Genomic DNA, 144179 nt, shown 5'->3' with positions numbered 1-144179 from the left:
CTCCCTTTAATGTTCGCTTTCCCATTTTTCTCCCTTCTCTTCCTTCTCTCCCATTTTCAACTCTGTTCAAAGGTGTCTCCTTTTCCTTGCCTACATCAACTCCTTTATCCTCACACTCTTCATGTCTTTCTATCTCTCACTTGCATTTTTCTCTTTTGTTTATTTATTCAACTAGTTTTCATTATCACTCTTTCAATGTATTCTTTTCTCTCTCCTCATGCTCTTCCTTTTCTCTTCCTTCTCTCCTTTTTTCTTCTGGTCTTTTATTCATTGCTTTTCATGTATTTTTGGACTTGATCTTTTTTTTCTCAGATCATCTCTCTTCACTTTTTTTCACACTTTCACTACTTACCTTATTAACTCATCTGCACTTCCTCCTTTCTAGATCTACATCTCACATCACATTCATTATTCTCTTCTTTCTAGCATATTATTCTCTCTTGTGCTTCTTCTCTCCTCTGGGCTCTTTTTTTGCGACTTTTTTTATTGCTATTCTCTATTTATCTTTTATATTATGCCGTTAAAAATAGTTACATGGAATGTTAAGGCATTCAATTCTCCAATCAAATGGCAGACAATTTTATCACATCTTGCTCTTCTAAATGTTGATGTTGCATTTCTGCAAGAAACTCATTTGTCTGATGAAGAATCTGTTAAATTGAAACGAGGTTGGGTGGGTGATGTTTACTATTCTCAGGGTGATGGTAAACGCAATGGAGTAGCCATTTTATGTCACAAAACTCTGTCTCATTCGTTGCTTGCTCAGGAATCAAACGCTGAAGGCCGTTGGTCATATGTTAAACTGTCTATTAAGGGTGTTCCAATTTCCTTTCTAAATGTCTATGCCTCCACTGGTGGTGACCCTACTTTCTGGCATACATTCTCCCATCGTATCACCAGATTTATTGATGACAACTTCATCCTAGCGGGGGATTGCAATCAGCCCCTTGATCCCTTCTTAGATAGATATTCTAAAGTTCATTTTGTCCCCAATAAGTCCCATAAACTTTTTTCCCCAAGCTATTTCCCAACATAAGCTTACTGATGCTTGGCGCCTATGTAATCCGGAGGTAAAAGAATTTACTTTTTACTCTCATTGCCATCAATCCCAATCCCAGAATGACTACATTTTTGTCACTCATAACATTGCCCAAACCCTTACTCATGCCGAGATTGGTCCGAGTTTACTCTCGGATCATGCTCTCACTTTAGTTCAGCTTGATCTCCTTCCTAAATTGGCTGGACCCAAGCGTTGGCGTTTCAACAATACCCTTCTCTTAGATCCCAAGTTCACTGCCTCCTTTACTGAATTTGCGGATGAATATTTTTTGCTCAATAATACCACCCTATTCCTAATCATACCATTTGGGATGCTTTCAAATCTGCGGCAAGAGATTTTATAATTGGCTATGTGGCAAAGAAACAGAAAATTGCTCGCAACTTCACGGCTGCTCTCCTCCTTGATATTAAGAAATTGGAGCACTCTTATTTCACCTCTCATTCGCAAGACAGTTTAACAGCCTAATCAATGCCAAAATGAAATTTAACAAGAAATCTACTGAAGATGCCTCTTTATATTTGTTGAAATCGAGTGCAAAGTTCTATGGAGGCAAAAATAATGCTGGGAATGTTTTAGCTAATTATCTGAAAGTTAAGCATAACAAATTAAATATTGAATCAATCTATGATGCACACTCTGTTCTTAAACATAAAGATACGGACATTCTTGCAGAATTTTCTGCTTTTTACAAAACCTTGTACTCTTCTGAAAGCCAACCCTCCACTCAGTCCTTAGACCTCTATTTCTCCAACATACAGAAGCCAGCCCACTTCCCAATGATCTCTCTTACTTAGAGCTTAATATTTCTCAACAAGAATTACTCACAGCACTCCAGAATCTCAAAAAAGATAAAGCCCCTGGGCCGGATGGCTTTACTGTTGAATTCTTCCTTCACTTTTCAAAACTTCTCATCACAAAATTACACTCCCTCATAGATACTTTCCTCACTCTAGGTGCCTCCTCGGGCTCTTTTTCTGACGCACACATCTGTCTGATACCTAAGGAAGGGAAGGACGCTCAATATTGTAAAAATTATAAGGCAATCTCTTTGGTTAATATTGATTATAAAATCTTTGCAAAATCTCTTGCAGCACGTCTTGACCTTCTTCTTCCAGACCTTCTGGGTGAGGAACAATCAGGTTTCGTCAAGGGTCGTTTCATCACTGACAATACAAGACTTTTATTTAATGTTCTATCAAAGTCCCGTCATCTGCCCCATTCCCTCGCAGCGATTGCCCTAGATGCTGAGAAAGCATTCGACAGGGTTGAATGGACCTATCTTTTTCACACCCATCAATGGTTCGGTTTTGGTTCTAAATTTATTTCTTTGATTTCTTTACTTTATTCCAATCCGCATGCAGCGGTTTGTGCTAATGGCCAAGTTTCTTCCTTTTTTAATTTGGGAAGAGGTGTCCGTCAAGGCTGCCCCTTATCTCCTTTTCTTTTTAATTTAGCTTTAGAACCCTTTTTATCCAAACTCCGTCAGAATCCTAACATTCAGGGTTTTTAAATATCGGATTCCCAAGTCAAGTTGGCCGCTTATGCGGACGACATCCTTCTCTTTATTTCTAATCCCACTGATTCTATACCCGCCTTCCTTGCTGAAGTGAATGATTATTCCCGTATATCAGGCTACAAACTTAACAATGATAAGTGTGAGATCCTACCCTTGACGAAATTCACACTTAAACCTGATTTTTAATGCCTCTAATTTCACATGGAATTCTTCCCATATTAAATATCTTGGTCTACATGTTACTCCTTCTATCTCAGATACTGTTTCCCTCTGTTTGTCCAAGTGTACTCAAAAATTGGTAGACTTAACGTCCAGATGGCACCCTCTTTACTTATCCTGGTGGGGCCGTCTCGACACTATTAAAATGATGTTGTCCCCATAGTCCTCTATACTATTTCTAATATCCCAATATCCATTCCCTCTAAATTTTTTAAAAAGATTAACTCCATTTTGATGTCCTTTCTTTGGAATAAGAAAAAACCCAGAATGTCCCTTGCTCGATTAATTCGCCCTAAGGTGGAAGGCGGAGTTAATTTCCCAGACTTCCCTGCTTACCACAAGGCGTTTTTATTACGACAAGCTTCCTTCTGGTTGCAAGACCCTAGCACTCCCAGTCCTTTGTGGGCTAAATTTGAGCGCCTTCTTCTTTCTCCTTTTTCTTTTGCTGAATATCTCTCTTTTTCTCGTAAACCCTCTTCCATTCCCACTCCCATTCACAAATTCACTACTAAGTTGCTCCTATCTTCCTCTCCTTCCTCCCTTACGACTATTGCTGATTATCTTTCTTCTACCATTTGGCATAATACCGCCCTACTTATTCGTAAGAAACCCTTCTTTTGGAAGGCATGGCGTCGCAGAGGGCTGCTATGGATTTCTTAACTCTTCTCTCAATCTTCCTTATTACCTTTCACCACTCTCCGTTCCCTTTATGGTTTACCTGCCTCCTTTACCCGTAACTACCACTTACTTAGAGAGGCCGCACTGACAACCTATAACCGTCTCTCTCAGCTACATTCCTCTCCTATCTCTCCCACTCCCGCCTCCTCACTTCACTCCTTTTTGCGCACTACTCCCAAGGCTTCCTCCATTTACAAATACCTTCACACTATTGACTCTGTTAGGCCTAAATCTAAAGTGGAGGAATGCTGGGAACATGATCTCACCACATCCTGGCCAATTTCGTTATGGGACAAGATATGGATTAAGATCTGCAAATCCTCGAGAGCGGCGACTTTAACACAGTCCTTGTTCTTTATTTATAACAGACTCCTCTATACACCCTTTGACCTTCATAAGCGTTTTCCAAACACCCCTCGTACATGCTGGTCCTGCTCCTCCCCACAGGCAACTCTGTTTCACATGTTGTTCATATATACATCTGTTCATGACTTTTGGTTACAGGTTTGGGCTCAAATCAATGTGATTTTTCATAAGTGTATTCCTTTCTCTCATGCTAACATTTTTTTAGGTAGTCTTTCCCCTTGTTGGGGCGATGTTGAATTAAAGCCTCAGATTATTGATTTATTGTTAGCTGCTGCCTTTCAGCAGATAACGGTTAATTGGAAGGATTTCTCCAAAATTTCCTTTAACCCCTTCGAAGCTAATGACGAGCTGGGCTCGTCATGGCGCTTACCTGCCGTGCGCGGATGACAAGGCCAGCTCGTCATGAATTATGGTGATTTTGGTTTTTCAGCGCAGGACGGGAAAACGCCTAGCAGCCATGTGGTTAAGGCGTGGTGGTTTAATGTTTGCATAATCACAGTCTTGACACTGCTTTTGTTTTCCCGGCTCACATGGCTGTAAAACGTATAGACCTATGGCTCCCTATCACGCTTTACTTAGATGTCTGCGCCAATCGTCTGTTTCGCCCATTGCCTTCGCAGCAAGAAGTCCATAAACCACCTTAAATGCTCATTACATTCCATTTTTTTTTCTCTTTATTGTACTATTCTTATATTCCTCCTAGGTATTTCCATGTTTTTATAATTAATGTTTTTTCTTCCTTTTCTTCTTTTAACTCTATTGCCCGGATTTTTCTTTTGTTACTATTTATAACTTTATTGCTTGCACTGTTGGCTACAGTTTTCAATATTTTATACTTTTACTGTATTTTGTATTGATACCTTGTTTTTCTTTTAATATCAAATAAAATTTTCTTGAACTTAAAAAAGAAGAGAGCAGAACTGCACCATATTTACAAAGGTATGGCACAGTTTAACTCTCTGCTAGCATTGGTGAGCTTGGGCAGCCGAGATCCCACATAGGCAGTTTTGCAACATGGTGCAAGGGTGCCGAGTTAAGGTCAGCATAGTTTTTATGCCAGTAGTGACACCTTCTTGCACAAAAAGAAATTGAGGCTTATTCCTCTTTGTGTGTGTGTGCTGCAAAATGCACTAAGTGAAATAAAGATATTTCTCTTTACGCCAGCCTTGGGTAGGTGCACCATTATTGCACAAACCCATATTTGCAAGTCTTTGTAAATATGGGTTTGTTTCAGAATACATAGGCGGATGCACGGGAATGCCAATGCTGCACCCATGTAACACCTACCCGACACAAAGTCAAGTAAGACAGCGCTTGATATTTGTTTCAAATGCAGTGGATGGGTCCAGCAGCACAAGAAGACATGAGTTGCTAGACTCGAAGATGTGAATCGATACTCTGAGCTGATCTGAAGCCAGATCGGTACTCATGAAAAATATCTTTCTTAGGAATGCTTTGTACTGGAGTGCAGAAGAGTAGAAATATGGTAAGAGAAATAAGAGATTGAGACAAGATTTGAAGAATGTCCTGCAAGCAGTCATTTATGTGCGGGAGGCATCAGGGCATGTCCACATGCCCCCCAGTGAGAGTAATTCATGCGACTGATCTGCCAGCAAAGAGTGTCTGCTGTGGTTATTGCACATGGTGCCAAAGAAGAGGGAATCGCTGCATGCCCATGAGGAATGAGTTCACTTCTGATAAACATTTTTTTTTTTACTTCCATAGTTTTGTAAAGCAAACAGGCGCTAAAGGGATAGAATCACCCATAGTGACAGAAGACACCAGATGGCAGTCCTTGCCTCTAAGCTGCAAAATACATAATTTAGCCTTTTACTGCACACACTGTATGACAGGCAGCACATTAGAGAGAGCACGTTTTGTATAGGTTAATCAATCACCAAAAGCAGAGAAGACAAAACATATAAGGTAAGCAAGTGTCTAAGCACAGAATTGGAAGAGTGGAAGGTGCAACTGTAAAATGTGAGCCAGGATAAATGTTCATTTTACACTCAGGTGCTGGAAGAAAGCGACTCAAGTTGCACGAGGGAATGATACCAATCACAGGTTTATGTTTTTTAACGTTTCCACATGTCGCTGGTGCCTCGGCTCCCTTTGAATGCTTGTGGCTCATAGAATTTGTGTTACCCCCGTTCATGACTTTACTGTAGTAGGTTCAGTTCCCATCCCTATACCTCTGAGGTTTCAGAAATCGTAGAGATTTTAGGCCTTGTGCACTATGATGCGCAATTTGCGCATCAACTTTCCGCAAATGGAGTAGTATTTTGCGATTTGACCTTTGTTCTATTAGCTTGGTTCACGAAATACTGACTTACGGGGGGAAGGCGGGGGGGGCTGGAAGGGGGGTCACAGAATAACCTGGCTAAATAATAATCATTAGGCAGGTTCCAATTTGCATCCCCTGTGATTGGACGCACTCACAGCGATGGTGGCCTAAAAAGGGCATGGTCAGAGAGAGTGTGGATGGTTTGAAAGAGAGAGAATGTGCGGATGAAGGGAGGAGGGCTGGTTTGAGCATTTTTGCCAGAGCCTCCTTTGGTTCCCCAGTCCGGCCCTGGACATCATACCCATTTTCCCACAAGGGAAACATCCCTCGTTTTACCCAACTATACAGGTATAAACACAACTTTACTCACCTGCATAACCTATTGCGCTTTGCCGTTTACTTTCAGCGAATTCACTAACTGCGAACTTGTGGGGCTTTAAATGTTTATGATCTCCTAGCGTTGTTATTCCTTCTTTCTTTTATTTTGCAACGTTTTATTTTCCTCGGGTTCTATTTTACATTTAAGTTAGTCGTCATTTTGTTTGCTCTGCACAGTTGGCTCTAGAATATTAATTTAAACCTAGCACTGTAAACTAGATACACTGTCAAAATAACCTTACACTTGAAGGACTGGGTTCTTTAAGACCCAGCGGTGCCAGGGGACAACACCTGAAACCTTTGTGGGTAACCTGCTCCGGCGTACGAATGACAGAGACACGGGACACTTCCTTCGGCGTCAAAGATTCAAGGTTTATTTACTGCAGGGAACACAGAAGTCACGACAAGTACAACACGTGCAACTTGGGGAGACTGCTTCAAATTGGTTCTGTGGATCGCTCCTTTTATACAGAATTTACCCATAGGACAACATGATACACAAAGGTTTACAACCCGGTTCCCACAATTATCCCCCAGAGGGGTCGCTTTGGTCACTTTGATACACACAAGATCCGGAACATAAGTGCGGAAACATTTGGCGGTTCCCAACTGTAAAAACCCATCTTCCCAACATTAGTGCATTCCAATCGGCAGTAAAACAGATCGAAATAGGAACAAAGACAGGTGCAGAGGAAGATGGAGACAGTGGGGAGATCGGATAGGGTGTAAAAGGGGAGGTATCGGGAAACACGAGATACAGGCATCAAAGGGACATGCCTAATGAGATGCACGGCTGAGACAATAAACCGGCACGGCAAGATGAGCCTCGAGCGGGGCCATCTGCCTTACAGTATCATCCCCCTTGTCATAAAGACACTTACAAAGAACATGTGTCTTCCGCAAATATCTTGGGAGTCCCAGGGTCGCGAAGCGGACAACGTCCGTTCGCTGGCTACTTGAGGGCAAGAGACAAAATGGATGCCGTATCTAAGATGGAACCCGTGGGTACAGAAAAAAAACCCACATAACAAACGAACGGTTTAAGTTAGCACAGCGAAACTGCGCACACTTACTAAACTCGTCATTTGCGGTTCATAGATACCAGACTCGACCATATTCGTGCGAGTCGAAAACACCACTTACAATTGTCACGGAACCTCAGACGCTCCTTTTGCCCTCATGTAGGCAAGCACTAGTCGGAATCATACTCGATATTCATCAGACCATCTAGATGTTGCTGTAGCATAGCTCTGTCCAACCGAGTCCCCTTGGTAACAGGTGGCTGTCTCATACACGTTGTAGCACAGAGGCCACATAAGGCAGGACCGCACTGCACACAAAGGCAACACGTGAACAGGAACGCCACAACAACTCCGATGATCATCAGAATCTTCCAACCCCAAGTCGACATCAGGCCCCAAAACCATCCAAGTAGCGTCCAATCCCCTACATCCACGTGTATGGATTCGGAGATCTTATGCAACTTCGAGATGGCTTGATAGACAGTCGGAGCATTATCAGGAATGAAAATACAGCAGCTCGAATGGATCACCTTACATACCCCACCTCGATCTGCTAAGATTACGTCTAAAACCATACGGTTTTGTAACGTCATAAGTCTATCCGCCTGTAGTTCAGTGGTGATATTACCAAGGGCACTGGCAGTAATATTAGCTGTCGATTCTACCACTCGAGTCAACTGTCTCAGGTTCCTACTATTAACCATAGGTCCCCAAAACGGGAGGAAACCCTTGAAAAAGTCTCCTGCCTCTTGACCGGCAGTATCCTCTACGCTAATTACGCCTCTCACAACTCTAGTCTTGTGATAATCTGCATCTACAGTAAACGTCGGAGGCAACAAGTTTGCGATAAAACATGAGCCCATGAAGTCAGAGGGCAACCATGCATACGCACGATCATGACAGATAAAGTATGTACCCTTGGCAGCCAAAAACACAGGGGACGAGACCATCGGCAGAATGTAATTTTCAGTGCAAGCACTCTCTCCAAGTCGGGCTTTCGATCTTCGGCCACGACCTATTAGACAAAAATTACCAATGTGGGGTACGACCCATATCGGAGGCGAGCTTTTAAGCTGTTTTTCACTAGTGAACACACTATATTCGCCTCTACTTAGGACCCTATAAGCTTGTACCTCTTCTTCAGGAATAAGCGAGGGATCATAGATATCGCTATCTAAGTCTTCAATTGCTATAGACAAAGGTTTCTGGTACGAGGTAGGACCAGAGTAGGGGGAACGTGGTTCTCGAATGGGGTGGAAACCCAGTGCGCTTCGAAACATTGTTTGAAATGCTCGAGCAGACCCTTGGGAACTATACTGTAACACCAGATATGGAATTCCCTTATCCGTAGTGTGTGGCATCAACCCACACACCCAACAATTAGTGGTGTTAACCACTAACTGATGCTGGTGAAGGAGCTGAATAAAGGAATTATTGCGGAATTCTGCACGTCTAGCCTGCTCGTGTTCAGGTAAGATATGAAAAGAATGAGGAGAAACAGTGGAGGTGAGTTTAGGGTCAGGGGTAGGAGTAGGTATGGCAGAAGGTAAGAAGTAAGACATCGTGTAATACACCTCACCCGCCAATAATGCAGAAACAGTCAAAAACAATACGAATATTTGGAACATAAAACATTTGGTACGACTGAGTTGCTGCAGCTTGAATCTTTGCGCTTGAGCTCCTTCCAAGTCCGTCAGCTTCGAAAATGCCATCCCCTACGACCGTCCGCAACGTTTCTTGACGCACTCCGTTCTGTGTAGCAGTAGTCAATCCCTAGGAGTTCCCAGGAACCGACGGTCTTTAACCTAGTGTCAAGACCTACTAACCAGAAGGAAGTACGCGCGCGGCCCTACGGTCTTTATTTCACAAATATATATATGCGAAAACAATGTTTCTCAGCTGTGGAAGCAAAAAGTGTAAGGAATGGAACTCAATGAATATATACAAAAATAATTACAATGATATGAGTGTTCAAACTGATCGTGGAAAACGGGATAATGCAATTGTCAAGGGACGGAACAGGATCTTTTATTAGTCTCTGGTGCTAGATCGCAAAAAGTATCGGGTTTTCCCAGGACGTGTCTGTTCGTCAAACAAAGGATCCGTTGAAGAGACAGCGTTCTGTTGATCAGTTGAATGTTCTGGTCTTGAGTGTTTGGATGACAAATGTTCTACAGTGTCTTTCTGCTGCACTGAGGATTCTCCGACAGGTTGTGCGTCACTGAAAGGTACAAACGCCGGCAATCCTTCGGTTTCAGTTGATGCAATGCCTCTCCTCACCCACGAGTCTGCCGGCAACGGAATAGGGACCTTTTTGGTGTGGGTGGCGTGCACCCAATTCTTCCGTCCCTCAAGACGAACTGCAGTTCTCGTGGCAAGGAGGACCTGGTAGGGTCCAGTGAACCTGGGATCCAAATTGTTCTTGCGCGAAAAGTTTCGCGTTACCACCCAATCTCCGGGCTGGAGCTGGTGGCCTGGACCCTCCGTCTGCGTCGGCAATGCTTCGTGAACCTGTTGGTGAATTAACCTCAGTTTAGCAGTCAAGTCATGAAGATAATCGATCAACATTGGATACTCAAGATCACAGAACACACCTGGCCTAGGAACCCCCCAAACATTCGCAGGACGACCGAACACTATTTCGTAGGGGCTAAGCCCTACTCGGGAGTGTACAGTCGCCCTAGTTGACAGTAATGCTAAGGGTAAAGCGTCAGGCCACGAGAGACCAGTCGTAGCCTGAATCTTCGCTAGCTTTAGTTTAAGGGTGCCATTATACCCTTCAACCAAACCAGCTGACTGGGGATGATTGGCGCTATGGAATTTCTGATTAATTCCAAGGCCCTTACACACACTCTTCATCACACTCCCCACAAACTCACTTCCGTTATCTGACCACACAATTCTAGGCATTCCATACCGAGGAAAGTATTCCTTCAGTAGGATTTTCGCAGTGGACAAAGCAGTATTGTCTTTGAGAGGATAGGCCTCGATCCATCGGGAGAATGCGCAAACCACAACTAAAACGTATTTCAGGTTATTGCATCGCTCCATATGGATGAAGTCCAATTGAACCACCTCAAAGGGACATGAAGGGGGAGCAAAACTACCAGGAGGCGTTGGGGTTCCCTTGCCAGGATTGTACAACATACATACCATACAATTCTTAACCAAGCGTTCAGCACATTTCGTAATACCATCATTCTTCCACACAGGGGACAACAATTTACAAATACCTTTCGCACTAATATGTGCTAACCCATGCGCCATAGTCACAACGGCCAGCACATACGCATCAGGCAACATCCATCTTTTCTGGTCCGATAAATCAATCCAACAACCACTTGCATCCAACTTTCCCATACTTTCTTTCCACTTCGTCTTTTCAGTCTCGGTGGCCTCATTCTGAATTGCTTTCACACTCTCGATAGTGTCCTCACACATACTCGATTCTGTAGGCCACCTAACCGAACTCGTCACATACATTCGAGTGCTAAGGTTCCGTGCAGTCTCCTTAGCAGTCTCATCCGCAAAAGCATTACCACGACCAACATCATCCGTCACCTTACGATGCGCACTACATTTGACAATCGCCACTTGCTTAGGCAACGTAAGTGCATCTAAAAGATCATTCACAAGCTGGCCATGCTGAATCTTCGTACCATGCGATGTTAGAAAACCTCTCTCTCTCCACAACCGTCCAAAACTATGTGCGACGCCAAAGGCATATTGGCTGTCGGTAAACACATTCACACGTTTCCCTTTCGCTAACACACACGCTCTAGTGAGAGCGATCAGCTCTGCGGCTTGGGCAGAATTCTGATTTAATCTCGCAGTCTCAACAACAGTATTCAATGTTACAACAGCATACGCAGTAGTCACATCGCCATTCGGCAACTTAAAACATGAACCATCCACATACAGTGTTCCATCTGGGTCTTCCAATGGAGTGTTTTTAAGGTCCACTCGACCTTTTGTTTCCTCCTCTGTCCTCAAATAACAATCGTGTTCTGTTATTTCATCTGACTCTGAGCTAATTGGTAACAAAGTTGCCGGATTCAGGACATTACAACGTTTTATCTGAATGTGGCTTGCCAACAGCGTCAACTCGTACCCAGACAACCTTGCACTGGTCAAGTGCTGAGTTTTCGTACGATTTAAAAGAGTATCGACTGCATGCGGAACCATCACCGTAAGCATATTATCCATGACCAATCCTGCTGATTGTCGGATGGAGACCGCGGCTGCCGCCGTTGCTCGTAAACAACTCGGCAATGCTCTAGCTACCGGGTCCAAGGTCGAGGAAAAATATGCACATGGACGTTGCTTACCACCAAAAGGTTGCGTTAAGACACTCAACGCACAACCTTCCCTTTCGTGAACATATAATGTAAACGGCTTGCTATAGTCAGGAGTACCTAACACAGGAGCCGAACACAATGAATCACGTAATTCAGAAAAACTTTTCTGACATTCTTCTGTCCATGGTAAAGGAGTCGAAACATCCTTGCACGTAAGAGCTACCAATGGTTTCGCTAGCAATGAAAAATTTGGAATCCATTGCCTGCAATATGACGTGATACCTAGAAAGGCACGCACATCTCTTTGGGTTGTTGGCACAGCCATTCGCGCAATTGCTGCAATTTTCTCTGGGGTCAACCGTCTTCCCTCCTTTGACAATAAGTGACCTAGATAGGTTACTTCTTGACAACAATATTGGAGTTTAGAAGGTGACACCTTGTGATTTAACTCGCAGAGATGTTGCAGCAACGACACCGTAGCAATTTTGCAAATGTCCTGAGTATCTGCAGCCACCAATAGGTCATCGACGTATTGGATTAAGGCCGCACCAGCCGGCAACTTAAACGCATCCAGTTGACCCTTCAAGGCTTGACTGTAAATCGATGGACTCTCACAGTAGCCCTGAGGAGCGCGTTTAAACCGGAAGCTGCGTCCACCAAGAGAGAAACCGAAAAGGTCTCTACTTTCTTCTGCAATGGGAATGCTGAAGAACGCATTCTTCAAGTCAATCACCGAAAACCACGATGCAGAAGCTGGAATCAGAGTCAATAGTGCCGTGATGTCAGGCACAACGGGGAACTGAGGAATCACAATTTTATTCACCTCCCGTAAATCGATAACAAAACGATAAACAGGTGGTTTCGAAGGATCAGTACGTTTTAGAATGGGCAGTACAGGGCTGTTGCACACGTTTCCCCGTGTTTCCTCAATAACGTCTTTCTCGATCAAATCATAGATGATCGCTAACAATGCTCGTTCACCATCAAGAGAGATACGATATTGGGGAATACGTGGCAATCGCACATTAGATTTCAACTGAACAACATAAGGGGAGATGTCAAGCAGGCCCACATCATTGGGACCTGTTGCCCACAAAGATGCAGGAAGAGAACTCAATTCCGGTGGAAGCTTATCGAGAGACAAGTACATGGGAGAGACAACCCTCTCTCCCAGCGTAAGCTTTACACCCGCAGGAGAACAATACAAAGTTGCATACAAACGTTTAAGCAAATCCAGACCCAAAAGATTTTCACCACAACCCGTGGTTAAAATCAACGGAGCTTCTAGCTCACGAGGCCCAATTGTAAGGGGCAAAGGGCGCGAAACTGGATTGCTAACGGGGGCGCCAGAGAATCCAACGGAAACATTTGTTAAGCCAGACAAAGGTGCGCCAGGGAGTTTCGAATGCTTTATGGAACTTTTCGCTGCACCAGTGTCCAACAGAAAAGGCTCAACGACGCCCGATGTAGCAACTGCGACGTAAGGCCCTCTCTGATCAACCGGAACTGATACTACTCCCTCTCCTTGTCTTCGGCTGTCCTAGTAATTACTGTCGTCAGTTCCCTGATCGACGTAATAATCGTCTACATTGTACTGCGCAGATCGTCCTTGCGATGATCCACGTTGATCAAAACAATTATCGGAATTTGATGAGTTATCTGAACGATCATTCTGAGCACCACGACCTCTACCACGTGGTGCCTGCTGTGAACCACCACGACCTCCTCTAGATGAATTACCACTATTACGTTCGTTTAGAACAGGACAATTGAATTTGATATGACCCTCCTGTCGACAATAGGCACATTGATTGTATCCTAATGACGATCTTTGGAAAGAGGAATCATTACGAGTTTGTGATCGGTTCGATTGCGGCTGTGATCTATTTTGTTGTGGAGCATTCTGATTCGAACGAGGGGGATAGGCCTGCTGCAACAACACTTTAGTTTTGAGTTCTTTCGTCTTTTTATCAGCACGGTCACTCTCTTCTTTCTCTCTATTCTCATAATACTGTGCCGTGGCCAATATCTGAGCTGAAGTAGAAACGGCCCACGCACTTTCTGAATTCTTCAATTTATTGCTCAAATCGGGCAATAAGTTCGAAACAAATTTATCTACGAACAACCTTTGACCACCCTCAGTGCTCATATCCTGACCACTATGATCAATGAATGCCTCCTCAAACCTCGTAAAGAAGTCGGAGACACTCTCGTCCTTTTTCTGTTTACAAGCTGACAATTTGTCCCAATTCACTCTCATAGCTGGCATAAGAGTTTTCATTAACGTTATTATTCTTTGAGGAAGAGCAGTAATGAGTTGTTCAGGCTTAGCCCCACCAACTTGTCGCGTATCGGCCGCAATAAGAGCAGCCCAATCGCCACCTAATTCATTTGGATGATTCTCCTGACGAATCTTAGCCCACACCGGTTGAGGCACGACATTGCCGAACAACATGTCGATATCGGCAAGATTCATTATCGTAGCGTCTACGAGCTGCGATAATTCTTTATAGTACCCTGCAGGATTTTTGCGAGGGTCAGGCAAAGATTCCTTTACCTGTAACACTTCTGATCGTTTCCATGGGAGATGTATCCATACTCTCTGGAAATGTGGCAAGATCGGAGGTTGAGCATTAGCGCCGCCTGGCATCCACACCGGTGGAACTTCTCGCATGGGAAACTGACCAGACTCATCTGGCTGTCTTTCGACATCCTCAACAAACAAGGCTTGAGGTATAGGAGTGGGACGAAAAGATAGCAACCGTTCAACAGCACGTCGAACATTGGTATCTACTATCAGTCCAGTCGAGAACTGAAGCTGTAGATCAGACAAAGCGGTCAGCACCTCGTCAGGTGCGTCGGCCGATATCTGATCGCGAAGGACCTTACACATTTCCTCGAACACAAATCTCTGGGTTGGTATATTAAATTGACAAAACGTGTCGAGTACAATACGCGGTGGATTTCTAAGTGGATGCGTCATCCAACCCATCGCCATATTGTATAGTGAAGCGCGTTCCCTGTTACCAGGAAGCTGATTACGTCTCTGAGGACCATCAGAACCAGCGGACCCAAGAACAGGTCCGAGAGAATGAAAGAAGCTAGCCGCAAGAGGAGAATTACGACTACGAGTAGAGGGAGAAGTATAAGACACAGGACTAACAAGCGAAGGAGTAGAAACAGAAGCAACAGCAGGAGTTAACAGAGCAGGAGCAGTAGCGGGAGCAGGAGTATGTGGAAGCGGAGGAGCAGTAGGGATAGCAACAGGCAAAGGAGCAGGAACAGTTGGAAGAACGGATGCAGGTTGAGGAACAGGCAAAGGAAGAATAGGTGGAAGAATAGGTACAGGAGGAACCACAGGAGTTGCGGCACCCTGTACGTACGGAGGTGGCGATTTCATAAGATAAGACATTAAAGGATCCTCAACTGCTTCTTCCTTCTTTTCCGACTCCGTAGGCAAAGCAGGATAGCATTTATCTATAGTCATACGCTGTAATCTATCAAACACTTCCTTTTCCTTAACCTCCTTATCACGCTGAAACTGCTCTGCTTTCTTTACGATAGTAGCAACACCATCTCTCTGATTTCGTTTAGTCTGTCTGATTTCTTTCTGTCGGGCTTCTTTACGCCACAACCGAAAGGCATCAAACATGGCCGGCCTTGACTTTCTCTCGAACAATTTAGCCTCTAGGTTATCTAAGATCGGGGTCTCAAAGCTACCGTGAGGTGGCCAACTAAGGACACCATCCTTCTTTGTATAGCGAATCCAGTAATCGTTGAAGGTAATGGGGCCTAGCCCATGTTTACTGTACAGTTCATAAGTCGGGGTTCCAACCGGAGGTATCGGACACGAGTCCTCCAGTCGGGAATCCGCACCACAAGGTCTGAAACAACTAAGCAAAGTACTACGACCAGGCATCTTGCACACTAGCCGAGTTTCACAAACTTCAAGGGTTACGGGATTTACCAAGTCCCAGCAAAGAGCAAAAACCCTCGGTTTTTGGCGGCTGCAGTCGTCAAATAACACAACAAAGTACGCTAGCAAAGTGTCACCGACAAAAACACTCACACAGCGTCAACAACAAAAACACTCGCTAAAGTGTCAACAACCAAGGACTCTGGGAGCGACCCACAAATACTTAACTCAAAGATCGATGGCGTCACCAGGAAGGCCCGTCAATCGTCTCGCTATACCAAGGTCTACGCCAGGCGCCAAAACAGGTCTACAGTCAGGGCAGCAGTCCGTCGCAGCCGTCAGGAGGCGGGAATCTTTGCGGGAAAAGTCTTCGGGCCACTTATTTCGACAACAGGATCGATGAAGCGGAGTGCCCCTTCCCTCGGAGATTTCACACGAAGTTCCTCACGATCGTCGGGCTTGGACCGGTACCACTGATGCAGCCCTACGTTGGGCGCCAACTGAAGGACTGGGTTCTTTAAGACCCAGCGGTGCCAAGGGACAACACCTGAAACCTTCGTGGGTCTTCGGCGTCAAAGATTCAAGGTTTATTTACTGCAGGGAACACAGAAGTCACGACAAGTACAACACATGCAACTTGGGGAGACTGCTTCAAATTGGTTCTGTGGATCGCTCCTTTTATACAGAATTTACCCATAGGACAACATGATACACAAAGGTTTACAACCCGGTTCCCACAATTATCCCCCAGAGGGGTCGCTTTGGTCACTTTGATACACACAAGGTCCGGAACATAAGTGCGGAAACATTTGGCGGTTCCCAACTGTAAAAACCCATCTTCCCAACGTTAGTGCATTCCAATCGGCAGTAAAACAGATCGAAATAGGAACAAAGACAGGTGCAGAGGAAGATGGAGACAGTGGGGAGATCGGAAAGGGTGTAAAAGGGGAGGTATCGGGAAACACGAGATACAGGCATCAAAGGGACGTGCCTAATGAGATGCACGGCTGAGACAATAAACCGGCACGGCAAGATGAGCCTCGAGCGGGGCCATCTGCCTTACAGTATCATCCCCCTTGTCATAAAGACACTTACAAAGAACATGTGTCTTCCGCAAATATCTTGGGAGTCCCAGGGTCGCGAAGCGGACAACGTCCGTTCGCTGGCTACTTGAGGGCAAGAGACAAAATGGATGCCGTATCTAAGATGGAACCCGTGGGTACAGATGAAAAACCCACATAACAAACGAACGGTTTAAGTTAGCACAGCGAAACTGCGCACACTTACTAAACTCGTCATTTGCGGTTCATAGATACCAGACTCGACCATATTCGTGCGAGTCGAAAACACCACTTACAATTGTCACGGAACCTCACACTGAGAAGAAATAAGAGGCATGCTGAAGCCCATATTTCATGCAGTTGAGGGATGTCAGTCTAAGTAAGTTAACTGCCTCCGCTTCTAACTCAATAATGTAAGGAGAACGTGTTCCTATAATGCACCCGGGCCAAATATAATGGGCCTCATTTATGAAGGCCTTGCGCCACCGGTGCGTCACTTTTTCCCATTTTAAAAGTGACGCAAAAGTGGCGCAAGACCTTCATAAATAAGGCCCAATGTTTTCAGGCTCTGTCCAGTTACCTAAAACACGTAGCAGACAAATATAAATCAAAAGTAAAAAACATAATTTTGGTCACCTTTGCTCAGTTTATTTAAGGACACCCCTTCTCTCAAATCCATTCCTTCCCCTTTCCCCCAACATATGTGTATAGGGAATGGGTGGTAGAGGTCCCATTTTACCCTCAAACAAGTTATGGCTTCCTTGGTATTTTTTAAAATAAATTGTTTGGATTTCACATAATACAATCCCTATCTTACATGGCGGCAGGCACTCTACTGTATTGGTAGGTATATGCCAGTGCTACAGAACCTAGTTACACTCAGAGGGAGTGGATTTAAAACTGCAATCTCTGCGGATGTGTATAATGGCCCGTAGCAAGTTGAAGGGCTCAATGCCCCTTTCAGTGGATTATGTAGCCATACCCAAAAGCCTGAGGGGCATATTTACATGCCCCAATCGCCACCAGAATGTCACCTTTTTTTGACGTTCCTGTGGCGATTTGGGATTTGCCTTATTTACAAGGCAGTGTTAAGCCACTTAACATAGCGTAACGCTGCCTTGTACATAAGGCACCCTTTCCCGCTATAATTAGCGTAAAAAGGGTCGACAATGGGTGTCGCGGTGAGGGTTCCGCCACACACCCATTGATTTTGACACTGTCCCATATTTACAAGTATGGCATAAATATGGGACAGCACCAAAATTGATATCAGGAAAAATCTGGTCTTAACAGGGCAAAACGAGGAGAAATGCTTTATTTCTCCTCGTTTTGACTGTTTTTATGTGTACTGCATTGTGCAGCACGCATTATAACAGCAAAGCGTCATGCATGATTGTTTATGTGTAGGAAGGAGTCCGTTCCTGTACATAAACAATCATTTTAAAAATAACGTGTTGCAACTTTTATGTGTGCTGCACAAAGGAGCAAACATAGAAGTTACGAATTGCCATTAAGATTGTTTATGTGCAGGAAGGGATACCTTCCTGCATACAGGAAGGGATACCTTCCTGCATATCAAAAAACATTCCCCACAACGGAGGCACCCTTGCACTTTGGTGCAAGGGTGCCTGCGTTGGCGATAGGCAGCTAAATTTATCACCAGGGGAGGGGGAAATGCAGAGCTGCACCGTATTGTTGTAAATACAGTGCAGCCCTGAGTTTCAGAAGGGGCAGAGCATGGCGTTAAGCCAAGAATGCTAACGCCATGCTCCATCACTTCTTCATAAATATGCCCCTGACTGAGGGGAAATAGCTCCATATTTTGGTACTGGCTGCATGACTTTGATAGGGCCCTGCCGTACAAATGCCCCCAAAATACTATTTCACCAATAGTTGGTTTTGTATATGATGTGAGGTTTCACTCTATATCTGAAGAGTGTTGGTTGCATTTAACTCAGTTAAGCGCTGCAGTATGATTGAATGCTCACATATTGATCCAGTGCCCACTGTGCCATAGGACTCAATTCTTGCTGAGGAGGTGGGATTAGGCTTAAAACGGTGTGTGTTCTTGTTCAGACGGGATATTGCCTGGAAGTACAGGCCGGATTATTCCTACTGTAGCATGGCGAAAGCAGTTTTTTATACAGCTGGTCTCTGTCTGAAAAGACATATTGAGTCGAAAATGATGGACTGGAGTGTTGCCCATGCTATTGCCAATAGCTTAGACTTTTTGAAAGCATTACATAATCATTTCCTTGTTTTCCTCCTTTCATACGCAGATCAATACAAAAACGAAATTTTTCACTATTCAGTGAGTCAAAATGTAATTTCAATTGTTGGGAACATTTGTTTGTTAACAGTGCAACATTATATAGTTCAGTTCAGGCGATGTATCCCTATCTCGCATATGAAAGGCTTTGCAGCTCTCATAGACAATTAGGCCTAAGCAGGCAAATGATCTTGTGGAGCATTTGCATTGCCACCAATATATTTTTTCGGGATTAGCATAATGACAGCACCACAAAAACACAAAATCAATGACTGGCCTGGCAAGTGTAGCACATCTTACAACTAAGTACTGTCTTAAATATTTTGAAATGCAAAAAAAAATCGATATCTTCAGGCACAATAATTGTGCATGGCTGCGCCCTTTAAAGGCTTATTGCACATGTTAGATATGTCAATTCTACCTAAATGCTAAGAGCTTATGTACCTGAAAAAAACAACTATGTGGTGATTTCATTTTTATCCAAAACACATTAAAATGATTTTCCAACATAAGTCTACGAAGATACCTGTGTGGAATTCTGATTTTGCACCTTGGACTAGATTGTTTAACATATTCCATGGGGCTGCATCATTTTTTTTGACACAGACCCGAAGCAAAATGCATTTCTGGACTTACTAAGCCACACAAGGCCTGATGTGCTTGGCTTTGCATGGCTTAGTTAAAAAAAAGTAATGCAGCGCAGTACTGCCTTGCGTTTCTTTGCATCGAGGAGGCGTTCCATGGGTGGAGCATGGACGTTCCGTGCAACCACCCATGGATTTTGACGCAGACCTATATTTACTAAAGTCTGTACACCTGGCTTTGCATCAAAAACGTGCGCCTAACTAACCTTGGTATAACAAGGAGAAAAATCTTAATTTCTCCTATTTACTTTCTCTTTCTGTGTGCGCTGCATTCTGCATTACACATATGAGGAGGTAATAGCCTCTAAGGATTGGTTTTTGAGCCAGAAGGTATGCCTTTCTGCTCAAAAACAATCTTGCCAATACGTCAGGCCACTTGTACAATGACACATGGGTGATTGCGTTGGGACTAGACAGCCACAAGTGTGCCATTGCTGGGAGACAGCTGAACAGCACAATCCGCCAGATTCATCATTCTCCCGTTTTGCGAGGCCCTAATAGCGATTCATAGCGAATCGCTATTAAGGACTCGCAAAACGGGATTCATGTAGGAATCGCAATATTTTTTGCGATTCCTACACATTCTTTATTTGCGATTAGCAAATTGCTAATCGCAAATAAGGAAAAACTCCCCATGCATTCCTATGGGCCAAAAGGCCCATAGGAATGAATGGTGAGTATTCCTTATTTGCGATTAGCAATTTGCTAATCGCAAATAAGATAGCGATTTGAAGGGTGCCAGGGGTGTCCAAAGGACACCCTGTAGCACCCCTCAAATGATCTGTGACACAGGTGTTGCACACACACATGTCCAAAGGACATGTGTGTGTGTAACATGCAACTCAGAAAAATGCATTTAAATGCATTTTTCTGAGTTTTCGCAATTTACCGCGAGGTCTGACCTCGCGGTAAATTGCGCCTAGAAATTGCGAATTCGCAAATTTAAATAGGATGTTGAATTGCATTTAAGGAATCTCAAATAGAGATTCCTTAAATGTCATTCCTCGCAAAATTGCGAGATCGCAATTAGCGATTTTTACATTTGGGATGCTGAATCCCAAATGCAAAAATCGCACTCGCAAAGGGCCGGATTCTCAGAATCTGGCCCTTTGCGAGCGCAAAAAAGCTTGATGAATCAGGCTGTATATCTTTGTAAATATGGTGTAGTTCAGCTCTCACCCTTTCATGCAACACAACTCAGCAATTTACCTTGCTGCATTGTATAAGACATTAGCAAATCTGCCCCTCAGTATATTATTGAATGCTGCGCCCAGGTGCTATAGATATATGTCCATGTCACAAGTGGATATCTCGGTTGGCAAATGCTGGATGTTCTTGGCAAGTTACAAAAAAGATGGTGGTCTTAATACGGTGTGCTGCACAAACTTTGCAGACTGGAAAGAGCACTTAAAAACAAGCAAAAGGGAGATCAGGTACAGGGGGTGTGAAATTGCATATCTTTTCTTAATGCCTCGTACAGTAATTTTTATAATAATAATGGGGTTATCGTGCATTTTCTTTTGGAGAGAGTCCATATGAAAACTGCATGGCACGTATGTTCTTGCTTCAAAAGCTATGTAAGATATAGGTTCATTGTATTGTCAATAGAGTTTCGAAAGTCATTCTTTTAACATTGCTATCAGAGTGCATGAGGCTGCAGCATGCATCCAGTTTCACCACTGATGAAAAACATTTCCTGTTCCTTTCCAGCATAAGCGAGCAAAAATTATGCAAGCAGTGTGATCGTACAGAAAACAGGTAGTGCTATGCATATAGCTTAGTTTTTTTGAGTGAACACTCGCATCCCCCCCAAAAAATATGGCTGTAGTTATGGTAGAGGGGTTAATTCCTACTCAAGAAGCAACCACAATTCTTGTCAGGGTGAAACACAAGCAAACCCTGAATTAACCTCTGATTAACCCTATGGTAGTTTGGCACAAAAGCTTTCAGGCATAATTTGAGAGAATGTGTAAAGTATTCATGTAGCTCTTCAAACAGTAATAAGGTGAACGCACAACACAATACAAATCCCACACCAATGTAGAAAAATAGAGTCAAATTTAATCATGACACTAAAATGACAACATTCCAATTAGTAGAACCAGAGACTTGCAGTTTTAAAGACTTAAGTAAAATGAGTGCTTAAAAGCACATGGTGCCAACTGTGGTTATCAGGTCATGCCAAATCGGGCAAAAGTTCAGAATGATTTGTAGCACCTCGTGTTTGCCGAACGCTGGAAAATCAGCGGGAATGGTGAGGTTCCGTGACAATTGTAAGTGGTGTTTTTGACTCGCACGAATATGGTCGAGTCTGGTATCTATGAACCGCAAATGACGAGTTTAATAAGTGTGCGCAGTTTCGCTGTGCGAACTTAAACCGTTCGTTTGTTATGTGGGTTTTTCATCTGTACCCACGGGTTCCATCTTAGATACGGCATCCATTTTGTCTCTTGCCCTCAAGTAGCCAGCGAACGGACGATGTCCGCTTCGCGACCCTGGGACTCCCAAGATATTAGCGGAAGACACATGTTCTTTGTGAGTGTCTTTATGACGAGGGGGATGCTACTGTAAGGCAGATGACGCCGCTCGAGGCTCATCTTGCCGCACGGACTTATTGTCTCAGCCGTGCATCCCATTAGGCACGTCCCTTTGATGCCTGTAGCTCGTGTTTCCCGATACCTCCCCTTTTACACCCTTTCCGATCTCCCCACTGTCTCCGTCTTCCTCTGCACCTGTCTTTGTTCCTATTTCGATCTGTTTTACTGCTGATTGGAATTCGCTAATGTTGGGAAGATGGGTTTTTACAGTTGGGAACCGCCAAATGTTTCCGCACTTATGTTCCGGACCTGATGTGTTTCAAAGTGACCAAAGCGACCCCTCTGGGGGATAATGGTGGGAACCGGGTTGTAAACTTTTGTGTTCAAAGTAACTCTATGGGTAAAAACTGTATAAAAGGAGCGATCCACAGAACCAATTTGAAGCAGTCTCCCCAAGTTGCACGTGGTGTACTTGTCGTGACTTCTGTGTTCCCTGCAGCAAATAAACCTTGAATCTTTGACGCCTAAGGAAGTGTCCCGTGTCTCTGTGATTCGTACGCCGGAGCAGGTTACCCACGAAGGTTTCAGGTGTTGTGCCCTGGCACCGCTGGGTCTTAAAGAACCCAGTCCTTCAGTTGGCGCCCAACGTGGGGCTGCATCAGTGGTACCGGTCCAAGCCCGACGATCGTGAGGAACTTCGTGTGAAATCTCCGAGGGAAGGTGCACTCCGCTTCATCGATCCTGTTGTCGAAATAAGTGGCCCGAAGACTTTTCCCGCGAAGATTCCCGCCTCCGGACGGCTGCGACGGACTGCTTCCCTGACTGTAGACCTGTTTTGGCGCCTGGCGTAGACCTTGGTAGAGCGAGACGATTGACAGGCCTTCCTGGTGACGCCATCGATCTTTGAGTTAAGTATTTGTGGGTCGCTCCCAGAGTTCTTAGTAGTTGACACTTTGCTGGTGCTTTTGTCGTATGCACCTTTGCGAGTGTTTTTGTTGTTGACGCTGTGTGAGTGTTTTTGTCGGTGACACTTTGCTAGCGTACTTTGTTGTGTTGTTTGACGACTGCAGCCGCCAAAAACCGAGGGTTTTGTTCTTTGCTGGGACTTGGTAAATCCCGTAACCCTTGAAGTTTGTGAAACTCGGCTAGTGTGCAAGATGCCTGGTCGTAGTACTTTGTTTAGTTGTTTCAGACCTTGTGGTACGGATTCCCGACTGGAGGACTCGTGTCCGATACCTCCGGTTGGAACTCCCACTTATGAGCTCTATAGTAAGCATGGGCTAGGCCCAATTACTTTTAACGATTATTGGATTAAATACACGAAAAAGGATGGTGACCTTCGTTGGCCACCTCATGGTAGTTTCGAGGCCCCGATCTTAGATAATCTAGAGATTAAATTGTTCGAAAGAAAGTCAAGGCCGGCCATGTTTGATGCCTTTCGGTTGTGGCGTAAGGAAGCCCGACAGAAAGACATCAGACAGACTAAACGTAATCAGCGAGATAATGTCGCTACCATAGTGAAGAAAGCAGAGCAGTTCCAGCATGATAAGGAGGTTAAGGATAAGGAAGTGTTTGACAGATTACAGCGTATGACCATAGATAAATGTTATCCCGTTTTGCCTACGGAGTCAGAAAAGAAGGAAGAGCCAGTTGAGGATCCCTTAATGTCTTATCTTATGAAGTCGCCACCGCCGTACGTACAGGGTACCGCAGCTCCTGTGGTCCCTGCCGTACCTGTTCTTCCGCCTATTCTTCCGCCTGTTCCTCAACCTGCACCCGTTCTTCCAACTGTTCCTGCTCCTTTGCCTGTTTCTATTCCTACTGCTCCTCCGCTTCCACATACTCCTGCTCCCGCTACTGCTCCTGCTACTGCTCCTGTTTTGTTAACTCCTGCTGTTGCTACTGTCTCTACTCCTTCTCTTGTTAGTCCTGTGTCTTATTCTTCTCCTTCTACTCGTAGTCGCAATTCTCCTCTTGCGGCTAGTTTCTTTCATTCGCTCGGACCTGTTCATGGGTCCGCTGGTTCAGATGGTCCTCAGAGACGTAGTCAGCTTCCTGGAAACAGAGAACGCGTTGCGCTATATAATATGGCGATGGGTTGGATGGTAAATCCTCTTAGAAGTCCACCCCGTGTCGTCCTCGATACGTTTTGCCAATTCAATGTACCAACCCAGAGATATGTGTTTAATGAAATGTGTAAGTTCCTTTATGATCAAATAGCGACCGATGCGCCTGACGAGGTGCTCGCCGCTTTGTCTGATCTTCAGCTTCAGTTCGCAAATGGGCTGATAGTGGATACCAACGTTCGACGTGCTGTCGAGCGGTTGCTGTCTTTTCGTCCCGCTCCTATACCTCAAGCTTTGTTTGTTGAGGATGTCGAAAGACTGCCAGATGAGTCTGGTCAATTTCCTATGCGTGAAGTTCCACCGGTTTGGATACCAGCTAATCCTAATGCTGCTCCTCCGGTATTGGCGCACTTCCAGAGAGTATGGATACATCTCCCATGGAAACGCTCGGAAGTGTTACAGGTGAAGCAATCTTTGCCTGACCCACGTAAAAATCCTACAGGGTATTACAAGGAGTTATCGCAGCTCGTAGATGCTACGGTAATGAATCTTGCCGATATCGATATGTTGTTCGGCAATGTCGTACCGCAACCGGTATGGGCTAAGATTCGCCATGAAAACCATCCGGCTGAATTAGGTGGTGCTTGGGCTGCCATTGTAGCGGCAGATGCCGGACAAATGGCTGCTACTAAACCCGATCAGTTGATTCTTGACCTTCCTCAGAGAATTATTACGCTAATGAAAACTCTTATGCCAGCTATGAAGGTAAATTGGGACAAATTGTCAGCCTGTAAGCAGAAGAAAGATGAGAGTGTTTCCGACTTCTTTACGAGGTTCGAGGAAGCATTCATCGACCATAGTGGTCAGGATATGGGCACCGAGGGTGGTCAAAGGTTGTTCGTAGATAAATTTGTTTCGAATTTATTGCCCGATTTGAGCAATAAGTTAAAGAATTCGGAAAGTGCATGGGCCGTTTCTACTTCGGCTCAGATATTGGCTACGGCACAATACTATGAGAATAGAGAGAAAGAAGAGAACGACCGTGCTGACAAAAAGACGAAAGAGTTAAAAACTAAAGTGTTGCTTCAGCAAGCGTATCCTCCACGATCAAATCAGAATAATTCGCAACAGAATAGGTCACAGCCACAATCGAACCGATCTCAAACTCGTAATGATTCCTCCTCCCAAAGATCATCGTTAGGGTACAATCAATGTGCTTATTGTAGACAAGAGGGTCACATAAAATTCAATTGTCCTGTTTTGAATGAACGTAATAGTGGTAACTCATCTAGAGGAGGTCGTGGGGGTTCGCAGCAAACATCACGTGGTAGAGGTCGTGGTGCTCAGAATGATCGCTCAGACAACTCGTCTAATTCTAATAATTGTTTCGATCAACGTGGATCGTCGCAAGGACGATCTGCGCAGTACAATGTAGACGATTATTACGTCGATCAGGGAACTGACGACAGTAATTACTAGGACAGCCAAAGGCAAGGAGAGGGAGTGGTATCAGTTCCGGTTGATCAGAGAGGGCCTTACGTCGCAGTTGCTACATCGGGCGTCGTTGAGCCTTTTCTGTTGGACACTGGTGCAGCGAAAAGTTCTATCATGCATTCGAAACTCCCTGGCGCACCTTTGTCTGGCTTAACAAATGTTTCCGTTGGATTCTCTGGCGCCCCCGTTAGCAATCCAGTTTCACGCCCTTTGCCCCTTAAAATTGGGCCACGTGAGCTAGAAGCTCCGTTGATTCTGACCACGGGTTGTGGTGAAAATCTTTTGGGCCTGGATTTGCTTAAACGTTTGTATGCGACTTTGTATTGTTCTCCTGCGGGTGTGAAGCTTACGTTAGGAGAGAGGGTTGTCTCTCCCATGTACTTGTCCCTCGAAAAGCTCCCACCGGAATTGAGTTCTCTTCCTGCATCTTTGTGGGCAACGGGTCCAAATGATGTGGGCCTACTCGATATCTCACCATATGTCGTTCAGTTGAAATCTAATGTACGATTGCCACGTATTCCCCAATATCGTATCTCCCTTGATGGTGAACGAGCACTGTTAGCGATCATTTATGATCTGATCGAGAAAGATGTTATCGAAGAGACTCGGGGAAACGTGTGCAACAGCCCTGTGCTGCCCATTCTCAAACGTACAGATCCTTCAAAACCGCCTGTTTATCGCTTTGTTATCGATTTACGGGAAGTGAATAAAATTGTGGTTCCTCAATTCCCTGTTGTGCCTGACATCACGGCGCTACTGACTCTGATTCCAGCTTCTGCATCGTGGTTTTCGGTGATTGACTTGAAAAATGCGTTTTTCAGCATCCCGATTGCAGAGGAGAGCAGGGACCTTTTCGGTTTCTCTCTTGGTGGACGTAGCTTCCGGTTCAAACGCGCTCCTCAGGGCTACTGTGAAAGTCCTTCTATTTACAGCCAAGCCTTGAAGGGTCAACTGGATGCGTTTAGGTTGCCGGTTGGTGCGGCCTTGATCCAATACGTCGACGACTTATTGGTGGCCGCTGATACTCAGGACATTTGCAAAATTGCTACGGTATCGTTGCTGCAACATCTCTGTGAGTTAAATCACAAGGTGTCGCCTTCTAAACTCCAATATTGTTGTCAAGAAGTAACCTATCTAGGTCACTTATTGTCAAAGGAGGGAAGGAGATTGACCCCAGAGAGAATTGCAGCAATTGCGCGAATGGCTGTGCCAAAAACCCAAAGAGATGTGCGTGCCTTTCTAGGTATCACGTCGTACTGCAGGCAATGGATTCCAAATTTTTCATTGCTAGCGAAACCATTGGTGGCTCTTACGTGCAAGGATGTTTCAACTCCTTTACCATGGACGGAAGAATGTCAGAAAAGTTTTTCTGAATTGCGTGATTCATTGTGTTCGGCTCCTGTGTTGGGTACCCCTGACTACAGTAAGCCGTTTACGTTATATGTTCACGAGAGGGAAGGTTGTGCTTTGAGTGTCTTAACGCAACCTTTTGGTGGTAAGCAACGTCCATGTGCATATTTTTCCTCGACCTTGGACCCAGTAGCTAGAGCATTGCCGAGTTGTTTACGAGCAACAGCGGCAGCTGCGGTCTCCATCCGACAATCAGCAGGATTGGTCATGGATAATATGCTTACGGTGATGGTTCCGCATGCAGTCGATACTCTTTTGAATCGAACGAAAACTCAGCACTTGACGAGTGCGAGGTTGTCTGGGTACGAGCTGACGCTCTTGGCAAGCCACATTCAGATAAAACGTTGTAATGTTCTGAACCCGGCAACTCTGTTACCAATTAGCACAGAGTCAGATGAAGTAGCAGAACATGACTGCTACTTGAGGACTGAAGAGGAAACAAAAGGTCGAGTGGACCTTAAAAACACCCCATTGGAAGATCCGGATGGTACTTTGTATGTGGATGGGTCATGTTTTAAACTGCCGAATGGCGATGTGACTACTGCTTATGCTGTTGTAACATTGAATACTGTTGTTGAGACTGCGAGGTTGAATCAGAATTCTGCCCAAGCTGCAGAATTGATTGCTCTTACTAGAGCATGTGTGTTAGCGAAAGGGAAACGTGTGAATGTGTTTACCGACAGCCAATACGCGTTTGGCGTCGCTCACAGTTTTGGACGATTGTGGAGAGAGAGAGGTTTCTTGACGTCGCATGGTACGAAGATTCAGCATGGCCAGCTTGTGAATGATCTTTTGGATGCATTGACGTTGCCTACGGAAGTTGCGATTGTTAAATGTAGTGCGCATCGTAAGGTGACGGATGATGTTGGTCGTGGTAATGCGTTTGCGGATGAGACTGCTAAGGAGACTGCCCGGAACCTTAGCACTCGAATGTATGTGACGAGTTCGGTTAGGTGGCCTACAGAATCGAGCATGTGTGAAGACACTATCGAAAGTGTGAAAGAAATTCAGAATGAGGCCACCGAGACTGAAAAGGCGAAGTGGAAAGAAAGTACGGGAAAGTTGGATGCGAATGGTTGTTGGATTGATTTGTCGGATCAGAAAAGATGGATGTTGCCTGATGCGTATGTGCTGGCTGTTGTGACAATGGCACATGGGTTAGCACTAAGCATGGGCGAATTTTGCGGATCTCGCGTTCGCGAATTTTGCGGATTTGCGGATTCGCAATCCGCAAAATCCGCGAATTCCCGCGAATTTGCGGATTTTTATTTTTTTTTGTGTTCGCCCGTGTTTCTGCCAGTTCGCGAGGGTTTTTACAATTTCGCAATTTGCGAACTTACCTGTCGGGTCGCAAGTTTTGCGAACTTGTTGTTTCTACATGTCCAGCCTGTTTGGGACACTCTTCTTCATCACTGCCACTCTCTGTCACCACTGCCACTCTCTGACTACTCATGCCACCCTCTGGCCCACCCATGCCACCCTCTGTTTCATCACCACACCCTCTGGTTGTCCAGTGTACATTATTTTCGGCAAAGCAAAGCACACCTTCCCTGCCTCAAGTGACCTGAATTAATTTGGGGCTGATTAATGTGTCACAGAATATTTTTTTAGCTGGCACCTGCTTCCTTAGTGCGCCCTGATTAGTGATCTTTTGCACTTGCTAAGTGCTTTCATTGTTGCAAAATTAGTTACAACACCTGCCCTGCCCCAACTGACAATAATGAATTAGGGGCTAATTAATGTGTCACTGAAAGAATTTAAAGTTCCAGCCTGGCACCTGCTTGTCTGCTCCTTTAGCTGTAAATCAGGACCTTTGTGGCATACAGTTAAGGTCAGAGCAGGGTCACACAATAGTTGCAAGCAGGCAACCGAATTCTGGAGGGCCCCCTCAGGAAGCAATACAAAGAATCGTTACAAATCATGAGGTTGACCTTTTGCACCTGCTCATTGCTTTTGCTTTTGCTGAAATCGTTTTGCGGTTTTTTTCGCGCTATTCGCGGGGCGCGGCGTCGTGCGAAACCGACCGCGGAAGCCGCCAATTCGTGCGAATGAGCATTTTATTTTTTTGCGGCTTGTTGTTTCGCGAGTTTTTTTGCAGTATTCGCGAGCCGCTTGCAGCGCAACACGCGAATTTACCCCAAGGTCGAGTACGGGCGCGGCCATTTTGTTTGCGTGACGTATTTCCGTTTCCGCCCGCTATGTATAATCTCGCGCAGTAAGCGCATTGCGAGTAGAGGTTCGCACGAGATCGCGCGGGAAATCTAGAGGTTCGCACGAGATCGCGAGGAAAATCTCGCGCGAACTGACTTTCGCGCTCGGAAACGGGCGCCGGCCATCTTGTTTTTCATTCATTTCCTGTGTCTGGGCATGGTGTTTAATCCTCTTGATATCTTTCCCATCCTTTGCTTGTTTTCAGTTTTTTTTTTACGATTTTGCTTCTTATCTATCCCTCTCTTTTCCTAGCTGTATATTTTTGTCTTTTCTGCTATTTTTCTTTACTTTTAAACTACTTTTGTAAACTCTTTTCTTTTCTTCTTCCCTATCCTATTCTTTCTTAATTTTCTACTTCTTCCTACCTTACCTGCCCAGACCATGGTCAAGCCAGGCGCCGTGAAGCTGCCCAGGCACTTGAGGGCCGCAGCGGCGGCGGGGAGTAGTGCTGGACCCAGTGGCAGGACAGCAGGCGTGAGATCGAGGGGGGAGCAGGTGACGCGCCGGGAGATATTCAGCCCGGAGGAAGTGGGCGCGCTGGTCTACTTCGTCCAGCGCCGCCTGCCCAGGACCATCGCGGGAGGCGGCAGGATCGCGGCCGGCGGCTACAACATGCGGGAGCGCCGGAAGCGGTGGGAGAAGGTGTGCTGGGCCATATCCCACCTCTACGGGGTCCAGCGCACCTACAGCCAGGTCACCCATCTCTGGACGGACCTCCTGGACCGCGAGCGCGACCTGCTGGACCAGCTCGGCTTGGAGATCCCCGGGCTTGGTGAGTAGTAGTAGCCATTGGCATTTAATCACTCACTACTATGATGTTTTCTCCTGCTCTGTGTTGTTGTATTGCAAATATTTGTTTTTTACATGGAGCAAGCCAATAATGCCGCTGATGACGATTACATTGTAGTTAAATTATATTTCAAAATCTTCTGTGCATTTCAGGTGCACTGCTCTCCTTCTCAGTGGGGTTGCTACTATGCTTATTTGTTTTCTATTTCGTGGTCTCATTGGCCTGAGTAACTATTATGTATGAGTGTACTTAACAGAACTGCGTAATGCTAGACACTAGGGGGCAGATTACATTTACAAGCCCCTTGCGCCACGTTTACGTTGCCTTGCGTGACGCAACAGCGGCGTAAACGTGCCGCATCCCTGCAAGTCATTTACAGCATGACGCATCTAGGGAGATGCGTCACGTTATAAAGCCATGGGCCTGCACCACAATGGGTGCGTTCCTAGTACGCAGGGTGGGCGGTCCAGCGGCTGTGCGCCTCGCAAAATTGCCTGCGTGAAATCTACAAGATTTAACGCAGGCACTTCTGCGACGCTGCTACGTCAATTCAATTCCTTATGTCTGCTCGAAGCAGGCGAAAGGACTGACACAGCATGTAAAGTATTGGGTGGCCCTGAGCATTACTGGAGTTGCATTGCGTTGGCGACGTGACTCCAGCGATGCGCCGCTCTTACGTGACGAGATGCGTCACGCAAGTGCCTACCCTTGCGCCAGGGCGCGCCGCATTGTAAATGAGGCACATCTGCCGTGTCGCAAGGGTAGTTTTGCGTGACGCATTTGATCTGGCGCATCTCTGGAGATGCGCCAGAACGCGTAAGTAAGTATGCCCCTAAGGGGCAGAATTGCAATTACCGTCGCATCCCTGCAAAGTAGCAGGGATGCGCCATTAATTGTGCGGCCCGCTACCACCACCAAACATGGTGCGCCGTATTTGCAATGCGGCGCCCCATGGGCCCAAAACGTCACCGAAGCTTTACTGCTGGAGTTGCGTCGCAACGATGGCGCAGCTCCATCAATGCTCTGGGGTACCCTATCTCCCCAATGCTGGGTCAAGCCGTACGTCTGCTTCAAGCAGGTGCAGGGTTTGTGTGACGCATCATTGTCCTAAAGGTGACTGATTGATATTTTGTAGATTTCCCTCAGCCACTATTAGGATGTGTTCCAGCGCAGGAATGCCCTCCCTTGCGCCGGAACGCCCCCTGATGGCGCAGGGCTTTATAACGGGATGCATCTCCCAAATGCGTCACGTTGTTATAATATTATACGCCGCACCATGGCGCCCTTTTTTGTTTAGCTGCTGCGTCACAAAAGTCACGCAAGAACGGCGCAAAAGAGCCGCAAGGGCTTAAATCTGCCCCTTCCTTTGTAACCCTGACAATAAGAAAAATAGTGGCGGTGGATTGATAGTTTGACTATTTAAATGACTGGTAATGTAGCAGGCAACTGTTAGTGTTGTCACTGATCTGACTGAAATCACAATGGAGTTTGTCTGTTACTTTGCGTCTTGCCTGCGGACTGCTGCCTGCCAGTCCTAGGTGAACGTTTCAGTACTTTGTTTAGTGAGTTACGTGACTTTCGAAGTCACAGGTCCGCAAATAAATAAAAAGTAACCATAATCAATATAATTTCGCGGAAATATTTTGTTATTGTTCTTTTGAAATGTTTGATTTGGTTGACATTGACAAGTAACAATCATCCATGTTTTCTGTTCTTTCTTTCATGTTGTACGTCAGCTCCCCCCAGGGGCGAGAGGAGGACACAGGAGCAGCAGGCGGCGGATGCTGTTCAACAGGGCCAGGATCGGGCAGGCGAGGGCTCCTCTGCTGGCCCCAGTAAGTTTTCATTTTAGACTAGTACCTATTTTTCCTAGCGTTCCTCATTTGAATTTTTTCAAAATTGTCTTTGCTCTTCTTGTAGACTGTATCTAAATTCTTATCCTGCCTCTACTATGACTCCCTGTGGTATTACTAGATTATTCTTATTAGTCTGTCTGTGTAGCTAACTAAGATTGCACGGTTGGCGAAACTCCCATGATTCTAGTCAGCAATAGCTCTATCAACTTAGTGCAGTCCTCTGGGATTGTCCATAATGTCTTTTGAAGTGTTCTATCTGGACTCATGCTTGCAAAAATTGCAAAACCTTTCGCTCAGTCACTCTAGTCTGGAGGACCAAAAAACACAGATTGTATTTAAATTTAAAAGCTTTATTAAAAGTAAACACATTTATTAAAATGAAGTCATAATAAAACTAAACGTTTAACTGATAATGGAAAAGTGGTTAGTGCTGACGATTAATTGAAGACATTTCTTGTGGTCGAGCCGAGCTCTCACCTGGTTTCAACTTGATCTTGTTGTTAGAAGTCCATCTTCTGTCTGTGTGGAGAAAAATGGTGCGTGTTAAAAAATCAGCCTTCATCAGTTGTGCCAAAAGTGCAGCAAGACAACCTTCCCTGGAAAAAGGGACATTTTTTTTAACTTTAACGTAGACAGTCACAAATTACATTGTTTTCACATGTCTTCATTCCTAGACCAAATACTAGTGACTAGTGAGTGCTTTATTCTAAGATTCTTAAATGTACTTTGTAGGTGGAACATCTGGTGGCGGGGCCAGTGTGGTGGTGGTGCTCGACACGGAGGCGGAGGGCAGTTCATCAGGGGAGGAGGCGGCGGCGGCGGCTGTGAGAGTTGAGACGGTGGTGGCGGCCAGAGGTAAGCTCTTATATATTCCTTACTTATTGAGATTGAAGACTAGCTGGGAAGGCAAGAATATGAGATGCATGGCTGGGTGAATGATGAAGCAATGATGGGTGGAAGGACAACAGCCTGGGTGGGTGACACAGAAACTGTATGTGTCCATATACCTGGATCATGCTACTATCTGACTCTTAGATAGCATATGTGTATCTAGAGCAGGGGTACTCATAGTACGGCCCGCGGGCCGGTGGTGGCCCGGCAAGCCTTCCTTGGCGGTGCGCAGACCTTGCAGACAATCACTGCTCCCCCGGCCCCCACAGAGCAGAGGCTTTTTTGTATTTCACCTGTTAGCGCCCCTGCATCTCCACTCTGACAATCACTGCTCCCCCGGCCCCCACAGAGCAGAGTGGAGATGCAAGGCCACAAAGAGGTGAAATAGAACAAAGCCTCTGCTCTGTGGGGCCGGGCAAGCAGTGATTGTCAGGGTGGAGAAGCAGGGGCGCTAAAACAAACAAAGCCTCAATAATATGTTAATGGTCTTTTAAAGACCTGTTAAGTACTTTGGTGTTGTTGTCTGTGTGTGCGCGTTGAGGAAGCGGTCTCAACCCGGGCTGAAGGCTGACACAGATAGACACACACACAGTGAGATGACAGAGGGAGAGGGAGGGCAGGAGGGAGAGAGAGATGGAGGGAGGGCAGGAGGGACAGCAGGAGGGAGAGAGATGTATGTAAATGCTGGGTCTGGTGGCTCAGTGGATGAGGGCATCTGCTGCAGGGACCTGTGTGCAACCTCATGGTCACAAGTTATCGTTTTGCTTTAGCCCCGCCCCCTCTGACTCCGCCCCCACCAGTGCGGCCCTCGGCCCCAAACTACACTGTAAATGTAGCCCCTGAGAGAAAGTTTGTGAGTACCCATGATCTAGAGAGAGTAGATGGTCAGTGGATGAACTAAGTGTAACTTTGAAGAGCATGTAACACTGCACCCGCACGTCCGTTCCAGTGTAGGAAAGGCAAGGAAAAGAACTTTTAATTTTGTCCAAATACTACCATAAATAGTAGCAGTAGTTTGTATTGCAAGCACTGCATAGGTCCGGTTATTATGGTGGCCACTCCCTACCTCTCTTAATAAGTTTAGTAGTACTCAGTCATTCATGTGTGGATGTATCACTGCCTGTCACTCAATAAAAAGCAAAGCACCTAAAGTCATCCCATATATAAGCAAAAACATCCCATGTGAAGTGATAGATAATCAGATTATTTATCTTCTTCAATTTTCCATTTCTAGTACTCATTTCCACTGTAGGGTGAAAGTTAAATTAATTAAGCAGTAGCCCTTGAGTTGTAACAGAGTATTCTCAGTGCCACCCGTAATAGAAAAGTAAGAGATTCACCACCTGCATGTACTGGACGGGTACAGTAACGCAACGGCAACGCAAGTCTAGGTCACTCCTCATGGCGTGCGTCTCTTTTTCTCGGGTGCAAGTTTACCGCGCTGGCATTATGCCGGCTTGCAGAAAATAACGTACCAATTTTCCAAAACAAGAGACAAGAAGAAGAATAAGACTGGTGTACTTTCATAGTCGACTCCAATGGAAGTCCACAGTGCTCATAGAATTTGTTCCTTAAACTCCCACTAATGTTAGAGCAAGGATGAAGAAGTGTGAGGTTAGATAGATACTGGCCTCAATAGTTATGTAATGCGCTTGCAAGTTGCTAGTTGTACTGCAGCACACATTTCTGCTGAATGATTGAGTTAATCTTAAAGAGCATTGGTTACAGACTATGTCTTTCTTTCTTCATATAGGTTCTCCTTCCAAACGAACAAGGAGGAAGGAGCTGGCTAGAGCGGCCCGGCAACGGAGAATCGAGGCCACTGTTGCGGAATATCGGCGGCTGGTGGCCCTGGAGGACGAGGAAAGTGTGCGGTCGACAACAACGACAACGTCGTCTGCATCGGCCTCCGTGGCCCCACCGGCTGCCACCCAGCACAGTGGTCCACCGAGACTGAGCCGGGCTGCCAAAGGCAAACGCCACCGCCGAGCAGCAAGGCCAACAGCTGCTTCTCACAGGCCTTGCACCTGCAAGGCAGTGAAGGCACGCCTGCGCCGCACTACCCTGATGGTGTCCCGCCTTCAGCAGGAGCTCGCCTTGCTCCGCGAGGAGCATGATGCCCTGGCCCAAAAAGTTAACAGCATCCACCCATAGTGTCCCTTGCCCCTTTTTTAGAGACTTTTGGGGGGTGGGAATTGGGAGTTGGGTTTTTGGGGACTTTTGAAGGACAATCGTTGGGGTTAGGGAGGGTCTTGCGGGAGATTATTTTGTTAGGGATATAAATATACTTTTTCAAACTTTATCTGAGCATACCTGTTTTTTACTGCTTGCCTGGTGGGTGGGGGTTTAACGTTGACTGTTTTCCTGAAAGTTTAGTTCCATTTTCTTCCTTTAAGTGTAAATGCCCAAATGTTTTCAACACTAAGTGCCTCTCACAGACTAAGTGAAGTGAATCCAAGAGTCCTAGGACTTTAGTAGTACTACCTTCAGTCTCTCGTCTCTCGTACTAATACTCCATTATACCCCCAAACCACCAAACGCTTATCTTACCTGTAATTTGTGTTTGAAAGTAGGGCTAGGCCCAGGGCTGGCTCCACGGGAAACACCGAATAACGTTGGCAATCTTGGTCGGATAAAATTTCCTCATAGCGGTGGTACTAGTGGTGTGACACAGTGGCAGTTGCATGCCTATGAAAAAAAAAAAAATGAAATCTGGTTTGTCCTCCTGAGCAATTCAACGGTACAACTGAGAATATAGCAGGTGACAGAAGTACAGTAGAGCAGTGCCACATTGTAGCCTAACAAATGGTAAAGTATAACTACTAATTCGGTTGAAGTTCTTTCACATTAGCAATGGTTCTTTGTCAAGCAGAGTAAGAATATATCATCGACAACTGTGGAAAGAAAGAATGCGACAGTACAGGGCCTGTGTGGAATTATTGATAACTATATTCAACATAAGGTCTCTGTAGCCAGATACCCGAGAGCCTTGCTGGTCACTATAAATCCATTCACAACAACACTCAATGGGGTTGGTCTGGAAGGTGTCACGTTTACTCCCCGTGATCCAGTCGATGCAAATATGGTTCCACCTCCAAATGTCACCAACACCCAGAAGTGTAAACACAGGGTGTTCGAGGCATTAGGCGAGGGAGAAAAATAACAAACTAAAATAAAAAATGTGGGATGGGTAAAGGTAGGGTCAGCAGGGAAAGGATACCTGTAAGAGAAGACAAGACAGGCATCAGTGAAGTGATGTCCTAACATACAAGGGTACTCTCATATAGTCTCACTAAATAGTCTGCAAGTCTCCCGCCTACTCATGGGAAATGTAGTTTCATAGTACGGTAGGCGCTTAGGGGCTGCGTAACCTGACAGAAGGTATAGTAGATAGAAAAGGAGAAATTGCTTTTTTTCTAGGTGTCCCCTCACTCACCAGGGTTGCCCCTTGGTGACATGCTTCATCATTGGGGCCATCCCAGTCCTCTACGGCCTGGGGCGTGCTGCGACTTGCGAATTACGTAGGAGCACTTACAAATGACTATGTGTGGTGCAGATAGTGGAGTGGACTAAGTGATGTGTTAAGGGATCAATGTAGAAGCCGAGAGAGAGCAAAGAAATGCAGTCACAGTCAGAGAAAAAGGCAAGGGATACTGTATCTATGTGGTTGTAGTGGTCCTGTTGGAAGTGGTAAGTAAGTTGCCCGCAGAAAAAAAATCCTCCTATTAGCGGCACTCCTCCATTGCAGCCGACGCTTCGTCCACCGATGTTGGTCACCAGAAGACACCCTGTCCACTGCCTGCCTGATGCTGAATTGTGGCTCGCTACTGTGAAGCCTGACTCCATCCTTTTTTCCCCATTGCAGAGACTGAAACCCGGCCTGTAATTATTCAACGAAAAACAGGAAGTGATATAATATTACAACACCACTGATAAATAAATATAAGGTATGTAGGCTGTGGAGTGCAAAAAGTCACAATTTGTTTTTCCTAGTAGACAGACAGTACAATGTTTTTGAAAGTGCGTACTCTGAGTCACCTTTTGAAGGATAAATAAGTATGGGCAAATTAATGTAGCGGATCTTGCCCCTCAAGCTAGGTGTACTGTAAACTGTGTTTTAGAACAAAAATAGATCTTCCTAGCAGTGCTCCCACCCAAAAAACGAGGCCTAGCAGAAAACTGGAGACAAAACTTACTTTGAAAGTAAAATTAGGCCGAAGTACCCTAATTACCCATTACCCCCCGTGGATTGCATTCAAACCACTTGCAAGCAACCAAGCAAAAGTAGCCATAGCCAGCATCGCTCCAAGACTCGAAATCCCCCCCACTCAAACACATGCAATAGAAATACTGCTAACCCTAACGAACCCTAAGTTAAGAATAGTGGCAAAGGCTTTCTTTAACTATGCCAAATCCCCCCTTTCCCACCATGGATTTTCTTCAAATGACTTGCAACCAAAATTACACATTCTCACGAGTGCTCTAAGACCCCAGAACTCAGTTTGAAAAATCTAGAACACCCCGATACACATGCAATCCTGCTGCTAGGGCTAACCCTAACGAACCCTAAGTTACAAAAAGTGCCAAAACTAAAGGCTTTTCCGCGCGGATTTTGTCCCAACCACTTCTACCCGGTATTAGACCTTCCCAGGAATGCCCCAAGACCCGGCAACCCACCCGCCAAGAAGCATAACACCCCCAAACAGGCCAAAAGCAAAATCTCATACTTGCAATATTTCTGGGCCTTCGGTCCAAACGCGCTGCGTAGCTAGGCCATAAGTCGGGGTTGGCACGACGGATTTCCTGAAAAGCAAATGCAATCAAGATTAGAGTGTCCCAGCAGTGCTCCCAGACCACGAAACTCACCCAGAAACACCAGGAAGCCCCCCAAACAGGCCCCCGAAAACGCTACATAGAGCAAAATGTCAGAAATAGCCCAAAAAAAAATCGGCCTGGATTTAGTCCCAACCACTTCTACCCGGTATTAGACCTTCCCAGGAATGCCCCAAGACCCGGCAACCCACCCGCCAAGAAGCATAACACCCCCAAACAGGCCAAAAGCAAAATCTCATACTTGCAATATTTCTGGGCCTTCGGTCCAAACGCGCTGCGTAGCTAGGCCATAAGTCGGGGTTGGCACGACGGATTTCCTGAAAAGCAAATGCAATCAAGATTAGAGTGTCCCAGCAGTGCTCCCAGACCACGAAACTCACCCAGAAACACCAGGAAGCCCCCCAAACAGGCCCCCGAAAACGCTACATAGAGCAAAATGTCAGAAATAGCCCAAAAAAAATCGGCCTGGATTTAGTCCCAACCACTTCTACCCGGTATTAGACCTTCCCAGGAATGCCCCAAGACCCGGCAACCCACCCGCCAAGAAGTATAACACCCCCAAACAGGCCAAAAGCAAACTCTCATACTTGCAATATTTCTGGGCCTTCGGTCCAAACGCGCTGCGTAGCTGGGCCATAAGTCGGGGTTGGCACGACGGATTTCCTGAAAAGCAAATGCAATCAAGATTAGAGTGTCCCAGCAGTGCTCCCAGACCACGAAACTCACCCAGAAACACCAGGAAGCCCCCCAAACAGGCCCCCGAAAACGCTACATAGAGCAAAATGTCAGAAATAGCCCAAAAAAAAATCGGCCTGGATTTAGTCCCAACCACTTCTACCCGGTATTAGACCTTCCCAGGAATGCCCCAAGACCCGGCAACCCACCCGCCAAGAAGCATAACACCCCCAAACAGGCCAAAAGCAAAATCTCATACTTGCAATATTTCTGGGCCTTCGGTCCAAACGCGCTGCGTAGCTAGGCCATAAGTCGGGGTTGGCACGACGGATTTCCTGAAAAGCAAATGCAATCAAGATTAGAGTGTCCCAGCAGTGCTCCCAGACCACGAAACTCACCCAGAAACACCAGGAAGCCCCCCAAACAGGCCCCCGAAAACGCTACATAGAGCAAAATGTCAGAAATAGCCCAAAAAAAAATCGGCCTGGATTTAGTCCCAACCACTTCTACCCGGTATTAGACCTTCCCAGGAATGCCCCAAGACCCGGCAACCCACCCGCCAAGAAGTATAACACCCCCAAACAGGCCAAAAGCAAACTCTCATACTTGCAATATTTCTGGGCCTTCGGTCCAAACGCGCTGCGTAGCTGGGCCATAAGTCGGGGTTGGCACAACGGATTTCCTGAAAAGCAAATGCAATCAAGATTAGAGTGTCCCAGCAATGCTCCCAGACCACGAAACTCACCCACAAACAGACGGAACCCCCCCTAAGAGCACCTCAAAGGCAAGCAAGTCATCAAAAACACAAAAAAATTTCCGCCTGGGATTTGGTCCAAAACACTTTTATCCGGTATTAGAGCTTCCCAGCAATGGCCCCAGAGCCGTCAACCCAGGAGAAAACGAGTAGAAGACCCCCAAACAGCCAAAGAGCAAAAGTACAAAAATGGGGACTTAGTCAATTTTTCACAAATTTCCCAAATCACTCCGCGCGCGCTCTGCAGCTAGGCCCTAAGTCCCCTCTGCCACCATGGATTTGCTTCAAACCTCTTGCAAAGTAAAGTAGATATAGCCAGCAGTGCTCCCAGACCACAAAACTCACCCAGAAACACCAGGAAGCCCCCCAAACAGGCCCCCGAAAACGCAACATAGAGCAAAATGTCAGAAATAGCCCAAAAAAAAATCGGCCTGGATTTAGTCCCAACCACTTCTACCCGGTATTAGACCTTCCCAGGAATGCCCCAAGACCCGGCAACCCACCCGCCAAGAAGCATAACACCCCCAAACAGGCCAACAGCAAAATCTCATACTTGCAATATTTCTGGGCCTTCGGTCCAAACGCGCTGCGTAGCTAGGCCATAAGTCGGGGTTGGCACGACGGATTTCCTGAAAAGCAAATGCAATCAAGATTAGAGTGTCCCAGCAGTGCTCCCAGACCACGAAACTCACCCAGAAACACCAGGAAGCCCCCCAAACAGGCCCCCGAAAACGCTACATAGAGCAAAATGTCAGAAATAGCCCAAAAAAAAAATCGGCCTGGATTTAGTCCCAACCACTTCTACCCGGTATTAGACCTTCCCAGGAATGCCCCAAGACCCGGCAACCCACCCGCCAAGAAGTATAACACCCCCAAACAGGCCAAAAGCAAACTCTCATACTTGCAATATTTCTGGGCCTTCGGTCCAAACGCGCTGCGTAGCTAGGCCATAAGTCGGGGTTGGCACGACGGATTTCCTGAAAAGCAAATGCAATCAAGATTAGAGTGTCCCAGCAATGCTCTCAGACCATGAAACTCACCCACAAACAGACGGAACCCCCCCTAAGAGCACCTCAAAGGCAAGCAAGTCATCAAAAACATAAAAAAAATTCCGCCTCGGATTTGGCACAAACCACTTTTAGTGCTTCCCAGCAATGGCCCCAGACCCGTCAACTCACCTGCAAAGAGGTAGAACAACACCCCCACAAGTGCTGAGTCTTTCTTCATTGGGCGTAAACCAGCCCTCTGCTTTGATGGAAATAGGAGTCTGGAGGAGGAGGATAGAGGAGCATGTTCTTCTGAACTTGTGAACCTGAGGAATGCAGACTGCGGCACCTTCAAATAAATTAGCAAACAAGTGAAGACAGTTCTGCTGATGGGCTTGTCTTTGTGATTATCTGATTAAAGTTTGAATTATATTAACTGTGCACAACAAAGAAAGACAGACACACAGGAATAAAAGTGAATAAGGATGAAAAAGAAAGTTATTGATTCGTTGTCTCATTTTCAGGGCTCGAAGTCGGAATCACGGTCCAGGAATAAGAATAAGGCTTCGTCATCATACTCTGCGAATTCAGCCCGGGTGAGGTCAGTGCCACCTGACAGAGTAGAAATCCCCTCATCTATGGTGCTGGCCACCTCCTCTTCATCCGGCACGCTCTCTCGTACTCTTATATCTGGTGGTATGAGGTGCTGATTCATCTTGATCATTGTTAACCTCTCCACATTTTTGGGCGAGAGGCGGCTCCGTTTGGGAGTTACAATCCCACCAGCCGCACTGAAAACCCGTTCAGAAGACACACTTGCGAGTGGGCAAGACAAGTAGTTTAAAGCCAGGTTGGTGAGCTGTGGCCACAATTCTTTTTTCCCATGCCAATACGCCAATGGGTCAGAATTAACATAGACCTCTGTGGAGTCATTCAGATAGTCCTTCACCATCGACTCAAGGTCCTCCTCCAAGGTTCCTCCACTTTGCGTAGCTCTTGCTGTGCCTCTGACCTTTTGAGAACCAAACCCACGCAGAGCTAGCCAATCCTCTTCAGCCTCCAATGTTTCTGCTGTCTTTCGTGCAGATGATGCGGTTGCCGGTGTCTTTAACGGCTGAGAGGTCACTTGTGCCACAGCCACAGGTGCAGAAGTGGATTGTTTTGACTGGGGATGGCCTGCTGATGTACTGCCATTTCCTTCAATTTCCAGCCGTTCTGTTTCAAACTTCTTGGCTGACAAGGCTAGCCAACGTTTGTACTTTGTAACATCTTCATCAGCAAAAGGAAAGAATGCTCTGCCTGCCAGCGCCTTTTTGTAGCGTGGATCCAGAATAGTAGCACAAATGTAATGCTGTTCTGAGTGGATCTTTTGAAGACGTTCATCACCTTGTAGGAGCTCTAATAATTTCTCAGCCAGAAGCAAAGAGTCTTTCTTTTTGTCATCTTTTCGAAACACAGAACACACCTCCTTCAGTTGGTCCTCCAGCATGTACAACAATGGGATAGCTTTTCCCAAATTAGAGTCCTCCTTGCTGACTGCACGTGTGAAGACCTCAAAAGGACGAAGCATGCGTGTTAGGCTTTCAACTATGTTCCATTGCGGCCCACCCATCCTCAGCTCCTCTATACCCTCTTTCAAGAAATATTGATCGAGTTGCGTATACTGCTCATACAGACGCTCAAGCATGTAGAAGGTTGAGTTCCAACGTGTTACCACCTCCTGGATGAGTGCTTTCACTGGCATTTGACTTTGATATAGCATGCTCCTCAGCTGCTTGCGGGCCTTAAAAGAATGCCTGAAATGCTTGCAAATTTTTCGGCAGTTCTCCAATACACTGTACGCTGCACTGCGTTTATTACCCAAGAATTTTTGGACAACCAGGTTTATACAGTGCGCCAAACACGGCACTCTGAAATAGTAACCGTCCCTCATGGCCTTAACTATATTGGAGCCATTGTCTGTGGAAACATAACCAACCTTGCGTTTTAGTGGGGACAGACAGTTAAGGACCTTTGTGTTAAAGACATCCAAAATGTTTTCTGCTGTGTGACGTTTCTCCAAACCAAACATGGCTAGTGTTGCATGTTTCCGAGCACCTTTAAAAACAATGTTAGTGTCAACACCTGAGTTTAGCTTTGCTTTAGCCCCTGAAAAAGAGACCCAGTGTGCAGTGATGCACATGTAATCAGCGCCTGCGCCACTGGTCCACATGTCTGTTGTCAGATGTATAGTGTGAACAGCACTCTTCTGCAAAGCTGCCCCAATCACCTTCAGAACATCTTCATGTAGTGCTGGAACCGCAACTCGGGCAAAATAGAACCGGCTAGGAACCTTCCATTTAGGGCAGAGCGCTGTCACTAATTCTAGAAAACCAACCCCTTCTACAAAAGAAAAAGGGAGAAGGTCCAGAGCTAGCATTTTAGCCAGCTTAGTGTTATACAGACGGGTCATTGGGTGGTTGCGTTCATATTGCGCTTCTGTAAACAACATCTTTTTAATGTTGCCCTGGACCAATGATTTACGGGATGATGATGATCTCTTCGACCCAGTTACGCTCGCTGATGAACTTTTCCGCATTGATGTCTCACTCTCTCCCACACTCTTAGTGTGGCTCCCATGGGGTGTGCTGCTGACATGGGAACTGGGTGTAAGTGAAGTGTTTGAATCGTCTTCTACCTCCTCGTCATCAGCAGATGACAAATCAACGTTTTCATTACGTGCAATTCCGGCTTTCTTGACCGCCTCTAGGTGCGGAAACCATTCGACAGGGTGCCTTCTCTCAAGATGACCTCTCTGGCCTCCGGTACCATAGTTAGAACCAAGCTTACCACGACTAAATCGAAGCTTACAAAGGCTACAAATGGCTACGTTTTCCTTTTTTGGGCAAACACTAAAGAAGTCCCAAACTGGAGACTTGAAATGTCTTCGGGGGCCGGAGGAGGCGGCGATACTGGTGGTGGTGGTCCTGCTGCTAATGACAGATGAAGTGGAGGATGTGGATTGCCGAACTTCAGTACGTTTTGCACTTTCACCACCACGAATTGAGGTCGAGGACGAGGTGGGTACCTTCTTGCGAAGAAATATGGAAGCGGTAGGTTTTGGTGTACTACTTAACTCCAAATCTAATGATTCCATTTCCATTGCCTCCTCGCCGACATCATCATCACGCTCAGCAGCTTCTCGGGATAGGGTCAAAATGTCTCTTTGCTGCATGCCCGGTGGGGCTGCAGTGACCTTTGTGATGACTGGCTCGTCGTCATCGTGAGAGGCTTCATCACCAGCAGTATCTGTCACTTCTTGTTGAGCCTCATCACACTCCATAGGTTTGAGTTTTTGGACGACCTTCCTTTTACGCTTAGGTACCGGTGGCAGATCATGGTGTGCCTCTGCCTCACTGTCAGACCGCAGTTGTGGTGGTTCCCAAGACAGATCACTTGCACCAGAACGAGGTGGGCTTGAAGAAGATGTAGACACCCCCCTTGATCTTTTCCTTGCTAGGGATGTGGAAGACAATGAATGATCATCAGGAGGAGTGGCTTCCAATGATACCTCAGCTTCATTGTCGATTTCCAAATGTGCCCCTACTTCGGGAGGAACAACTATTGTGGGCACTTGTGAACGTCCATGCACCTTTGCTTGCGCATCTCCTTTTGCTGCCTCTCCTTCCACATGTACTTGGGCGTGTACTTGCACATGGTGTTGTTGTTGCGGCTGTGGTTGTTCAACACTTGTCAGATGAGTTACAACAACCTGTGTTGATTCAGGGACATTGCTGCTACTTTCTTGCGATGAGCCAACATCACTGGTCGATGGTGATTGGAGAAGTACACTGACTGCCTCTGAAGCACTCAAGGGCTTTGACTTAAGTTGGCGTGGTGGTGGAGGCACTGAACCCAATGGAGCAGGGGTGCTGCTCTCAGGTTGGTCCCCAGCAGATCCTGCTGCTGCAGGCGTACTTTTTTTTTTGCTCCCAAAAAAAGTGGCGGGTGGCACACCAGCCTCCTTGGTAACTTGCTTCTTCTGCTCCTTACTAGCAACTTTCTTGCTAGAGGAGCTACGGAGAACTTTCTTTGGGGCCATCTTCTTCAGAGCAGGTCAGACAGCAGGCCGCAGTTGCACGAATTGTAGAGTTGTCTGAGGCCAGACGTGACGTCGCGTGACGTTATGCTGCACACACACACCGCTGCAGGACTTCTTCCTGGCACTGGTGGTTCTCTTGAGTCTTGTGCACCTAAAAAAAATGGAAGACAGAGGAACATCAGTTCAGTTATAGAGCACAAAAAAATCGAAAAACACTGCAAAATCAGCACAATCCCAATCCATCCATGCCCTCCATAATGTTTAAATTCAAGACAACCCACAGAAAGACTAGGCCCATGCAAGACTCACTACCCCTGGGCATAAATAAAGGTTGAAAAGTAGGCAAAATGGTTGGAGGCCTAACAACAAAGCCTGCATTCAAAATGGCCACTTGCCTGCCAAGCACATGGCCAGTGCCTGTAGCTGCACTCAAAATGGCCACCAGCCACATGGCATGTCCCTCCCCATGAACACACCCAAAAATCGAAAAACACTGCAAAATCAGCACAATCCCATTCAATCCATGGCCTCCATGATGTTTAAATTCAAGACAACCCACAGAAATACTAGGCCCATGCTAGACTCAAATACCCCTGGTGAAAAGGCCACAAGTACAGGCCCAAAAATCGAAAAACACTGCAAAATCAGCACAATCCTATTCCATCCATGGCCTCCATGATGTTTAAATTCAAGACAGCCCACAGAAAGACAGGGCCCATGCTAGACTCAAATACCCCTGGTGAAAAGGCCACAAGTACAGGCCCAAAAATCGAAAAACACTGCAAAATCAGCACAATCCCATTCAATCCATGGCCTCCATGATGTTTAAATTCAAGACAACACACAGAAATACTAGGCCCATGCAAGACTCACTACCCCTGGGCATAAATAAAGGTTGAAAAGTAGGCAAAATGGTTGGAGGCCTAACAACAAAGCCTGCATTCAAAATGGCCACTTGCCTGCCAGCACATGGCCAGTGCCTGTAGCTGCACTCAAAATGGCCACCAGCCACATGGCATGTCCCTCCCCATGAACACCCCCAAAAATCGAAAAACACTGCAAAATCAGCACAATCCCATTCAATCCATGGCCTCCATGATGTTTAAATTCAAGACAGCCCACAGAAAGACTAGGCCCATGCTAGACTCAAATACCCCTGGTGAAAAGGCCACAAGTACAGGCCCAAAAATCGAAAAACACTGCAAAATCAGCACAATCCTATTCCATCCATGGCCTCCATGATGTTTAAATTCAAGACAGCCCACAGAAAGACTAGGCCCATGCTAGACTCAAATACCCCTGGTGAAAAGGCCACAAGTACAGGCCCAAAAATCGAAAAACACTGCAAAATCAGCACAATCCTATTCCATCCATGGCCTCCATGATGTTTAAATTCAAGACAGCCCACAGAAAGACTAGGCCCATGCTAGACTCAAATACCCCTGGTGAAAAGGCCACAAGTACAGGCCCAAAAATCGAAAAACACTGCAAAATCAGAACAATCCTATTCCATCCATGGCCTCCATGATGTTTAAATTCAAGACAGCCCACAGAAAGACTAGGCCCATGCTAGACTCAAATACCCCTGGTGAAAAGGCCACAAGTACAGGCCCAAAAATCGAAAAACACTGCAAAATCAGCACAATCCTATTCCATCCATGGCCTCCATGATGTTTAAATTCAAGACAGCCCACAGAAAGACTAGGCCCATGCTAGACTCAAATACCCCTGGTGAAAAGGCCCCAACAACAGGTCAAAAATCGAAAAACACAAAATTTTACAAAAAAAAAAAATCGAAAAACACAGAAAAATCAGCACAATCCCAATTCATCTATGGCCTCCATGATGTTTAAATTCAAGACAACCCACAGAAATACTAGGCCCATGCAAGACTCACTACCCCTGGCATAAATAAAGGTTGAAAAGTAGGCAAAATGGTTGGAGGCCTAACAACAAAGCCTGCATTCAAAATGGCCACTTGCCTGCCAGCACATGGCCAGTGCCTGTAGCTGCACTCAAAATGGCCACCAGCCACATGGCATGTCCCTCCCCATGAACACCCCCAAAAATCGAAAAACACTGCAAAATCAGCACAATCCTATTCCATCCATGGCCTCCATGATGTTTAAATTCAAGACAGCCCACAGAAAGACTAGGCCCATGCTAGACTCAAATACCCCTGGTGAAAAGGCCACAAGTACAGGCCCAAAAATCGAAAAACACTGCAAAATCAGCACAATCCTATTCCATCCATGGCCTCCATGATGTTTAAATTCAAGACAGCCCACAGAAAGACTAGGCCCATGCTAGACTCAAATACCCCTGGTGAAAAGGCCACAAGTACAGGCCCAAAAATCGAAAAACACTGCAAAATCAGCACAATCCTATTCCATCCATGGCCTCCATGATGTTTAAATTCAAGACAGCCCACAGAAAGACTAGGCCCATGCTAGACTCAAATACCCCTGGTGAAAAGGCCACAAGTACAGGCCCAAAAATCGAAAAACACTGCAAAATCAGCACAATCCTATTCCATCCATGGCCTCCATGATGTTTAAATTCAAGACAGCCCACAGAAAGACTAGGCCCATGCTAGACTCAAATACCCCTGGTGAAAAGGCCCCAACAACAGGTCAAAAATCGAAAAACACAAAATTTTACAAAAAAAAATAATCGAAAAACACAGAAAAATCAGCACAATCCCAATTCATCTATGGCCTCCATGATGTTTAAATTCAAGACAACCCACAGAAATACTAGGCCCATGCAAGACTCACTACCCCTGGCATAAATAAAGGTTGAAAAGTAGGCAAAATGGTTGGAGGCCTAACAACAAAGCCTGCATTCAAAATGGCCAGTTGCCTGCCAGCACATGGCCAGTGCCTGTAGCTGCACTCAAAATGGCCACCAGCCACATGGCATGTCCCTCCCCATGAACACCCCCAAAAATCGAAAAACACTGCAAAATCAGCACAATCCCATTCCATCCATGGCCTCCATGATGTTTAAATTCAAGACAACCCACAGAAATACTAGGCCCATGCAAGACTCACTACCCCTGGCATAAATAAAGGTTGAAAAGTAGGCAAAATGGTTGGAGGCCTAACAACAAAGCCTGCATTCAAAATGGCCACTTGCCTGCCAGCACATGGCCAGTGCCTGTAGCTGCACTCAAAATGGCCACCAGCCACATGGCATGTCCCTCCCCATGAACACCCCCAAAAATCGAAAAACACTGCAAAATCAGCACAATCCCATTCCATCCATGGCCTCCATGATGTTTAAATTCAAGACAGCCCACAGAAAGACTAGGCCCATGCACCACTCACTACCCCTGGTCAAGGCCCCAACAACAGGTCAAAAATCGAAAAACACAAAATTTTACAAAAAAAAAAAATCGAAAAACACAGAAAAATCAGCACAATCCCAATTCATCTATGGCCTCCATGATGTTTAAATTCAAGACAACCCACAGAAAGAATCAGTCCACCCACCACTGAGTACCCCTGGGAAAAGGCCCCAAAACAGCCCAAAAATCGAAAATCCCAAAATTTTAGTTGCAGCAACTGTAATGCCCCAAACAAACTTACTTGTAAAATTTCTAATCCAACAGTGATCCAAAGAAAGTCAAAAAGGCCTCAAATCCAAAGATCCAGCAGCATCCACAAAAGGTAATCCTTCCAGGTCCACATCCGAATGAAAAGTGACCAGGAGATGGACAAAGCACTGGGAGGAGCCTGCTGAACAGGAACAGGAAGTTGAAGACTATGGGGCACTTCCTTCCTCCCACCCCCCTGCCCCCCTCCCCAAAATGGACTCCTCGCTAAAAAAGTGCAGGCAAATGTCAAACTAAGGAGTTATTCACATAAAAATCATCATTTCTAGAAGGTTTATGCTGCTTGCTGGTGGATTTCTTGTGCAGAATTGCAAATTTATATTTTCGCGCGCCGCATCTCAAATCTCGCAATTGCGAAGTACCGCGAGACGTGATCTCGTCGTACTCGCGTTGACAAACTATCGCTGGCAAGCCGCGATGACGTAATCGCGCTCGCCAATTCCCGCGGGATCACACAGCAAGATCCAAAATGGCGCAGCACTCGCAAACTATCGAAAAAAACAACTCGGCAAACAATGATAAACGCCGCGCGCCGCAAAAATTGTATCACCAACGCCGCGCGCCGCCAAAAAAATCCGCTGCGTGCGAATTTGCGGATTTTGCGGGAAATCCGCAAATCTCGCGGATTGCGGATTTCCCGAAAATCCGCAAAATCCGCGAGCGGAACGGATTTTCCGCCCACGCTTAGTTAGCACATATTAGCGCGAAAGGTATTTGTAAGTTGTTGTCCCCTGTATGGAAGAATGATGGCATTACGAAATGTGCTGAACGATTGGTGAAGAATTGTATGGTGTGCATGATGTACAATCCTGGCAAAGGAACCCCAACTCCTCCTGGCAGTTTTGCTCCTCCTTCGTATCCCTTTGAGGTGATTCAATTGGACTTCATCCATATGGAGCGATGCAATAACCTGAAATACGTTTTAGTTGTGGTTTGCGCATTCTCCCGATGGATCGAGGCCTATCCCCTCAAAGACAATACTGCTTTGTCTACTGCGAAAATCCTACTGAAGGAATATTTTCCTCGGTATGGAATGCCTAGAGTCGTGTGGTCAGATAACGGAAGTGAGTTTGTGGGTAGTGTGATGAAGAGTGTGTGTAAGGGCCTTGGAATTAATCAGAAATTCCACAGCGCCAATCATCCCCAGTCAGCTGGATTGGTTGAAGGGTACAACGGCACCCTTAAACTAAAGTTAGCAAAGATTCAGGCTACGACTGGTCTTTCGTGGCCTGACGCTTTACCTTTAGCATTACTGTCAACTAGGGCGACTGTACACTCCCGAGTAGGGCTTAGTCCCTATGAAATAGTGTTCGGCCGTCCTGCGAATGTATGGGGGGTTCCTAGGCCAGTAATGTTTTCTGATCTTGAGTACCCAATGTTGATCGATTATCTATATGACTTGACTGCTAAACTGAGGTTAATTCACCAACAGGTTTACGACGCATTGCCGACGCAGACGGAGGGTCCAGGCCACCAGCTCCAGCCCGGAGACTGGGTGGTGACAAGGAACTTTTCACGCAAAAATAACCTGGACCCGAGGTTCACCGGACCCTACCAAGTGCTCCTGGCCACGAGGACTGCTGTTCGTCTTGAGGGACGTAAGAATTGGGTGCATGCCACGCACACCAAAAGAGTCCCCATCCTTTTGCCGGCAGACCCGTGGGTAAGGAGAGGCATTGCGTCATCTGAAACAGAAACATTGCCGGCGTTTGTGCCTTTTAGCGACGCACAGCTTGTTGGAGAATCCTCAGCGCAGCAGAAAGACACTGTTGAACAATTAGCATCAAAAGACTCAAGACCAGAACACTCAACTGATCAGCAGGACGCTGTCCCTTCAACGGATCCTTTGTTTGACGAGCAGACACGTCCTGGGAAAACCCGATACTTTTTGCGATCTCGCACTAAGGACAAATAAAAAGATCTTGCTTTGCTGTATTGACAACTGCATTATCCCGTTTTCCGTGATCAGTTTTGAACTTTCGTATTACTATAATTATTCCTGTACATATATTGAGCTTCATTCCTTATACTTTTGCTTTTTCAGTTGAGAGACTTTGTTTTTGCATAAATATACATACTGTGTATTGAAGGCCGTAGGGCCGCGCGTGTACTTCCTTCTGGATAGTAGGTCTTGACGCTAGGTTAAAGGCCGTCGGTTCCTGGGAACTCCTAGGGATTGACTATTGCTACACAGAACGAAGTGCGTCAAGAAACGTTGCGGACGGTCGTAGGGAATGGCATTCTCGAAGCTGAATGATTTGGAGGGAGCTCAGATTCACAGGTTCAAGCTGCAGCAACTCAGTCGTACCAAATGTTTTATATTCCAACTGTTTGTATTGTTTTTGACTGCTTCTGCATTATTGGCGGGTGGGGTGTATTATATGATGTCTTACTTCTTACCTGCTACACCTACTCCTACTCCTGACTCTAATCTTACGTCTACTGTTTCTCCTCATTCCTTTTATATGTTACCGGAACATGAACAGGCTAGACGTGTAGAATTCCGCAACAATTCCTTTATTCAGCTCCTTCATCAGCATCAGTTAGTGGTTAACACTACTAATTGTTGGGTGTGTGGGTTGATGCCACATACTACGGATAAGGGAATTCCATATCTGGTGTTACCGTATAGTTCCCAAGGGTCAGCTCGAGCATTTCAAACAATGTTTCGAAGCGCACTGGGTTTCCACCCCATTCGAGAACCACGTTCCCCCTACTCTGGTCCTACCTCGTATCAAAAACCTTTGTCGATAGCAATAGAGGATTTAGATAGTGATGTCTATGATCCCTCGCTTATTCCCGAAGAAGAGATACAGGCCTATAGGGTCCTAAGTAGAGGTGAATATAGTGTGTTCACTAGCGAAAAGCAGCTTAAAAGCTCGCCTCCGATATGGGTCGTACCCCACACTGGTAATTTTTGTCTTATGGGTCGTGGCCGAAGATCGCAAGCCCGACTTGGAGCAAGTGCTTGCACTGAAAATTACATTCTGCCGATGTCCTCGTCCCCTGTGTTTCTGGCTGCCAAGGGTACATACTTTATCTGTTATGATCGTGCATATGCATGGTTGCCCGCTGACTTCATGGGCTCATGCTTCATTGCAAATCTGTTGCCTCCGACGTTTACTGTAGATGCCGATTATCATAAGACTAGAGTTGTACGAGGCGTAATTAGCGAAGAGGATACTGCCGGTCAAGAGGCAGGAGACTTTTTCAAGGGTTTCCTCCCGTTTTGGGGACCTATGGTCAATAGTAGGAACCTGAGACAATTGACTCGAGTGGTAGAATCGACAGCTAATATTACTGCCAGTGCCCTTGGTAATATCACCACAGAACTTCAGGCGGAGAGACTTATGACGTTACAAAACCGTATGGTTTTAGATGTCATCTTAGCAGATCGAGGTGGGGTATGTAAGGTGATCCATTCGAGCTGCTGCATTTTCATTCCAGATAATGCTCCTACTGTCTATCAAGCCATCTCGAGGTTGCATAAGATCTCCGAATCCATACACGTGGATGTAGGGGATTGGACGCTACTTGGATGGTTTTGGGGCCTGATGTCGACTTGGGGTTGGAAGATTCTGATGATCATCGGAGTCGTTGTAGTGTTCCTGTTCACGTGTTGCCTTTGTGTGCAGTGTGGTCCTGCCTTATGTGGCCTCTGTGCTACAACGTGTATGAGACAACCACCTGTTACCAAGGGGACTCGGTTGGACAGAGCTATGCTACAGCAACATCTTGATGGTCTGATGAATATCGAATATGATTCCGACTAGTGCTTGCCTACATGAGGGCAAAAGGAGCGTCTGAGGTTCCGTGACAATTGTAAGTGGTGTTTTTGACTCGCACGAATATGGTCGAGTCTGGTATCTATGAACCGCAAATGACGAGTTTAATAAGTGTGCGCAGTTTCGCTGTGCTAACTTAAACCGTTCGTTTGTTATGTGGGTTTTTCATCTGTACCCACGGGTTCCATCTTAGATACGGCATCCATTTTGTCTCTTGCCCTCAAGTAGCCAGCGAACGGACGATGTCCGCTTCGCGACCCTGGGACTCCCAAGATATTAGCGGAAGACACATGTTCTTTGTGAGTGTCTTTATGACGAGGGGGATGCTACTGTAAGGCAGATGGCGCCGCTCGAGGCTCATCTTGCCGCACGGACTTATTGTCTCAGCCGTGCATCCCATTAGGCACGTCCCTTTGATGCCTGTAGCTCGTGTTTCCCGATACCTCCCCTTTTACACCCTTTCCGATCTCCCCACTGTCTCCGTCTTCCTCTGCACCTGTCTTTGTTCTTATTTCGATCTGTTTTACTGCTGATTGGAATTCGCTAATGTTGGGAAGATGGGTTTTTACAGTTGGGAACCGCCAAATGTTTCCGCACTTATGTTCCGGACCTGATGTGTTTCAAAGTGACCAAAGCGACCCCTCTGGGGGATAATGGTGGGAACCGGGTTGTAAACTTTTGTGTTCAAAGTAACTCTATGGGTAAAAACTGTATAAAAGGAGCGATCCACAGAACCAATTTGAAGCAGTCTCCCCAAGTTGCACGTGGTGTACTTGTCGTGACTTCTGTGTTCCCTGCAGCAAATAAACCTTGAATCTTTGACGCCTAAGGAAGTGTCCCGTGTCTCTGTGATTCGTACGCCGGAGCAGGTTACCCACGAAGGTTTCAGGTGTTGTGCCCTGGCACCGCTGGGTCTTAAAGAACCCAGTCCTTCAATGGCATCATGCACAGCACAAAAGGGTGTTGCTTCTTTTTGCCACTCGAGTTGATCTTCTACTTGAACTGCAGTTTCCTCAATGTGAATGGATTGTTTCTCATTGTGACCAGTCATGATCATCCGTGATCGACCGAGTTGAAAAATCTTGCTGGGTGGTGGTCTAGCATTGGATTCCCCTTGTTCGTGCTCGTCAAGTTTCCGTTGGCAAGTGCCAATGAGGAAAAAACTCTAATCTGCTTTGCGAAGTGGAAATTACATTTTTCACTATTCAGTGAGTCAAAATGTAATTTCAATGGTTGTGAACATTTGTTTGTTAACAGTGCAAAAAAACTTAGTAATTGTTCAGTTCAGGTGATTTATCCCTATCTCGCATATGAAAGGCTTTGCAGCTTTCATGGACAATTAGACCTAAGCAGGCAAATGATCTTGTGGAGCATTTGCATTGCCACCTATATTTTTTCGGGATTAGCATAATGACAGCACCACAAAAACACAAAATCAATGACTGGCCTGGCAAGTGTAGCACATCTTACAACTAAGTACTGTCTTAAATATTTTGAAATGCAAAAAAAATCGATATCTTCAGGCACAATAATTGTGCATGGCTGCGCCCTTTAAAGGCATATTGCACATATGTTAGATATGTCAATTCTACCTAAATGCTAAGAGCTTATGTACCTGAAAAAGACAACTATGTGGTGATTTCATTTTTATCCAAAACACTTAAAAAATATTTCCCAACATAAGTCTACGAACATACCTGTGTGGAATTCTGGAATTCTGATTGTGCACCTTGGACTAGATTGTTTAACATATTCCATGGGGCTGCATCATTTTTTGACACAGACCCGAAGCAAACTGCATTTCTGGACTTACTAAGCCACACAAGGCCTGATGTGCTTGACTTTGCATGGCTTAGTTAAAAAAAAAGTAATGCAGCGCAGTACTGCCTTGCGTTGCTTTGCATCGAGGAGGCGTTCCATGGGTGGAGCATGGACGTTACGTGCAACCACCCATGGATTTTGACGCAGACCTATATTTACTAAAGTCTGTACACCTGGCTTTGCATCAAAAACTTGCGCCTAACTAACCTTGGTATAACAAGGAGAAATATCTTAATTTCTCCTATTTACTTTCTCTTTCTGTCTGGGCTGCTTTCTGCATTACACATATGAAGAGGTAATAGCCTCTAAGGATTGTTTTTGAGGCAGAAGGTATGCCTTTCTGCTCAAAAACATTCTGCCAATACTTCAGGCCACTTGCACAATGACACATGGGTGATTGCGTTGGGACTAGACAGCCACAAGTGTGCCATTGCTGGGAGACAGCTGAACAGCACTATATTTGTAAATATGGTGTAGTTCAGCTCTCACCCTTTCATGCAACACAACTCAGCAATTTGCCTTGCTGCATTGTATAAGACATTAGCAAATCTGCCCCTCAGTATATTATTGAATGCCTCGCCCAGGTGCTATAGATATATGTGCATGTCACAAGTGGATATCTCGGTTGGCAAATGCTGGATGTTCTTGGCAAGTTACAAAAAATATGGTGGTCTTAATACGGTGGGCTGCACAAACTTTGTAGCCTGGAAAGAGCACTTAAAAACAAGCAAAAGAGAGATGAGGTTCAGGGGGGTGTGAAATTGCATTACCTGTTCTTAATGCCTAGTACAGTCCTTTTTATAATAATAATAGGGTTATCATGTATTTTTCTTGGGAGAGAGTCCATGTGAAAACAGCATGGCACGTATGTTCTTGCTTCAAAAGCTATTTAAGATATAGGTTCATTGTATTGTCAATAGAGTTTCGAAAGTCATTCTTTTAACATTGCTGGAAGAGTGCATGAGGCTGCAGCATGCATCCAGTTTGACCACTGATGCAAAACAGTACAGTGTGATCGTACAGAAAACAGGTAGTGTTGTGCATATAGCTTAGTTTTTTCGAAAGAACACTCACATCCCCCCCCAAAAAAATATGGCTGTAGATATGGTAGAGGGGGTAAATTCCTACTCAAGAAGCAACCACAATTCTTGTTAGGGTGAAATACAAGCAAACCTTAAACTAGCCTCTGCTTAACCCTCTTGTAGTTTGGCACAAAAGCAGTCAGGCATAATTTGAGACAATGTGCAAAGTATTCATGCAGCTCTTCAAACAGTAATAAGGTGAACGCGCAACACAGTCAAATTTAATAATGACACTAAAATGACAAAAATCCAATTAGTAGAACCAGAGACTTGCAGTTTTAAAGATTTAAGTAAAATGAGTGCTTAAAAGCACATGGTGCCAACTGTGGTTATCAGGTCATGCCAAATCCGGCAAAGTCAAACGTTCAGAATGATTTGTAGCACCTGGTGTTTGTCCTACGCTGGAAAATCAGTGGGAATGGCATCATGCACAGCACAAAAGGGTGCTGCTTCTTTTTGCCACTCGAGTAGATCCTCTACTTGAGCTGTAGTTTCCTCAAAGCGTATGGATTGTTTCTCAATGTGACCAGTCATGACCATCCGTGATCGACCGAGTTGAAAAATCTTGCTGGGTGGTGGTCTAGCATTGGATTCACCTTGCTCGAATGTAAATGAGGAAAAAACTCTGATCTACTTTGTGAAGTGGAGATTTTCAGAACTTCCGAAACGGAGCGGAGTTTACCGCCCAGGCGTACCCTTAGTGAGAGTGATGAGGCAGTCTTTGTGATGTGCCAATGTGGTAGGCGACATCCCTGCCTTCTCATCGACTCATAGATGGCCCATCCTGCCAGCAACAACTCCCCCTTGTCTCACTGTCTGGAAGCAACACACAAAGACCAACTTCCAGCTACACCTAGTCATGTCAACTAGAATACATGCTACAGGCACCAAATGTTTGGGAAAATGGAATACCAACTTTCTAATAATGGTATTTTCAGAATTGTGATTTAAAATCCAACTTGACATTAAAAAGGGTTTTAAATTACTATTCTTTAGAGACCAAACTCAACATTTCTATCTGCTCCCAATTGAAAGTTATCACATATTAAATGTAATAGAGTATCCCAATTGTATCCGGTGGGAGTGGTAGGCCTTGCCCTAGCGAAAAATAAATGTAAGAGTTTTTCACTACCAGGACATGTAAAAGTTAAAGGTACACACCCAACATGTCAAAATAATTGCACCTTGCCTTATGGGCTGCTTAGGGTCTACCCTGGGGGTGACTCATAAATATTAAATAGGACTGGCAGATTAAAACTGCATAAACAGGCTGCAATAGCAGTCCTGAGACATGTTTAAAAAGGCTACTTAGGTGGGTGGCACAGTAAGTGCTGCTGGCCAACTAGTAGCATTTAATGTACAGGCCCTTGGTACAGCTACTACACTGTAGTAATAAATTACATGTGTCAGTTGGGTGGAAGCCAATGTTACCATATTTAGGGAGAGAGCACAAAGACTTTAGCACAGCTAAGCAGTGGTAAAGTGTGCAGATTCCTCAGGCAAGCAAAAATAAAATCTGAAAAAACAGGATGATTAAAGGAAAAAAGTTGGGAGAAAAAGCAGGCCAAGGATGTCAGGTCTAACAATGGGAAATCCTAATGCTGAGTTAGATATAACACTCCTTGCCATGAGGATTGCTGCCACTTCTGTGATTCGTTGCTGTATATGAATTATTGCTTTATCTGAAAAAACGGACAGTGTGACTGATAGCGCACCACTAAGTAGATTGATTTTGCCTCCCTGGAGCATTAAGTATAAAGTAAGATACACCAGCGAGTGTCCTTTGCAGCACCTTCTTTGTAAACAATTCGCAGTTGGGCCGTTCTCTGGATATGCAGTATCATATTGTCCTGAAGATGTTCTGAAAGAATAACTTGAACGAAGACCGAAACGTCAACTACATTGTCTGTTTCCTGCACAATTGTTTTTTTTTTTTACTATTTGTCGGTGCATGACATCTGTCAAGATTTAATTTACTGAGGAACTGACATTTTATTCATGAGATATGGGTCAGATTTGACTGTACCTTCTTCATGTTTTTTCGCATGTGACTTTGTGAAAAGTCATTGTCCATTTGTACCCTATCAAATATATTTATTTAAATTTTGATAAGATATTCCCATGTTTATCTCTTTCTCTCAACATTATTGTTTGTCTGTACATTGATTGTATATTTTGTTCAATTTATTTTACTGTTGGTTTAAGATTGATCTAACTTTGAACCATTAAATGATGATATTCTGATTGTTCTGAAGATCTAGACACTCTTGAACGAAATCCCTTGTTGGCACTCTCTACTTGTCCGAGTCAGACATAAAGCATGTCCCAGAAAATACTTTGATAGCTATTTGATCAGCTTTTATTTAGGTGCCCTGGACTATTTTTTGTCCCATTCCTAACCTGCTGATTCACTCACGTTGGCCCTTTAATCAATCAATCAATTAATTCGTTATTCGGGTACAAAAGTATCCATAAAAGTACATTTAAAAACCACAAGAAGTATTTTAAAAAATGTAAAACAAGCATTTCATAAAAATCAATTCGGAGAGTGACATTCACAGCCTGCCATCAGACAGGAATCCATACTAATATAATAAAGAGAGAGCCCAAACCTTTGAGGCGGGTAATCTCAGGAACCACAGCACCAATCACAACACCCAATACAGCGTTGGAAAGGGCAGTTGCAGCAGAAGGACATAGGCTATGCAGGCGCCCACCATATACATTTAAAAGGTAAAAAACGCTTCCAGCCAAGTAGTCCCTTATGGGCGTGTCTGCGTTGTGCTGTGGGCAAGTGCTGGGGGCGTGACAAATGCTTGGGGCATGTGGTATGTTCCGCCCTTCATGCGATGTCTCATATCTTGTGCTAATCCCACCCTGCTCCCTTTAAATACCCCTGCACCCCATAATCAAAACCCACCCTTACTCCTTAAAATACCCCACCACCCTTAAATACTAACCTATCTTAACCCTATAAATATACCCTGTACCCCAAAACCCAAACCTATCCCTAAACCCTAAAAATACACCTATACCACAAAACCCAAACCTAGCCCTGAACCCTATAAATACCCATGTACCTCAAAACCCAAACCTACCCCTGAACCTTAAAAATACCCCTGTACCCCAAAACCCAAACCTAGCCCTGAACCACTGTACCCCAAAACCCAAACCTAATCCTGCACCCTAAAATACCCCTGTTTCCCAAAACCCAAACCTACCCCATAACCCTAAAAAAAACCCTGTACCCAAAAACCCAAACCTAGCCCTGAACCGTAAAAATAACCCTGTACCCCAAAACCCAAACCTACCCCTGAACCCTAAAATACCCCTGTACCCCAAAACCCAAACCTAGCCCTAAACCCTAAATATACCCCTGTACCCCAAAACCCAAACCTAGCCCTGAAACCTTAAAATACCCCTGTACCCCAAAGCCCAAACCTACCCCTGAATCCTAAAAATACTCCAATACCCCAAAACCCAAACCTACCCCTGAACCCTAAAAATACCCCTGTACCCCAAAACCCATACCTATCCCTAAGACCTAAAACTACCCCTGTACCCCAAAAATATTTCTGAACCTTTAAAATACCCAAACACCCCAAAACATATACCTCAGTACCCCACAACATATACCCCTATACCCATACTTACCTTATCCAAACATTTAAAAAAAACATGCTTTTACCATTCATGCATTTACAACGAATTTCGTTGTAAATGTATGCGTGGCAACAGCATATAAAATGTAATGCCATGCGTTATAATGGCATTGCGGAGTCATGGTACTTTCGTAATGAAAGTATGCGGAGTGATGGTATGCGGAAAGAAAGTTGCGGAATAATGGGTGTTTACCCTCCCCAGGTAAGTACATTGGTGGCACGGCGGCCAACATCTCCAGCAACATACTCATATTTTTTCATCACCCATTTGAAAAATGCACATGTCTCTCTCATTGATGGCTAGCACGACATACACTTTTAGACACACCTCCCGCCACAAGTTCTAGAATTGCGAACTTTAGAGCTGGGGAGCTACGTTTGAATCTCGGCATCTGCTCAACATCCTGTGATTCCAGGCAAATCACTTTGTCTCCTCGTGCCTAACACAAAAGAATGTGTTCTTCTGTAATGTAAATTGTGCTCATGCCATGTTGTCGAGTTCGCGCTATATAATATTGCAAGGAAAAATAAAGTAGGGAAATTCGAGTTCACACACTACTGAACGCGCACTCTTAAGTGCATCAGCAGTGCACTGTGAATCGGAGCGCTACACAGGCCTGTCACAGATAAGAAATCCTACAATCCTACAAAACAATATACTACTGGCCGGCAAAAATTCATACCCGGACAACGTCGGGACTGGCTGCTAGAAACATTATAACACAGTTCTAATTGGTGCTCATCGTAAAACGAGTCCGGACAGCAATTTTCAGAAATGTACCGACATTAACGATACCCGCATTATCATTAAAGTTGCAGTAGCTTACTATATACTTCTCTATAATCCATAATGCTGAGCCTCTTAATTTGGGGTAACAAAATGCTGTTTGTGGTTAAGGAGTAAAAACCACAGAAGAATAGGAAATGTAATATAGATTGGCCTGAGCTCCCACCACACAGGCAGGGAGAAGTATCTAGATTTGCCTGAAAGCCTAAAGGAAAACATTACAAATATTTAACAGTGCCCGCCCTATGCCAACACAATAGACTACGCTCCTAGTGTCCCAAAGGTTTGGTAAATATCACTCATGTTGACCCTTCTTTACAAACATACTGTACGAGGAGCCTAAAATCTGGCCTGCTGTGCTTTGATCACATGCGAGGACAAATGTGAATCAATGTGCACCACGCTGACGTGAGTGATGTGCCTTTGCCAATGAAATTGCTCTTCTTTGTTGAGCTATTGGAACTTTGGAGCTTGTGCTCAAATGTGTACATCACATATTAAAATTATAATAACTCCTATACAGAGTGCTTCTGCCATTTTAAATTATTGTATAAAACAAGATTCTCAGATTTACCATCCCAAAAGGAGGTAAGGCGGATACAGTCTTGCCTGATTTGTGAGGACAAAGTACTGCATGTTCCAATTGCAACCATTCAACTCACTGAGCCATCCTGCCATCCTGCCAGTTTAAGATTAGCCTAGTCAATTAGCAATGCACCTGTATGAGGCTCAGCAACATTTTCGTTATTCCGGCATAATCTCACATGATTTCTGATGTTTCACAGTAGGTTGTTACACGAAATTCGCGAAATTATGTCATTATTCCATGTTGCAAAATTTGAAGTCAGGTTGGGTAGAAATCCTATTGCAGGAGAATGGGAACAGCGAGAATGAACGGAACTCGAATGGCTATTGGTTCTTGTTGTGCTTCTTTATTTACAATAAAATGTGTCCTGATGTAAAAAAAAGGATGCGAGGATACGTTTTAAAATATAATGTTAACTGACAGGTTTGTATTTTGCATGAGTTTGTGCAATTTGGCGTAATATTTTCGAGATTTTGTGTAATTATACAAAAGGAAAGTACGCAAATTTTATACACCAATAACCTTAGCCTGTTGTGCCCTGTTTTCTGGCCATATTTCAATAAATATGGCTCTTTATTTTCATTACATGAGAGAATTAATTTTACAGATTTTAGCCATTTCAGTATATGGTTGCTGTAACGAATAATCAATTAATCATATTGAAACTACATTAAGATGGTGTAAAGGCTTGTGTCATTGCATTTACAGCTGAAAAGTATCCTTACACATACAGATAAAAAGTACCAAATGTTTACTGTGCACTGGTGTCCTGATGACCTCTATAACCTGCATCCTCTTCGTAGAGGTGTTTGGAAGGTGGAATCGGTGCAGAACAAGCGAAAAGTGTCAGTAACAAATGACTACCAAGGGACACATTACTGAAAAGTAATTATCCCCAACAGTGAGAGTTTCACAATGGAACAAAAGAACAAAGGGCGATGTATTGTTCCTACAAACAATATCCACCTGGAAAATCGATGTAAGCCACTGCCATAACCATTTATCTCAAATCACTCAGCATTGAACACAGTATAATTCTACGGATTTATACAGTGGAACAGCTGAAACCAAAGTTAATGTTTCAGTATAACAGTCATTGCCGGTTTGATGTATTGGAAATAATCTACCTAATGTTGAGTTGTTCTATGTTATGGGGACGTATACAGCGCATAGCTGCCCAACAACGAGGCTTCCCAGTACGAATGAGAACATAGACAACTCACCAGATATTTACATTTTATTTGAAAACTATAATTAATTCCCAAATCAAAGAAACATAAAAGTAGACAGCAAAATCGTTCTCAGCAAAACATATTTTCCACAGTATATGCTACCAAACTATAGACCTTATATAAAAAAACTTTTATCCTGCGTTTAGACTCAATATCACGTACTTACCCCCATATATGCTAGGACACGAACTGTGGTTTATAATCCAGGAAAATCAGATAATATATTATTGATAAACCTAAAACACACATTGAGATAAGAAGCAATAACAGTTAAGCATGATTCTTTTGTGACAATTTACGTTCGGTTAACTGGTTCTAGATAATTCGAGAAGACCACTTTTATAATGTTAATTAGCATTTTTTATGTTTCCGTTAAGATAATACCTGCCACAATTAGCTGTAGAGCATGGGAAAAATAGCACTAAGCAATCATGCACCCACATCGCTACAATAAGCACTTTGAGAGGGCAAGGTAAAACAACAGTATTTTGACATTTGGATGCTCCCTTTCCTTAGGAACAAGGCTATTTTGAGGCCATTCGTTGCAGTACGGCACCCAGTTATGGCCATTTCTATTGGCAACATATTACAGTTACCTTAGCACCAGCACATAGCACCAGCCATAGTTATGTGGGACCCCAGACAGAGCAATATCAGAGTTGTTTTTGGAAAGACCATATATTCAGGATACCTTCAGGCTGCTCTTGAATTTGGGGTATATGAGGTTGTGACAGACAGAAAAAAGTGTTCCACAGTAAAAGTGTTGCACAGTTGTGGCAAACTTTTGTATTTTTTTTAATGGCACCACAAATTATTTACCTACCTTGTTCTTGATGTAGTACCGGCCATGAACAGTAGGGACATCAGATGGTGGAATATCGAAGTTGTCTTCGAAAAGTCATATCTTCAGGCTGTTCTTGAATTTGGGGTGGATGAACACACCACAGAGAGTTGTAGTCCACGGTTTAGGACTTAAAAGTGAGAACGTTTGGCGAATTGTGTTCATCTTGCTGATTATGGGACTCCTGAATCATTGGAGAGCAACTGCCCTCTAGGTATGTGAGGGCTACATTTGGAGATCAGGAGTTTGGGAACAGGTCATTGACCAGATGGAATGGCACTTTCTTTCATTTTACCGCACTGGCACTAGACCTCCAGAGGAAAACAACCCCTATCAGTAAACATGTTGCTGTGATGGGGACATACTAGAGGTGGATTGATAGGCTTTGTCTTCTAGGTGGAGGCTACTGGCAAGGCAAGGCAAGGGAGATTATGGAGTTCATGGCTGTTAATATGCCAGAAAAAGAGCGTAAAGAGAGGTGTGGCGCTGTGGCCAAGGGTTACTGGCTCCGGAATCTGGGAATCACGGTTCGATCCCCGGGACCGGTGGCGGACCAGCCCAGCACCATGTGACTCTGGTCAATAACTTGCTTAATATTCCCGACGGCCCCCAGCGCCTAGAGACCCTAACGGGTGATGGTTCGCACTTTCCAAATGTGGATTTTTATATTATTATTAAAGAGGTGATTCAATTAAGCATTTTCGGGTGAGAGAAACAACAAATAAGGCCTGACACCATTCACTTGGTGTGTTATAGAGAAATCGGGTCAATTGTGAAATCTGGATCTGTTTCAGACTTGCCTATAGCAGGACATGTCCCAAAAGTGGAAGATCACAAGTGTTTACCCAAGATTTACAGCTCTTTCCAAAGTGTAGAGTCTCTATTTTTGAAAGCTCTTGCCACTGCTCATTGATGCACACTCATGTGTGACTGTAGACAGGTAGGACAAAGGCTGTGGTAGGGGCATATATCTACCATCATCACCATCGTTCATGTTGTCTTTAGTATACAGGTGCAGATGCTGTCTTCCACAAGATGGGACTAAAGGGAGAGTTTGCCAAGAATGAAAAGGGTCCATTACACATAGTGTCTTAATGCTCGAGAAAGCCAGAGCACAGTAGAATCTGGTGACCAACAGCATTAGAGGCAGCTGAAAGATCCAAAAGGAGCAGAACATTGATACTGTCAAGATTAATATCAGCTGTCATCAGCCTCATCTGTGCCTCAGGGATAGTCCATCCAGGAGAACAGAACTTAACGCATCACTCAGTGCTTTCACCATAAGAAGCACATCCAAAGCAACTTGTGGTGGTTTAAGCTAACTATTGAAACCCTTTCTGCAACATTTCTAAAGGGTTTACTCTCTTCCAGGAACCAACAGTGATCCCATCCTCTCTTTCCAAAAACACCAAAATGAACCTTTTCCAAATGCTCTTGCCAAGTGTTTTGGACTGTTCAATTTAAACTGCTGTTGGAAGCAAGAGAGCTGTGCTGAAGAGTCCTGTGGGATTTTACCTTTTTACTGCGTAGTTTGCTCCTCCTAAGCTTGACAATAATGCAGCCTCAATAATGATGCTCCCATTTTTTTTATAACCTCTCACAGCATGAACAGATTACTGAATGTCCATACCCATCCTGGATAAGCCCCTCCTCAAAATTCAAATAGGACGAAAAGTCCTGGGTCTCGAGACAGGGACGGCTCTAGGCTCATGGTGGCCCTGGGCAGGGAGCGTAGGTAGGGAGCCCCGGAAGAGGGGGTCCGGGTAGGGCAGAGCCCCCCCCCCCAGAGCTGAGGAATGTGTTTGGAAGTGGAACAGGCCACCAAATCCCTGCCAGGGTCCACCACGCAAATATGTATCCATCCTCAGAGGATTATTTTATTAAGGATATTAATTGGCGTGGTGGCCCTTGGGTTTGGTGCACAGCTTGCACATGCCTAAGGCCGCCCCTGCTCGAGACCTGTAATTTGTTCCACTGTCTATCATCATCCAGAGAAGGCGCTGTGTATTAGAGCAGCTAAAAAGCACTGTGAACCGGGAACCTTGCTGGTATTTATCTCCTGTAAGGGCTAAGACTAAGCCAGGGCCAGGATCCTCAAGGATGCGCCTCAAGAATCCACTGCTGTAACTGGCTTGAGAGGAAAGAGCCCTGCCTGTGTGTGAATAAGGCTGTTAATTCCACCTTTCAGGAAGAGAGCCTGTCTGCCAGTGAAATACAGAGATCAGCTCATGAGAAGACACAGTGAGCAGTAATTCGGCTATGGCTGCTCCAGGATGCAAAGCTGCAAAGCTACCTCCAGCTAGCGCTTCAGGGAGTTACCCAACATTTTCATTTGCTATTGTGCATTGCTAGTGGTATAAAGGGGACCAGAGGGCGAGCTCTAGGTGCTTCAAGAGTCTTAGCAATTTGCTCAACATCACCCTCTGTTATCGGGATTTAAAGAGGTAGCTTGAAAAAGTCTTTCTGAGTCAGACCCTCTCACAATGTGAAGTGCGGAAATGTGTGGTTGAATGCATCACCAAACATTGGCTGTTTATATGTGATATGTATACACAAAGGGTTAAATATTCAAAATCAATGTGCTTATTCAAAAAAAGAAATATTTGTCCGATAATTTCTAGCACAGGAACAACTATAAGTGCAGATGGATTCGACATTTTTCGCATATTCCCTACTAACCTTCTTTGACTGCGGCTATGACCAAATATCTAGTTTTTTGTATTATTCGTAAACAATTTCATGTACACTTTATTAGCATAGGGAATTATACATGAATCACATGAACGTGAAACTATGGTGACCTTTTTCAAGCAAATGTGTGTACCTAAAAGACGTCTTGGAATTTCGATTGTGTTTATAACAGCATGAAGACAAATATACTCCCAATTACCAAATTATGAAAAAGTCATTACAACTGAAAAAACATTTGACCATACTATCTGCAACAATGTGTTTATCAACGTAGACTACTGATGATTATGGATCAAAGCTTTGAGCTTGGAAGTGGATGACAAAGAGTATGAGTGTGAACACATTGCAGATCCCAAGAATCATGCATGGTACTCAGCATTTCCAAAGATTCCGTATGTAATTGTAATTAATATGGATGTTCATTCTCCAAAATGGTGAAGTCAAAGGGTGACCTTAATAACATCAAAGAAAGTGACCACACCATGACCCTTGAGAAGTGACATCATGACCTTGACCTTGGATCTTCCCAGGAAATTATTCCATATCAACCTTAGGGCTCTGATATCATATTCCACTAGAATCCTACTCCTTTCACTTTGCATTACACGCAAAGGTATGTGTTTTTCCGAAGAGAATACAGTGCCATAGAACACCAAACAGTACCGGGAGCCTACATTTTTTATACCTCTAAGAACCATGATTTAATAATTTCCCTACTGTATTGAACAACACGAAATGCAATAATAAATCATAGGTGTTGTAATTTAACAGCGATTAGATTACGCATTAGCAGAAGACATCTTAGTTCTGGCCGTTATCTTGATATTTAGCGACTCCACTTTGTATCTACGGCAGCCATCTTGTCTGCTACATGCTGCCTCGTGCCGACCATGTGCTTTGTCCTATCTTCCTGTCCACGGTGCTTGAAATCTGCTCGTCAACAAGTTATATTTAGCATCCCTCACTTTTGCGCATGTCAAGTAGGGTTCACATCTGTTAGTGATTAGTTCCAGATAGGAATGTGCTTGTCGAACCCGAAAACTGTTAGCTCCTCCCACTGATCGATTGTGCCTCTCGATATTGCCTTATATGTACATAAACTGTGCTCTTGTGTTTGTACCGCCTTCTTTTGAGCCCCTGTGCGGGTATAAATAAACCATGCTTTCTTAGCTCGTGGTGTTACTTCTTGCAATACCGAAGGGTGCTGTTTGAACCTAGCACCACCTCATGAGGTGTAATAAATGTTACTTTTTCTATTCCAGTTTCTGTGCCAACTTCTTCCTATTGGTCTGAGGACTTTGTGCAGAGAAGGGCAAACCCCTTGCACTAGCGGGTCTGGCTGAGGCCTGCTACGACAAATTGGCGCCCGACACGTGGGACTCATCGGCGACTCGGATGCCCGAAGGAGTGGTCACGACGAAGGATTGGGATCTCGCTGCGGACGCGATCGCATGCCAAAGGAGACCTGAGTCTTGGCATCCAAGGCGTTTTTCCCTTCTTTCTGATCTGACCATCCAGGTGGCGCCGGTCTTCGACTGAGATCTCTTCTGACGATTCGCTGTTCAGTGGCCGTTTGGTCGAATTTAGAACTTGGCAGTTGGAATCTGGACACCCTATGATTGGTAAGGGCCGTTTTACGGCACATACTACGGGTTTTGGGTGCCCATTTTGGTAAGGTAGTTTTAGAAACACTTACCGTGGCATATTTGTACTTGGTAAAGACTTGTCTTATTTGTATGTGTATTTGTATGATTTGGAAGATATATGCGTTGCAACACATATAGGCAGGCAATGTGGAGATTTTTCTTCAATGAGTCAAATTTGAATGGCGCAACGTATTAGAAATACCTTAAGTGCCACTTGGTGTATTATTTTTGGCATGCCTGTTTTTAGCGCACTTCGAAGGATGTGCTGCTTTAGTAATGGTACCCAACTTAGACTTGAAGAATCGCAACCGGCTCCCCCAGAGGGGACCCCTAATAGGGATATGTACGCAAAATATGGTCTTTCTTCCATAATGTACAGAACGTTATGGCATAAATACACTTGTAAGGATCCAGAGTTACGTTGGCCTATGCATGGGTCATTTGATATACGAAAGATTGAGTATGTGGAGCGATGTATGTTTGAGCGGAAGTCTAGACGTGATATGTTTGAATGTATGCGTATGTGGGAGAAAGAAGTGCGTGAACGAGCGAGACGTGAGCAAGCCTTGATTGAGAAAGAGCAACGGAAGAATGTGTATGAGAAAGCGCTGGAGTTGAGAAAGAAAGAAGTGAAAGAGCTGAAAGAGAGAGAGGACAAAGAACACAGATTGCAGGTATCTGGCCAATACCCTGTCCGACAACCCCTCTATCCTGTCCTTAATAAACCGCAAGATGATTTTTTGTTATTAGATCGACCTCCACCTCTGTATGCCGTTCCGTCCGCTCCGTCCGAAGGTGGTGAGGATTCCGATTCAGAACAACGAAAGGCGCGGGACACCCGTTCTATGCTGTCCGCACAACGTGCTGCTGATATCAGACAAGCTGCTCGTAAAGCATTACCTAGCACTGCTTCTGATCTCTTAGCTAGTATACAGGGGTGGCCGCAAAGGGAGCAGATATATTTCATTGAGGCGTTTGCTTCAGAAGTTGTTGAATTATTTCGGAAATTGTCTCCAGATTTAGAACCTGATGATGTAGCAGCTGATTGTAAGAACATGCGTGATGGTCTTTTTGTTTTCTCTCAGGTGGCTGACACGATTAGAGGGTTAGTTGAATTCCGAACTGATGCGGTTCACTTGAAGGAGAAGAAAAAGCTTGCAGACGAAGCTGCGCAGAAATCTCAGACCGGGGGGTCGCAGTCTTCTATCTTCGTAACGGATAAGATAATGGCGGTTTATATGAAGCTCATGCGGGAAGCTGTGCCCTGAAGGAGCGGGTGACAATGATGATAAAAATTCTGTTGATGCTAATGGTTTTTTTATTTATAATTGGGTATATACTCCTTGGAATAGGCCAGATGTAATGGCGCTTAAAGCAGCATTACCCGATCTACGTAAAAATCCAGCCGCTTTCTATGAGGAAGTTGAAGGCACTATAAATTCCTGTACTATGACTTTGTGTGACATTGATTTATTTTTTGGATTAATATTACCACCAGATATGTGGAGGACCGTTCGTAAAATTAACGATCGTGCTACTTTTTGCACGGAGTGGAAAGATCTAGAACAATTGGATGTGGAGAGGGAACCCGCTCAAAAGCCACATAAGTTAATATTAGATCTTCCTGCACCTATATTAATTAAGCTTAAAACAGTTATTCCCCCTAAAAAGGTAGATTGGACTGTTTTAGCATCATGCAAACAAAAGGTAGATGATTCGGTTTCTGATTTCTTTACGTGTTTTGAGGAAGCTTTTCCCGATTTTAGTGGTCAGTCTTTGACAGATGATGCAGGCAGACATCTTTTTGTCGATAAATATGTTATGAATCTGTTACCAGGAATAGCTAGCCATTTAAAAGCCAGTGAAAGTTCTTGGACTACATCTTCTCCAGCATCTGTTTTAACGATGGCTCAATATTATGAGCGTCAAGAATTAGAAGCGAAGGGTAATGAAGACAAGAAATCTAAAGATTTCAAAACGAAGGTCATGTTAGCCCAAGTTTATGGCAGCCCTCTAGAGGTTATGATAGAGGTGGACGTGGATCTTTTAATCCTCCCTATACTCGTTCGAATTTGTCTATTAATAAATGTGCGTATTGTAAGCAATTTGGCCATTGATTGTCCAGTGTTGCGTGCCCAACAGAATCCACGAGGTCGGGGACAAATGAGAAATCGTTCTGGTTATTCAGGGCCTAGAGGAAATGCGAATGATCGTGCTCGATTTGACACTAATGTACGAACACAGGATAGGTTTAACACCTTTGATAGACGAAATCAGTATCAAATGTCCGATTATGTGCAGCCTGATCTTTACGATTCTGTTCATGCATAGGATTGCCTAGGATGGAGTAAGGAATCAGTTGAAGTTCCAGTAGATCAGACGAGTCCCTATGTTACAGCACATGTTTTGGGTTCTACTGATCGGTTTCTGGTTAATAGAGGAGCTACTCGTAGCGCTTTGTCTAAACAATTGGTTCCAAGGGCTCCCCTGTCTGGCGTAACTATTACTTCGATAGGTTTCGATGAATCACCTTCCCTTAGCCCATTGTCACAGCCACTTGCATTTCATGTTGATAAATTCAGTGCTCCATGTCCGTTTTTGCTTTCTCCAAATACACCAGACAATATTGTGGGTCTCGACATGCTCATGTATTTCAGAGCCACAATACGATGTTCTCCTGAAGGAGTGCGTGTCATTTTGAATGATAATCACTCTGTGCCTGAGAGAGCTTGTCTTGTTAAAGAGGATATTGCATTAGCTTCACTCCCTGCAACTTTGTGGGCTATCTCAGACACTGATGTGGGCCATATGGTTATCCCACCGGTACACATTATTGTCAAGGATGGAGCTGTGTTACCACGTTTGCCTTAATACAGAATTTCACAGGAGGGTGAAGAAGCACTCATACGAATTGTACATGATCTCATTCAAGTTGGGGTTGTTGAGGAAGTTCCATTTAATGTCTGTAACAGCCCGATTCTTCCGATTTTGAAAAAAGACACTGACACCAGAGTTTACAGGTTCATTATGGGCCTTAGAGAGGTGAACAAGATCGTAGTGCCACAGTACTCTGTGGTTTCTGATACTACGACACTCCTTACTTTGGTTCCTCCAACAGCGACTACGTTCTCTGTTATAGACTTGAAGAATGCTTTCTTTTCGATCCCTATTCATCCTGATAGCCGATATTTGTTCGGTTTCACTTTGAATAATCAATCGTGTAGATTTTGTAGAGTTCCTCAAGGCTATACCGAGAGTCAGAGTATTTACAGTCAAGCACTGAAAAGAGAGCCTGATTCCTTTGCTTTGCCTGAAGGAGTGGCTCTCATACAATATGTCGATGACATCTTGTTGACAGCTGATACTCCTAGACTCAGAGCAGTCTTGAGGTACCGACGGAGAGAGAGGGGCCTCCACATCCTGAGCAAGGTCCAGGTGAGGTGAGGTCCAGTCCCCGGTCAAGCTGGAGGTCATTTGCATCCCTTGATGTGGAGGATCTGATTTCTATTCATTCACTAAATCACAGCAAGTACTTCATTTATTGTTGTGTTTATTTCACTTACATATGCAGTAGCAATAATTAGAGCAGAGGCCCTGAAGAAAGCCTAGGGATGAATAGCCTGCCTGGCTGAAACATGTTGGCCCTTTTTTGACAGCTATTTGTTTAAGCTGCGGTTTGCACTGTTCTGTTTTTAATTAGGGGGTGTGTCTGCATTTCTAATTAAAGTATCCTTATGTTGGGGCACATCACCTTATTTTAAGTCACTACTCACCTTTTTCTTGCACTGCTTTCTTTCTTGTTTCTCAGTGGGCATTTAATAGTACTGCTCACTGTATTCTTCTGTAGTGAATTTGGGCGGGATCCAGCCTTGTACATAACGATTTGGTGTCCTCTATGATGCAGAGTTTCACCATCCCTTGAGCTGGTTGACCAAATGATAAGATTGATCACCTCGAAGAGTTGATGGTTATCCAGATTCTGTTTAGGGCTGATCCCCACCATTTTATCACGGAGAGTCTTGTGTTCTTGGCTTATGGTTCCTAAGGTTTAGTTGTTTAGTAATATACTTGCAATACTCTACCAGTGTTGTGTCGTTGCCTGACATTAGATATTCAGATATTATATTGTGTTGGTTGTATCTAAGTATTTGGGGATGTGAACTCTGGCTGGTTTTAAAAATTTCCCTTTGACCCTCTTTCTCTGTGTGTTTATGATTATAAGTGTGCTTTAACCCCATATCTGCTGTCGAAAATTTGCTGTAATACTTGAGGGAGGACTTTGCATCCATGAGTTTCTCGAGCTCAATCCCTTTGTAGTTCCTGTGACCAGGAGGCTGATTTCTACTCATCTGCTGCCCTGCTCGCTCTCTGACCCTTTCTACACAGGAGGCATGTGAACACGAATAGAAGCCCCGCCACCACACACTAGCAGTATCAAACGTCTTCCCTCACTTTCCCCACTATGATGGTCAGCTCACTCAAGGGACCTCGGCGCCTTTTGGCGGGGTGGCAAAATTACAGGCACACATGGTGACTGGAGACAAATCTTCTGGCCCTTTACGCAGCTGCAGTGTAGGAAAAGCACTATACATTTACCCAACGAGGTAGCACTTACTGATTAGCCACTGGCAAGTACTCCAGTTGAGTAGAGGTATTGCACAAAACAGTGTCATCTTCGTGGATAACAATGCAGGGCAGGTTTCATTCTGGCAGGAGGCGCCTGTCACAAAAATTAAACCTCAACTGGAAGCACTTACATATATAAATAAAGCAGGTGCCGGAGTTGAAGCTCAAATTCAGTAACCTTTTAATCAGCCCAAAACGTTAGTTTGCACGGTTGTGGCCTGGCAAGTGTGCTTTGACCCCATATCTGCAGTCAAAGATATGCTGTAATACTTGAGGGAGGACTTTGCATCCATGAGTTTCACGAGCGCAATCCCCGTGTAGTTCCAGTGACCAGGAGGCTGCTTTCTCCTCATCTGCTGCCCTGCTCTCTCTCTGACCCTTTATACACAGGAGACATGTGAACACGCATAGAAGCCCCGCCCACCACACACTAGCGTTATCAAACGTCTTTCCTCACTTTCCTAACTATGATGGGCAGCTCACTCAAGGGACCTCGGCGCCTTTTGGCGTGGTGGCAATGTTACAGGCACACATGGTGACTGGAGACAAATCTTCTGGCCCTTTACGCAGCTGCAGTGTAGGAAAAGCACTATACATTTACCCAACGAGGTAGCACTTACTGATTAGCCACTTGCAAGTACTCCAGTTAAGTATGGTGCAAATCGCAAAACAATCCGTTAAAGCCAATGCTTCTCTCTAACTCAGTCTGTCCAATCTAACCCGAAAGGGGATTTAATCCCCTTTCCTAACTAAACTGTAAATGAGTATCCCATCTGGCTTTGAATTACAAAGCAATCATTTGGACTGATCTTGGCGTAAATAATACGTTTGTAAGCATAGAAAGATGGCTGCGGTTCACGCCGATCACGTTGTCACGTGTTCACTCACCGCGTTCACTTGATTCGCGGTTTCAGAGCTGGACGAGATAGGAGGAGACAAGGAGCTCCGTGAGGCCCCGTACGGTGAAGAGTGGGGGAGCCGGGTTAGAGTGGACAGACTGAGTTAGAGAGAAGCATTGGCTTTAAGGGGATAGGCGGCCATTGAATCGGCAAACAAACATGATTGAGTGACTGAACGGCTGCTTTTAATAATGTGACCCACAGTGTGCAGCTTAGGGTATGTTGTGGATATCGAGCTCAATATGTGGCCTCACTTACTGAAATTACCATTAATATTTTATGAATCTAACACTGAAATGGGTGTCGTACTAATGGATAAATGCTTCAGGGGCATTATGAAAGCGGTATGTACGAAGGGACTTTGGCCCGTATCTAATGAGCAGGCACTATGTATGTACCTCCCTATGTTTCAATTAAAAAAATAAAATACACTGTATATTTTTGTTTGGAGGAATTTTCCTGATTGATAAGACAATCGAATGGCCTAATAAGAAGAGGACTCACTCGAGGAGTTTGTGACCAAAATATTTACCTCAACAGCAGGTATGAGAAACACGAGCTGTTTGAGGGTAATTATCATGGTTTTAAAAGAGAATTCACTATACAGATATTCGTCCTGGTGATTACAACCTCAATAAATATATATTTCTGTCTAGGGGTAGATTTCAGGTTGATAAAGCGAACAAATGGTTGCAAAGAAGAGGACTTATATGAGGAGTTTGTCACAAAATAAAACGTCCTATTCAGCGGGTATGAGAACCACAAGCTGATAGAGGGTAATTATCATGTTCCTTGTGACTTTTAGCTCAAGGCTAGGGCAATCTCGGCCCGGCTCCCTACGCATCTCCCTTTTTTGGCCTCTGTGTGGCACGCGTTCACCGCCTCATGCTTTCAGCCATGTAGCTCCCTCAGTGCAGCAGTGTTGACTTCAGAGGGGGTCCACACAGTTTTTCTTGCCGTTGATCGCAGTTCGCAACTGTGATACACATATCTAGGGCGTTCTCCCCATTGCAGGAAAGTCGTAGCTAGGCTCAGTCAGGCTGAGCTCAGTCAGGCTCTCCTTGTAATCAGCTCTTCAACTCATAGCCGCCATCTTGGTACCACAGCCGCATGGTTCCAGCATTCCTTTCCCGGTGCCTCTGCTCTTCCCCAGATGTCAACTATCGGCTCATAAGTTGGCACGGTGGGGTTTAGGGGGCTTGTGTTTTCAATCAAGTGCACCCGAGCTAGCCATTACCTGCAGGATGTTACTGGATGAGGTTTCTCTGGCAGAAGCACAGATTTGTGCTTCTTATTCTAGCCACGCCTCCACATTCATTCTTACTCATTATTACTTACTCAGTCACACTTACTTGCAATCAGTCTTACTCTCTTAATTCTCGCTTATTCTCATTCTCTCTGAAGCATTCATTCTCAGTTACGCTCACCCACTCTCACTCACGCATTTCCATTCATTTCTTTTAACAGTCCCTCATACTCTGACAGTCTTCACTCTAATTTTTATCCTTTCTCACTCACCCTCTCTTCCAGTAATTCTCTCAATTATTCCTCCTAACTCACTCTCTCTCAAAATCACGACACTCAATTTCACTTGTTCCCACTCACTACCAGTTACTTACTAACTATCACTCCCTTTCACTTGAACACACATCCATTCTTACACATATACATGCACTATGTCACACAAATGCACTCTCATCTTAAAACACAGACACAACATATATTTAAAAGCATTTAACTTGCTGAAGTTCACTTCAGTTGACAGTCAATGTCTTGGTCCAGAAGTTATTATGACACTAACAGTAAATGGTAGATTATTCATTATGTGCATACTAAAATTGGCAGAAAACAAGGTGGAGTTCCAACACCCTTTAAGTGCAATTGGCTCTGGGTTCTTGGCGCTAAATTTGCCGCTTCAAAGTGGCCTGCAAAGGGTCAGAGTCACAACTGAGAAACGTGACAAACCTGAATTGATGTTAATTCCCCCATTTTCTTAAATCTAACCTCTTCTTTCTTTTTAGCCTCATTACCGCCCTCTCTTTCTCACGTGTATATGTTTCACCCTCTTGGTCCCTGCCCAAGTTCTCTCATGCTATCCATTCCTTATTACTTTTTCTACTTCTGCCTCCTACTCTACCTCCGTCTTTGAACGTTCTCTGTCTAGCCTCTCTCACCGCTTGCCTTTCTCTCTGATGTTTCTTTTTCGCCTGTTCACACTCTCTACTGTCTCTTTCCTTACTGTTTCTTTGTCATCGTTGTTACACCTGTCTCTCCCTTTATTTATTTTTTTCTTTTAGCTGGATCTTCCTTAATTTTCCACCTGTCACATCTCTGACTTCCTGCACTGCCTCTGTAGTTGCCTTTCTGCCTCTGTTATTTCTTACATGTCTGTCTGGTGTATCCTCTTCCTCTCTTCTAGTCTCTCTGCTGCCCCTGCTCCGTTATTAACTATTCCTTTATTCCTTGTCTCTGCCTTATTTACCTGTCCCCTGACAATGTGTGTGTAAGTGAGAGACATTTAGACTCCTTTTCTGCCAGAACAATAAACAATAAATTACTACATTGAAATTGTTACTTTTGAGTTGAGGAATCCGCCTTCACAACAGGTTTCAAAGGCAGCTCATGACAGCGCCCCCCAATCATAGATGATGGCAACATTTTGCTTCATCGCAGTGTGAGTTTCACTGATGTGCTATTTTTATTTCTATCAGCCAAACGAACCTGTTTGCTGCGGCGAGATAAGAAAGTGTAGCAACATCGCACTGTTCAACTTTTATTCCTGGCTCTGCTTCAACAACCCCCTAAGGGTCTCAGTGACTGTTGCGAGAAGGAAGCCAGGGGTCACAGGTGAGACCCCTAAATAAGGGCCCGGATTATTTATTATGAATATATATATATATATATATATATATATATATATATATATATATATATATATATATATATATATATATATATATATATATATATTTGTATTTGAAAGGCTCTGCATTGAAGAAAGCACACGACAGCAGAGAAGTCGGAAAAAACCTTCATTTATTGCGTGAGGATGTCCCAGTTTCCGTCATTCATTCCTGTGAGCCCAACGCGTTTCAGTGCTTCCTGCACTTTCCTCAGGGGCTTAATGTCAGTGCGTTTCAAATGTCAAGGGCTTCTGCAATTTCCAGTCCCTGCTGGCTTAAGTAGTACAGCGTTGGGAGGCGCTATAGTAGCACGTGACTTTTTTGTTGTCTGCTGGGAATTGTAGTCATTATCGCCTGAATTTATTATCCTTCGTGGATTCCACACTGGCATTTTGTTGTGACAAGTTGTAGTGGTTTTGTAGCACTCCACTGCAATGTCACGTGCTACTATAGCGCCTCCCAACGCTGTACTACTTAAGCCAGCAGGGACTGGAAATTGCAGAAGCCCTTGACATTTGAAACGCACTGACATTAAGCCCCTGAGGAAAGTGCAGGAAGCACTGAAACGCGTTGGGCTCACAGGAATGAATGACGGAAACTGGGACATCCTCACGCAATAAATGAAGGTTTTTTCCGACTTCTCTGCTGTCGTGTGCTTTCTTCAATGCAGAGCCTTTGAAATACAAACATTTAACTCGACAGCTTCGTCGAGGAAGAGATGCACCACCTGGACACACAGGAAGGAGCCGTGGAGAAAGGGGCCGTTATGCGGAGACCATCTCAGGCGTGATCGGCGCAGCAGAGTGCAACACTGATGAGGATGTTCGAGGTGGCCGGGGCATACTGAAATGCCTACACATTGCAGTGGAGTGCTACAAAACCACTACAACTTGTCACAACATAATGCCAGTGTGGAATCCACGAAGGATAATAAATTCAGGCGATAATGACTACAATTCCCAGCAGACAACAAAAAAGTCACGTGCTACTATAGCGCCTCCCAACGCTGTACTACTTAAGCCAGCAGGGACTGGAAATTGCAGAAGCCCTTGACATTTGAAACGCACTGACATTAAGCCCCTGAGGAAAGTGCAGGAAGCACTGAAACGCGTTGGGCTCACAGGAATGAATGACGGAAACTGGGACATCCTCACGCAATAAATGAAGGTTTTTTCCGACTTCTCTGCTGTCGTGTGCTTTCTTCAATGCAGAGCCTTTGAAATACATATATATATATATATATATATATATATATATATATATATATATATATATATATATTCACTGAAAAAACTATACGTTTCACACCAGTTATAGTTAGCTGGAAATTTTACTGACATAAAACCAATGAAATTCCACGTTATAGTTAGTTGGACTCACTATAACTTGCGCGCCTGCAATGCACTGCTGATGACGTCACATATTACATCACTCATGACATGGTCAGTGACATCACTCATGACATCACTGATGACACCATCCAGTGAATGTGTGTCTTTCTGAAAAACATATATGTTTTATATATGTATTTGTAAAGGACGATGGAAGAATAAATGGTTAAATAAGTGTGTAAATGGATGTTTGTTTTTAAAAGAATTGATTGGTTAACTGCCTTATTGAGTGTATCTTAGTGAATACATATATTAGCAAGTAACTTTTAAATATTGAAATGTATGTATCAGTGTTTCACTTTGTGTATAAGTGGCTGTATGGGTTGGTGACTGACTCACTGTTTGTATGTGTTTTGAAGACAGCATATGTACAGGACTGTATGGATGGATGAGTGTGTATATGTATGTGTTAGTGAGTAAACAACTGTCTCACTATTGTCTTTTTCAGTAACGACATATGTTTTAATCTAGTATATGTGAGTATTGATATATATAAGTGAGTATTTGTGAGAGTGAGAGATTGTAAGAGTTCCTGTTTAAATAAGTATGTGTTTCTAAAAGTGATTGTTTAAGAGAGTAAGTATGTGTAAGTTTCCTTAGAAGTAAAGTGGTAGTGTGTGTATAGCTGTATATACAAATAAATGGATGTTCAATAGTTTTTTGCATGTGTGAATATGTGTGTGCGTAACTTTTGGATGACTGTCGGTGTGTAACAGGATGTATAGGTCTATCACTACATATGATGAGTGATTATATATATGAATGACTATATAGAACTGTTGGTGAATGAGTGGATGTGTATATACATGGTGGAATTACTGATATGGTGGCTGTAACTGGTATAGGTATATCCACTTTTTTGAAAATGTTAGTTTCTATTTTTGAATATGTGTTTCAAGGGTTACTTTACAGTGAAAGGAAGTCTGTCACTCTGTCACAAGGATGGTGTCATCAGTGATGTCATGAGTGATGTCACTGACCATGTCATGAGTGATGTAATATATGACGTCATCAGCAGTACATTGCAGGCGCGCAAGTTATAGTGAGTCCAACTAACTATAACGTGGGAATTTCAATGGTTTTATGTCAGTAAAATGTCCAGCTAACTATAACTGGTGTGAAACTTATGGGTTTTTCAGTGAATTTAATAGGTTTTTTAAATGCTAATTCCTAACTATAACTGGTGTGAAACCTATGGTTTTTTCAGTGAATTTCATAGGTTTTTTAAATGCTAATTCCTAACTATAACTGGTGGGAAACCTATGGTTTTTTTCAGTGAATTTCAAAGGTTTTTTAATAGCAAATTTCTATAGCTATGAAATGTAATATTTTTTAAAATGAATCCTATATTGTATATTTATATAATACTATTTTTTTTATGTTTTTTTTTTTTTGCCCCGGAATGCTCCCAGGGCGCGTACCGATGCGCTTACCGGTAAGCGCAGTTTTGCCGCGCCCCGGTTCGCGTACCGGTGAGCGCCCCGTTAGCGCTATTGCCGCGAACGAAAACATCATCGTGACGTATCGCTTAGCCGCGTGATGCGTGTTATGACGCACAGAGTAAGCGCGCCCTAACGCGCTTACGCTACGCGCCCCCGGGCGCGCCCCGGGGCGCGTAGCGTAAGCGCGTCAGATCATGTGACCTGAAAATAACACTTTTCATTGGTTCAGAACACTTTTGATTTCCAAATGATGAAAGCCCCCACCTTTTTACCTTATTCTGACTTTGTCCTTTGACTGAGCAAGACCTGTTTGGAGATCTGTGACTAATATTTTGAACTTTAAAATGGCTACAGTAGCAGCATCTGGAGCATCTGCACCACCACCACCACCACAAGGACCACCACAATATCACATTGGTGGTCAAGAAGAAGAGGAGGAGGAGGAGGAGAAGGAGGAGGAGAGAAGGCAGAAAAGGCATTTCCTGCAAGAAGACAATGCCCCATATAAACCAAAGGAGCACTTTATATGGGAGTTTTTTCAAATCCCAAGGGGTGCAAAGAAGGTAAACGCTGCAAAGGTGACTTGTCTCATCTGTGGCGCTGTACTATCCAGGGGGAACCCTGCCAAAAAATATTCTTTTGGCAATCACACAATGATTCGGCATATGCAACGATTGCACCCCAATAACTATTCTGCACTAGAGGTGAGAGAACTGTGCAGAAATCTTCCACAATCGTCTGCCAGCACCTCAACAACCAAAGAATCCACTCCATCGGGTCCAGAGGCAAGGCAGATGGTTCCAAACATTCAAACTAAGTTTGGTGGCTACAAAATCGTTTGCATATATTGTGGCAAAACCATTACTTATGGTGAGAAGAGTATTACCCTCATCAACGTTGCTGGTGATAACCACAAGTGCCCGAAGAAACCCTAATTGTTTTCAGATTTTTTTTTGCTCCAGTTGAGCCGTTTATAATTCCCTGTTTTTTGTTTCTCCCCATAAAAAATACAAAAAAAATATAAAACTGTTCAGAAAAGCCCAAAAAAGTACAAAATGTTCAAAAAAACAATAAAAAAATATAAAACAACAAACAGAAAAAAAAACAGTTCTTTTTAGAACTACCTCCAAATTATAAAAAAAGGCTACATTTTTTTAAAACTCTGTCATTCTGTTTTCCCCATGGTACGCTCCCCGGTCCGCTCCCCGGTGCGCATACCGGGCGCTCCCCCCGTGCAAATCGGAAAAAAAATATTTTTTGCCCGCGGACCCCCTTTTTTTCTCGGCCCTAGCTTGACGAATCCCCCCAAAACGTGTTTTCCCCATGTTAATTTCCATAGGGCGGTTGAACTCACTTTTAGCCCGAACGGCTGAATGGATTTCCACCAAACTTGGCAAAATTGTAGGGACTGGTAGCCCGATGTGCCTTTGCTATGTCTCAAGATATGTGCTCCAGTGGATTTTGAGTAATTTCGGTTCAAAAAAATATATATATCTATAAGCGCGCCCCGTACGTGCACCGGGGCGTGCACCAGCGCGCTACGCAAGTTCGCGAGCGGAAAGCTGATTGGCTCTCTGGTGTCTGTCAACATTCCAAACAGTCCGGAGCGGCCGCCATCTTGTGTCTCGGTAGGATCGAGACACAAGAGGTGGCAAAAACAAAGGGGGACATTACCAAAAGGGGGCTAGGTAGTTCCCCCTGGCCCCCTAGGTTTGATGATGTATATATATATATATATATATATATATATATATATATATATATATATATATATATATATATATATATATATATATATATATATATTTGTGCACCACTTAAATACTTCAGTTGCGCCACTTCTAAGTTCTGATAAATAACAACTGGTCTATTACTCAAATGGTTCTCAATGTAGTTACCTCAGGAGACTGGAAGACTAAGTTGGCCAAGCCTAGATTGAAATTGTGACCTGGATAAGAATAGGGGCAAAAAAACAAGTAACGGTAAAAACCCGAAGTATCAAAAAGGAGGAGAATGGCTAGATTAGGAATTATATCAATGAACATCTCAGGCCTTAATGACGTAAAAAAGAGGCAAACGGTTGCGGTAGGACTGATAGCTATGGAGGCCAATATAGTCTGCCTACAGGAGACACATATAGAAGGTGGACAACAGCACTTATTAAAAACACTAGGGTACCAACTCATAATTGCTACAACACAGGGAGCACGCACAAAAGGGGTGGCCATCCTTGAGAGAGAGGGGGCCTTCAATTTACAAGATCAATCTCCGATAAGTTTGGAAGATGGGCCATTACGGAATGCCACTACAATAACTGACAAAACATACTGACTGTATACTCAGTCTATGGGAATGTGGGGGATGACCCAGATATTCTGGTGAGTATCTCTAATGAGCTTGCACACTGGCCTCTCCCCCTTATTTTATGTGGGGATCTCAACCTGCTTTTACCTGGAGACTGGTCGTTGGGCCCCGAGTTTAAATACCAAGGGAGGAAACCAAAGGTTTTTAGGGCCTTTAAGGATCTTTGTGAACTACAGGGCCTGATTGATGGATTGCAACTGGGACACCCATGGGACCATGGGTATACATATTTCTCTCACCCACACTCACGTCATGCTCGGCTGGATTGCATGCTCATCTCGTATTCAGTAAAGGACATATGCAACGTAAGGAAGCTCCCGAGTGTCGTATCATAATCCACTAGAACTAGACATAGCTTGTAGTAACGACAGAGCGTTCTTAAAAAATGAGGAGTACTGCCGATACCTGCGAGAGTGGGTACCATCTTTTTTAGCAATAAACATGGGCAGCGCACTCATCGAGGTAGTCTGGGATGCGATGAAGGCGGGCATTAGAGGTGAGACTCTTCAGATCTCAGTCAGGACTAATAGAACAGACAAAGAACTGCTAGTCGCGTTACAACAGAACTTAAGTAGGGTGGAGTCGGACCTGATCATAGCCACTCAAGCAGGACAGCTTGAGGAAGGATTAGCGCAAGTTGCAATCGCCAGAAACCGGATCTCAGAGATATTTACAGAGAAAGCATTTATCAAAGCTACTATCTATAAAGAAAGATCGTACGAGCTCAGTGAAGAAGTGGGGCATCAGCTAGCAGTTCGCACAAGGGAGGAGACGACAGCGAACATGGTCAAATTTATTAAAGACATAGATGGTGGACTGAGAACTGATGCCCCAGCAATAAGAATGGCATTTCAGAGGTTCTATCAAGAGCTGTATAAAGAGCCGGAGAGGGATTGAGAAGACCCTGAGGATTATTTAGCTTAAGGGCAGAGCGCTTGCCTCGAGCAAGAGGACCAAGACAGTTTGGATTCCCACCTTAGTTGGGACAAAATATTGCTTGCTATGAACTCATTGGCAGCCGGCAAAGCAGCAGGGGTGGATGGGATTCTAACGGAGTTCTTTGTGAAATTTTCAGACCAACTTAAAATAATCATGATGGAGTTATTTAATTCTATATTCCAGGGCGGGAAGCCACCATCTTCTTGGTCCACCGCTGAGATTATGGTTTTCTTGAAAAAAACAAGGACCCATTGGAAATGGGTTCCTATCGCCCCATAACTCTGATTAACGGGGATTCCAAGATCTATTCTAAACTCCTGGGCGTCTGGCACCAATTATACATAAGATCGTCTCAATCCGCCAACATGGATTTATCCCCGGCAGATCGACAACCGATCATGTACAGAGAATGATATCTTAAATACCCACAAACAGAACAACTCAACGCTACGCACACAGATATGTGCGTGCTGTACCTCTCTGGCCTACCAAAGGCCTACCCATTGAAACAGTATACAAAAGGGTGAGCTACTTGCTCTTGTGGTGCGCACTTCCACTACCCCCGTTGTTCCCAAGGGGTGATTGTTTGTTGTCCAAAACTGAAATTCCACCCACTGTGGGTTGCACCACCATCCAACAATATCTCAAATGTCAATAGATTTAAGGAAAAAATGTCCATCCAAAGTATATTTCCTTTATTCATATTTCATCAGGCAGCCAACGCGTTTCGTTCAAAAGAACTTCGTCAGGGCTGTAAAAACATTTAAAAACACATATATAATAATATATACAGATATCAGTTCTTCTATCCTGGCAGTTTACTGCCAGTACAATAAGAGCTAATAAATTGCAAAATTCCCCAATCCTAAAAAACACACACAACTTTGTGATACGAAACATACTTGTGTGTATGTCCTAAAAACACACACTAATTTGTGATACAATACATACTTATGTATATGTCCAAGACAACAATTGTTGTTTGTTGTTATGTATACAGATTTCCCCATTCTTATTTCTTTCTTATATATAAGACATTTACAACCTACAACACGTATTATCTATTCCTAGCTCATTTCAGTAGTATGGCCCAAGTACTTTGCAATTAAACGATATAAATGTTACGCCTTCACTGAAAGGAACAGATAGTTGTCATCACAATCCTACTTCAAATTTCCAAGTAAATCATAATGTATTATCCCATGTTAAAAAACATAATGTAGTATCCCAGCTTTCTATAGCATATACAGCCTTTAGTAAAAGGATTCTATGTCTCAACGGACGTCTCGGTTGCAAGGTTGTAATTCATACTGCAAGCCGACACCTGTATATTAAATAGCTTTAAAAATCCGATGCGAGGCATATGTCTTTACGAAGTTAGCATGCCTCGCGACGTATTAAATCTACAAAAGGCTCCTGTACCCTCCTTAGTATTAAAGTCATTTAGTCTATTTCAGAGACTCACCTAAGAAACGTTGTGCGGCGATGTTATCGGATAGCTGTGGAGAAGTGTGGCTCAGGGGTTAGAGGCAGCAGACCCGGAAGCTGAGATCGGCCCTGGACCAGGGTTCAATTCCCCGCCTCGGCGGGTCTTGGGCTCAAAATTCCATGGACTCGATAATTCTCGCTCCGGTGCCTTCGCGACTCACGGGTTCACACTCTGCGACTCTGGGCAATAGCTTGCTTAATCTCCACAATGGCCCCTCGCTGCGGGATGCCTGGCTTTCACCTTGTGGATACCCTGCCGGGGTTATCTCACAGGGTAATACCAGGACGGGTTCTCTAAGCAAGCGCCGGGAAACCCTTTGTGGGTAGCTGTGCGCTATATAAGCTCAAATACAGGTATGTTCAAGAGCAGATGCAAAAAATGCTGTGCTTTTTGTATTACGCGCCGCGTACATCATATCCTTGCGCGACGTATACTGCAAGGGAGTGTCCCAAAATTCATTTGGGCCCTAGTGTGGCCGCTTCGAAAGTAATAAAGCTTCATTACTTTGCATATCCCCCGATGTCTTAGAATCATATAATGACACCTTAGCCGTGTTTGCCCTTATTGTCGATGGTTAATTCTGGGATATACAAAATAATACTTGAATGTACTATAGTTGTATTTCTCAATATTCAGTGATTTATAAAGTGTATTATCGGATGCAAGGGACTCCTTATTTAACACATGTTTATGGCTCCTTGATCTAGCCAGTGCACAAAAGAAACATGCTTTTTAACATAATGCCGGTATTTAGTATCGAATGAAAGGGACTCCTTATTTAAAGCATGATTATAGCTCCTTGATCCAGCCTGTGCACACAAGAAACATGCCTTTTAACATAATGCCGATATTTGGTGCTTAAGAAAAAAACATGTTTTTTAACATAATGCTGGTATTTAGTACAGACATAAATGACCATAGGTACAAAGAACATCCACGAATAAGTATGGCAAAGTATAAGTCATAGGTGTAATCCAACAATATTACCCCAATTTATTGGTACCATTTGTACAATGACATATTTCAATCAACATAAACCCAATACCTCTTTGTATGGGTGGTCATTTTATAGCTTGTTTATACTAATGACCTAATGTTGCTTAGATTTAAGATGTAAAATGTGGGCTAATGATCTGTTGCTACTGTAAAATTGATGATACATCAACAATATGTGTTTCAAGTAGAATACCTTGGTCTATGATGGAATTGCCCCTTGCCTCATCTCTTCATCTTGCATTAGAGGAAGTAATGTAGCTCCTCGTCAGTATTGCGGCCCTTAATTGTACTTTGCAGTCTACAAATCCAACCCGCTTTGTTGCGTCTGAGGGACAATTCTCTGCCCCCCCCCTAGGGTTAGATTGAACGTGGTCTATGCCGTGGAACCATATGTCCGTTCTTCCCTAATGGTGCTCCTTCATATGCAAAGTCATGGGGTATCTCATATCTTGATTGCGAATAGCTCGCACTTGTTCCTGTATACGCATTTTTAAGGGGCGGATTGTACTGCCCACATAGATAGTGTTGCACATGCAACCTAGTACGTAAGTCACATATGTACTTTTACATGTAATCAAATGTCTGATGGTATATGTCCTCTTAGTGTTATAACCAAATTCCTTTGTTTTGTTCTTACCAAATTGACAGACACTACATTCTGTACATGTAAAGAACCCAAAAGTTGGTCCCTGGATCCATGTGATAGCATTTTTCTTTTTTGGTCTCGTCATATAGCTCGGGCATAGCATCTCTCTCAGAGTCTTACCCCTTTTGTAAATGACCCTGGGTTTTGCCGATATCTCTCCCATAATGCCTGGTACATCTTGTAGTAGAGCCCAGTGTTTAGCTAAGATCTTATACACATCTTGACTGTGTTTGTTGAACTTTGTTACTAGGCCTACGGCCAAATGATTCTTCTGTCTCTTTCTATTGGGCTTTTTCTCCGGTGTTATTTCTCTATCTTTGCTCAATATTTTGTTTTCAGCTGCATTTTCAGTACTCTGCTCATATCCACGTTGTTTAAATCTCAGCTTGGCATCCTGTATTTGTTCCCTAAACAGGCCTTCTTCACTACAATTGCGGCGGAGTCTCACCATCTCTCCATATGGGATGTTTGAGATGGTACGTTTAGGGTGTGCACTAGTCGCATGTAGGGTACTGTTGCTAGCTGTAGGTTTACGAAACAGTGTGCTCTGAATGGTATCTCCTCTAGCAAAAAAAGTTATATCCAGGAAGTCAATCCGTTCTTTTGAATGTACCATGGTAAGTGTTACATTAAAGGGGCTCTGGTTCAGGTACTGGAAATAGTCTTCCAGATGGGCAACAGAACCATTCCAAATTACCAATATATCGTCAATATACCTCCCCCAGAAAATGATATTCTCAATCCAGGGGGAGGCATATCTACCCCATGCATGTTCCTTTTCCCAGTTGCACAGCTATAATGTTCAAGGCATCACAAAATATGCCACCAAATAAGTCATTTATTTTCTTCTTATTTATTTTTCATCACAATCATCAAAACTTTTTTCATTCTTCTTGTTTTTTCTTATTTTTGTCCATGTCACAAGGGGGAACGCTTACATTTTTGCTGAACTCTAAATGAGGCAGAAATGCTAATCCAAGCTTTCTTCTGCGCCACGAAAGCATATGTAAGTTTTGTTTGTGTCCACAAGAAGGGGAAAGAGTGTTTTAAAGGGGTGATGAGGGGAGAATGAATGTTGGAGGGGAAGGCTTCAGAGCACATGGGGAAGGACACGAAGATGGAAAGGCATGGAGGAGAGTAGAGGTATTCATGGAAATGTGTAGCATTACGCTACGTTTATTAGCGGGAAAACGTTGGTTTATGAGACAGCCATGTATTGTTATTTGTATTTGAGGTTTTATGTGATTGAGTAAAACATAGACTAAATCATGTATTTCGCATTGTAGATAACCCCTGACGAAGGGCCCAAAAAAAAGGCCCGAAATGAATTGGGTATATGAGTCTTGTGGACACGAACAAAACTTACATATGCTTTTGTGGCGCAGAAGAAAGCTTGGATTAGCATTTTTGCCTCATTTAGAGTTCAGCAAAAATGTAAGCGTTCCCCCTTGTGACATGCGCAAAAATAAGAAAAAACAAGAAGAATGAAAAAAAGTTTTGATGATTGTGATGAAAAATAAAGAAGAAGAAAATAAATGACTTATTTGGTGGCATATTTTGTGATGCCTTGAACATTATAGCTGTGCACCCGGTGAGGAGTGGAACCACTCCTTTTTTCAGTCCTTTTCCCAGTAGCCCATAAGCAGTCCGGCATACGAAGGAGCAAATTTTGCTCCCATCGCAGTCCCCTGTAGTTGATGGTACCACTGTTGAACATGTAAAAAGAAGTTTTTACAAAGTATGAGGTCAGTCATTTCCAGAATCATCTCATTATGGGCATACCATTCTACTGCTTGTGATTTCAAGAAATGGCTCATGTCTTTCAAGCCCATTCTTTCTTAATACAGGTGTACAAGCTTGTAACATCAAAAGAAACAAAATGTAGCCCTTCCACCCAAATCTTGTCCTCAAGTTTGTTCAGAATATCCTTACTGTCTTGTACAAACGCTGGCAAGTCCTTTACCAGCGGCTGCAGAAATGTATCCACATATTCTGACAACCGTTCTGTAGGGGAACCAATACCAGCAATGATTGGATGCCCGGGAGGAAATTTGCCCCCCTTGTGTACCTTTGGAAGGATGTAGATACAAGGATAACTAGGTTTAGAAACGTGCAAGTATTTAACCTCTTCATCCATTAACAACCCTCTCTCCTTCCAGTCTAGGAGTCTTGTGTTGACATGTAGGGTGAGATCAGGTATGGGGTTCTGTACTACATGTTGGTAACATTCACGGTCTCCGAGTCGGCTCATAATTTCACCCAAATTGTCATCCTTTCTCATCACAACCACATTACATCCCTTATACGCTTCACGTATTACTAGGTTATCATTTTTACATAATCCTTCCAAAGCTTCTTGTTCCCCTTTGGTTAGATTAAAGTGGCCACTATCTCTGTGTATAGACGTATTCAGTAATCTGTGCAAATCTGCTGTTACATTTGTTTTGAAAAGGTCAAATCCTCTAATTCAATACAGTTGTCATCATTAAGAGACATGAGCAGATGAAAATTATCAACATCCCCAACCGTATATCCAGAAGAGGGCCCTTGTAAAACAGTAGGTTGGACACTCTTTTGGTTGCAAAGAAAGAAATGTTTTAATTTTAGTATGCGTACAAACTTATACAGATCCACAATGACATCAATAATTTTACAAGTTTGGGTGGGACAAAAACTTAGTCCTTTTTGTAGGACTGTACTTTCTTCAGCACTTAAGCAATAATCAGAAAGTTTAACAATAGTCAGGTTGTTTATGGTACTCGACGTTACATAGGTCCCTATAGTGCCTTGATTTAACATCAAATTCTCTACTACTTTTTCTTTGATGATCTCAGATCCATTGCCAGTTTTGGAACCTCTTTTTTGTTGTTTCTTGGCCCAGCTTTTGCCTCCCCGCCTTGTCCGATGTTTTGTTTGGACTGTCTGTTGCTTAGGCGCAGTCGCTCCATTTCTATTAAAAAATAGCTCTTCTCCTTTGGCATAATTACACTATGGTTATCTCCCTCTGACTGTAGGCTTTCTGTTAATGTGAATGAGCTTGCACTTGTTGAACCTGATTCGGATGTTTCCTCTCTCACTCTTTTGTCACCTGTTTTGATATTATCAAACATTTTAGAAAATGTGTATACTCTGCCTCATCTCTATTGTATCTTCTTGGCCTTCTTATCCCTTTGGTATATTTGGTACTCCTCCATCACTTTTTCCAGAATTGTGTAGTTTTTCTTCACTACTTCTGTGAGTGGACTACTTTCTATTTCTTTCTCCAATTTATCGATCTCTTGTAGCAGTGTTACTGCCTTTCTTTCTGCATTTATGATCAATATTTTCATCATTGTGATTGATGATTGGGAAAGATTATTTTCCCATTCTTTCAATAAACTTTCATCCAAGTCCTCGAAGGTGGGGAAAATTAAAATACGTAAGCCTCAAGGTACTCGATTGTTATCAAGGTACTGCTGCAAGGTGGTGGCGTCCCACCACCTTGCCAGCTCCTGTTTTTTTAACCTCTCTAATTTTTGAAACTGGGCCTTGAGGCCTCCCACTAGACTTGTCTCATTAGGTTTACTACCTACTATTTTCGGATTGGAGAATAAGTTAGACGCAAATTCCTCTCTTCTGTCCTTGAATTTGGCCATTGTTTTTTTAATCCGCGTGTTACTATGGGTACGGGAGTGCAGCCGGTCTATATATTAGCATAAATACCCACAAACAGAACAACTCAACGCTATGCACACAGATATGTGCGTGCTGCACCTCTCTGGCCTACCAAAGACCTACCCGTTCAAACAGTATACAAAAGGGTGAGCTACTCGCTCTCGTGGTGTGTACTTCTACTACCCCCGTTATTCCCAAGGGGTGATTGTTTGTTGTCCAAAAATGAGATTCCACCCACTGTGGGTTGCACCACCATCCAACAATATCTCAAATGTCAATAGATTAAAGGAAAAAATGTCCATCCAAAGTATATTTTCTTTTATTCTTCTTTATTCATATTTCATCAGGCAGCCAAAGCGTTTCGTTCAAAAGAACTTCATCAGGGCAGTAAAAACATTTAAAAACACATATATAATATTATATACAGATATCAGTTCTTCTATCCTGGCAGTTTACTGCCAGTAAAATAAGAGCTAATAAATTGCAAAATTCCCCAATCTTAAAAAACACACACAAACTTGTGATACGAAACATACTTGTGTGTATGTCCTAAAAACACACACTAATTTGTGATACAATATATACTTATGTATATGTCCAAGACTACAATTGTTGTTGGCTGTTATGTATACAGATTTCCCCATTCGTATTTCTTTCTTATTTATAAGGCATTTACAACCTACAACACCTATTATCTATTTCTATCTCATTTCAGTAGTATGGCCCAAGTACTTTGCAATTAAACGATATAAATGTTACGCCTTCACTGAAAGGAACAGATAGTTGTTATCACAATCCTACTTTAAATTTCCACATTTTATTTCTATAGAACCAGATGACATGTTGTGTTGCAATTGCCTTACAGCATTATAGATGATCCTTTATACTCAAGTCCGTGTTCACCTTAAAGAATTTAAAAGGATACTACTCACAGATAGTAGCTTCTAGTCAATTACTTTAATTACATTGAACAGATTTAACCTCATTTTCTCAGAAGAGGAGTCCTAGTGTTACAAGCAATGTACATTTTCACCCAGCTATGCCCTTAATTGTCAGTATATGACAAGACCTGATATAAGGCCACATCTAGAGAACCTCATGCCGCATTGTCAAAATCAGAATCACAAATGTGGCTGGATCAAGGAGCAAATGTTAAGGCTATTGTTGGGGCTGCATATATAAATATGGATATCCTAAATGGGGCTAATATCGAGGATGGGAGAGTATCCGTCCCTATTACCAAGTATCATGCAGTTGAACTTACTTACATTATTGAATAGTTATTAAAAATAAGTAACTTTGTAGTATTAAATGGTTATTAACAATAGATAACTTTGTGCACGTCTTACCGTGTAGTCTGTGTCCTGTTGCGCACAGACTTCTACTTCAGTACATCCTGTGCGGTAATTGGTAGGTATATTTTCGGCTTCTGTGCCCATATGAGCAAAATATGGTTTATTCAAGGCAAATGTTGTTCGTAAATATTTAGTAATTTTCTACTGCACCAATCCTATCAACAAACCAATTTGGCCATAGGTGCACTGTAACAGCTTATATGCCTTGTCGTGAATCCATATTATGTAATATTTGTGCTGGGTAAAGGTTAAATCTGACACAATAGAACAATCCTACCAGTAACTGACAGTTCTCTACCAATATATTTTGGCCCCGTCGCCCTTCCTTGCCCTTCTCATAATAGCCCATTACAACAAATTTCACCACCCCTCGTGTGGAGTACCGTCAATACGTGTATTTACTCTCAACTTGCATCTAATGTTCCCTATAAGGTACACAAGTGCCGGAACAAACGTACAAACGTACAAAAATAATACAAGTAAATCATAATGTAGTATCCCAGCTTTCTATAGCATATACAGCCTTTAGTAAAAGGATTCTATGTCACAAATACAGGATAAAAAAAAATCAATAGAGGAAGTGTAGAGGTAGTGGTGATAGAATCACCCTCGAAAACGATATGAAGAAACAATGGGATTCTATCAATTTGAAGTAAGCAAATTATTTTTATGTGTATTTTCAACTTTTCAGTGAAGGGAAGTGGGACCGGCTCTCTTCGCGGGTGGCAGAATGAGAGCACTATGTGCTTTTAAAATACCCCTCACACACTAAGAATCCCTTATTGTCATGCTTCATCATAGGGGTCTTCCCGTCCCTCTACGGGGCGGGGCGTGCTACGACCTACAAGCTACGCGGGAGCACTGATATTAATGACGATAGGCTATGTGTGGTGTAGGACAGTGATAAGTGATAGGAGTGTAAGGACCTAAATATGTGGATGTTTAAAGATTAAAAATCCCCTGGCTAGTGGAAAAAATTGATTTAATGGCTTCCCTAGCTGGGAATAGTAAAACGGGGGTTAGAAAGGTAGAACAGAATACATTAACTACCTAGTCGACATGACATGTTTCGTAAGCAGTCCCCTACTGCTTACTCATCAGGACCTCTGATGGTCCCTACTAGTAAAACTCAATTACTAAATGTTGTATGTCTAAAGTCCTAAAACCTAGTAGCAAAAATTGGCTACTTGGTTAGGCTTCGGGGCTTGAGTGGGCCCTCAGTGAAGCGAAAAAATGTTTTGACCTGTTGTGGTCCCTGTAAAGGAAAAGGAAAAAGAAAATATACTTTTGTAAATACACAAAAAAGATAAGCACATATTCCTTAAAGGTCGCAAATTGTGTCAGTCACATTGTGGCATAGTAGCCATGTTTTAGTTAAAGGCTGTTGTCTTATTAATCAACTAAACATGTAGACAGACAGTAATATATTTTTCTCTGCCCCTGAGGTTATGGGTATAATAACCCTCCAAGATATCACACACACGAATGCGGCAGAGCCCACCACATCACACACACACATTCAACAGAGTACCCATAGGAAATGAATTGATAAAAATGAGGTAGCTGATTAGAAAGGTTCCATGGAGACAACACCGAGACTAAAATGTTCAAATGAGAAAAGACACTGGGGCCCAACAGAATCCGTAGGGGACAACACATGGAGCAAAACCCAGGATCAGAGAGCGGGACCCAGCAATCAAAAAGTTTAATAACAAACTTGTCAAAAATGGTTCTGACCCCGGATGAGACTGCTGTCTTAGAAAAGGGTCTTGGTTTTATACCTACCCCTCGCCTGGACCGCTTTAAACTAAAATGTGAACTTGGCGAGTTCTTTAGGAAACTCAGGTTAAAGTCTTTTTTCGAGCAACAAGACCCCATAACCCAAGCTCCATCTAGTGATACTACCTTCAAAAAGAAGTCAAATTTCACTCCACCCATGCATTTAGTACCTGCTGACATTATAGCTTTTGAGCAGGCTGTGTCCCTCGAAGTTGAGGCTCTGACAGAACCTACTCCCTTTAAGAATTTCAAAGCAGGGGAGTATAAAGCCATTCAATCTTTACAGGAGAACACAGAAATTGTGATCAAGAGTGCTGACAAGGGGGGTGGCATAGTCATCCAGGATGCCACTGCCTATGATCAGGAATGCAAACGTCTCCTGGGTGATACCACCAGTTATACCATCCTTCAACAGGACCCCTCTCCCTTCCTAAAAGATGAAATTTTGGAACTAGTTACGACTGCGGAAAGGGACGGCTATATCAGTAAACAGGAAGACGATTTTTTGACTAACTCTGAGGAGAAAATCCCTTATTTTTACACACTTCCCAAAACCTATAAAAATTGGGTTCCACCTCCGGGAAGACCAATAGTGTCGGGGATTGGTTCCCAGTTGGAGCCACTCTCTAAATATTGTGACTTTTTCTTTAAGCCATTAGTTCAATCCACCAGCACCTATATCAAGGACACCAAAAGCCTTCTTTCAATGCTACTTAATGTACAACTACCAGAGGAGCCATGTTATTTGGTCTCCCTAGACATTGAAAGTTTATATACATGCATCCCGCAGGATGCAACTTTAAAAGTCCTGGCTGATGTCCTTGAGCAGACCACTTGGTCGTATACCACCTCTAAGTCTTTTGTCATTGATTGCGCTACTTTAGCTCTCAAACGCAATTTTTTTCAATATAAAGATACCATCTATCTGCAGAAGACTGGTACTTCAATGGGCAGCACTTTTGCCCCCAGCATCGCAGGGTTGTATGTTTACAACTTCGAGAAGACGCATATCCTGACCACTTCCAACCCTTACGCTCTCAATGTTATCCTGTGGCAGAGGTACATTGATGATGTGCTTTTAATTTGGAAAGGATCTGAGGAGTCTCCTAGCCTTCTTTGATTGGGTGAATACTTGCGACCCCCATCTCAGATTCACTCATCAATATGACCCCAATTCCATTGTTTTTTTGGATGTTACCCTTACGAGAACTGGTGATCATTTAACGAGTAAAACTTACTATAAACCCACCAGTAAAAACAACCTTCTTCATTTCTCCAGTTTTCACCTGCGTCCCCTACGGGAAAACCTTCCCTTCGGCCAATATCTACGAGTTCGTAGAAATTGTAGCAGTCTCAGTGATTTTAATACTCAAGCTGAAGATCTAACTAACAAACTATCACAGAGGGGCTACCCTAAGAGAATATTACAAAAAAGCCGAAAGAGAGCGAGAAACAACAACAGGGAGGCTCTTTTGGAAGATAACAATAAAGAGACTGAGACTGAAGTACCACTAACCTGTGTGACGACTTATAGCAATATTTCCAACGCTGTGAGCCGCTGCATTGGGAAGCATTGGCAAATTTTGACAAGTAATGGTCGTAACTGGCAAAAACCGTTATTCTCTTACAAACGAGAAAGAAGTCTGCGTGATGCTCTCGTGCACACCCGCCCCAGAACTGACCAGACTAAACATGAACAAACAGTATTGAATGCATGGGGCCTACCACCTGTCACGGGTCATTTCCCCTGTGGGGGGTGTAGTGTGTGTCACCTCACGATAACAACAAAAGTCTTACATCTGGAAGAGGGAAAAGAATGGCATCTGAGAGGTCACACTAATTGTAATTCAAGTAATGTCATCTACTTGATTACTTGTCCCTGCGGTCTCAGATACGTGGGAATGACCACCAGGAGGATTAAAATGCGCATAGGGGAACATCGCAGTAACGTGAGATGTGGTAAACTAACCACCCATTTCCTTGAATATGGCCACTGTCCCAATGATGTCAAGTGGGTAGTAATAGAACAAATAAATTCCAGCGATGAAGGAACTCTCTTTGAGAAGGAACAAAGGTGGATATATCGTCTTTCGACACACACACATGGCCTCAATGATGACATTCCGTGGGGTTCGGTCATGCGGAGATAAAGATGTGTTCCTCCTGTAGTCCCTTCTTTTCTGACAATTTTCTTCTTAGAAAATGAGATATTGTCCCTGTATTGGCTTATGTCACCTAGTTGTGTTTTTGTGTATTGCATCCATTAATTAGTGACTATATAGCTTCCTGCACTATTATATACAATAAGGCTGATTCAAAACTTTTTTTACAATCATGGCCTATAATTTATGTCCTTCTATGTAATTGGATAATATCCCTCCGAAGTGGGTTCGGTTGATAACCTTGATAATTTTCACATCAGGTTGCCACGTTTATACAACCATGTTTATATAACCTCTGCCTGTCTTTATGTAGCATAACCCGCGAGTATCAACTCTTTCCGGGTATTGACACTAATTCAGGCTTTAGACAAATATGCGTGTAAACAACAAGGCTCCTTTAAGATTTTGACGTCGTGACGCCAGTCACGTGACCGCAGGCTGCGTCGCTCACGTTCCCCTAGACGTTTTGCTTCCTACTTGTAATCTACCTCAGAAGCGTCCCGTTCGTACATCCGGGCGGCGGATGTGGTTGCTGCAGGTTAAGCGGTGGGGAGCCGTCTAGAAACCAGTAAGTTTCATTGCACTTCATTAACTATGCTAAAAATTATGTTTACCGAGGTTCCGAGTTAAGAAGGGACACAATAGATTATTTGACTGTTACCTGATTTTCCGATAATCTGGGCGTGAAGATTTTCCCCCTGCCGCCAGCCCATGGGGATTACCATACTAATAATTACGTGTGAGTTTCTTCCTTTTCTTGTTTCCTCTCTATGAGTGCGTGTGGCTGACTATGTCCTCCATTATTGCAAAGGTGTTTTTTAATCTTGTGTTTGTTAATCTTGTGTGTTTCTAACTTCGACGAGCACTTTTTACATAAGGGTATATTTTGTTTGATTATTAACGTGTACAGAATTTGATAACACGTTAATTATAGGCTGACAACAGTGGACACTGCATAATAATGCATGGGCATTGTGACAGCCTTATTTTTGTATTGCACATTCCTGATAAACCGTATAAGAGCAAATTATGGTGTCATACAATGTTTATACACGTGCATAGAGATGATTAAAATCTAAAGATGTTTTTGACACTCACAATAAGAGCTCAGAATTTACACATGTTTGTGTTTTTTTGTTTACATTCCAGATCTTCCAGTCTCCCATAATGAGGAGAGACCATTGGAAGAAATCTCCATAAGAACTCTTACAAATCAGGTTTATTAGTTCCTTTTTCCACACCATAGGTTTGGATACTTTAGGAGGTGTCCACCATGGAGTGAGAATGACTTTTCTGGTCCTGACGAATGCTGAGCTGACCTTGGGCTCTTTAGCAGAAACATGTTGACCATTTCTTTGCATTAATTTTTTTCACTACTATTAGGACTTAATGGTTCAATTTAACACAACCACTTATTAGTCTGTTTCTTTCACTGGTTTTAATAGAGTTAGAGCTACCCTCTCATTAAAATGAATTGTTTGAGGAGTAGTCCACACTCTTTTTAACTCACTTTCTTACATCAAAGATACCGGACATATGATTAACGTCCTTGAACATTCTCCATTCAATAATGCCACCCAGTTGCTTGTCACATGTGATATAGAATCCCTATATACGAATATTCCTCAGAACAAAGCTATTGAATCTGTTGCTGCACTCCTAGCAAGAACACCTGGATCTAGACCCAACACCTTTATTTTGGAATGCTTAAGAATGGTCTTACAAAACAACTTTTTTGAATTCAGAGATGACGTTTACCATCAAGTCAAAGGTGTAAGCATGGGGGCCTCTTGTGCCCCCAGTATAGCCAACATATATATGGGAGAATTTGAGCGTAAGAACATCTTCAATGAAATCGCGCCATTTTTTGAAAACATCTCCAGGTGGCATAGATTTATAGACGATGTCTTCTTTATCTGGTCGGGAACAGAAGACCTTTTAAAAGAATTCATCGAATGGCTCAATTTGTCAGACAAAAACTTGAAATTCACTCATAATTTCTCCTCAGACAAAGTGGAATTCCTAGATATATGGATACGACATACTGAAGGAGAACTGACAGTCGATCTATATCGCAAACCGACAGCCAAAAATACCATCTTGGAACATGGCAGCTACCATCCCAACTGCCAAAAGGACTCTATCCCGTTTGGAGAATTCTTACGAATAAAAAGAAACTGCACGTCCATGAAAGACTTCATGACACATGCCAACCAATTAACAGAACGTTTATTGGCAAGGGGATACCCTAAACGTCTCATACGCAACTCTATGAAGAGAGCGAAATATTATGACAGAGATGTTCTGCTAAACCCAACACCGAAATCCCAGGAACAAAAACTCTTGTGTGTCTTGAATCACTCCACCATTAACAACAAGATAAGGAAGGTGATCTACAATAACTGGAAAATTTTAAACACCAATGACCAGGAAGGCAAAATAAGTAAACCGATCCTAGCTTTCAGAAGAAACCAAAACCTCCGAGATAAGCTGGTACACAGCAGGTGGAAAAATAAAGAAAGAAACAAACAGAAAACCATTGATGGAAATCCCCTGCCAAAAGGCAACCATAAATGTGGCAATTGCCATGCATGTGATCAGATAATCCCGGGTGAGAAATGGACTTATGGTCAAAAACAAGGAAACTTAAAAGAGATGACCAACTGCAGAACCACAAACATCATATACCTTATCAAATGTCCGTGCGACATAGGATATATAGGTGAGACGTCTAGAGAATTCCGCACTAGACTCTCTGAACATAAATCTGCAATTAGAACGCAAAAAACAAATGCCCCAATGGTTTCCCACTTCGTCCAATACGGCCACAATGAAAAAGACCTGCGATGGCAGATTCTGGAACATGTCCACACACCCCCAGGAAAGGACCCATCAATTTTCCGCAAAAAACGTGAAACTTTTTGGATTCACCTTTTGGACACAGTCCGTTTTGGACATAACGAAGAAATCTCCTGGATTGTAACATTATGATGATGCCACTGCTCTCTTAATCTCAAATTGATTATTATGTTACACACAACACACCCTTCTACATAGGGGCCCTGTGTGAATCCATCTTTTGCAACACCATACTGCAAACTTCCACAAATCTGGACTTTCAAAGTCTCATTACAGTAAATTTTGTAAACTTCCCCTGAACAACACCTTCCTAGTGTATCCTAATTTTTGTCCGTTTACTCTTCGAGATTTATCCATTGAAACCCATTCCAATATGGCTGCCACAGTTTGGGCCCGCCAGTTCTAGTCCGTCAACTATATTAGAGTAGACGCATTATATGAGCCCTATTTTTATCTTCATGACTTTTCACCTGAGTGCAATTTGTGATGTGTACTTTAACTCCCCTCCATGTCCGCAAACCCTCCACACTGGGTTTAATCCCAAGAACCCCCGGTCGCGGCTACAACTCGTTGAGGAGCAGGTAAGATAATATCGAAACCATGCTTCGCTCGCGTTTGCTCGTACCCTTGTCACTAGATCGCACTACGCGGTTGCAAGCTTCGTGCAGCCTCGTTCCAAGCCGTACTAAATATAGCGCGTAACTTAAACTCCCTGTCATTGCTTTAATACCTAGTTCTGGCCATGTGTAACTACCTTTAGCTACCCATCTGATCTTAACTTTTTATCTTTAAGGCCACATGTAAACCCTCTGCAACGCCCGTTTAACTCTTCACTTTGGGCTCAGTCTTAGGAATCCCCGGTCGCGGCGCCAGACCTCTTAAATCAGGTAAGACGAGAAACCAAACTATGCTGCCCTTACGTGTGAATCTAAACCCTCTGCAGCCGTATCTTAAGCTGTATCATTAGCGGTGAAAAACACCAAAAAACCATATCATAGCATTAAAGAGCCCTTAAGGGATACGTTCTTACCCCTTAATATCTTTTTATAAGCAATTAAGGTTTGCGGCAAACTCTCAATATAATTATAATGGCATCGTTGGTAATGCCGTGTTACTTTTTTCAATCAGAGGTTGCATAATCTTTTGTTAACTCCCTGGATTATAAAATCAAGTAATAACACTCCATTATGTCCAATACTTTGTCATTATATCACAGATATAGAGGCTGGCTGATCTGTATAACCCAAGATTAAAACGTCGAAAAGCATAAACGACCAGGTATTTTTATTAATTTTTATTAATTTTTTTTGTATTTATTATTTTTATTTCTTATTATTATTTCTCACTTTTTAGTCATTCCTTAGGCTGCAAATACCCATATACTTATTAGACCAATCACTTATTTCTATACAGATGAAACTCCATGATATACAGAGGCCCCCCGTCTCTCACACCTAAAAGGACCTTCATCTAAGAAATTCAAAGGGTAACTTACCCCTGAAATTGAGGTAAAATAGCGCGACCCACATGTCAACATAAACTCTAGGTTCTATGTAACTATGCAGCTACAGATATCCCTATGTTTCTTCTAGTTCATGCCTTAAAAAGAATGGCCAGCAGTTGCTCCACAATAAAACCCACGCTCAGATTATCTACATCACAGGTAAACTCATTCCCTTTCTGTCATGAAAAAAAAATGGTACTCTAGAACATCCTTTGAGCACTGCATGTACTTTATAAATAATTCTTTAGCACACTGGGTGTTACCACTCTAATGGGAACTATCCTGCTCTGCCCTATCCGCTTCTCACCGCTTTACTCTCGACAAAAGCCCTGCGGTCTTTTCAGACTAAAACCAATAGTAGGTTTTTGTGCTAGCTATGAGCAATTATAAATTGTTAAAAAATGTTATCAATGATGGGAAGTCATGGTCTTAGTTGATGCCACTGAGTCACAATTGTCAGAAAAAGAAGAAAAAATGATATTTACAAACGTTTTTTACTATTTTCAGAAAATTGTATTATGCCCTCGACCTTTTAAAAATTAAAGTATTTATGCTATATGTCTGTACACGTTGTCCTTGGCCCTGAGGAAGGTGACACTCACCGAAACGTACGTCGGCCCAACATCTACTGTTTTGGATACGAATTGGTTAATTCCATCTTAACTAGTAGAACTTTATCATCTAGTTTCTCATAGTATTCCACTAAGTACACCTTAGAGTTGCCATTTATGTTTGTTTTATGTCTTGTAAGATCTAGTCTTTGTGCTTATGTAGATAGGTATGGTTTCATTAAAAAAGTAATAGTATGACTGGTATGTGAGTATGCATGTATGATTGTTAGGATTATTTGTCATTAGAGGGCACACTTACTGTTTTGAATCTCACAGCTTCTTTTGGGAAAAAAAAATATGTATGTAAAAGTGATGAACTTTTTATTGATAACAAAATGATATGTATAGTTGCACAAATGTTTCCAAAAATATTTTTCTAAAAGTGAAAAAAAGATAAATAAATATATATATGTTTTGATAATATTTTGTAGTTCTTCTCTCTGGCATCTTTCTTATAAGATTTTTCAGATTCACTCAATGTCAAAAGAAATATAGGTCCCTACTGAGGTTTTTGTACTTCTTGCTTGGTTTGTCTCCCCCCTCTGGACCTTAAACTAACTGGGAGAACTCTTTCTTTCCATATGCGTTGCTCACGTTCCCCTAGACGTTTTGCTTCCTACTTGTAATCTACCTCAGAAGCGTCCCGTCCGTACATCCGGGCGGCGGATGTGGTTGCTGCAGGTTAAGCGGTGGGGAGCCGTCTAGAAACCAGTAAGTTTCATTGCACTTCATTAACTATGCTAAAAATGATGTTTACCGAGGTTCCGAGTTAAGAAGGGACACAATAGATTATTTGACTGTTACCTGATTTTCAGATAATCTGGGCATGAAGATTTTCCCCCTGCCGCCAGCCCATGGGGATTACCACACTAATAATTACGTTTGAGTTTCTTCCTTTTCTTGTTTCCTCTCTATGAGTGCGTGTGGCTGACTATGTCCTCCATTATTGCAAAGGTGTTTTTTAATCTTGTGTTTGTTAATCTTGTGTGTTTCTAAGTTCGGCGAGCACTTTTTACATAAGGGTATATTTTGTTTGATTATTAACGTGTACAGAATTTGATAACACGTTTATTATAGGCTGACAACAGTGGACACTGCATAATAATGCATGGGCATTGTGACAGCCTTATTTTTGTATTGCACATTCCTGATAAACCATATAAGAGCAAATTATGGTGTCATACAATGTTTATACACGTGCATAGAGATGATTAAAATCTAAAGATGTTTTTGACACTCACAATAAGAGCTCAGAATTTACACATGTTTGTGTTTTTTTGTTTACATTCCAGATCTTTCAGTCTCCCATAATGAGGAGAGACCATTGGAAGAAATCTCCATAAGAACTCTTACAAATCAGGTTGTATTAGTTCCTTTTTCCACACCATAGGTTTGGATACTTTAGGAGGTGTCCACCATGGAGTGAGAATGACTTTTCTGGTCCTGACGAATGCTGAGCTGACCTTGGGCTCTTTAGCAGAAACATGTTGACCATTTCTTTGCATTAATTTTTTTCACTACTATTAGGACTTAATGGTTCAATTTAACACAGCCACTTATTAGTCTGTTTCTTTCACTGGTTTTAATAGAGTTAGAGCTACCCTCTCATTAAAATGAATTGTTGGAGGAGTAGTCCACACTCTTTTTAACTCACTTTTTCTGATTTTCTTGCAACTATCTGGGACCCAATGAAGACAACTGGCTACCAGCTTTTAGTTGGGCCTGAGGGTCCCTTTAGTTCACTCTGAGCACGTGTGTCCTATTTCTTCACTATACTAACAACCTTCTCTGGTGCTAGCAATTCTGTAATTTTTCTGAATTTTTGGCTTTAGCATCCGGTTCTTATGTCTATTGACACTCTTACGTTGATTGTTATAAATTGTACAAATGGTACCAATAAATTGGGGTAATATTGTTGGATTACACCTATGACTTATACTTTGCCATACTTAACTCATGGATGTTCTTTGCACCTATGGTCATTTATGTCTGCACTAAATACCAGCATTATGTTAAAAAACATGTTTTTTTCTTATGCACCAAATATCGGCATTATGTTAAAAAGCATGTTTCTTGTGTGCACTGGCTGGATCAAGGAGCTATAATCATGTTTTAAATAAGGAGTTCCTTTTATTCGATACTAAATACCGGCATTATGTTAAAAAGCATGTTTCTTTTGTGCACAGGCTAGATCAAGGAGCCATAAACATGTGTTAAATAAGGAGTCCCTTGCATCCGATAAATACACTTTATAAACACTGAATATTGAGAAATCCAACTATAGTACATTTAAGTATTATTTTGTATATCCCACAATTAACCATCGACAATAAGGGCAAACACGGCTAGGGTGTCATTATATGATTCTAAGACATCGGGGATATTCAAAGAAACTAAGCTTTATTACTTTCGAAGCGGCCACACTAGGGCCCAAATTAATTTTGTGACACTCCCTTGCAGTATACGTCACGCAAGGATACAAGGTACGCGGCGCGTAATACAAAAAGCACAGCATTTTTGGCGTCTGCTCTTGAACATACCTACAAGCTATCCGATAACATCGCCGCACGACGTTTCTTAGGTGAGTCTCGGAAATAGTCTCAATGACTTTAATACTAAGGAGGATACTGGAGCGTTTTGTAGATTTAATACGTCGCGAGGCGTGCTAACTTCGCAAAGACATACGCCTCGCATCGGATTTTTAAAGCTATTTAATATACAGGTGTTGGCTTGCAGTATGAATTGCAACCTTGCAACCGAGACGCCTGTTGAGACATAGAATCCTTTTACTAAAGGCTGCATATGCTTTAGAAAGCTGGGATACTACATTATGATTTACTTGTATTATTTCTGTACGTTTGTTCCGGCACTTGTGTACCTTATAGGGAACATTAGATGCAAGTCGAGAGTAAATACACGTATTGACGGTACTCCACACGAGGGGTGGTGAAATTTGTTGTAATGTCGGGGGCATGTACTATGTACACAAATTCAGGAGAATGGGCTATTATGAGAAGGGCAAGGAAGGGCGACGGGGCCAAAATATATTGGTAGAGAACTGCCAGTTACTGGTAGGATTGTTCTATCGTGTCAGATTTAACCTTTACTAGGGCCACATATTACATAATATGGATTCACGACAAGGCAGATAAGCTGTTACAGTGCTCCTATGGCCAAATTGGCTTGTTGATAGGATTGGTGCAGTAGAAAATTACTAAATAATTACGAACAACATTTGCTTTGAAGGACCTATATTTTGCTCATATAGGCACAGAAGCCGAAAATATACCTACCAATTACTGCACGGGAAGTACTGAAGTAGAAGTCTGTGCGCAACAGGACACAGACTACACAGTAAGACGCGCACAAAGTTATCTATTGTAAATAACCATTTAATACTACAACGGTACTTATTTTTAATAACTATTTAATAATGTAAGTAAGTTCAACTGCATGATACTTGGTAATAGGGACGGATACTCTCCCATCCTCGATATTAGCCCCATTTAGGATTTCGATATTTATATATGCAGCCCCAACAATAGCCTTAACATTTGCTCCTTGATCCAGCCACATTTGTGATTCTGATTTTGACAATGCGACATGAGGTTCTCTAGATGTGGCCTTATATTAGGTCTTGTCATATACTGACAATTAAGGGCAAAGCTGGGTGAAAATGTACATTGCTTGTAACACTAGGACTCCTCTTCTGAGAAAATGAGGTTAAATCTGTTCAATGTGATTGAAGTAATTGACTAGAAACTGCTATCTGTGAGTATTATCCTCTTGAATTCTGTAAGGTGAACACAGACTTGAGTATATAGGATCATCTATAATGCTGTAAGGCAATTGCAACACAACATGTCATCTGGTTCTATAGAGATAAAATGTGGAAATTTAAAGTAGGATTGTGATGACAACTATCTGTTCCTTTCAGTGAAGGTGTAACATTTATATCGTTTAATTGCAAAGTACCTGGGCCATACTACTGAAATGAACTAGGAATAGATAATACGTGTTGTAGGTTTTAAATGCCTTATAAATAAGAAAGAAATAAGAATGGGGAAATCTGTATACATAACAGCAAACAAAAATTGTAGGCTTGGACATATACATAAGTATGTATTGTATCACAAACTAGTGTTTGTTTTTAGGACATACACACAAGTATGTTTCTTATCACAAGTTTGTGTGTGTTTTTTAGGATTGGGGAATTTTGCAATTTATTAGCTGTTATTGTACTGGCAGTAAACTGCCAGGATGGAAGAACTGATATCTATATATATTATTATATATGTGTTTTTAAATGTTTTTACAGCCCTGACGAATTTATTTTGAAAGAAACGCGTTGGCTGCCTGATGAAATATGAATAAAGAAGAATAAAAGCAAATATACTTTGGATGGACATTTTTTCCTTAAATCTATTGACATTTGAGATATTGTTGGATGGTGGTGCAACCCACAGTGGGTGAAAGAGAGTGATATCTCTATTTGACCATGCCGAGACTACAGGAGATCCTATGGCCCTTATTTTATTGGATGCGGAAAAGGCGTTTGATAGGGTTTCCTGGAAGTTCTTATGGGCAGCTATGTCGCACAGCGGAATTACTATGGGCTTTATCAAGGCAGTCCAAGGACTCTAATGTTAACCCAAGCTCCAGAGTTGCTATAAATGGGACTTTATCCGAGAACTTTACCATTACAAGGGGAGCCAGACAGGGTTGCCCCTGCTCACCCCTCTTATTTGCGGTTTATATCGACCCCTTTATCCGCAAACTCGAAAACTACCCTCTTGTGCCACCTATTCGGGTTAATAATCATGAAAGAAAAATTCTAGCTCTAGTTACTACCGATCCTTTAGAGGCTATTAACATCATTGAGGAAGAGGCACAGCGATATGGTATTACCTCCGGATATAAACTAAACGCAAGGAAAACCCAGATTGTGAACAATGGTAAAATTCAGATGAGGGATAATAGAGTAGTGGATGATGCTGTCTATCTTGGCATTTGTATAAGTTCCAAGTTGGATAATATAGTGAAAATAAATCTTGATCCATTATTAGGCCGCACTAAAAAAGAACTGATCAGACTGGACAACCTGCATCTTACCATCGGAGGCAGGTGCAATGCGATTAAAATGCTGTTTTTACCTAGGTTCTTATATCTTTTTACAACAATTTGCCTTGAGTTCTCTCCACAATATTTTAAAACTATTGAAACTATGTTCTCCAGATTTATTTGGGGGTTTAAGGGACCCCGAGGGCTCTTAAATGGATTATGCTGCCAAAAGAAAGAGGGGGACTAGCTATGCCAAACTTTAAGCTATACTATTGGGCGACAGTGGCCAAGTACTGCATGAATATGGTCGCCAACGAACCTAGTAATGACCTAATTCCTACATCGCAGGAATTGATATTGGGGGGAAAGATCTGAGGGATGCTTATGGCGCCATGTCAATGATAATTACTACAAGAAAATAAAGCTTAAGACTATCTCTAACATATACAAAGTCTGGTTCAATATTCGTAAATTGCTAGGGCTGGGGAGATATTCTTGGTATACCCCGTCAGCTGTGACAATGATCTTCCAGAGATTTTTCAGGATGGGTGCATGACCCAGTGGATTGGGACAAGGATCAATCAGCTGGGCTGCTTCTACACAGATAATCGGCTGAAAAGCTTTTCAGAACTTCGTACAGAATACGATATCAGGCTACAAGACACAGCCAATACACCAGAACAATGTATCTGGCTTTCATGGACTTGTCCACAGCCTTTGACCTAGTCAATAGGTCAAAGCTGTGGACAATACTCCTTGAGATGGGACTGGATCGACCACTTGTGAATTTTCTGGCGCAACTTCACAGCGATTTAAGGGCGACTATCCGTATGTCCCAAGAGGGGAACTGTACCGCTTTCTTTAGATCTGGAAGGGGGGTGCGCCAAGGGTGCATCTTGGCCCCTATGCTCTTCTCTCTTTATATTAACTCACTGGGAGAGTCTCTAGAAGCGGCCTCTATTGACGTACCTCGCATGGGTGGCTCCATGATGCCGGTACTATTATATGCCGATGATACGGTATTGTTGTCAAGGACCCCTAAGGGTCTACAACATCTACTAAATGCATTTGGGGCTTTTATGCAAGATCTAGACCTAGTAATTAACGTAGAAAAATCACACGTTATGGCAGTGGGCAATCGCAAGAATAACATCAAAACCCTGACCTGTAATGGCTCCGTGCTCTCTAAAGTCAAAGTTTTCACCTATTTAGGAGTGGTGTTTGATGAGAAAGGGACATGGGCACCACAAATCCAGAACAAAGCCGCAGCAGTAAAAAGATCGTCTGCTGCTATTCTGGGTTTCGCAAAACGACTCGGTGGCAAACCAGCAGAGGCCATCTTATCTATCTATAGAGCTAAAACCTTGGCAATTGCCAGGTACGGGACCTCTATATGGGGTTTCAAGAACATGGCCTGCATACAAAGAGCGGAAAATGTGTTCTTACGATCCCTTATGGGTCTGCCGCAATTCACCCCTGCCTTCTCAATCCATATGGAACTGGGGTTAGGGTATATCGAAGATATGTTGTCCTTGGCCCCACTCCTGTCATGGATTAAAACATGGCTCAACAACAACTTAACCCTAAATCATAAGATCATCAGAGATTGCATGGGGCGGGATAGAGTGGCTGACTTCGAATGGCTAACATATATCAAAACAACAGCAGGATACCTGGGCCGCCCTGACCTATATACCAAGCCAGAATGTCTAGCGAAAGAGGACATTAGCTGGGTCAAGTCCCACTTTATAAAGAAAAGGGAAGCAGAAAGAGAGTCATGTGAAATAATGAAGCAAACTGTAAGGATGCATTATATGACAATTACAACTCTAGCTATCGAACCATATCTGACGATAGTAAATAAACCATACCATCGGTGGCTCCTTACGAAATTTCGTTTCAACCAGGCTCACTTTCTGCTGGGTGAATACAATAAGTGGTGTAGGCCCCATGAGAATGCTCCCTGCAGTTGTGATGATTTCTCCGATCAGGATTTATTGCATTTTCTGTTTTTTTGCCCTTTTTTAAAAAAAGCCAGGGAGAAGTTTATTAAGCCTATTTTGAAAGAACAAGGGTTTATACAAGTTAAACCGGCTTTATTGTTTCTGCAGCTTATGGAAACACCATTAATAATGTACGGGGTAGCCAATTTCTTGACAATGTCTATTCGGTCCAGACAAAAAAGACTTCGACCACCAATATCCTGATAGTTTGGGAATTGGCATTTTCTGTCCGAATAGTTCCTTGGCTATTACTATATTGACCTAGTTCTTTGAAAAGTCAGCATACCTTGCTAGGTTATTACTGTAAACTGATTGTAATATAGATTTGTAAATATAATTGTAAATAGATTGGCAGTAAATCATTTGTACAAACAATGTAAATCTTCTGGAAAATTTGATGAAATTTATAGTGAGTGAAAAAATGATGTAGCTGTAAAAAAAAAATTATATGTACAGTTATCTTGTTCACCATTGAAGATTTGTACATAATGAATCCCTGTTTTTAAAGATTTTATAAATTCTTTTTATTGTTGTGATCAGAAATGAATGTATAGCATACTTTTATGATTTTAAAATAATCGAATAAAGTGTTTTTGACTCTGACTCTGCAAGCCCAATTTTACAAAACATTCTTCTCTCAATACTACACTCCCTATAAAATTGCTAAATGGTCAACCTGACATGGAACCGCCTGCCCCTGCTGCTCAATGTTCGAAGCTGATATTATCCATATGTTCGCCACCTGCACTGCAATATTTAATCTGATAGGAAAAATATCCAATTTCTTATCTGGGATATTTCACTCAAGAATTTCTATATCAGCTGAAGAAATATTGCTAGGAGTGGCGGAAAGCAAACTGCCCAATCGCATGTAGGGTCTGATCTTTGTGGCCGTGGCGGTTCTCAGACTTACATTAGCCTCCTCATGGCTGGATCCACAACCACCGGCCTTTAACCAATGGAGGGCAAGATTACTCGCAACTTGCAATCTGGAGGTGGCCATATATAAAAATAAAGGGGTGAATAAAAAAAAGAAAGGCATGATGATTTGGGGGCCACTGCTGCAGTGGACACAAGATCACTCCTAGGGGCAGTAACCCTACTGCAGGATTTATTTTTCTTCTCTTCATTAAATAGCGTAGGGAGCTTAGGCCAGATCTAGAATTATATATATCTGTGTATCTAACTGTGTTTTTTGCTTTTCCACTGTAACTGCTATCTTGGCTCTTTATACTTCTTGTACCTCACACACCTTAAAATATGTATGTAATATTTTGGGATCTTAATATGGATTTGTATCGAGACCTTGGTCTTCGGGGGGTAGGGGGGAGGGTGCTCAAAAAGTAAAAAACTGTGAATACAATTTCTTTAAATAAAAAACTGAAATTGTGACCTGACAAGTGGGTAATTTAATGTTAGAAATCTTATGTAGTGTCGCTATGCCCACCTACGTCTTCTTGACATGCATAAAGGAAACGAGTAATAACCACAAGACACTGAACAACCTCTTGCTAGCACTACCTGGAAGGCATCACATCATCTACCACTTAACTCACTGAGACACATTTGTAGGTTAGAATACAGATAGCTTTAATTGTCTTGATAATCTAATATGGTCTATACCAAGACAGAGGCAGAAGGTCATCTGCTTAGAAACTGATTTTTATAAGCGTTATTCACACATTAAACAGCCCACACTCACAGCACCTGCTTGGTGGTAACACATTCACAATCAGGACTGTACCTCAGGCCCTTGCAGCTCCTGTGGCACAGGGTGGACTCAGACCTTCATGGTTCCCCATTCAGCCTTACAGAAATGAATATGGTTGAGATATGTGAGTCTCTGTGGGCCCTCTTCATATTCTGCAGGGGCTCCTTCATTTTGGTTACACCACTGTTCATAATGCATGGAGTTTCCTCTACTCACAGCATTTGGCACACTTTTCTTTAAGATGTCCCCACTTCTGCCGAGGTACAAAGAATGTGAAAAACTCTGGTGTCATGTTAGATTTCATCACCTCTGAGTGACAACAGCAGTAATGATACTCATTTGTGGCTGCTGTGCTAGTAAGTAGACAGCAATGAATGATTACTTGAGAGTGGCATGCTTCAGCACTGTGTTTTGCCTGCGAGTATGTACTAATGCAGTTGGGTCTCGGTGATGATACACTGATATGATCAACCTATCATACCCCTTCCGAAGGTATCAATAAGGGAGGAGATTACAAAGGAAAGGTGGGGAGAGCTTTGAAAGAAGCAGCATCCCATTGTTCTGGCTGGAGCACACCAAGCCCTGCAATCTGTACCTCAGGATCCCAACAGCATGACACCACCTTGTTGCTTGCTGTTGTTTTATTCTGTGTTGAATTCTGCCTTGTCAGCAGACAGAGGTATAACACATGATTGATGTTGCTGCCATTGCCGCACAGAACTGGTGGAATGAATGCAGAATATCAAAGTGGTATCCAAAACCATAGTCATGTAGATGTCTCACTCATCTTAAGCTACGAAGGGTGTCATTTAGACTGTGTTAGTGGCCCAACAACATTTCAGGTCAACATAGGTTCTGGCAGCTGCTCCCTTGGTGGATGACTGCCCACCATAGCTATGTTGTTGGTGACTTGGTGTCTGGAGTGTTTTCTTGTGGGGTCTGGTGTAGTTGAGGTCTTGAGTTTTCTACTGATTCTTTTAAGGTTGAGAACATGTTGTTGAATTTATCTAATTGGTTGTTGGCTTCATGTATAAGCACTATTCAGTTATTGTAGATAGTTATGCATACATCCGCTTTGCATCTGGGTGATGATGTGATCATAAGTTTTGTGCCATGTGGGATATTGTTTATAGTTTTAGTGTTGAGCATTTTTGTAATGGCATTGCACCATTTAGCTGTTCCTCTGGTGAAGAATATCAGGCCTTTGTCTGTGCTAAAGTAGGGGTCAGAGATCAGCGTGTCCGGGTTTTTCTTCATCAGATTGTGCTTGAATTTTTTGGATGCATTTTTGGATAATTTGGTTGGGTATTTTATGACATAAGCATTCATGCCTATTGGCTTTAAGTAGCTGTCATCCATGTTTGTTACTCGGCATAGCGTATTATTTGATGTGCAAACTCTTATATGTCTGTATCTGCTTCTGGTTGCTAGTAAGTTAATGTAGTCCTTGTGGTGTCTCTTCTCTACTTGCTTGCTAATATTTGCCAATTGTTACTTCATCTTCATTGCTTAGTTGCTACTTGTCCAGTTTGATGCTTGATGTGCTCTTTTGCTGCCCTGTCTGCCTGTATTTTATGTTATTGACGTTGTTCTCTCCTTGTACCTAATGTGCGGAATGTTTGTGAGTTCTCCTTGTTTTGAGAGGATTTGATTAAGTCTGTATACTATGGTTAAAGATGTATTACTTGCTTAAAGTTCAGCGTTCTTTCCCAATTCTTTCCTTGATAAAAGTCATTTTCAAGATGGCCGCCTTCGTAGTTGTTGTTAAGCTCATCTGACACCTGGATGCCCTCATCTCTTTCTATTAACCACATGCGCGCTGCTGTTCTTCTGCTGTCATGCTGACTTTTTAAAAAACCCATTGTTCATGACGAGCAGTGGTTGTAGCCATTGCGCACGAACGCAAGACGACGAGATTAGCTACGGAGTATAGAGAACGAGGTGAGAGCAGCTTTGCGCGCACGCTAGGGGTCAGGAGGTGAGGTCACATCTCCTAGCGGGATTCTAACACAACGCGTATATTTCTTGTAGAACCAACATCCTGGGACACCACGTTTTGGGAGAGACCGAACAGCTAATTAAGTAGGCGGTGGCCAGATTCCACATTTGTTTGACATTTAGAGTTTGAAATACGGTCAGGATAACCGGTGATTTTTCCGTTTTATTACTTAGGTTGTATTACCGAGATACAGTGCAGGACTTAATAGCATTCAGTCAGGTATCCTTTCTATATTTGTTATATTGGGATTGAGCACTAGAGGTGATTTTTTTACGTTGTCAGAGACACTGGTGGAGATATAGCTAAGCAGGGACCTGTTTTGACAAACTTGCATGAGTGTAATACTCTGTATGTGGTGGAGCATGGGGCTCCCGAGGTCGCAATTCTGATGATTGTCATTGTATCGATTCTGTTTGCAGTATTCCCCTGATGAAGGTATAAATATACCGAAATGCATTGGGACCTACTGAATAAAAGCAATGGATGTACATGAAGTAATGTACCAAGATTGAAGAATTAAACGCAAGAAAAGGAAAACTTCAAAGGCTTTCAGTTGAATGATTTACATGACATGTTTAAAAATTACAAAAATGTGTTTATAATTTGTATGAACATTTTTTGGGATCACTGTTGATTGCACTAGATTACAGTGGAGCACAGAGCACCCCACGGGGGCATGTGAAAAGTGCGTCGTTTTCAGGCAGTTTTCTGTTTGTGTTTCATATTATGTCACTGACCTAAGCCGGTCAGATTAAACGACAGCACCTAAAAAGATATAGTACTCAATTCGACTCTCAAAAAAACAGGAGTGCAGAGTGTCAACTCTAAAATACATATGAATAGCGAGTATGACATGCTGGCCCCACGTTTACCTCTGGCATTTGACCTAAAACCGTTTCTCTGGCTTTAGTGCAACCCATTAAACCCACCTCTATATTTCCTCTCTTTACTCCAGCCTGGCTGAAAAGAACATCCATGAAGGTCCACACTGCCCGTTTTGTATCCATTGGACATTTTTTCGTTTGGCTGGAGCCTTTGGAGCAAGATTTTTATGGCACAAGGGTGCTGCTGAAGCCTCTCTCACTTTCTCTGGATTCCCGGTTATTTACAACAAAATGGGTGCTTCAGGAGAGAAAGAGAGAGAGAGAGAGAGAGAGAGAGAGAGAGAGAGAGAGAGAGAGAGAGAGAGAGCAAGGAGGAATGGAAAGGGCTGGATTGATCATTTTGCTAGGACTGCCTATGGTAGTCAGTCTGGCTCTTTATGTATGACAGCCTAGTGTACTTCAGTAGTTAGTTCTGTGTATATCGGATAGTGCATGGGCAGGATGATATTGAGTTGATGCCAAGCTATTATCAAGGGAAAAACTCCCATTAACACATTCAGAATTTGACATACATGCATTGTAGAATATCCTGCTACTTCTGCAGAGCACCCACAAGACCAGACTGACCTTAGGATGCTTGACTTTCTGGACACTACTCCAGCAATATTCATGATCTTACTCATCCATGTAGTTTTGACCTATGGAGCTTGAGCAGTCTAGTGTGATCTTGGAAACAAAGGGTCTCATTTAGAGTTTGACACAGCCTTCCCCTGCCGTATTTAGAGTCAGGAGAAGTACACATTGTTTTAAAGGCTCTGCTGACTCCACCATTTTAAAACTCTGATATGATGGTCCATTCTTCGATGGGCCACCAAGTCACATTGATGGTCGTCCTACCATATAGAGGGCTGGGTATCTATCACTCATTTTCCATGCCTACGGACACTGTGCAAAGCACAGAGGGCTCAAGCAAGGAAAATGCAGAATTGGGTCCATGAGGATGGACACAAATTTGATTATTTTTTGTACAGAGTAAATAATCTCTTCGTTTGGGAATATGCTTTCTCTTAACAACTCTTAACTTTTCAACACAGCATAACAATTTCTTTTGGAATAGTTGTACAGGAGGCTGTACTCAATTAGAGATTATAGTCTAGCACTGTTTTTATTATGTACTATCCATCCACCTGTCCAGGCACTTACTCTGACATTGTTGCAGTCACAGTGTCTCTTCCTCCAGCATTGCCAACAACTATAGTGCCTTGTGAGGTGCCTTGTGAGGTGCCATGTTTCCCAGGGCTCAGAAGATGCTTCATGAAGCTCACAGCTGCAGGCTATGAGTTTCACTCACATGGGGCTGCTTCCCCTCATGTTTCTCAGCTCCTAGCTGCTGAGTGGATCTGAGTTTGCACAGGGGGTCAATATTACACACAAGGGGGTGTTCAATGCACTTAATACATTTATGGGTACAATGCATACATCAGACTTCATTACATTTAGGCAATATGGGCGCGTCGAAGACCTCACACTTCAATACATTTTGGCAGATTAGACCTACTGGAATTTAATAGGTAAAAGGTGTCTATTTTTTGCATACCATGTGAATTTTAGTGCACTAACCACGTAAATCCGCATGATGCTACCCAAAAACTTAGAATAGGTGTTATTTATTGTATCTGATAAATAAAGATCAGGAGCAAAAAATAGTACCTCCACTCGGAATCAAGTGCTTAGTGTGCTGTAAAGATAACCCAAGGGGATCCCTGCCCTGAGGCTGATGAGAGCCTCAGGGAATCCATGTGTTCTGTACATTATTGACTGCACCCATTACTCTGGGATCCCTGGGCCTCTTCACAGGGTGCCATGGTCTGCAGCAGTTAACTCCTTGGAAAACCTATAGAAAAAATAAGGGCACCTCTGACAGGTTCCGACATCTGCTCCCTCCTCGACCAAGGTGAAACCTCAGGCCTCATCCTACTGGACCTTTGATATCGTCTCCCACTGCACCCTAATCACAAGATTCCACAATGCAGGAATCTAGGAAAAGACCCTGGACTGGATCCACTCCTCCATTACCAGCTGAACACAGTGAGTTAGAATACCTCCATTCCTCTCAGAACCTACAGAGATCAGCTGTGGTGTTCCCCAGGGCTCCTCCATGAGCCCCACCCTCTTTAACATCTTCATGGCCCTCCTCGTTGTCATGGTCAAGAATCACAGACTCAGCATTGTCTCCTATGCCGACAACATGCAGCCGATCCTCTCCCTAACTAATTAAACCATGGCCACCAGAATCAACTTCCACAGCGGGATAAAGGTCATTGCCACCTGGATGAAAGATAGCTGTCTCAAGCTCAACTCGGACAAGACCGAAGTATTCATCCTGGGACCCACCCCCTCAGCTTGGGATATCTCCTGGTGGGCCTCCACACTGGGACCACAAACATAACCTCTGCATCATACGGAATGCCTCACTCACAATGAACCCCCAGACCAACGGTGTATCCTCATCTTGCTTCGACACGCTCCGCCTGCTTCAGGAGACTCAAGCACAACATCCAGCGGTGCAGGCAAGAATCCGGCACACAGGTGTATAATCCTGGTAACCGTATTTCCAATCTTTTAGGATGCGCGCCACTCTCAGTGGTCCCACCGCCACTGGACCAATTTTAAACACAATATAACCTTGATCCAAAAGGAGCGCTTTCATTCATAAAAAATCCCAGGTAGTGTGAAACCAGAGCACATCCTGTACCTTCACACCTATACTCATCTTTAGGTTCAAAATCATTGTTGTATTGTCATTTCTGTGTTACTGCACCCTTAAAATCCTTCCTCTTCCTTCATGTATTTTTTGTGTTTGGTTTGTTTTTATACCACATTGACCCTATACTACCCCAATTTAATCAGAAAAAAGAGTCTCTATTTGACCAACCCCAACCAAAACTTATCTATTTAAAAATAATTACTCAACAAGACCGGATCTCTCGGACACCTTGCGCGAAAGGGGGGCTTGAGCACACATCCTGTGGGCGGTTGAAAGGTGCCTGAGGGAACCAAACGTTGGTTCCAGAAGAAGATCCTGCTGGACGTCAGGGGAGAACGGATGAAGTTCGTCAGTTCCACCTGTGGGCGTCTTTCTTCCTGTTTCACCAATCATCCTCGAATGATGGACAATAAGTATTTTTCAATTTTTTGGTTTTCTTTCTCTTATTTTCAGGGGCTCTATTGGGGAGGGGGGAGGGTATGCGAGGGTGGGCAGGTTCCAGGTCCGGAGACGTTTTTGGTGCTGCATTGGGTGACCCCCATTCCAACAGGTAGGGAGCGTGAGTTATGATACTTCCTGCTAAGCAGACAGCGTCAAGCAGGGAGGCTTTGGCTAACAAGTGACACAGCACATAGGGGGGCTCCAGTTCCCCGTAGAATGACCCATGCCCCCGACTGAATTGAAGGTCCTAACGCTGAATGTGCGAGGACTTAACAACCCGGTGAAACGGAAGGCGATACTCTCCCTTCTGGAAGCCTCCAAAGCAGACATTTGTCTGCTGCAGGAAACCCACCTTTTACAGAAATATTGCCCCAGAATGCGGTCTCGCTGCTTTCCGCACCAATTCTACTCCTCATCCCCTACTAAGACGGCCGGTGTGGCGATACTAGTGGCCCAACGATTCAGGGGGAAGGTGCTGCAGAAGGGGGTGTACGTGAAGGGGCGGCTGTTGTCCTATAGATTCTCCCTAGGGGGGTCCACTTTCTCGGTATGCTCTATCTATGCCCCGAATGAAGGCCAAGAGAAGTTCTTACATTTAGCCCTCACGTAGGTTGCCGCATTGCTTGACCACCACATCCTGGTGGGTGGGGATCTGAATCTAGTGATGGACACTTTGCAGGACAGGTCAGGGCAGCCCTCTTCGCAGGCCGGTACACTATCTGTAGAGGGATTCACCAGACTAGGGGACATGGGTATGGTGGATTTGTGGCGTAGCTTTCACCCGGGCGAGAAGGGATATACATACTACTCTAATGCTCACAAGACCTATGCACGCCTCGATCACTTCTTAGTTTCTTCCCCTCTACATGCGCTTGCTACGGAGGTTGAAATCACAGCTGCATCCCTGTCCTACTATTCCCCCGTGGTGGTGGTGTTCGCCCTCCCCCCGATTGCCCGAACAACACGTTCCTGGAAACTGCGCGACACACTGCTGCACCGGACTGGAGCGGTTGAAAGGCTTAAGGGGACTATTAGAGATTACTTAATGCACAACAACACCACAGACACCTCTTTCGCCACTCGCTGGGCGGTGCATAAGGCAGTCCTCCATGGGGAATTGATTGCGGTTTCGGTAGCTGCAAATGCGGAGCGAGCACGCAAGCAAGAGGAATTGACACAGAAAACGCGCAAACTTGAGCTCATGCACCAGCGCACGGGGTCGCCAAGGATATAGAGACAGTTACGGCAGGCACGGCAGCAACTAGCGGCGCTCTACCAAGATCGGGCGGAATACGCGGCGGTGAGGGTGCGACACCTATATTACACGGGGGTGACCGGTGTGGAAGATTGCTGGGGCGTGCACTGAGGGAGGTGCAGCAGCGGCATACAGTTCAGGAGATTTCCACACAAGACGGGAAGGTAGTCACCGAAGACGCAGACATAGCTGCGGCCTTTAGCGTCTTCTATGCATCTCTGTATGCAGGATCTTCCTTGGACCCGGGGGAAGGCGAGAGGTTCTTGGAGTCCATTTCCCTCCCGTCCTTTACCCCTGAGTAAGCAGAGCCATTAGACCGGCCCATCCATCCAGAAGAGGTCATTGTGGCTATTTCTCGCCTTAAACTGGCCAAAGCCCCTGGCCCGGACGGTTTTTCCGCCATCTTCTATAAAACGTTTTGTGCGCAGGTCGTGCTGCTGCTGACCGCTCTTTTTAATTCCTTTGCTGACCCGGGATCGATCCCGGGGGATCTTCTAGACGCGACCATCTCCGTCATTCCCAAGCCTGGAAAGGACCGTTCGCGTTGCGAGGCCTACCGACCTATTTCCCTACAAAAGGTAGACCTTTAGCTCTACACTAGTATTCTGGCGGCGCAGCTCACGCCTCTCATGCCATGCCTGATTGATCCTGACCAGGCAGGTTTCTTTCGGAAGCGCCAACGGTGGACAACACGAAAAGGGCGTTGCATCTCATAGAAAAGGCCACGAGGATGGCGGGAGAGTAAATGTTTCTAGCAATAGACGCCGAGAAGGCATTTGATCGAGTTCATTGGCCTTACCTAGAGCAGGTGCTGGTGAAGGCAGGGCTGAGCGACAAATTTCGTACATGGGCCCTTAATTGCTACTCTTTTCCCACAGCGACGGTCAGAGTCAAAGGACATTCATCGCCTCGCTTTCCCATCGAGTGTGGCACGAGGCAGGGGTGCCCACTGTTGCCCCTGCTCTTTGCCTTATACATGGAGCCGCTGGAACAATCAATACGGATTAACCCGGGGGTGCATGGCATTAAGATCGGGGCCTACACACACACTATCAGTCTTTATGCCGACAACATCTTTTTGTCCCTCTCCTCCCAAGCTACCTCCCTACCTGCATGCGTGGAAAGTCTTGACGCCTTCTCTAGGGTGTCAGGATTTAAGGTTAATATGGCTAAGTCGGAGGCCTTGGATCTTTCTCTAGAGGCACACACCGATCCAACCTGCAGAAAAGTTTTCCATTTCACTGGACGCAGACTACTGTCCCTTACCTGGGAATCCACCTGGGCCCCACACTGCAGGACACAGTTCGGGTCAATTATGCGCGGCTGAGCCTTCTTATCCGCAAGCAGCTAAGTCGGTGGTAGCATTTGCCACTATCCTGATTAGGTAAGGTGGCCGCCGTCAAAATGACAGTCCTGCCGCAGATTCTTTATTTATTACGAGCCATCCCTCTCTGCCCACCAGATGGCTGGCTCCGCCAGACACAAACCGAACTGGCACAATTTTTTTGGAATGGCAGGAAGCCTAGAATGAAACTTAGAGTGGCAAGGCTGCCGCCTGAGAAGGGAGGTGTGGGTTTGCCGGTCCTCCTTTTGTATTATCAGGCAACCCAATTGAGAACTTTAGTCAAATGGAGCAGAGCTTATGAGAGTCAGAGAAACACTGGCTTTTCCAAGATCAGGCCATAGCGGGCCGTCCAATCCAGGAGGTGCATTTTCTCCGAAAGCAGCACAGACCCCCTAATCTTTACGCTTCCCACATCATGAGGGTACCTCTGGAGGTGTGGGATAGCACCAATTTGAAACATGACCTAACCACCTTCCCATCCCCACTTACACCTCTGCTGGAGAATCCTGATTTCACTCCCGGACAGGACGACGTGGCTTACGAGAGGAGGCGCCCGGCGGGATGCAGATCTCTGTTCCACATGTACATGGGTGACGGGATCATTCCCTTCGAAACATTCAAGCAAGACTACGGGCTGCAGGAGTCGGAACGCCTTAGGTATTTTCAAGTGCGGCATTAGGCTCTTAACGGTCAGGTACGGGAGACAGCGGACAGGCAATTGCGGCCTTATGAATATTGGTTGATCACGAGGAAGATAGATAAGCACCTCATCTCTGATCTCTATCGCATGTTGTTAGATCGCTACTCCCACGTCTATAACTCGGGCAGGCCCAATGGGAAAAGGAGTTAGGACGCACATTCAGCGCTAAAGAATTGGATGGTATATATTATCGCGCGCACCACTCCGCCTACCACATGGGCTTAACGGACACACTCACCAAGATAGCAACATATTGGTACTACACCCCAGAGAGGCTACATGAGATGGATCAGAGTAGGGAAGCAACATGCTGGCGCGGCTGCGGGGAAACGGGTTCCTTGGTACATCTTCTCTGGGACTGTTTGCACCTCCGGGGTTATTGGAAGTCAGTCTTAGATGAGGTCGATGCCCACTTCGACACTGAAATCCCGTGATTACCCTCCTATGTTCATCTAGGCCTCCCAAACCCTGTTACATACCCATTACGGTCACGCAGGGGCAGATTGATCGCCATCGCTATTGGGTCTGCATTGCAAAACATCTTGTCCCTCTGGTGCACCACACACACTCCTTCTCTTCACGGTTGGCTGTTTCGATTATTGGCAGTGCTGGGCATGGAAAAACTGTCCTTGATCAAAGCGGGGGATGGTGCGAAGTACGTGGACCTGTGGCAACCATTCCTGTCCCTTTTAGCCACGGAATTCAGAGAAGTCACGTGCCCTAGGTACTTGCGTATCTTGCGTCTGTCCCAAACTGAGGTCTGTTGAGTTGGGAGGAGGTTTACCCTGTACGGGGGACGAATCGGACCTGGACCTGGGGTGGGGGGGGGAAGGAGGGGAGGGTGTTGGAGTTGGGGTTCGGGTGGGGCGGGGTGGGGGGGTTCTCTTTTTCTTCACTTTTCTGATTTATTAGCTTTCTGTCGCTAAAGACAAGCCCACTCGGCCACATTGCTTATTCTGTCATAGCGGTCTGATTTAACGACACGGCCGGCCCCTCGGGGTTGTAGGCGGCTAGCTGTGTTTAACACTTGTTATACCACCATAGGCTTTGAATTCCATATACGGAATTACTATGCTGAGCCGGCCCGCTGGGTTGTAGGCGTTTTCTGTTCTGTCTATTGTGCTCAAACGTTACCAATAAACAGATTTAATACTAAAAAGAATTACTTTAAAACATTATTATTCGCAGTTAGCTTCTAACCCGGTACCTCTTTTGGCAGCATCTGTCTATCCTTTCAATTGTATGTGTGATCTGGGGGAAACGGGAACGTGGTATAACTGTCAGTGTAATGATGAGAGTGTCCCTCATTGCACTTTATCCCAATCACTCTTCATTACTGTCACCACCCTTGTTTAGAAAAAGTAAAAGCCATAAAAATATTCCAAAAGCCTTCCATCATATTCAATTAGTGAAGTGCGAGACCTGCCCCTCTCAATTCTTGGCACGCCCTCCTTCCCCCTCTGCGGGCCATGACTCAATCGTATATCAAAACTAACCTTTCAGTTCCTCTGTTTAATTTAAAATGAGGTCCATCTGGTTGGTGCATTTCTTCCCACCAAGTATTTTCACCACAAACTTGTCCGCTATTTGTACATTTACTCCTCAAATCAGGAGAGCAGATTTTCAAGCCTCCATTTTGCGAATCTCGGACTGCTCCCTCTCTGCTCCTCCCCATGTGTTCAGCAAATGATCATGCAGTATCAGAAACTAAGTAAACCGTCAGTACAATGCAGTTTCCTCTCAGGTCCTCAAAGTTGCTGGAACCTGATTGGATAAAGAAACTTCATGTATCTACCAATGATAACAGTCTGCCAACTCTCCATGACGCTAACCCTGCTGCAACCTAAATCTGTTGTGAGCTATATAAAGTACATGTTGACTGCAGGGTGAAGCTACTTCCCCATGCCTGCAGTGCATTACAATGAATACATTTGTTTAAAGAGTAATTAACTTGGGAATTTTGATGATTTAAAGCGCTCCTTTCAATAAAGTTATTGTGATGCACTGCATTCGGAGGAAGATCCTTCTCCCACCTCGCCTCCAAGACCTGGAACACCCTGCCCCGCTACCTCAGGCAATCCCCATCACTGATTCACTTCAGGAAGGATCTGCACTCTGCTAGCACCTTGAGACCCCTACGGATGAGTAGCCTAGCTATATAAACCCCTGATTGATTGACAGTGTGTAACCTAACCCCATGCTAAGTGCAGTCACGATTTCCCTAGGGATCTCATTAGCTCTAGTCTAAAGTGCCACCAAAAAAGAGGGGTGTTTGCTAGTATTGAAATTGTAGACCATCATGTTGTTTGTTTAAATTTGTTGCCGTCCCCAAGTAGGAGATTGGCTTTGGGCACACCCAACAAATCGAATACAGGTCGTGGGTGAATTGGAAATTCCCTGCTTTATATAGGGCACTCCCAGTAAAAAGAAGGTTGCTACCCATTGAGATTTCACCCGTACTGATTAAAGGGCATTGATGCCCCTTTATAATACCTACATTTCCCTCCCTGTGGCATAGCATATAATATTGCTCCTATTGCAGAATTTATGTAATGTGGTTCTAGTGTAATAACAGCAACAATATTAACAAGCATTTGCAATGCAATAGGTCTCGCATTAGGAAAGTTTGAGCTATTGGTATTGTAAATGACATTTTTTTTATTTATGTGTTCGTTTTGAAAATAGCCAAATAATTAGCTTTGTCATTTACAATGCCAATACTTTTACCTTTTGCAAATGTGACACCTATAGCATTTGTAATGCAACATGTTTTGTATTTACGTGATTTATCAAAGCACCGTGCAAGCTTTCACGCAGTGCCATAAACTGCTGGGACTGTCCCATTAACAGCACTACTAGCCGCCGTAAACAATAAACAGGGACATGCTGTGGGAGATGATAGCAGGGGAAGGGCAGTGCACGGACCGCCATAGTTAAATATAAACAGTGGCGTGGAGGGGGGCTGCGAGGGAGGTGACTCACGGTGTTGCTCACAGGCCGCTGCAAGGGAAAGGGTGAGAGCAGCAGACACAGCAAAGCGAGTTTCACATGGTGCCTGTCAGTGGGTTGCAAAGTTTTCAGAATACCTGGTCATTCAGTACTCTCTCTACGGAATGCAGGGAGCAATGCCTTGTATAATGATAATTGCGATTCCATGCGAAGCATTGTGAGCACTAGAGGGTAGCATAGAACCAATGCGTCAGCCCAGGGGTCCTCACATTGTAAATACTCAAGGAGCCGCGGGACAAGCCATGAACTGCTGCGTCTTAAGCCCCAACTCACTGAACTGTTTGTTTGGGTAGTGGGTGTGAGGATGGAGCATGGGGGGAGGGGGGGCTGGGATTCGAGAGAGGATGGGGATTGCATGGCTAAATATATATTTTTTTAAAGCACAATTGAAAATGTGTATTGGCACTTTTTAAAAATTATTTTTTGCCACCCTATACAGAATGACTACAAGTTTATGGCAAGTCTGCAATGCCCATTCTGTAAAGCATTAACAAAAGCATTGGTAGGTCTCAAAGGCACACCCTGTTGGCTTTGCCAATGCTTGTTTTGTTCTGTAGTCTTGCAAAAGTTAGGTGGTTACCGAAGTGACATTTATGGCAAGGGCGTTTCCACATTTTTGTAAAGATCACAAGACACGGACAGATGAGCATTTTTCTGGAAAGGAATGTTCTCCAGAGAACCCCGGTGACACCAGGGTCTCCGAGGCTGCAGATAACATTTTAAGATTAGCAAGAAAAATAAACGTTTGCTCCAGCAATAGAGGGCACACTGGATGACCGAACAATCCTAGGCATTCAAGGTCAGGAACGCTGCAAAGGCCGAGTGCGCCTTCAATTTAGAGAAAGATGGCTTCTTTATCACCCAGACTGATGTTATCGCCTGAGCAAGCACGGCGCTGACTGCCGCTTCCCCCGTGACCCTGGGCAAAACCATGAACCTCGCTCTGCAGATTTTTGCAATCAGTAAGCCTTCTTTAAAAAAAAATTTTTGTGGTCGAAGACCCCAGACTTATTTTAAGATGATTGAGGCTTTAAGTTTAGGTTTGGGCACCTCTGCTAAAACATTGTGGTGAAAAAAATGTGCTACGGGTTCAGGCTGTGTGTGGTGTGTTAACGACCTTAATCTAAATAGGCGCCGCCGCGCTGCCCGCGGCGACCCGGAAGCTCTTGGCCGGCCGGCGAATCCGCTCGCGGCCGACCGGAAGTCCCGCCTCCCGAGGTCCGCGAGCTGCCGGCGCATGGAGCGCCCTGCCGTCCGGGGTAGCCCGGGTCCCCAGGAGGGGGCCGGGGAGAAGGAGGAGTGTGGCGCCTGTTGCGGGGCTCCTCTGACCTGAGGGAGCCCCGATTTACATGTGGAGACGCGCCGCGCCGTGAGGAGCCCCGCCGGAAGAGCGCAGTCGGTGAGTGGGGCCCAGGGCTGATGTGAAGTGCGTGCGTGCCTGTGTGTATGCCTGGGGGGGGTGGGGGAGGGGGGAGGAGTGTGTGCGCGCGTGTGTGCGTGTGTGCGCGAGGGAATGTGTGTGCGCATGCGTGACTGTGTGTGATTGAGAGAGAATGCGAGGTAGGGGATAGTGTGCCTGTATGTGTGCCTGTATGTGTGCCGTATGCCTGCGTGTGCATGCGCGCGCCTGTGTGTGTGTGCGTGCGTGCATGCAGAGGGGTGGGGGCTGCCTGTGTCTGTGTGTGAGCAAGGGCTTTGCACCGCGCATGCGCAGCTACCAGACGCTCGCTCCCGAGGTGAAATCTGACCTCGTCAAAGCGCGCGTCTGGTAGCTGTCCACATTCCTAAATACGGGCCACAATAGGTCTGAAGCAGACACCTTCAATGCTCACGCATTGAGGGTAGGTCTGCTCGACCTAAAAACAACAGCAACCAGAACAACAATAATTGTTGTTATTAATATTTTTAGAAGTAGTAGTAGTAGTAGTAGTAGCAGTAGTAGTATCAATATTATTATTACACTCACATGAAACAAAATACAAAGCATACATCAATGATGTGGCAGCACACACATATATTTTAACTGTGTTTTGAGTGGTTGACATGAAAGTCTGTTATTTGGATTAAACCGTTACAATGGAGGGATAGAAGAGGGAAAAGTCTGGGAAGTGTTATTTGGGAGATCATAGTAGTAAGCTGAGGTTTGGTATGATTAAGAGGAGAGATGGAGGAAGAAAGAGTCTCTAAAGAAAGATTAGGGAGGTCATAATAGTAAAAGGAGGTTTGAGATGAGTAAAAGGAGGGATACACGAGGGAAGAATTTAGAAAGAGGTCTTTGGGAGATCAAAGTGGTAAAATAAGGTTTGAGATGAGGCAAGGAGGGATAGAGGAGGGAAGAATCTAGAAGGGGTTATTTTGGATATCTTAGCAGTAGAATGAGGTTTGGGATGAGTCAGAGTGCGGAGGTAGAGGATATATTGAGGGATGTATAGGGTGAGACATAAAATAGTGCATTAGCGAGACCCAAAGGTTTTTTTTCTTTTTAAATAAGGCTCACTAAGGCCCATGCATGTTCTTTAGCAAGGGACCCTGTAGCCACTATTGCCTATACCAGCTGTTCTTTACCTTTTGACTTCTGAGGACCCTCTGAAACATTACTGGAGTCAGGGGACGTTACTGAGTCATCGGAAATTGGGGACTAATGTCTTTGATTTGAACTTTAAAACAATATACAAAAATAAAAACAAAACTAATGTACACTAAGCAAATTCTCAAATATTGAATTTTTTTTATTTAATTCACATCCAACTACAGAAAAAGCCAATGTTGTTTTCTTTATTTGTATATACTTTCTTTATTTTAATGTATTAATTTTAAAAATATTAAATTTGTTAGCACAGTCATGGACACGCTAAGTTGGTCTTGCAGACCACACGGTTCCTCGGACCACAGGTTAAGAACTCCAGGCCTATACCATTGTGTGTGCTCCATAGACACTAGTATGTCTCTTCTGTTTCTAGCACTCATAGGTGTTTTGATTGAGACCTTTTAGTTACTCACCCTCCTCCCACAAAATGTCATCATTGAAGGCCGAACAAATTTATTATTAGCGTAGTACCTGGGCTTTGTAGTATGAGAGTGATGCCACTTCAGAATTATTGCTGTCTTTTACTGCTCAATGTGGGAGTGGGATATTTTGTTGTTGTTAGTATCAGGACCTACGGCATCCTTGACCCTTGCTACATCATTACTGTATGGATTGCTAGGGCTAGGGCTGTATAGCTGTAACCCCTATCATCCACTTGTGACAATCCCAAACATCCAAGGGATTGCATTATCATTAATTGTTTTGCCCATATGGAAGCATTCCTTTCTCAAATTAATATGATTTTTTTGCATGGCCAAATACTGTTCTGAAGCAATTCCTGTGCTTTCATTAGGATGATCAAAGATCATGTGATGTCACTTTTGAAGACATCATCAGTAGGTTACAGTGTGTGATATGGTGTCACAGACAGCATTCCAATAATGTGGAGCATATAATAAAAGAAAGAACTCAGGATCAGATGTTCTAAGGCATTTTGTGGTCTCAAAAGGCCTGATTTGCAAAATCAGACTCTTTGCAACCACAAATCTTTTGGTATGTACCATATCCAATTCCTAATTTGGTAGGGCATTACTGAATTGCAATTTAGGTCTGTATCTACATGCTGAATTGCTATTTGGAAGGGTAGTATTTAGGGCTTCGCATCATAATGTATTCATGGTTTGCGACCAAAATCTAGTCACAAAACACTAATATTTTACAGACTACTGGAAGGTACAGTAGCCCCTTTGAATATGGCAAAGAGTTTCCGAAGGACTTCTACCCCTTTGTGAATGTTTTTTTTAAGAAAAAATTCTTATGGGTAGGCAGTGGTCCACATGAGCACAGCTTACTGATAAAAATTGTTTGGGAAAGTTTTTGTTTACTTTTTTTATGCAGCCCATTTTACTTTTAGGAAATGGGCTGAAAAGATTGCTTTATTTAAAAGCAATCCCAGACATGGTTGTCAGCTGACCCCAGTAAGCCACCAACCATGTGATTGTAGCCAATCGTATTTGGTCTCAACTTGCGTCCGACTTCATGCATATTAGTGGGGTAGTTCGGATTGTGATACACTACAAAGAGTGATGATTTTGTGAATTGACCTATTAGAAGATAGGACAGTTCACATAATCAGAATCGATTTGGTAATAGTTAGTGCATAATTTGCATAAAATGATTCTTAGTACATCGGACCAGTACTTACCTCTGGGCTTAGACACAAATGGTCTGATTCACAAAAGCATTTTTGAGTAAGGGAAGTAGTACTACAGTGTTGGACTTGACCCATTTTGCAGGGTTATCCCCAAATGTTTTGCCTTCACCCTCCTGTTTTCTAAACCCAGTATTGTTGGCTGTTAGGACTCTGCACATTTTACCCTTGCTAACCAGTGATAAAGTGCTTGTGCTATCTTCCTAAAACATGGTAGGATTGGCATGTATCCAATTGGCTTTTATAATTTACTTTTAAGTTACTAGTAAAGTGGTACTACCTGTGCCCAGGGCCTGTGAATTAATGCTACAAGTGGGCCTCCTGCACAGATTGTGCCTCCCACGTAAGTAGCACTTTAAACATGTCTTAGGTCTGCCATTGCAGCCTATGTATGCAGTTTTAAACTGTCATGTCGACCTGGTAAAATAAACCTTTTCCCAGGTCCAAATCTTCCTTTATAGTACAGGTAAGTCACCCCTAGGGTAGACCCTGAACAGCACAGTAGGCAGGTTGTGCTGTATTTCAAAACGTTGGACATGTACTTTTAAGTTTTATATGTCCTAGTAGGGAAGAATTCCTATTCATTTCTACTGCAAGGCCTACCTCTCCCTTAGGATACATTAGAGTTACCTTATTACATTTATAAAGCTGTCATTTTTAAACGGGGCCATGTAGATAGTTTGTGTTTGGTGTTTCTGGAAATGCAATGAAACATCCTAACTTATGATAAAGTCGAATTTTAAATCACAGTTTTGAAAATGCCACTTTTGAAAAGTTGGTGTTTTCTTGCTTTAGCCATTTGGTGCCTGCAGCCTGTTTCTGGGTCACAAGACTGTGTGTAATTGACAGTAGGACTTTGTTTCTTCCTCCTAGACAGCCACATACAATGGGGACCTTACGTTTGACTGGACGGGTCATCACTGGCAGGATGGGAGGGAGAAGCTAGGTCCAGCTCTACTTACATTTGTATAGGCTGTGTTCTGTCTTCACACAAAGGGCTGCATACTCCCTGTGGTTAATCTGGAGTCAGGGCCCAAAAGGCAGGGCACTTGTGCAGTTCAAAAGCATGTCTCTAGAATATGTTTTCCACTTCAAAGTCACAACTGGGTTTAAAAACTGGACCTCAAACACCAACTATTCAGTACACTTTTGGACCTGTGGATACGCTGCCAGGAAGAAGGACTGCTGTGCTACTGAGAGGACTGTCACTCTGATGTACTACTTCTCTAAAGGATTGCTGCTCCGAAGCACAGCTGGCCTGCTGCCTGCCTCCCTCTTGCCTGGGAGAGAAGTACTGGACCTGCTAATCTGAACCCAGGACAACCATAGTGACTCCAAGGGCTAGTTGTCTGGCCTCCTGATCAGAAGCTTCAGGGACATAATAGGCTTCCAACAACCTTGTAGTCAGCACCTGGACCATGGCATCTGTGAGTCCTGCCCTCCAAAGTGGTGCCACCCCAGTGCTGGACACTTGGAAGTGGATTTGAAGGTGCTTTGCCAAGCCCAGCTTTGGTTGCCAACAGGACCAACACAAAGCAACGCCAAGCCCTGAAAAGTCTTGCCGCACAGCTGTCAGCCTCAACAAAATCAACGCAAAGTGACATAAAGCCAAGCTGCACAACTGCCAGCTCATCAGAACCAATGCAAAGTGATGCAAGGACCCAACAAACTTTGCAGCAGAGCCCCCTGGAACCGATGCAATCAGATGCCAATCCGGGCAAAGCCTCACAGCACAGCTTTCTCTGAACCAATGCCGGACAACGAGAAGTCTCGCTAAGCATCGCTGCACAGACCATGCACCAGTTTTTAAGGTATATTTCTCAATGAACCTAGGTGGGTCCTTTTGGCCGGCCGCACCTCATCATTGTTGGACTGAACTTGTGACTTTGTCCAGGTCTAGTGCGAACAGATATTCACTGCTGGTGCTTTGTGCTTTTATGGGCTGTTTTCACTAAAATCTTTCAAATTGCATATCTCCAGTTCTACTGATTGGACGTTTGTCATTTTGGTCTTATTTTATTTAATTAAAAAAGTTCTGTTTTTCTATTATGGTGTGGGATCTGTTTTGTGTTATTTTGTCACTTTATTACATGCTTGAAGTGTTTCACAAATACTTTACACAGCACCTCTAAGTTAAGCTTGACTGCTCAGTGCCAAGCCACCAGAGGGTTGAGTACAGGTTAATTTGGGGTTTGTTTGTGCCTCACTCTGACAAGGATTTTGGTAGCTGCTTGAGTTGGCTTCACCCCCCTCAACCAGTATCCCAATTTCACACATACTGGAATAGCCTTTTTTGTTCTGCTACATGTATTTGAAGTTGACCCCAAAACGCCCAGCTCTCTATTTGGTAAACATGCCAAAAGGACACATTCCTTTCTATTTGCACAAATAGTTTATGAATAAGTCTATAATATACCATTTTATACCCATTATTCAAGTGTTTGTGACAACACAAATAAATAAAAAAACATTTATATGGTGCTATTTTACAAACGTGTGGGCAGCACATCTACAATGTTTTACCTGTATTGACAGACAATCAAGAGCTATTTGAACTATGTACACCTGTGAAACTCACAATGCATAATATCCCATTAAAACAGTTAATAGATGCACTAAATGCAAATATTATGGGGCTGATTAAAAAAATAATTTATGAGTACAGGAAGTAGCACTTAATTAGTACTTTTTTGCATACTCTTACATGCCTTTGTAAATTATCTCTGAAAATTCCAACATTCTATTATAAAAAGTGCAAAGAAAGCTCAGTCCTTTCTATTTGTATTATTTTATATGAATATTCCCTGAATATGTACATTTTGTTCACATGGTAGATGTTTTGGAACCTATTTGCAAAGATGGGCACAATTATGTTAAGGGTACTATATATTTAAGTGTTTCAAAACATCTTTGTGAGTAGGCCCCAAATTTAAACAACAAAGACCATTCTTATTTTTCAAGTATTAGATATAACTTGGAACTAGCTCCAAGGAACAGTGTTGTACTTCAGAGAGAAAATAAATATTACGAATGTCTGACATAATATCGACAGGCAAAATATCTACATACAAAAATATCGAGACAAAAATATCGAAATCAAAAATATCGGAGTTATATCTTTATAAAGGTAAGTACAAAAATATCGGAAATAAAATATCGTAGTACAAAAATATCGAAATTAAAAATATCGTTTTTTAAAATGTATTAATAATAATGTAAAAATTATTTAAAAATACATATAATTTTACAGATATTAAATAAAAACATTAAAACATATTTAAACAATAATAAGTAATGCATATACATTTAAAATAAATTAAAAAGTCTACATATAAATTAATATATATACTTACTCCACATATTGCAACAGTAGGAAAAGCGTTGGATAGCATAGGGGTTTAAATTACTGTTCCCACTCCAGAGGGTGCAACAGTAGGGAAAACGTTGGATAGCATAGGGGTTAAAATTACTATTCCCACTCCAGAGGGTGCAACAATAGGGAAAGCGTTGTATAGCGTAGGGGTTTAAATTACTATTCCCACTCCAGAGGGTGCAACAGTAGGGAAAGCGTTGGATAGCGTAGGGGTTTAAATTACTATTCCCACTCCAAAGGGTGCAACAGTAAGGACAGCTTTGGATAACGTAGGGGTTTAAATTACTATTCCCACTCCAGAGGGTGCAACAGTAGGGAAAGTGTTGGATAGAGTAGGGGTAAAAATTACTATTCCCACTCCAGAGGGTGCAACAGTAGGGAAAGCGTTGGATAGCGTAGGGGTAAAAATTACTATTCCTACTCCAGAGGGTGCAACAGTAGGGAAAATGTTGGATAGCGTAGGGGTAAAAATTACTATTCCCACTCCAGAGGGTGCAACAGTAGGGAAAGCGTTGGATACCATAGGGGTAAAAATTACTATTCCCACTCCAGAGGGTGCAACAGTAGGGAAAGGGTTGGATAGCGTAGGGGTAAAAATTTCTATTCCCACTCCAGAGATTGCAACAGTAGTGAAAGCATTGGATAGCGTAGGGGTTTAAATTACTATTCCCACTCCAGAGGGTGCAACAGTAGGGAAAGCGTTGGATAGCGTAGGGGTAAAAATTACTATTCCCACTCCAGAGGGTGCAACAATAGGGAAAGCGTTGAATAGCGTAGGGGTTTAAATTACTATTCCCACTCCAGAGGGTGCAACAGTAGGGAAAGCGTTGGATAGCGTAGGGGTTTAAATTACTATTCCCACTCCAAAGGGTGCAACAGTAAGGACAGCTTTGGATAACGTAGGGGTTTAAATTACTATTCCCACTCCAGAGGGTGCAACAGTAGGGAAAGTGTTGGATAGAGTAGGGGTAAAAATTACTATTCCCACTCCAGAGGGTGCAACAGTAGGGAAAGCGTTGGATAGCGTAGGGGTAAAAATTACTATTCCTACTCCAGAGGGTGCAACAGTAGGGAAAATGTTGGATAGCGTAGGGGTAAAAATTACTATTCCCACTCCAGAGGGTGCAACAGTAGGGAAAGCGTTGGATACCATAGGGGTAAAAATTACTATTCCCACTCCAGAGGGTGCAACAGTAGGGAAAGGGTTGGATAGCGTAGGGGTAAAAATTTCTATTCCCACTCCAGAGATTGCAACAGTAGTGAAAGCATTGGATAGCGTGGGGCTAAAAATTACTATTCCCACTCCAGAGGGTGCAACAGTAGGGAAAGCGTTGGATAGCGTAGGGGTAAAAATTACTATTCCCCCTCCAGAGGGTGCAACAGTAGGGAAAGCGTTGGATAGCGTAGGGGTTGAAATTACTATTCCCACTCCAGAGGGTGCAACAGTAGGGAAAGCGTTGGATAGCGTAGGGGTTTAAATTATTATTCCCACTCCAAAGGGTGCAACAGTAAGAAAAGCGTTGGATAGCGTAGGGGTTTAAATTACTATTCCCACTCCAGAGGGTGCAACGGTAGGGAAAGCGTTGGATAGCGTAGGGGTAAAAATTACTATTCCCACTCCAGAGGGTGCAACAGTAGGGAAAGCGTTGGATAGCGTAGGGGTAAAAATTACTATTCCCACTCCAGAGGGTGCAACAGTAGGGAAAGCGTTGGATAGCGTAGGGGTAAAAATTACTATTCCTACTTCAGAGGGTGCAACAGTAGGGAAAATGTTGGATATCGTAGGGGTAAAAATTACTATTCCCACTCCAGAGGGTGCAACAGTAGGGAAAGCGTTGGATAGCGTGGGGCTAAAAATTACTATTCCCACTCCAGAGGGTGCAACAGTAGGGAAAGGGTTGGATAGCGTAGGGGTAAAAATTTCTATTCCCACTCCAGAGAGTGCAACAGTAGGGAAAGCGTTGGATAGCGTAGGGGTTTAAATTACTATTCCCACTCCAGAGGGTGCAACAGTAGGGAAAGCGTTGAATAGCGTAGGGGTAAAAATTACTATTCCCCCTCCAGAGGGTGCAACAGTAGGGAAAGCGTTGGATAGCGTAGGGGTTTAAATTACTATTCCCACTCCAGAGGGTGCAACAGTAGGGAAAGCATTGGATAGCATGGGGGTTAAAATTACTTCACACACTACTCCCCCTTTAACACACAACACAGTACACATACAAATAAACACAATTAATATAAATATCAATTAATCAATTAATAACAAGTAATATTATTAAATTAGTTTTTTCTCACCTGTTGCCTGTGTGGACTGAAGTGGGAGCTTTGGACTGCGAGCACGCTGGAGCTGCTCTTCCTGTAATCTCCTCAATCAACTCCTCGCGGAACCCGCTCCGCGGGTCCCGCTTCGCCTCTGGTTCTCTGTTAGCGCTGCTGGAAGTGCGCTGTGACTGTGAGGACTTCATCAGACAGAGCCTCTGTGGCGGTGGTGTGGGCAGGGCTGCGAGCGTGGTCAGGCGAGGACTTCAAGTCCCAGGAGCGCCTGACCCTCGGCATCACCAGCAGCTGACCCGCTCTCCCTGCTGGCTCCTCCCCCGCCTCAGCGCGGCTATAAACCTCCTTTGTGACACCGCAACGCGGGAGCGCGCCGGGAGAAGCCCGGGACAAGGGCGGGACCGTCTGAGGCCGTCAGAGGCTGAAGAAGGCTGGGCTGGGCCCCCTCCCTTGGCTCTCCGGTATTAAGTTTGTGCGTCGTTGTTTCTATAGTCTTGTATTGTATTTCAGGGTTTTGTTTATTTGGCTTCATATTTTACAATTGTTATCATTTTATTTTTACTCCCCTTTTAATACAGTCTCATGACGGCTAAAAAACTACGCTCAGGGCGAGTGATTGTGGGGAGATCTGGGTCTAAAACCAAATCCAACCCCCTACGGAATAAAATTGCATCTTCCATGCAATTGAAAGGTCAATGCCAGCTTTTCAATTTATCGGACAAAGGGAAAGATAAACCCACTGATCTGCAGTCCCCGAATGAAATCCCAGGTTCTAACGATTCGGTGCCTGTTAATGGGGTCATTGATGTTTCCTCTAGTTTAAGCTTGGTTGCTAGTCAATCTTTGCCTATTCTAGTTAGTCCTGAAGTACTAAGGGGCTCGCCTTCGGCGTCAAACAATGTACATCTGAAACAGAGTGTTCCCCTTGAATCTTTGGGTAATATGCCCTCAAAATCTGATAAAATTGTCCCCTCCCAAGTTGCACTAATGGATGTTCCCAAAGTTTCAGTGAATACTGATCTTTTGTCAGCCGCGTCAGTTAAATCCCCTGTAGTAGGGAATGATTTTACACTGCCTGACATTGATTTAACAGCTCATAGGGCGCGGGTGGGATCGTTTCAGGGGAACCCTAAAGGTGTGCCTTTAGAGGAAGCAATAACTATTTCAAGTACCGGTCCTCTAAGTAGCACACCTTCTAATAAATTAGATTTTTCCCTTCCACAATTAAATTTTACATCTTGTTCAGGTCCAGTGTTGAACAATTTAGCTGAGGGTTCTCCAAATATTAATGGGAGGCTAATTTCTAATTCTTTGTCCTCTTTGGAATCAATTCTTTCTTCGATTTTAAGTTTACTTGAAAAGTTTGTGGGAGGTTCGGAATGTATTTTTGACACTGTAACGCAAATTCTGCAAGTTCTCTTGTTAAGTAAAAATGAGTTAGTGTCAGATCTTCCCATACCATCGGCTTCTCTGTTGGTGCCCCCGAAAATAAGCGCTCCTTCCGCTTCGGCAGTTTTGGATTCAGCTCTATCTTCTCCTTTGACAGAAGGTCAAAAGGATAAGAAGCCTGTAGTTCTCCCAGCTGTCCCCAATCCTTCCAAAGTGGCTTTGGCTGGCGCTAATTGTATAGCCCCAATCAGTGACAAGATAGAGGTAATAGCAACATCTCCTCTCATTCCCAAATTTGAAATTCCATCCCTCTTTCCGATATTCTCCTTGCCATCAAGTAAAGAAGAGGAGATTCCTAAAGTAAATACGGATTGACGGGAAAAGTGAGTCCCCTGAAACACAAAAAGATTAGAATGAAGAAGAGGAAACCCATCCGAAGATTCGCTAAAAAAAGACAGAGGAAACTTCTTTTTGATAAGAATGCTGAATTAAGTCTAGATGATTCTCCGCAGGTGGAGCAGTCTCCTACCTCTCATGTAGAAGTTAGGGTTGTCTCGCCTAAAGAAGACGCCCCTTCCTCTGGTCTAGGTCCTATAAGCTTTACTAATCCTTTCCTTCCCAAGGTTTTCCACCCTTCCGCCAATCCTTTTTCATCACATTGTAATGTTAAAGCAGGATCTTGCCAAGTTATTTCTAAGGTTACCTCTCCTTCTGTTATCCCGTCCCCTACTGCCTTGAATCCTTCAGCAAGACCCTTTCAGGTTCCATCTTCAATGACAGTCATTCTCCCAAAAAAAAATAAAAATGTGGATACGTTATATCTTGATTTTTCTCCCTTATTTGAACCAGATTTAATTTTAAATAGATCTGCCCTACTGATCTGTTTTAAAGAAATCGAAAGTTTGAAATTAATTCAAACGTCCGATTTAGATATTGTATTTCTCCTTAACTCCTACGTGGGGAAACCAATAAGATCAACAAGGGTGAAATTCTATTCGAAAGTTGTGTTAAATCTTGTTCTACAGTGGGCAGAGGAATTACAAGTTAGAGGGATAGATGTCATGCCACACTTTGGGGAAAAATGTACTCAAAGTATTTTCGCCAATTCTTCACTATCACTTCCCTCTAATACGGGTGTGCTGTTGTCGGATTGGTCTAATCTCAGATCAGAGGACCTAAAAATTTGTGTGGCTAGGAATGAAAGGCTAGTTTCATACAAAAACCCTGCCCTTAAGCAGACAGTGAAGGATGATCAATCTAAATGGAGTTGGTTACCTGGAGTTTTAGCGAGTAAATCCGCTCCCTGTTCTAAACAACATTCCAATTTTTAACAGAGAGCTGAAATTTATCTCATGGAACACTGCCGGATTCAAGGATTATAAGGAGAAATTGGGTTTCCTACATTCTCAAAAGGCAGATATAATCTGTTTGCAGGAAACCTGGGTTGAAGGAAGATTAGCTTTGGAAAAAGACTATTTTGTTTTGGATTACAGCGCAACCAGCACTAGAAGAGGCCATGCTAAGGGAGGGTTAGCATGCTTGTTATCTAACAGATTGCAATGGAACTATTCATACTATCTAGATCCAGGGAAACTGTTTCAAGCAATAACCCTAAAAGATGTATTTGAGGATTGCCCTAATAGATTGTTGATTGTGGTAAACATTTATATTCCCCCCAATTGTAGTTTTAATGCTGGTTTAAAAACTTTGTTCACTTTTTTAACTAAAGCGTTGGATATCTCCCCAACTCCGCATGTGTTAATGTTTGGGGACTTAAATTGTAATATATCTAGCTGTGGGTTGGAGTTGTTTAGAAATATTCCATTGGAAGAGTCTTTGAATATACCATCAGCCCAGTTTCCCTCCAAAATTAAAACTAACAAAAGAGGTAAACTTATCTTAGATGGCTTACTTAAAGTTGAATGCTTAATAGTAAATGGGAGGCTTCCATCTGACATCCCGGCAGCTTATACTCGTAAATCTAATAAGGGAAAATCTATTATTGATTTTATCATGGTAGATTATGCCGGTTTTCACCTATTGAAGGATATGAAGGTCATTGAGTCTAATCTTAGTGACCATAACGCGTTGATGCTTTCTGTCTCCGTTAATCTTCAGAAAGTGGATCCGTGGAGTCTGGATATAGATTCTGTGAATTTTGATTCCAGCTCAGGGAAATGTTTTTGGAACCCTTGTACTGTTGAAAATCTGGCGCCTCTTTTGTATTTTACTGTCGAGAATTTACCCCGCTGGGAAGGGAGAGAGCTGTTGTGTTTTATTAATTTTTTAGATTCCGTAACTGCTAGTGCAAAAAAGAAACCAGGTGTGAAACAATCCCTCGTAGTCCCTCATCCTCTACGGGCTATAAATAGAGAAATAAACAAAGTTGTAAGGGGGCAATTTTTATTCTTTACCCAAGAAGCTAAGTCTAAGTTGTTTATCTTAAAAAGAAGGAGAGTTAGGCTTAAGGCCCGCTTAAAACGTTCTAAGGAAGATGCCCTCTGGATTCAACTGAGGGAAGCTTCTTATAATGGCCAAGCCAAGACATTCTGGTCCTTAATTGGCAAAGGTTGTGGTACTAGAGCCAGTCCTACGCCTATTGCCATTGAGGAACAGGTGTGGGTTCATTATATCGAGAAGTTGTACAGTAACAATAATTCTCATGTTTTTAATGTTGAATCTGATAATGTCTCACGTATACTTGACTGTCCAACGGAAAAGGAAATTGAATGTGCCATTAAGAATATGCGCTCCTCTGGTGCGATGGGTCCTGATAAAATCCCAATTTCAGTATTAAAACACCAGAGTGAACTTTGGAGTAAAATACTCTTTCCAGTGTTTAAATTTTGTTTTTCTAGCGGAACAGTCCCCCCCTCCTGGAAAGGAAGTATTATTGTCCCTTTATATAAAAAAGGGGCAAGAGATCTACCACAAAATTATCGTCAAATTGCCTTGCTTGACGCCATTGGTAAGGTCTTTGCAAAATGTGTGCTTACTTTAATGAATCAATGGGTATCTGAACATAAAATCCTTCCCATGGAGCAAACAGGTTTTAGACAAAATCATGGAACTTTAGATAACCTGACTGCATTGCAAGTTATCAATGAAAAATATGTGAAAGTCCGTGGTGGTCAGGTATATGGCGCCTTTATTGACTTCTCCACCGCCTTTGATAAAGTAGATAGAATTTTGCTGTGGAGAAAGTTATTTAACTTAGGTATGCCCTCATTCCTTATTAAATTAATTCGCGCCCTTTATTCTGACACCTGGTGCAGAGTTCTACTTGGAGGTGAACGTGGTGTATCTAAATTAATTCCCACTTACAATGGGTTGAAGCAAGGTTGCCTTTTGGCTCCATTGCTATTTTCCTTATATACAGTTGATTTACCCGTCACTCTCTCTGCTTGCGCCGGTATTGCCCCGTCGTTGGGTGGAGTTCCAATTGCATGCCTTATGTATGCAGACGACATCCTGATTTTGGATCTCACCCCAAAGGGCCTGAACAATCGGTTGCAAGCACTTTCTGAATATGCTGAAAGTAATTTCTTATCAATAAACACGGCAAAAAGCAAAGTGATTTGCTTCTCCGGTAGAAAGAAGCCTAAATGCCTTAACTATCCATGGGTTGTGGGGGGGAAAAAACTGGAATGTGTGAAATCTTACACCTTCCTAGGTAAAATTGTCACTTATAATTTAAGTGACAAATTACACATTGACAATAACTCTCGGAAGGCTATTTCTCAGGGAAAGAGTTTAGTTTCCCTGTATAAAGCCACAGGTAGAAGGCATTTTTCTATTCTTTTAGATGTTTTCAGAGCGAAAGTTCCGGCCTCCCTGTTATACGGAATTGAGTTAGTTGATCTAAAAAAGTGGAGTTTTTTAAACTCTGCGGAAGGGAAAATTTTACGTAGTTTAATGTCTGTAGGTACAGCAAATTCGACTGCCTCCTTGAGACAGGAAATGGGTTTACGTAGCAGCTGGGTTCAAGGTCTGGCAAGTATCATACGTTGGGTAGTAGCTTTATCTAAAGGTGAACCTAATACCTTAAGAGATCTTATAAAAAATGAATTATTAGGATCTTTTAATGATTTCTCACTGATTGTAAAAAACTTCAGATTTGCCGTGCTACAATTGAAATTGGATGAGGAGACTTTATTTCTATTGTCCTCTCATCAATTAAAAACTGTTCTGAAGTCAGCCTCCTGGGAATTGGGGTTTTGTCAGGATAGAGACTTCTGTCTAGCGAAAAAAGGTTGTACGCCTGTTATTGAATCTTATACCCTGCGGAAAGCTCAACCGTATATGTATTGGAACATCTCCCATGGCGTCAGGCGCCTTGTGTTCTTATTAAGACATAATTTGCTTCCGCTGAAAGTTCTACATGCCAGCTGGTTTGGTCATTCGGCATGCTGTGATCTTTGTCAATTGTATGATCAGGACTTAGATCACGTCATGTTTGTTTGTCCTACATTGATGTCTTGCAGGCGTAGATGGTTAAGACCAATTTGCTTACAACTCAACATATTATCTGCTTCTTCGTTTAAGGCAGCCTTGATTAACCCACCTAATGAAATGTTTGCTTTTAAACTGTACAACTTTTTAAAATGTTTTTTGGACCTGTATTAAGATGTTTCTTGTAATTGTGATGGAATAATATTTTAAGTATTTCTTGTTTTGTATGTATATGTTGTTTTATGTGGACCTCATAAAGAGTTCCTTATCATAATAAAATAAACTTGAAACTTATTAAATTGATGTAATTTTAATTAAACTAATTAACACATATTAATTACCAATTAATTAACAATAAATACCAATAAAGAAATACAATCTATTTAATTATTTACATTTAATTATATGACACCCTATTACCCTATAAAACACACAACCCACTACACATAAAACATTCTTATCATTTAATTACTTAATGATTATTAATTACCAATTAATTATTACTTAACAATAACAAAAAATTAAATATATTAGCACATCAACTCTAACTAATGTAATTAAATAATTAATATTCTTTTATTACTACTTAATTATGAATTAACAATAACAAAAAATACTTTTATTAACACATTAACTCTAATTATTGTAATTAACTAATTAATATTAATTAATTACCAAGTAATTATTAATTACCAATAAAAAAAATTCAATATATTTGCACAACAACTCTAATTAATGTAATTAACTAATTAATAATTATTAATTACCAATTAATTATTAATTAACAATAAGAATAAATTAAATATATCAGCACATTAACTCTAATTAATTTAATTAACTAATTATTATTAATTAATTACCAATTAATTTTTGTCAGTCAGTACATCTTTATTTCGGTGAATAAAAACCATAAAAGCAATACACTACAAGAGTTCATTATATACACATTAAAATTTGTACAGAAATAAGATATAAACATGATTACAGTTCAAACAATCTAAAACAGTTAAAATCCTTGATTCAAAGAATAAAGAAACAAAATCTATATCTTGAATATAAATATAAAGGCCCAACCCTATTTGAGAAGATCCTCATTCAGTTATGTGTTCTCCTGATAGTGAATTCATTAGGGTGAGTCTGATTTTATTCATATGTGCTGCCGCTACCAAAAAACTGGCTACACTATGCGTAGCCTGCATAGAATCAAGCATTTGTAAATGTAGGAGGGCAGGCCTCACCTGGACGAATTTTAGTTCCCTAAGAACAGGGTATAAAAAAAAATTACGGGCTACCAGAAAGTGCTCACAGAACATCACCAAGTGGAGCGTGTCCTGTGTAGAGAGACTATCACAGGTGCAGGGTGGGGTATCTTCAGGGGTCCCCCACTTCAGATAGGTGCCTAGTGTGAGGTGGATGAGGTTGAACCTGAATCTAACTAAAAGGAAACGATGGTAAGAGTTGGTCACGTACTTCAGATGTCCTGCCCCCGCTCTCATCGTCCTAAACAATACTTTCATTAAAGGTTTAGTTCCCACTGCATTTAAATCGGCCACCATCATCCCCATTTTAAAGAAGCCTGGGGCTGACCCTTCCTCCCTAGCCAACTACCGCCCCATATCCCTGCTTCCCTACTTGGGCAAGGTGGCGGAAACGCATGTGTCTCAAATCCTGAGCACCTTTATCGAGGACAGCAATTATCTGGCCCCATGTCAAGCTGGTTTCCGACCTCGACATTCTACCGAGAAGGTGGTGATTTCGGTCATGGACCAACTTAGGGAAGGACTCGACGCCAACACCCCCAAGATCCTGGTCCTTTTGGACTTATCCGCCGCCTTTGACACCGTGGACCATAACATCTTGCTATCACGGGTCAGGGCGGCGAGGATTGGGGGGCTTGCATTTGCCTGGGTCAAGTCTTTCCTGAAGGACCGTAATCAGACAGTCCATCTAGGCACCTTCTCGGCCTCCCCACGTACTGTCAACTGTGGTGTCCCTCAGGGTTCTGCTCTTTCCCCTTTGCTTTTTAACCTTTACATTTTCCCACTGGTATTTGCTTTACAGAACATGGAGGTCACTGTATATAACTATGCAGATGATCTCCAACTCATTTTTGATCTCTCCTCCCCCTCAGGGGTTGGCAGTTTCCAGTCCGTCATGCTATTTATCCGAGACTGGATGAACACCAACCAGTCTGGCCCTCCTCACTTGGACCCCCTCCTCTCCCTTCTTGTTCAGTTAAAACCCTCGGGATCATGCTTAACAACCAATTAACTCTCCACTCACACATTAATTCGGTGGTCTCTTCTTGTTTCTTTACACTTCGAGTTATCCGGAAAGTTGCCAGATTCTTTTCCACCTCTGCACTAAATCTAATCCTGATGGCCATGGTCCTGTCAAAGATTGACTACGGCAACATCATTTATAATAGAGCCCCTGCTTATGCTTTGCAGCGCCTACAGTTAGTACAAAACCAGGCTGCCCGCCTGGTCTTTGGCCTGTCTAAGTCCCATCATTCGACCCCTTTGCTCAGGAGCTTACATTGGCTCCCGATAAAACAACGAGCCAGGTTTAAGCTAGGGTGCTTGACTTTTCAAGCAAGAGCGGGTACAGCCCCTGCCTTCATCAATTCGGCAATTTCTCCCTATGTTCCTTCTAGCGACCTCCGCTCCTCTAGCCTAGCCTTACTTACTACGCCCCGGTTCAAAAAGAAGCGGGCCGGGGGGCAGAAGTTTGCCGTACTTGCACCCACCTTCTGGAATGACCTCCCCCTACCTCTAAGACTCTCTTCCTCCTACATGGAGTTTCGGAGGTCACTAAAAACGTTATTATTCCAGCAGGCTTTTGGCACCTAGCTCTCCTATTTTTTTTTATTTTTTTTTATTCTCCCAGGGACCTCACCAGCGCCATGAATCTGACTCAGATTACGTGCGCTCTACAAGTTTTTTTAAATTCAAATTCAAATTCAGATAGGGTTCCATGACTGGGGAGATCGTGAGTTGATAGATTGATCTCACCATAGGTTTCCTAAGTTCAACTTCCTCCCTTTCCAGCTCAAGTGAATTGAGGAAGTTACGCTTGATCCACCCTAAATCCTCATTCCTGAGGCCCTGTGGTGACAGATACAATCCTGGACGCCCCAGCCTCACGCATGCCGCTCTAACATACGCGAGCCAGGGTATTCTGTTTACTCTGTCCAGGGCCAAACAATCCTTGAGGATTAGGTTGTTAAGCGTGATCTCTTCATTTAGCCAGGTTTTAACCCATCGTAATAAAGGGGCCATTTTTAAGTGATCAGAAATATACCCCAAGCCTACTTCACAGTGGATGGAATATGTGGGAGATGATTGAGGGAGTGACAGGAGGGATCGTATAAACTTATTTTCTATGATTTGGATCCCTGTTGTTGTAACATAACCCCATATATCAGCCCCATATGAGGCAATCGCAACGCATTTTGATTTATAAATACGGATCATAGCCTCCATGGGTCTTGCACCCAGTCTTTTTGAGAAGTTCATAAGGGCTGTGGTAGATCTTGCAACCACGCTACCCTTAAGTTTCAACTGGGGTCCCCAATTCCCTCTTTCATCAAATAATACCCCTAAATAACAAAAGGAAGGTACCCTTGAGATTGGCGTTCCATTGCATCTAAATGTTTTGATCTTCGTGGTTTTCCTACGTAAACCAGCCACCATTACGTGAGATTTCGAGGTGTTGATTTTTAAGTCCAAGGCCTCCATGAAGGAGCCAAAATGATCTAACAATCTTTGTAATCCAGTACCAGTTCGAGCCAGTAGGACGGCGTCGTCCGCGTACAGGAGGACCGGTATAGCCGACCCTCCCATATGCGGCACGTCCATGGTGGCCAGCTCTAAAGATTTACCCAAAGAGTTAATGTATAGCGTAAATAGGAGAGGGGCCAGAATGCAGCCTTGTCTGACCCCTCTTCTAGATCTAAATTGCTCGGTACATCTGCCCTCCCTTGTTACCCTAACAGAGGCCGGCAAGTTTTGGTGGAGATCATTTAAAAAATTAACCAACGTGATGTCCAAGCCCATATCCCGCAAAATGATCCATAATTTAGAACGATTAACCAAATCAAATGCGGAAGAAAGATCCATAAAACCCAAATATAAAAGCCCCTCCTTCACCACTGTGTACTTTCTAATAATGAAATGAAGGTTTAGGCATTGATCCATGGTCCCCCTATGTGCCCTAAAACCGTACTGGAGATCAGAGAGAACCCCACTCCCCTCAAGCCAATCTCCCAATCTCTGTAAGATAACTCTGCCTAGGATCTTTACGGCAGAGTCCAGCAGGGAGATTGGCCTGTAGCAAGCGGGGTCCCCCCTGTTCCCTTTCTTGAAAATCGGAACAATAATAGAGGTAGACCAGGAGGATGGGGCGCCTACGGTGAGTATTGCGTTAAAGACATTTGTTAGAATTTTGGACCAAAATTGTGGGTACAAAATATAAAGATCTGCAGGGACCCCATCCGGGCCGGGGGCCTTATGTTTGCTAGTATCTTTAATCGCATTTAATTAATTAATTTTTAAAAATATTTAAATAAATATATAAATTAATTAATTATTATTAAATTACTTCCCACCCTATTCCCCTATAAACCCACAACCCGCTCTGATACTAAAACGCAAAATGTAAACTAAATTACAAATTTTCAAACATACATTTAATAACATATTTAACAAACATATAAACAACATAATAAAATACATAACACTAAACATAATTTCGATATTAGTAAATTTCGATATTAGTAACATACATAACATAAAAACGATATTCTGTCTGTCGATATTTTGGACATCGATATTCTATACCATCGAAATTTAAACTTCGATATTATTGTATATCGATATTTAAATTTCGATATTTTGTCTCCCTACCAAATATTACACCAGAATCACCCCAAGCATCGGGTGCTGTGTACTTGAGAGCCTGCTGTGTTGTGTTCTTTTGAGAGCAGTCTAAAAAAGTCCAGCATGCAATGGCAAACATTTTTATGTTAATGCTTTTATTTAATGCCTTTGATTGATTTGCTGAAAATCAAAGAATTTTTTTTAAAGTGTAGAAGCCAAAGTTCCAAGGTCTGATCATTGGTCACTAATGGCCTGATTTAAATGATGGCGGGTGGTGTTACTATTGTCACCACAAAGAAGTACTCTACTCCCACCACATTTAGAGCTATCTGCTGGCCCAGCGGAAATCTCTTGCATTTACAGGAAATGCTGGGCGATATTATCAATGCCGGCAATAACATTGTCGCCGCTTTAGCGGCAGGAAACTGCTGCTAAAGCGGCGATAATGGGCTTGATAATAAACCCTTGTGAATTCCCATAGAAGCCCAGTTTCTTGTGCGAACCTAGACTTCTATGGGAATTCACAAGGGAATATTATCAAGCCCATTATCGCTGCCTTAGCGGCAGTTTCCTGCCGCTAAAGTGGCGATAAGTTTAGCGCCGTTCTTGAAAATATGCCCCTTCCTTTCAGTGGTTCCTGTAAATGCAATGAAAGAATGCATTGCTCCTCGATCAAAATCCCGCATGGCATACTTCCATTTTGTTTCTTTCATTTTGTTTTTTATTTTAAAAAACAAAGTCCCATAGTGGGATTATGTTTTTGAAAATATAAAAACAATGACACCCTCATTATGGGAGTTTTGTCCCATGGGGAGAGGGCCATTGAAATGTTTTTACTTTTATATACCGCCACAGTTTAGGTACTGATTTGTAAAAGTAAAAACTGGCTAGGTGGGTGAACACATGGCAAAACTCCAACGTCCCTTATTCTCCTGGACCATCAGATAGTTATGTCAGTCTGCATACTGAAAGTACATACAGTAGGTCTACCTGTCTCCTAATGAGGTGGGCATACCTTCAGGTTGGTGGGAAGGGCACTGTTGCGAAATACCCTTTCTGTCAAAAACATCTAAATCAGGCCACAAAAGAGGTATCTTCCCAGCTAGGAACATTGACCAAAAACACCATTACATTTTAACATTAATATTACAAAGTGGCCTTGTCGACATATAGGCCCTGTACAAAGCTACAAAATACATATAGTTAGGAATGTATATCATACTGTCTACAATAATCTATAAAATATGCATATAGGACCACATCATATGTACTAATTAAGGTTTGCAAAATGCTGGTCACAATTTTTGACCAGGATTTTTGTGACCAGTAAAGAATTTTAAGAACTGATCTATGTCTTAATAGGTTGGTTCTTAAAAGTGTGAATCATAGTTGGGCAGAATCTGACCCTCCTGACGCACAATAATGAGGTAGGTTGCAAATTCCAACTCTCTACGATTAGAGGTAGTCAATGGGAAGATGGCCTGCTGGTGTCAGCAGATCAGCAATTTTTTTTATTGCAGTCCATTTTCCCTAAAGGAAACAGGACTACATTTAAAAACAAAGTTTATTTTTCTTTAAAGTTTGTTTAAGAGGAGGCAGTCCTCTCTTGGACCAATACCTGCTCTTAATGAAACTTTTTTTTACATTTACCAAGGGAAAGGGGTCTTTAGGAGACCCCTTCACTTTTGAGATTGGATCGCCACCTCCTCCTTTGAGCTGTTGATCAAAAAAATCTCAATTTAGCGGGTGGATGTCAATCACAAAACCTTGATACATTAGATACTGATTCAGTATATTTAGAAAAGACACCTACAAAATTCACCTTTCAAATACCAAATCTGTATCCATTCAGAATCCCATTTAGAAGTTGGAAAAGCTTTTAATGCTCCAAAAATGGGACTAAAAAATAAGAAGAGGCTTTTCATGGTTGCAAACACTGATTTGTGACCACTAAATTGCTTAGTACGTCTGGCCCATAGTGCAGTATTTCTGCCAAGATTAGGATTATTTAATAGCTGGTAATACCTTCACATCAAAGTCATTTATGAAATGTTTGCTGAAAAATTCACACACATTTCGGTTCCATATTACATGCAACACCTGTAGCAGCTTAATTTCTGCAGCAGATGCCACAGAGCAACATTTTAAAGTCAGACAATGTGCGATGTAATTGAGTTGAATTCATATTATGCGTGATGAGCTGGCATATGACTTCTTGGCTGTCATTGATGAGATTAGTTACTTGAACAGCACAATCACTACACTATCCAAGATCTTTGGCTGCCTCATTACCTGATGCATATGCAAGTCGTACTTACAAATTTCTATATGAAAAATATGCTTCCATTAGTGGCGTACATGCTGTTCTTCAATCTGGTTTCCAGTGTCATATCATTATCTTCTTATAAGTATTTAATAATATATATTCAATTATTCATTTATGCAAACAATTTTCTATTGCACAGTCATTGAAATGATCCCATATATCACACTCCCTTTATTTGTGGTGTCAAAATTCTTGACAGATAATATGTTCTATATTTATAATTAAAAATTAATTGAACTGTGTTGCATTTACAAATGCAGTTGACATGTATAGCGTAACCGCAGGGCTAAGTATAGATATCATTTGTAAGCATGTCACTCAGGTACAGGAGCGTACAGCCAAATATGTGCTTTTCCTGTATGCTGTTGCAATACATCTGGGATCCATGCACTTATAGAAGTATTATTGTACCAACAGGTTTTGGTTAACAAAACCTTCTTCATTCCCAGAATGCGTTTTGTCTAAATTCGAGTTCACCAATATCACAAAATAAAACAATCAAATGGTTATCCTTTAACGCCTTAACCGCTGCGGTTTTTCTGCCGCGGTGCGGGCGTTCTAAAGGGTGGGCCGGGTCACGTCGGCCGTTGGACGTGCGCAGCACCAGGGAGGTAGCGGTCGCGACATCCAACGGCCGACGGCAGCACGCAACGGGTTAATATTATTGCATATAAGCCAAAATGCTGTATAACTACTATTCATGTCATTTAAAGGCCTGATCTTCACATGAAATTCTTGAGTTTCCACTGACAGAAAGAATTAGTAATAATATATTTTATTAAGCAATTTGCGCTCAGTTCATCAAAGATGAACCTCTAGTATATGTGGAATATCCTCTTATCTAATGAGGTAAAGGAACCTGAAGTTCTGCCTGCCTCATTTAGAGTAAGCACGTCTGCGACAGAGACTACTCTATTGCTGCTGCTGACATAATCCTCTGACAGCCAAATGGACAGCCCAATGAAGTAGGGGCTGTTGGAGGCTTGGTAATTTTGTCCATCTGCCCTATTTAGAGAGGACAGACAAATGGCCAGATTTTACGTTTACACCTCACCATCCATTATGTGGAGAGAGAAAAGAGCAAGAACACTTTATTGGTCCACCAATCCTGGGAGAAAACTTCCATGGAGAGGGGGTCACTGCTTTTTATATTTTTAAAAAGCAAATCTCGGGGCGTGTCCAAGATGGCACCGACTAAGTTGAACTTACATGTGCTCCCCTGAACTTCAAAGGCCTAGCAGGGCATGTGCCATTCAGTGTAGTTCTGCGGTCTGACTCTGATCCCAACTGACTGTGTGTGTAGGGTGCCTATGTGGCCCCTCTGAAGATCCCGGCGTTCGACTTGCTGACCAAAGCTGCTAGCAGACTCATCGTGTGTGGTGTATTGGGACTCAGACTTTGCCTGAGTGACTCAGGGGAGGATGGCCCTGACCACCCTCGATTGCATCGGCAAAGGGGGAGGTACTAGTTGCCTGCTGGTGGGGGAAAGCAAAGGAGCAGAGTGTGATTAGGCCAGACCCAGCCCGACCTGCGGTGCACTACTGGGGCCCAGTGGACTTTGTGGTGAGCATGTAAAGGAGCATGGGTGGACCACAGTAGACCCATCAAATCCACGCAACTCCTGGATCCTGCTCCCCTTGGCCTGGCGCTGGCTCTGTGTGCTGCCATCCCTGGGGAGAGCAGACTAGCCAAGGGGAGACATCCCTCAGCCACACTCAGAGGAGCAGTCAGCCAACACCCGTAGCTGGGTTGGTGTGGAGTGATCTGCGCCCCTGGTGAACCTATTGACTCATCAGGGAGGCCACAAGGCAAGGGTCACACAAGTGTCCTTCTGCAACCCATGCCTAGTGGGTTGGTCTGCCTTCAGAATATAGGTGCCTCCCCCTTGCCCTCTGTCATTCCAGGCACTACTTGTGGCCCCATCTTTGGTGGCGGCCGCTGCCCTGGGTTCTCAGCTGGAGTGAACTACAGTCATATGGATACAGCAAAGGCTGGAAAGTTGAGTGGTGCCCCCCGGTGGACCTGAACAGCAGGCCCACTTGAGCCTAGACTTGATTTTGGAACGCTGCACTGTTGGCCGTGGTGGGTCCACGTGACTGCAGTGGTTCACGCTCATAGCACTGGGTGAGTGTGAGTGGTGGACTTGGTGGGGTCCTCCTACCTCACTGCACCATATCCTCTCTTTGGTCCAGGAGGAAGGAGCCCTCAGTGAAGGCCATTTTTGTCAAATCTACATCTAAGAATGGCGAAGACACGGGCGGCCCTGTGACCTCGAATCCACATGAGGAAGCTGCTGGTATCGGGAACATGAACAGGGATGACTCCCTCATCACCAAGGCTTTTTTGGAACGCCTGTTTGGGACACTGCAGGAGGATTTTGCCAGCCTCAAGTGGGACATCGCTACCAACCTCAATGGACTTTGACAAGATGTGGAAGCGGTGGCATTGAGAGTGGCTAACCTCATTGTC

Source organism: Lissotriton vulgaris, chromosome 1_1, assembly GCF_964263255.1.
Source record: "Lissotriton vulgaris chromosome 1_1, aLisVul1.2, whole genome shotgun sequence".
NCBI lineage: Eukaryota > Metazoa > Chordata > Amphibia > Caudata > Salamandridae > Lissotriton > Lissotriton vulgaris.
This window is presented reverse-complemented; position numbering follows the sequence as displayed.